Source organism: Echiichthys vipera, assembly GCF_963691815.1.
Source record: "Echiichthys vipera genome assembly, chromosome: 5".
Taxonomy (NCBI): Eukaryota; Metazoa; Chordata; class Actinopteri; order Perciformes; family Trachinidae; genus Echiichthys; species Echiichthys vipera.
Window position 1 is genome coordinate 19,141,835 of NC_139830.1, and position 119,141 is coordinate 19,260,975.

Below are 119,141 nucleotides of genomic sequence, written 5' to 3' on the forward strand. Positions count from 1 at the left end.
TAATGCTAAATTTGTTTTTACCTTAGTGTGTTTTTTAGTTTATTATCAGTTGCTGTTCATATAAGCTAGTTTCCACAGGTAGGCCTAACATGCAGTAGGACACTTGGAGTCTGTTGTTTTGCTAAGAAGATTGGGGAAGTGTCTGACTCATTTGCAGAACTGGAGGGACAAGCTATGACTGACTTAATTAGGTTCACAGAGTTAGTAGTTGAATCACTACACCTACAGTCCGGAGTTGTTAAACAACCGCTCAAATTATATTTTCCAGAACGACGTTAATAGGAGTCGGAAGAGTCAATTTTCTTGTATGGCCTTTTTGTTGTTGTTGTTTTGTTTTTTGATGAGCCGAGCCCAGAATTAGCCTTGAAAGCTGTGTATTTTTTCTGTATCTTTTGTCAGAGGTTGTTGTCGTAGTTCATTCATGATTCTTCTTATCTCTTGTCTGTGGCAGTGTGTTGCAGCAAGTGTGTACTGTTGAGCTCTTCTTCGTGTCTCGCCCTGGCCTTGGAGGAAAATACAGGGAGGAATGCTTCAGGGGGACGAGAGGAGGAGGAGGGGAGCAACTGAGACTCAGAGGGATGGGTCCACTCTTCAGGAATTCTGCTGTGTTGGAGTATCTTTGCTGCACGATCAGTGTCCACCATTGATGTCAATGCTGTCAGATCCAGAGTTTCCTCAACACTTCCCTTGCTAGTTCCAACTGTACTCACAACTGGAACTAAACCCCTATGGAAACTATATGGAGGGCAACACTTAGAGATGCCCACAAATGGATATTTCTGTATAAGAAGACAGAGAGATAGAGTATATTTTGTTAAATAAACTGCAAAGTCTGGGGTGGGTGAAGATTTGGGTGGTATCTCTGCCTAGCCCATTTTGGAGCAATGCTCTACAACACTCCAAATCCTATTTTCTTTTCCAAAGTCAAAAGAAATTGACACCATTTATCTGCTGGTGGAACAAACATGATGAGTGCCACTTTTTGTCTTCTTCATCTCCTCTTCAGTGTGTGAGAGAGGACCTTAACTGATGTGACATGGGGACGGTGACCCGATCGCCCTTGTGTCAAGTGCCTTTCCAAAACAAATCAGCTGTTCAAAATTTAGTGCCAACCTACAATATCACCAAAAGAACCCTTCAACATGGCAATCCACAATTTAGTGAACTGTTCTTCTGGATAATCTTGTAGGGGTGGAGGCTGAAAAGAAACTACAAATAGGCTTTTTGTTAATGGAATGGTGGTTTTTCTGTATGTTTTTACGTTGGCCTTTTTGAAGTCTAAGGTGTTAATTTTGCAATGTCCACTTAGTCTGGCCAAACCTATATCTTGAAATGCACAGGTACTGGAATCTTCCTCGACGTGATAACAACACCAACAGCTTATTTCCAGACCCCTTAAATCAAAATTTTGTTTATGTTTATTTTGTTGTTTTTAACAGGATATGTGATGATGTACCGTTGAAAAATCTAACCTGATTGTAAGTTTAATGTCAGACCAGCCCTTTAACAATGGGCTGTCTGTTTAGAAAAAAAAAGACTTTTAATACAAATTGCATTTTTTTAAAAAGAAACCATGCTGTGTTTTCTCTTTGTTGACATCTACTTGTACCACAATGGCTACGTGCCAGTTTGCTAATCCTAAACAAAGTTGTCATGAACAGCTTGGACACAACATTGTCAGCCCTCAAACACCAGCTAAGTATACTTGAATACACACACAAATAACTGGATTATTACAGATACCCACCATAATACAGTAGGTAAACAAGTGAATGTCTGTTGAGTGCATGATTTACAGTAACATGACATCCTTAAAACAAAAACTTACATGAGGTGTTTGATAGTTGAGTACAGACCACATGCTACAAGGAAATAGGAGAACAATAGGAAAATGCAATGTGTTTGATTTTTATGTTGACAAATGTACTAGCTGGAGATTTCTTTCTTGCCTCTTTGATGACCCTTTGCCGTATTCACCGCCAAAATGGGATTTAGATCATAACACCTCTGTTTTATCATTCTCTCACTTATTAATAGACGAGGCCGAGCCATGCGGCTCTAGAGAAATGTCTCTTTTAACTGTGTGGGTGTAGTAGTGTTTCAGCCAAGCCTGGGTGCAGTGTGTGGGTGTAGTGGTGTGATGTGTAGAGGCCGGTATGCCTAGAGCAGGCCCCCGCGCTCTGCTTCTGTTTACCCACAGGGATTACCTAGCCCGGGCTGGCTGGTTGACAAGCTTCACGTAGAGTTCAGTCTTTCTGAGAGTTTATATGTGCTGGGCTTTAAGCTTTACTGTATATGTGTTGTGTTATGGTATGTGTCTTATGAGTCGGAGCATATGTGTCTGCCTGTCACTGTCCTGCACAGGCTCAGGCTATGTAGGACTGTGTAGGCCTGGGTATCTGTGCCCGTTAGCCAGTTTGAGCAATAGTACCGTACGCTTGCCTTCAACATGTGACCTGAGGGGCACGGGGAGGTCAGGGTACGGGTTTGTGTGAGAGGGTAATTCAGTGTGAATATTGCATCGAACAGGTGCAATTGAACAGTGGTGTACATTAGAGATGGGCAGCCTTTTTAAATCAATATTTATATAAATATGCTTTGGCATTATGTACAGTGTTACGTAATGCCAATAAAGTAATTTTAATTGAATTGAATATACCCCAAAATAATAAATGTATGCAAAGTTCCATGTTGAAATAATTAAATGTATGCATATTGCTGTGAACTGTGTTCCACTGCAATGCAATGTATGTGAAAAATATCCTCGTGAATGATTATGTAATTTATTATGTAACCATTTGATTTACATCATTAATTAAGACATGAGGATTTGCTATTGATAACACTATGTTAATATCATCCATCGATATTAGGGTTTGACTAAACGTTGATATTAAATCTCGTCAGCAATCTTTACAAGATTTTGCAGATTCTTTCGGTGTGTAAAAAGGAAACAATGAGCATATACACATTCTGGGTACTTTGCTCACTCCGTAAAGGCTGAGAAAGAAAGCTTTAGTGAAGAGGTGTTTTGTGTATGTGTGACTGTTGATAGCAGGTCTCAGATCTTCCTTACAAGTCGTGGCTAGTTTACAAAATGCGCAGTATCTGTAAAGTCAAGGCTGATGGCATTTATCCTCCAAGGCTTTGAAACAGAATGTGTAATTAGACATAGAGTTAAACTGGTGGTGGGTGAGAGGGAGAAGTTATTACAGCTATGCCCCAGATACTGTAAATGTACCCCCCCACCCCCACCCCACCTTCGACTGCTGCGCAGCTTCTGTCTCTTGCTGTAGTATAAACATATGATAGCTGAAGAATTTGCCCTTTGGAGAGAAAGGGGCCTGTCGAGTTCCTGTTTCTTTTTATCTATCTGTTTTTTTTAAGAAATGCGAGAAGGTGAAAGTTTAACTTCCTGCCTACTTTCACACAATTCAGTCAGCACCAATATTGTATTAAAAAGTCTGGTTCTTAGTTTAATTGATTTAATTCTCTAAGATGTTAATTTGCAGTATGTTGCAGCTGCATTTTTGCATACCTGAATGGCAGTGTTTCTTTATTATTATTATTTTAACAAATTTTAATTAGGCTATTTTTAAACTTTTGGTTTCAGTTGCAGCTAACAGGAAATCAGTTCAGGTTTACAGATGGCTCAGCTTGTCAGTGGTTGCTGGTCATGGGAGATGGTCATGTGATGTGGTTGCCATGGTTAAGGGGGGTTGGGATGTGGTATGGCTGCTCGGGGTGGCCTCGTGACCTATGGGAATTCTGTCACTGCTGGAATGGTGACTGTAAGAGAGGAGGGTGTCGGTCTGTTTGATCATCTTTTTCTCTGTTGCCATAAACATATTTTCTTTGCTCGTGATGGGAAGTTATTTTGCTCTGGTTGAAATAAACTAAATATGTATTTATTTTAGTGATCAAGATATGGGTTGAGTGTGTTGTTTGCTGCACAGAAATGTGGTGTTTCTCTTTTCTTTTTGCTGTTGGTCGCAGTTGCTCTGGCAGGAAGTATTGCGACAGAGCCAGTGAGAGTGGGTGGTGTGTGTTTGCATTTTTTACATGGGACTTAATCACTATATAGGCTCCTTGGTGAATTACAGACTTCTCTTTCTCTCCCAACGTCATCGTGCTATTTTTGAGGCTCTGTTGTGTTCAAGAGTGTGTTTTTTGCCTGGTTTTCTTGGCAGATGTGCCTGTGATGTACTGTATCTAAGGCAGTGTGGTCTCTAGAATCCATTTGACTCGATCTCCATTTTCGTGTTTCGTGTTTATCTTGACACATCACACCACTCAGCACCTATAAGTTAAAAAAAAGTACACTACATGTTAATCTTTCAATTATTTGTTTCGTCTACGAAATGTTTGAGAATATTGAAAAATACCTGTCACAGTGTCACTAGGCATTTTTAAATTGGGTGTTTTTTTTATATAATACATTTAGTTTATATGCATCAGCATCGTTAATTTTATAGTTTGTGTCACAGTCCCTTTCTTTTTGTGTTGGGTATCACCATAACAACACAGGAATAACCATTCAATCCTTGTTTGTCTTCCCCTAGAAGGCTGAATGAGCTTTGTTTTTTCTCTTTCAGTCAAACATGGACACACACACACACACACACACACATTGCAGTTAACCCACATTGTGCACCTTTAAGCCCATTGCAGTTTAGATAACTGCAGGATTCCTACACCAAGATTGTGTCCAGACACAAGCAGCAGAGACATCAGACCTCCTCTGTACCATGTTCCCTCACTGGAACAGTGTGCTGTTAGCTTCCCTATTATCCAGCCATTACATAGTCCATCAGAATATCATGCTCTTTGACCATACTGCATTTAAGTGTGATATTTTGTCATGAGATTGACAGTAGATTGTAAGATATCTCAAAGAAAGTTATATCTATTACATTCATTTTGGAGTGCTGCTGTCTTATTCTATACAGAAGTGTGGACTTAGTATTTAGATAGTATTAGTATTTCTCATTGCGTATGTCTACCGAGCAAGGCAAAATTTAACAAAGGTCAGTCGACTGATTATCCATAAGTTTGTCATTCAGCTCTGTAAATCAGGGAGTGGCCTTCTCATTCAGAGCTGACATGGGAATGCCCCAGAATTCCTCTCATTCCTCTCATTCCTTTAACTGTAATGTCTGGACATGTCTTTATCCTGAACTGGAAGAGAGATAGATCGGAGGAGAAAATTGAGATGTGAAAAGTAGTGGTATTTATGTGGTCTTTATGGTTCATTTTAGGTCTTTGGCCTTGAGGTTGCCCTTCGTGTCCTATTGGAAATTGCTTTTTCTTGTTGTTTCATATCTTGCCTTGTTTTGACTTTCCTGATCCCGACTCTGATAGAGTTCAAGGGAGGAATATCACCAAGAAGCTACTACAAACACAAAGGTAGTGAAAGAGAAAAAGAGCAGATGAGATAAAGGATAAAAGAGAGAGTGCAGGGTTTGTCTAAACAGGCCCCCAGACACCGCCCCACTGTGTCACAAGATGGATCCCACTGGGCACGAAGTCAAACTGCTCTTTCTACCCATCTTTAGATAATCATAGCACAGTTGCCTTGTTTCGCACCAGAGCTCGATCTGAAAAGGAAACTAGGCCAAATGAGCCAGCCAGACAGGACTAGTTACTTGCAGTGTCCCATGTGTGGATGCATAGCTTTTGCTGGTGTCAGTGAAGACAAGGAATGTGTAAAGACCTGATTTGTAATTGAGCTCAGTTGCCATCAGTGTTTTAATTATGATGGGAAAAATCTGGTCATTAAGTCTGTGGAGCCATGGCAGGGTGCAATCTGATATTTCTGTAGGTCTAATTAAATATATAATTGGCATCTTGAGCTGTGTGAATAAATTCTTATGTATGTCTTATGAATGTATAGGCTATTAAGACCTGCAATAACATCTCTGATAGTATGTTGTTACCGTTACTGAATCAGGCGCTGTGTTCGACACTTGTCTGCAGTTGCTCTCCAGTCGGCCTCAGCAGCAGCTCCTAAGGTCCGGGTGTGGTTTCTCACTTGAATGACAGGCCAGCTTCTCTGCCAAAGGAATTACAAGAAGAACGTCCTTGAATACTTCCATTTAGTTTGTTTGTGTCCCTGTTTGATCATAGGCCTACATCAGATGTTTAGAAGTGATGCATTAGGTCACATTTCGAGACATAATTTGGACCAGACCATGCTATTTGAGTGATTCTGGAAAGTTTGGGTGAAACCACAGAGGAGCGAAGTTAGAAGTTTGAAACTATTGGTACTGATTATAACCCGGGAGATTATTTGTGTGATATAATAATACCCACACACTCTTACCACTGCCACCCCCACCACAAGGATGTCTCAGGGCACAGTTAGTAACACATCATCTCTGGTTCTGGATTGGGTTGTACCAGTTATTTGAAGATCTATTACATAGTTTGTGTTTAAAGTCCCTTTCTAAAAAGTACAAGCTAGTTTCAAACAAGTGGTTTACTAAATATGGTTGCATCTTCAAACATAAAAGACTAGTAGATCTGTACCTTCCAGTGAAGCTGCGGTAAATAGCCTCCACTATACCAATTTTAGTGGGACAACAAGGGGCAAATTTATTCTTTATTTCTTTGTTTTTATCTTTTATGCCTTTATAGGCCTACATGAAGGACGGTGTTTTCCAGAAGGTTTTTTTACACTTGACAGCAAGCCGGCAATTTGGCTGCCTTTTTGCTGGCGTGGTCCGTGTAATCAGACAAGTTGCCAGCCTGATTTAGCCCCCAAATGTGCCGGCTCAGACTCTACACATATTGGCGGCTCGATTCCATGTAAATAGAGTTTTGCGGCTTGCCGGCACATTGGGCGGAGGTGTAAATTACATGAACTGTTACGACCCACAGCCAGGCGTTTTAAAAGCAGGAAACAGCTGATCACAGAAACAAAAATATAGAACGTTGTGATGAGCTGGCAGTATAGAAAGTGGTAACTTCTCAGATATTGTTTTATCCAACTGTTTTTAAATACTTTACAAATGGCCAAAACGCATCAAAAAGCTGTTTATAAAAATACCTGTGTAAGTGTGGACTAGGCCTTAGTCTAACGTTATTGGCCTTATGTCTTGTAATGTGATATTGTTTTATTCTTATTAATGTTGTGAGGTGAAATGTTACTCCTCAGTCTAATCATATTGCTTTCTCAGTTGGTTCAGTTATCTTCGCAACATTTACACTTAGCTAGTGAGTTTAAACCCTTTCTAATATTTTTAAGATATAAAAATCTCCAACCAGTTACCACAGTTATAACTCATCTCAGCCTAAACTTCCTGGTGCAACTGACTACTGGTGGGAGTTACTGGACAGGATGCTTGATGTCAGTGGGGTTTGAACCTTGGCCTTGTGGTGAAAGAAATCTGTCTTCACTCACTACATTATTTTGCCTTCCGCTTTGCTCAGAGTTGAACTTTTCACAACTTGCAACCAGCTTCATCTTCCTGCCCTCCTTTCCTCTCCATCCCCCCCATCTGGTAGATCTGTGGTCAGAAGAGGGTTTGTGGCATCCTCCTCCAGGGCCTGATCCGTGGTCATGTGACTGCCTCCCACCACTCTCGCGTTGCCCTCCTGTCACCACAGCAACGTCCGCATTCTGACTAACATGCCGTGACATCCGTGACCTTCCTCCCCCATTTGCAATCCCATTTCTTTTTCTCATTCTTCAATCATCTTTTGCCCCTTCTCTCAGTTTCTGACTGTTGTTATTATTACTCTATATTATGTCATTCCCGCCACCTCTTTCTTACAATTCGGTTTGTTATCCGTGTCAAGGAATTTGTTACTCTGTGCTTTTTAGGTTCAGGATGTCCATTTTCCTTGGTGGGGCGAGAACTAAAGAGACTTTTAAAGATGAAATTGTCTAGGTGTGTTTATACAGATATTTACGTCTCTATCTGTCTGCTTCCTTCCATCACCCAGTTATGATTCCAGATTCATCATCAAACTTTTCTCCCGAGGCAGGCTTATACAACATCTCTTTTATAACCTAAACAACCAGGGGGCAGAAAAAGAACCTTGTGGGAGAGAATATCTACAAAAAGAAAAGCTGTTATCATGTATAGTGACCAGTATGTGTGCTTTGCCTTCCTGCGTTGCTTGTGTGTGCTCTAATGATAAATCTTTCTGTAATCTTGTCCAGGACAGTCTGGATATTTCTCACATTTTCAACCCAACATATAGATGCAATGACCATGACATGGCCAAAATGTCATGTTCATAACTTTCTAAAAACCATCACATTACCAAAAATTAAATTAAATTTTATGTATAGTGCCTGATTATAACAACATGTATCTCAGGATACTTAACATATAGAGTAGGTCAAGACCACACTCTATGACATATTCATGATTTACAGCGACCCAACAGAGCCCAGATCAGCTCATCAGCGCAGCTCTTCGAATAACATTTAACTTATCTTGCTGGTTTTAAATGAAAACTGAAATTCTAACCAACCAAGGAATGAACACTGACATATCAAGGAAATGGAGAAAGTATTATTTCTTCAGAACCTGTTTTTGTTTTCTCAAGAGTTTATTATTTGGATTCTTGTGAACACATTCCATGCCGTCAGTACGTAATATTCAGTTAAACTGGGCCCTTAAAAGTAAAAAATTAAAAAAAATTAAAAGTCAAAAATGAAACTTGTAGATTGTCTTTATATATATATATATATATACATATATATACAGTATAATATTATTTTCTACATGTTTAATGTTTTTATTTACCATTTTGGAAACATTTTTCCTAATATGGTCCAGGAAGTGTGCATGGACAAATAAATGTGTGACACAGCTGACTGTTCACTTAGTTGTTAAATTACATAGGGGCCCCACCCAGAATGCCCAAGTATTTGTCTCACACACCAACACACTGCAGCAGGAAGTGAGCGTGACGATGCAGCTGTCAGAATCAAACATTCATACCTCTGCAGCCTGAATCACTGTCAACACATATCACCAGGTCATTACAGCATGAGTCACACATTGGTCTCTTTCATTTTCGCTGAAACTGCTATGTTATTTTAGTGCTGACATTGTACAGTGTATACAATCATACCTGCATGGGCACTTGCCTTATTGATTTCACATGCAATAGCATAATGACCATAAATGACGATGTCATTATATGTTGTAGATGTAGCAGGAGCACCAGATATGACCTTATACACTGGATTGATTTCTGGGAATTTTGGAGAAGCTTAGGCTCTGAGGAAATTGCTCATATCCTGTGTGGAGCTGTGGAAGAGGAAGTCTCCTGTGACAGTGGGAATCTCCAGTCTACTGACCCACATCACTGTGCTCTCAGTCCTGCTGGACTATTGCTTTGCAGTGTTAAAGTAAATACTTTAGACCAATGGAAATTTGAATTATAAGTCATAATCTTGATGTCAGAAAATGTTGCATTGATATGTTGGTGCCGTTATATGTAAATGTGCCATGTTAACAACAGTCATGTTTATTTTTAGTATTTTTCTATACATGACATTATTTGGATACTTGAGGCTTATCCTACATTAGGGCGACCAGACCAGAAAATGAAAAAACAAAGATTTTGACCAAACGACAAGTATAGTTGCAAAGCCAACCAGATCAACTGCCGCCAAACCAGAGCTCAGAGCAGAATGCCCATATTTCTGGTATTTTGATTGGTGGAATAGCTGTGGGCTAGAATATTATTTTCCCTTTGTGAGAGGCAGCTACAGGTTTGTGATTCTTTCATAGAATTCATGCATTTAGCCAGCTATAGTACATACAGCAGAAATATCATTGATTGGCTAGGCGAACTAAAGGTGTTCTTGTAGGTGTTTCTGTTTATCATCTATAAACATTTGATTTATATGTGTATTAATTATCTACAATGCTTGTGATAAAACAGATGTTTGTCTGTCAGCTACATATATTGTTAACATTATGAGCAGCGCTGCAACTAACAACTGTTTAGTACTACTCTACGGCACATAGTTTTAATATTATGACATTTCAATGTCACTATAGCTCCTTAGAGGTAGTTGGTAATTTGTCATTAAATAAAACCATCACAAACGTATTATAAACTATTCATCACAAACTTGTGCCAGCCTGTCAGTGTCAGTGATGACCAGTGATGCCACTAACGCGTTAGCCTACTTAGTAACGCTACTCTAATCTCTGACTACTTTTTTTTCATAAACAGGTAGGCTAGTCTATTTCCAAATCAGTAGTCAGATTAAATTGAATTTGCTAAGTCACTGTGCGTTACTGTGTGTGACAGACCCACCTCTTCATAGTGAATATTCTTGAGCTGAGTTGTATATGCTCTGACAAGTTGTCTCCCTCCAGTCGCGTAAGCATGGTTAAAATGTTTAGAGCTAAACAATCTTTAGAATAATCATCCAATAGCAGCGGGATGTACCAAAAGTTTAAAAAGTCTTCTGTTCAAACTGGGCAGGCTACATATTATATCCAGTTTAGTTAGGCTCTGGCGAAGACAGTAAACTTAAAAGCAGATGATGATGACCTCAAAACCATATCTTTTCTAAAACCATATACCCCAAGTTGTCATTCAACATGAACTGTGGAATTTTCAATTTAAAACTGTTCCCAAAATCTTGTGAAAATCATATGGTGTAAGGAGGAGGCCTTAGTTTGGGTGAAGTGTCTGGCTGAAAATGCCCCCGGTTTTTGTCCCAGAAATCTGGTCACCTTATCCTACATGTTAAAATTAGTGTCCTGCTATTAGAGCACACGATACAAACAACTCATCAAAGAATTACTGAGCGTTCCAGTAGTGTTCAAAAACTCAACAGGGTATCTTTAATGTGCTTAATAGTGCATTCATAGAATTGGCACAATGGAAAACCTGATTTTGGACCTATATTCCAACCTTGTAGTCACACCAGATAGCTATATCTTAAAATGCCTGATTTAGTTGTGATTTATATTCTAAACGGTTTGTAAGTGACTTGGGCCATATTTAATACAATAATAGAGCAATGGTAGGAGTGTGTAGGGTAATTTGAGACCATAGCTATTTGACATTTTTCTCCATTATGACAGATCACACTCTTAGTGGTGTGATCTAACTTAGTCAGTCTCTGCCTGTGAAAATTACATCCAGTCCTGTTTACTTTTTTTTAGTGGTGTCACACTGATATTTGAAGTCTGTTTGTGCTCATATGCAAATATCTCACAAGGCAACAGGCACAATAAGATCACCGAAGCGCATGTTAACAGATGGGAGCTGCACATACATCTGGAGCTCACTGCTCCTTTCTGCCTTTGGCATCCTGTGCTTGGTTACAAAGTAATTTGCTGATCAATGGGTGTTCTCAAATTCACTGTCTGGCTGCTGAGATTTCAGTGTGTCATAATCCTGCTGCCTGTGGGCGTTTACCAAAAGAAAACACTAGATAAAATATATATCCCCCGGGGATCAATCTTTCATCATCACAGGCATTGAAATCAAAAGTAGAAGGTGAGAAAAACCTACTGTTCTCAGGGAACTGACTGGCTTCATGTGGAGCCTGGGTCTTGGAGTTGATGCAGCAGTTGTATGTTACAATGGGCAACCCATAGCCTTTAGTACAACTCCATATCAACTGCACAAAGTACACATGATAGTGTCCACCATAATACTTGTCACATGTGTCATATGATGTGAGAATGGTGTCCAGTGTTGGTGATCAGTGTGCTGACAGGAAGGAAGGGTGTTTCCATCTAAGACTTCCTGTCCTGCTGTGTGACTCAGTGCCGGTCCTTGTGCTGCTCTTATCCTTTTCCCTTCGCTCTTATCTTTCTCTCTGCCCAAGGGCATGTCTAAGCATATCCCCACTTCTCCCATTCCCATTTTTCTTCATTAACTTTATTTGCTGCGGTTCAGCCCATCTGTCCAGGTTTTGGAAAGTCAACATGTTATTGACTATCTGCTCGCTGCAAGAATCTGCTTTCTTTATATCTCCCACTTCCTGTTTTAGCCTGTTTTTTTTTACAGGAACTACTTTCACTTTTTTTGCCAAGAGTTTGATGAGAATATGCCTTTCTCATGTCTACACAGTAAATATGAGGCGGTACAGCAGCTGATTAGCTTAGCTTAGCACAAATACCAGAAACAGCTAGCTTAACTCTGTCCAAAGTTATAACTCTACCTGCTGAACTATTTTTGGCAGGGCGCATGATGACAAGACTCCAGGAAGTTGTTTTCAGTTATTTGAACAAGATATACTATGATAATTTGTGAGCTTGAGAGGTGCTGCGAGACATATTCTATTACCTTTGGACAGAGCCAGGTTAGCTGTATCCAGTCTTAATGCTAAGCTAGGCTAACCAGCCGCTGGCAGTAGCTTTGTTTCCACTGTACACACACAAGAGTGGTATCAAATGTCTCTTGCCAAGAAAGCCAATCAGCATATTTCCAAAAATCAAACTATTCCTTTGTGCCACACTGCAGGTCTCTCATTCTGGCTAATGTCATTAGTGTCATCGTGTAGGGGGAATCATATGACACAGTGTTATTATTGCTCTTTAGTTATTTACCCTGACACACACACACACACACACACACACACACACACACACACACATAAATAAATTCCACCATGCCACATATCCTGTAGAGTTGGTTTTCACCCCCGGTAACCTTGAAGCCAGACAAATGGCTATCCAAACACACGCATGTGCACAGGCTCACGCAAATGACAGGTTTCCTACAGTGTGTCACACATGAGTGCACATCTCTTAATGCTCATAACATGTCGCCAGCCCTAACCCTTGTTCCTCTTTCTTCTTCCTGTCCATGGATCCAGCCTCTGAGCTGGCCTCCTCATGTCATCCCAGGGTGCGTGAAATCCAGAACATATGGGCTCTGAGGGGCTTAGTGGACCTCCAGCCAGCCCCCCCTTGGATGGCCTGCTGTGTGAGGGCAATTTGGTAGGCATGTTGTCATCTTTTCAGGTGCTGCATACTTCCTGTCTGGAGAATGAAGAAAAGTCTGAGGGGTTATCATCTTGTCATCTCACTACCCCATCCCCTCCTCTTTTGCCCGTCTGTCTGATTTGATTGAAGCGCTAAGTTTCATATATTGTAAGCAAATAATAATAATAAATAATTACTTGACTCAGTAAAGCATCAGCTTGTTGTGTAATGATTATTTGGTTTGTGATCTGTGGATTTCAGCAATCCAGAATGAGCAGATGGCTCTATCTCGCTCACCAATGACTCTCTCTTCTTCTCTCCATCACTTTTTTTCCCATGTGCACATGTCTGTGTTAATGTGTGAGCCTACGTGTCTTTGTGTCTGAGTGTGAGTGTGTTGTTTTAGGAATGTCTACTCTGTGGACCATATGGTACTACGCTGCCTGCTGGGCAAAGATAAATCCTGCATGCAAAGGCAGCAGAGTCCCTCGTACACACACACACACACACACACACACACACACACACACACACACACACACTCACACACACACTCACCAACCACACACTTAGCCCAACCTCAGTTTCATGTACTTGCATTGTGCATTGTTATTAGACTGAATCTTCACGTCTGTTGTTGTATAACAGTGATACCCAACAGGCCTGTCTTGTGTTCATCTGTCAGTCTCTCTGCTCCCCTTCGCTGTCGTCCTTCCTCCTCCTCCTCCTCCTCCTCCTCTTTGGCAGATTTGCGTTCTGCCAGCCTACATCTCATTCTTTCCATCTTTCTATGAAGCAACTTGCCCCCCAGCCTACCTGAGTCATCATAATGCAGAAGTCAACTCATACCTTCTTCCCACACATCCAACCACACGGAAGTGTGTCTACCTTGTTAGTTCATAGAACTGTACGTTCCTGTTCTGTTTCTCCTTTTTCTCTCTTCTCCTTCTGATTGTTTCCCTCCCTCCATCTCCCTGACTCTATATGATTATTAAATGTTTAATTATTGCATAAACTTCACAATTGGAAGGACCATACGTTTTCATGTTTTAGCCCATTTACTACAAACCATGCTTAATTGCAGACAGGGCTGTAAAAAAAACTTTTTGGCTCACCTGTCAAGGGGACCAGTAGATGAAAGAATCTACCGGCCAAGTAAAATTTTTACCGGCCCAATAATAAATTGCCTCTTTTTGTTGCATATACATCTGTTTCAGTACTTTTTGAGATAACAGTATTATATAGCAATACATGCTTAGAAAAGAGGCCAAAGTATTATTTAGACATTAACTTTAATATTATTAATTGAATTTCAAAACGTTGCAAATTGAAAACTTTAACAGTGCAAAACTTTGATAAAGGAAACATTCATTGATTACTAGGGCTGCCCCCAAATAGTCGACCAAGCAATGGTCGACCAAAAAATCATTAGCTGACCAAAATTTCACAAATTCATTTGTCACAAAACATTTGAAGCTGTGTCTTGTCAAAACTAAGTGAAAATCTATGTGACTGGCGACTGGCTTAAAGGCTGGAGGGCTTTTAATTTGAAGGACCAGATACAGAAAGCTGTGACATTCACTCACTGTCAGTGTTTTTAACACAGTAGGCAGGTCCCTTCGACATCACAGTTAGATAGTAAATAATTAATAGCCATTCATGTAGGGAAAGACGTCTAAAATATGGGAACACTTTGAAAAGAACAAGAATGACCCAAAGAAAGGCACATGCAAACTTTGCAAGAAAAACTATCACTTGTCCACAACGAACATGACCTACCACCTTAAAACATGTAAGTAATATTAGCCTAGCTACCTGCCCATGTTCCGACCTATGTTTCCGACAGTCTCTTTGCTGATTTTTTCTGACACATTCAGAATTATATCCTGATATAATTTGCTGATGTTTCATTTAGAGCATACTCACACTGTCCTTCTGGACCGCGACCCGGACTTTAGGGTACTTGTCCCCCCTCCCTCTTCCCCCCGCGCCCCAGCCCCGTTTGTACTCACACTGCCAGGGCCGGCCAATGCTTCTTGCTGTCCATACGCCATCACGCCGTAACACGTCACACGCATTGATTGCGTGTGTGTGGCTTTGTTTACAAATCTTTCCACAGACCTCTGAGTTTTTGTGCGTCTTGTCGACTGTTTTTGAATATTTTCATCCGACCAAATCTGCAGTAAACACTCCAACTCCGCATCACACCAACGTGGACCTTTCACCGCCATTGTTGTTGTTGTTAAATGTCCGCGCATGGTCCGTCCTTCTATTTACATGTCCGAACAGCCGGACATAACGCTACTGCCGTAGGGCTTGTGCTCGTGCTCGTACACGTGGACAGCCCGCTGGCCGCAGTTGTGCGCGGAGCGGGTGCACTCACACTGCTTAAAGGTACTAGGCTTTAGCTGAAAAAACGGTTTTGGTCGCGGCCAAAAGGACAGTGTGAGAGCCTACTCACAAGGGACAAGTACCCTAAAGCCCGGGTCGCGGTCCGGAAGGACAGTGTGAGTACGCTCTAAGTAGGCTCTAACAGGCGGCACACTTATAGCTAGCGGCTGTTCGCACTTGTAAATAATGCCTAAAAATCCTTGGTCGGGGGCAGCCCTATTAATTACTAATCAGAACTACAGATGGGACCGATCCGATCCAGTATGCATCTCTAATCAGAACTCTTCATTACTGTCTTCAGCAGACACCCTCTCAGACACCATCTTGCCTGCTTCTAACTGAGCTCTTGTGCCACAGCATCATAGCCACCTCTCTCCTCTGTGTTTTCCTCTTTGGTGCAGTCACACCGGGAATGTGCCACGCTTGAATCACAGTTACTGCGCCAAACTTTTAAAGAGCAGTGACATGTAGAAGCGTACTTTGCTTCTGAGGGGAATTGTTTTCTACAGTGGTGACATGGGGGTTGCTACTTTGGTACGACACACAACAAATCACCGGTTTAACGCTAACGCGTCATAATTTATCATTTTATAGCTACTACAATGTTTCGCTATATCATGCATAATTTATTGCACGAGGACAACCATCAGGACAAACATTTACCCACCCGTGGCATGTGGCCCTCCAAAATTAATTAAATCGCCAGGGGGGAGTATTTTAGTTGCATGTGGTGAGTGGTGACCGCTAGTTTATACCCCTGTTTGCAGATTACAGCTAACCATTCTGACAATTCTGCCTAACATTCCCAGGCAACCATTGGTTTCCTTCCTTTTTGTATGGTATGAAAATCAATTAGCAGGCTCTTAAAACTCAAGTAAAGACAGAAAATCAAGTTGACATCAACCTTTGTTACTCTAGTCACAAAACCATAGTGTTATAATGTAGAGTTGTTTAAAGGATAAATGTTGTTATACAAGCAGGGTTATTTGGGGTTCTGATCTTATCCGGTCATGAAAATGAACATAAGTAGTTTCAACAGTTAGATGGACAACTGAGGAAGCCTTTTGGATGAAAGGCGAAACTGCTTCAAGAATCTAGTCCAGTTGCCCTTGGCTCAGCACCTTTGGATAGACAATTAGATAGCGTAAACACATTTATTTGGTAGAGGGAATGAAAAAGAAAGGTTAAAGAAATTATGACCCGAAATGTCTGTTGCAAACATCCATCACAATTTATAGACCAACTTCCTGGTTCAACTTTGATATACTAATTCTTAACTTGCTTTTTGTTTTACCTCAAAATAAAGTGGCCTGGATAATTTGGCTAAACTGATGTTTTGTTTGCAACCTGTCACATTGTCTGACCTCTCATGTTTCAGACCTTGTTGTTGTTCCTTTGTTGCCACATCTCTGAAAATGATGGTACCATAACTGATAGAAATTATAGGCAAAGCGATGATAAAAGACCCAAGTTTTGATAAATTGGATGTTTTTAAAAGCAATATGCACTGCATTAATAAGCAGCAATAATGTGGCTTTGACTGAAATGTATGCAGACTTAATGTTCACTGTGATACATGAAACATCTAAAGCCAGTTCTCATTTTGCTAATTGGAAATAATGGATACCTGGAACAGTTTGAATCCAAAAAATCTAAAACACAGCTTGCAAATAGAAAGCAAATGATTTTCTAGTTGAGAACTTGTAAAACTACTGATCCCTTAACCTAGTCGATGTTTGCAGTTTTCTCTCTGCACGGCTGTCTGTCTGTGTTTTTTACCTGTGTAGACTTGCAGCAGAGCCAGACTGCATGAAAAGGGAAGGTCACTGAAATCAAAGTACTCCAAAGCTCCCACGCTTCTCCTCTAGTGAGAGTCTCTATCTCTCTCCCTCTGATTAGACAGACAACACATTTACCAAAAGACCATTTACCTCAGTGCCTCAAAACACTGGGGTGAACACTGAACAACATGGTGTTTTCTTTAGAAATGTGGGGGGGGAGACAGATTGTAAACCCCTGTGGCACAAATCCTCCTCCCCCACTGCATCTTATGCCACAATGTCTGCTAACTGTCGAACGTGGTAACATGGATGAGGGCACAGCTGGAAGAGAAATGGAAAGAGACATACAAAGAGAGGGGCGGAGAAGGAGATGAGGCAGTTTGAAGATGGTTACTGGGACTGTTTTTGACGGTTTTTGATGTTTTTCAGACAGATACAGTCAGGGATGGAGTGAGAGATAGACACACACGGAGGAAGGTGAAGGATAAAGACACGGGCACAGGGACAAAAGCAACGGCATTTAATATGAAGCAGAATTTCAGGGGTAGCCTGCTAGCTTAGTCACCATGACAACAACACACTTAAACCTGCATTTAATTGGTGCTGTCTGCACTTGTCTGTTGTATCTCTATCCACACGGTATATAATTACAGTGATTTGTGGATATCATGTACCAGCACAGGCCTGCCTACGATATGGTATATATTATTGTGTTTGGTTTGAAAAGTAATACTGTAATATGGTTCAACTTACTGTGACTGTCACTTCAAATTAAGCTTGAAATTTCAAAAGTGATAACTAATCATTATGTGCAAAAGTCAGGACTGTGCTTGTATGAATTCAATGTTTCATTTACCAGACAAAGTTTAAGGATTTAAATATATAGTCCATATGATGTTCATCTAGTTAATTGCCTGGTAAGTTCCTATCAATCAAAGAGTGTTAAGACAATGGGGATTGTTCATATGACCCACTAATGAAAGTACTTCTACCTGCCTCTTTGTATTATCTCAGTATACCAATCTGTGTGTCTGTGGTGACATTCCCTCCCTAAATGCTAATGCACCACCATGTTAGTGACACTGTTTATTCAGTTAGCAGCAATTGGTCTGCCCAGGTGGAGCTTGTCAATCTTGGTTATGCTGTGTTCACTTGTACTCAGAAATCAGGAACCTCCAACTTCTGAGTTAGGCTTGTAGTGAGGGCAGAAGGGTAATAGGAACATGTGTGTGTGTGTATGGATTTAAAAGGGTAACATATAGGAGACGGACCGAAAGTAGAGAGGTGAATGTGTGTCAATAAAGTTAACAAAAGAACGAAAAGAAAAATTCAACGCGCAGCATATCTCAAATCCTAAGGATTATGACTTTAAGAGTGCAATGTGAGATATCTTTTGAAAAGAACATACTCAAGTAAAGGACAAGAGCCTCAAACTTATACTTCAGTACAATAATGGAGTGAAAACCTCTGGTTAACAGGTTGGTAATTTTCCAGCCCCTCATTTTGGATAATTTTCGTCAACTGGCCTCAATTCCAAATTAATTGAATAGCCCTGCAGTAGATAATATGTGATATCATTTAGCCGTAGGCTTCTTTAAAAGTCAGAAAAGGCCAATTGTTAGTGAAGATACTCAGGTTCTGTGTAAGGATAATTTGGGTATGTTAACACTGGCTTGAATGTCTGAGAGAATAGTAGTCTCATGTTTAACCATCCTATTTAACTCCTAAAAGCTGCTGTTACTGGACATAAGATTAGCTATCTGCTCATTTCCCAGCTAATTTTAATTTCGTGAAGGTTCTTTGTTCGAATAATTTGTCTAAACCTACCACAACCTTTGCGCTGACATTCGGTCCAGTTCGGCCTTGTTTTGTCAGAACAGGCGTTGTGTCAAAGTCTGTTTACCAGTCGAATAGTGTTGGTTCAGATTTAGGTAGGGGGAAACATATTGACAGGGATGCTGGATGCCATTCATCCTTCATCAAAAACATGAGTTTGTTAAATGAACAAGCTCTATTTAGCACGTTCGTGCACAACACTGCTATCTAGAGCAATCAATTGGTTTGTCTGCTCTGGGCTACTGTAGAACATGGCAGTGCAACATGGAGGACTCTGTAGAAGAGGGTTGTGATTGGCCAAAGTCTGGCAAGATGGTGAGGTTAGGCATAGAGCTCGAATGGTTAAGGTTAGTGTTGTCATGTCATAGGGAAGAGAGTCTCATAAGACTTTTGAGTTTTTGCAAATCTAGGGTTACCATAACGACATGTTCATGGAAGCGGCCCACTCCATATCTGGATATATACGGCTTATCCTAAGGTAACAAAATTATTATACCATAAATAAAACGTACTTTACTATTACTATTATGTCACATTTCTGCCAGTAAACTGACCTAAATCCTACACACTTGACATTAAAGATCCAGCAATCAAATATGTCTTTGTTGCAGTTTTTGCATTTTGGATGTGATGTACAGGTCTGGTTCCATGCTTGTGCTCAAATTTCAAGTCTGGAGAACTTTAAATAGGAGACTGTGTCTTTAGTTTTGACATTTTGCTTCAAGCATGTGTAGTCTTTAGCCTCTGTCTTATCATTGTTTCTTTGTGTATTTAGTGTAAATAACTGTTCATAGGCGTGCACACTCCAAAACATTTGGGAGAAGGAAGATGAGGAGATGGTACCGTGGTTTGCAAACTGCAATTTACTCTTTCTTAAGGTGCAGAGCTCTGAATGTGTCTCTCAGGCTCCCCACATGTTATTTGTCTATTTTCAGAGAACTGTGGGCGGTGAAGAGCAAGGATTGAAGCCAGTACAAGATGGAGATGTTCACTTAAGAATGTAACAGCTGCAGTGACAGAGACATACATACATGGGGAGAGGACAATACAAATTGAAGAATCACACTTCTAATATATAGTATGATGAGGACACAGTTGATTAATTTAAGAATTATCTCACTGAGGTGACACCCTCCTACAAAGGACCCCTGGGTCAGCTAATGTAACTGAGTGACATAATCCTCAATTTACTATGGCCCAGGCTCGTCACTGACGGCAATCAACACGGGAATGACTCCCTGACTGCCAAAGACTAGTTTTTAGTTTATAGGTCTGCATATCTTCAAAAAACAAGACACCAAAATCAAGTCTTTGAAACTGCTGACAACTCACATAGAACTTTAATTAATTCATTCATTAATTAACATTAAACACCTGACAAGTATTGAATTTAATTCCTTTTCAGGGCGACATTTAATGTGAAGCCAAAGACTGTGTCCTTAATTAATCATTTGTCATGTGATTATATGTGTTAATAAGTGTTGATTGATAAAACCTCATAATTCCTCTCTTAAATTCTCAGCTGCTGATCAGTGCTTGAATTTATTCAGATATAATTTAGCCTGTCAAACACAATAAAATATATTACTCATCATCATGTTTTGCAGTATAAAATCATTCTCTCTGATAGCTGAACTTGAGTTCCCCTTGGTCTCGTTCATATTTAATACCAGTTAATGTGTTAATGATGCATAATACTAAGTTATCAATTATCATAACATATTTAGGTAATTATTAATTATTAATCTGTTACAATACACGCTACAAAAATAACAGTATTTACCTCAGTATGACGTCCACTGTATGTATACATAGAGTGAAGATCATACTGAGGTAAATACTGTTATTTTTTATTGTTCATGATTTTAGAATAATTTTAGATAGAATATCGGCTGTGGCTATACCACTGCTGTACTAGCATGTTTTTTTTTTTTTTTTAAATAACCAAGGCACTTCAACAAAAGCAGTGAGCAAAATTAAAGAACAGTAACCATTGTGTCAGAAGAGAAGATTTAAACAATGTTTTCTTAGGGCTATAGGATTAAAAAATGAATAGGAAGTGTAGAAGCCACAGCTTTGAATGACTTGAGCACATCTGCACCCACAGGACATCACTGCTCTGGTTTGATCTTGGTCCATTCTTCTTGCAGTCTCTTCCACAGTTCAGTTACTGTGGTGGGTTTCTGAGACATTACTTTGTTGCAAAGGATTTTTGACAGATTCTGTATGGGGTTTAGATCCGGACTCTAGACCGGCCATTTCATTGTTTTAATATCCTTAGCTTTAAGATACTGTTTAATCCGTGCTAGGGCAGTCGTGGTATAGCCACAGTGGATATTCTATCAAATTATGAACAATTAAAATAACAGTATCTCAGAATAAATCAAGACTGATGTTCTCTAATTTTGACCTCCACAGTATATACAGTATATAGAAAGAAGGGAGCCTACTAACATACAGGCTGTTCTTGTGTAGTATAAAAGACAGAACTGCAAGCTTAGTTAGATTGTATCACCTTGATACATACATACGTGAAACATTTTCTACACACTAACTCCCATAGTAACAAGCAGTTAGGTCTCGCTGGACTTTAACTGATCCCCAATCTTCAACACAACATTTCTTTGTCTGTGACTGGCAATTTAAAGGCAGTTAAAAGGAATGTATGTTAGGACCATAAAGTGTTTCTGCTCATTTCATTATTTTGCAGCTTTCAAATCAAATTTGTGTAATTAGTGTTAATTAGTATTTTGCACGTACACTTGTGGGGTCCCTGGGAACTCAAAAACAACAAGGAAGTAAACTCAATGAAAGACAAGAGTTAATTGAAAAATGAGTAGAAAGTAGTATCATTTATCAAAAACATACAGTAGATGTTTTGATGTGAAAAAAAACAACAAAAAAACACCCAGACTCAGCTGTGCATTCCTGGGAAGTGAATTCATTCCCCATGCCTCCTGGGGCACACACACCAACACACGTATGTACACTCACACATTCTCTCTCTCTCTCTCTCTCTCTCTCTCTCTCTCTCTCTCTCACACACACACACACACACACACACACACTCACACACACACACACACACACACACACACACACACACACACACACACACACACACACACACACACACACACACACAGCGGAGTCTTGTGGCTGTGTCTGAGCCTGCAGTTGATAAGATAGGGTTGGGTTGCACAGCTTGCAGGCAGATACTATTGTAGCTGTTGACAGGAAACTGAAACAGGTTGGGATGTTGCGGCTCCAAATGTATGTGAGTGTGTATGTGCGTGTATGTGTGTGTGGGGGGGACGTTGAACGTTTGCCCTCTCCCCTCCTGTCAAACTCTGGCCAAATGGTTTCCCAAATTCACTGTTTTCCCTTGATGAATGCTTCTTCTCACTCCTGAACTGACTGGGCTCTTGTGCTCTGTGTGAATGAGTGTTTCTGCCCCTAAAAAAGAGTAAAGAGAGAAGAACCATACTGTAGGTCAGTCTGCATTCTGCCATTTGGCCACCAGACGGGACAGTAGGGCGGCTGTACTAGCTGGCACTATTGTACTCTAGTGAATGAAGGCCCTGTCATAGACCCACAAACACACTGACTTAGCTCTGTTTTTATCCAAGTTACTGGGTTCAAGTGCTTTCTTGTGAATTATTAATGATACAGGCACATGCGATTTCTACGGTGGCCTTGAGAGCTCAATGCACTGCTCACAACACAATCTGTTCCCCCTAAAATGCACATGGCTGTAACCTGCAGCACTTGTTGTTGCTGTTTGTGGATTATGAAGTTTTATTAGGAAGTGCCTGAAATTAGGGGTCTGTCAGTGGTGTTTGAAAATTACCTAAAAGTTTTATGGGATCATGTGATGTGGTGATGGCATGATCCAGATATTATTGCAGATGTCTGCTGTTTACAGTGTTAGCCTTTTACTCAATATTATATCTGAATTGTGTGATCACAGTGATGAATAGCAGACTTCAGTAACTTCATAAGCCTCAAACCATGGCAACAACCGGTGTTCCCCAGCCTTGTGCATCACATTTAGGGCGCACTCACACTGTCCTTCCGCACCGGGCCAAAACAGGTTTTTCGGGTAGAGCCTAGTGCGTTTGACCAGTGTGAGTGCAACCGCTCCACGTCTAGCTGCAGCCAGTTGGCCGTCCACAGCCCATTTGAGAGAGGTGGGCTTTTGTAGAGCGCGTTTGCACATGTACGAGCACGAGCGTGCGCACGTGTACGAGCACGACGCCTACGGCGGCTCCCACGTCATCTTATGTGCGCCTGTTTGGACAAAAAAAAAAGACGGACCATGCACGAACATGATGGTGGCGAAAGGTTCACGTCCAAAAATCCAAATATAAAACATATACAACATGGACATCGGACAAAAAACACATTCAATTATTGTCTCATGTTAATTCAGACAAAACATTTTTTATGTTGTAAAACATACAGTATATTACATATAAAATTAATGACATAAACGGAATAACAGATGGATCAGTGTTGGCATCTTTGGGTGCTGACTAGCCATTAAAGCCACTAACTAACAATGATGTTGATGTGCTTAAACCTAACCTTAACCAGAGTATTGTCACATCATAAAACAGGTTTTATTTTTCAACAGTGATTTGTGACAGTTTTTGAAAGCAATGACAAGATATATTGCCCTACCAGTAAGAGTGTCAGATCAGACAAACGCTTCTATGTGGCAGGGACAAACTACATTTTGTCACTTAATTTGGAGGACATCTTGAAAGTTAGAGCGAGTTTAGATAATCACTTGTTTAGCATAAATGTCCAAAGGTGAATAAAATAATTTTAAGCATCCAAGTGTTATAATGACTGACGGAAAGCTCTGGGAATATTCAGATGCAAGGTCAGGTGTTTCTTAAAATATCAAATGAATTCATTGCAAAACATTAGACCACCATTATTATGACTCACAGTTACACAAGAAACAACGCCCCACCTATGACACAGTATCATGACTGAGTAACCAAATCCAGACAAACAAAGTGGGGGACATTAGACATTGGTGTGTGTTGACCACTATTAACAGTTTCTTCTAGTTCGCACCACAGAAATATGGACTAACACTAAGCACTGTGTGCACTGAATCCATCACTACCCTGCAACAGCCTGCAAAATGAACCCTGTGGCTTGTTTTATCTACTGTTTTCTAATGTAAGGGTAATAAAAGGGTCATGGTCAAACAGCTCGTCTGGGAGAGGAGCCTCTTTTCCAATGTGCCATTCTCAGAGAGATGGAGAGGTTAGGTGAAGATGAGTCACACTGTGTAGGTGCAGGAAAAATACATAAGTTCTCTGGACCCTCAGGCTTTTTTTATCTAGTGTTGCAAAAGAGGGACAGAAAGATATAAAAATAAAGACTGTTGTTCGGGGAAACGTGACATTAATCTGTTTATCTATATCTATAAATACATCTATCTATCTATCTATCTAGACTAACTATTGTTTTCTGATTCCCTGCGTGTGTGGGCGTATAAAGCGTCAGTCAACAGAGCTGTTACATTGTTCTGAGATGAGTGGCAGGCATCTGCATTATTGCACAACTCATTTCATGACTGACATAAAACAAGATGAGGCATATGGCAAGTACTGGAACAGAGATGATAATAAATGTGATAATCTGCATAATCTGTGGCTCTGATGGATCTGTTTGAGGTCGGGAAAATCTTACACTTGGCATAAAGACTTTGATAGATGTGGGCGTATGCTGCTATGGTAGGTATATTGGAAGTTACACATATTAGGGAATAAAGGTCTGGATATTTTGGCCACTGCTACATCGATTTTCTTTTTTAAAGTCTTGCAGGAGCACTCATGAACTTCAGTTTACTCATTATGAGGAGGATTAGTCAGCCTGTGAAAATGAAGTTTGAGAAAAACAATACGTGGTGATGTTGAGAAGTTTTCTCAGGTTAAGATTGTCATTTCTTTTTAAATCAAAAAGCCTGTGTTACAAACTTGGTATAAAGAGCTTGAAAGACAGGGACCATGCAGAACGAGTCTAATTAGTGATGCAGCAGCAACAACAATTTAGCATTGCTAAACTCAAAGACTGACTTTTTATTCCCTGGTTGTGGGATCCTAAATTTCAAATTATATGCATAGATCTTTCAAACTTCTTGCCCTGAGTAGATAACACAGGTGGTCTGTCAAATATTTCAAGTGTAATTCAAGATAACCCTGATGACACTAGAATTATGTTTCAGACTTGATTAAAAAAAACCTCCAAAGACCCAGAGCACATTTTACAACCATTTTCACATACTGGATATATAAGAAAACACCACTACATGGCAATAATACATAAATTGCTGATAGAGTTCAAAAATACTTGAGCCATTGGCTCCCTGTTCAATTTACATTTGATTTTAAGTTTGTACTGATCCCTTTTGAATCACATCTGGGTCTGGCTCTGGAGATGTTAACCCCATATGAGCCAGTTCTCAACTTCAGGTGGGACTCTTCTGGCTGTTACAAAGTGATGGCTTAAATGTGACTGTACCTTTGCCATCAGGGCCCCATGACTTTGGACCAACCTGCCTGAGGAGATAAGGCTTGCAGCAACTCTTCTAAACAACTTCTTAAAGTATTTTAGTCTCAAAGTATTATAGACTTGCTTTCATGTGATGTCTTCTCCTTTCATTTATTTTTCATCTTATTTCATTGATTTATTACATTGTTAATCCTTTTTTATTTGTATGTTTTAAATATTTTTTTAATGTTTTTATATCATTACTCTATTATGTTTTGTCTTTTGTCTTATTGTATTTACCCAGACTGTGTGTTGCTTTTGTTTGCTCAAGTTCTCTGTATATCCTGCTTTTTCTTGGTTTTTAAACGTGCTGAATGAATGGATAAAGTTATTATTATTATAATCATTATGATGCATAATGATGTAATGATGCATAGAACTATCTAAAATCTCTGCTCCTTATTAATTTTAAACTCTGTTTCTCACTGTTTATTATGTACAAAATAATGAATGAGTGAACAAGCAGTTGAAAATAAAATAAGAATATTATGGCCTATCACTTAAACAGTAAAGATATGAGCTCATTCTGCAGTGTCACCCATGGGCAAGATTGCTTCTTTAAAAAAACAAAACAACTACCTGTTGCTCCCTGTGGTGACTTCAATTTGACCCTAAGAGATTTCCCTCTATCATTTTAGTCACACTGCAGTACATTTTTCAGTGATGTCACACTCTGTACCTGATGATGTTTTTGTGGAGACACGCTATCTTTAATCATTAGATGTCTTTGCATCCCACAGAAATTGATTATGTGACAATGATTTAATACTGCTACCTCAGTTTCAGATTATATGCTGTGTCAAAACATCCTGAAGGGTTTTTCCAGAATATCACATTTGGAGAAGCGCAGAAAATTTCCATTGTGCTTCTTTCACAATATGTCATGAATGCTGGGAAGTACTGGCATGGTGGCAAATGTGTCTCCAGCTGTGTATATTTTTGTCACAATATTTGTGTGACAAAACATATTTTAGACTTTTGCAACTTTGCAATTTGGAGTTCTGGGATCATACAAAAGTTTGTAATTGGACAACAATGTCACCGTATAGAAAGAGTTCTGAGGAGTGAAAAACAGCTGAAAAACACAGGGACAGGAATTTAGCCTGAGAGTAAGACTATGTGAATAGATGAGAGAGAAAGGGATGCTGCCAAATTTGTCAGAGGCGGCAGACGTGGCATGTTGAGCAGAACTGTCATTCAGCAGTATTCTGGGCCTCTCAGGAACAGTGGATCTACAGCAAGCTGAGAAGTGTGGGAGGGAAGGCTGACAAGAGATGGAGCGGAGGGATCTATTCACAGAGCCTCTCTGTGTTACGGCTGAGTGACAGGACAGTGAGGTGTGTGAGATGGCTGTGTATTCAAGTGATTTAGAAGGACCTGAGCATTGCTCATGTCATGCAGAAAAGAGTTGTCAAACTGGATGATTTTTTTTTTTTTGCCTTTCAATGAGAATGCAGTGGTGGGAATGAAAAGAACAGTTTTGCCTGTCTCTCAAAATGCACTCACACACATTCAAAGATTCTCCAACTACATCAAGTGTTGTGAGTGCCGACTGGCCTTGTAGCATGCATCAATAATGATCAGCATCAATAGGCTTTGAGTCACAAACGTGTCACTGAGCAATAGAGACAGAAAGAGGGGAAAAAACATGCTATGAAGATGACTGAGGAAACTGGGCTGGAAGAGGACTGAAATAGCCTTTGGCGCAGTATGACTAAGACTTTAATTGCAGAGGGACAGAGATGTGGCCCTCTATTGGTCGTGTGTGTGTGTGTGTGTGTGTGTGTGTGTGTTTGTGTGTGTGTGTGTGTGTGTGTGTGTGTGTGTGTGTGTGTGTGTGTGCGTGTTTGCGTGTGCGTTTGTTTGCTTGTGTGCGATGTTTAGCTGTTTCCTTGTTTTTCTTCCATACAAAGATATTGCTTATCATGCACTTTTGACAACATTAGTTTCATGACTGCGCTTCCCTGATTTACCTTGTGTGTGCATGTGTGTATGTGTGTGTCTGTGTTTGTGAGAAAACTAAACTATGTTTTTTTTTAGGGTAAATTGAGGACCTCCTGTCCAAACACCCACACACACACAGTTCCTTTACAATACACCTACATTACTACCTCCTCTGCCTCGTTTCACACATTCTCTTCCACAAATAAAAAGTTTCTGAAGGGATTTGCACCACAAGGAGCCTCTCCTTCTCCCTCCTCCCATCTCAAAATATGTCCTTTATACTTTGCTTCTGTTCCTACATGAGACTTTCTGCCACCGGATGACAAGGACAGAAGCTGCAGGGTAAATAGCAAGTCTGTTGTTGAGAAGTGCAAACCCTGGGACTTGTGTCTTGGAAATCCCAAAGGTAAGCCATTATCCCTAATTACAGGCAACATATTGCTAATGGGTCTCAGTTGTTACAGCGATTTATGAAAAAATGCAATGAAGGATCATTTGCTACTGGGAAAACTACTGAGGGAATATTGCAGAGATGTATCAGAATTCATCAGTTAATATGTTTCCACACTGAACCAATAAAAGAATATTCACTTTGCAGTTTTGGTGAAGCTCCATATCACCCTCAGTCCCTCCAGCAGTGTGAAGAAACTGCAGTGCGAAATGTGAAATGAATGGGGCTGTCACACACACACACACACACACACACACACACACACACACACACACACACACACACACAAACACACACACACACACACACACACACACACATTTTCTTTCCCACTATCACACCTCACTCCACTTGTTGTCGAGGAGGAAGTGATACTATCAGCTCTTCCTGTTGGAGATTTGTTTGTCCTCCTGATGTGAGTATATGCATATACATACATATACAAAATTATATTTTCCATGTTCAGAAATATGACTCCTGTGTTGAATTACATGACATCCATAACAACAATATTGTTTTACTGTTTTTGTGTGTACCAATTTTTATGTATGTCTCTTGAGTTATTGAGATAATCTCTAGATTCCATAGAGTACCATTATCATATTTACTGTCAAAACCTACTGTACTGCAAATTAAAGAAATCCGGGCAACATAATAAGCTCCACAGGGGCTTATAGCAACACCACCATCAGATTGTCATTCATAAGATGCAGTGCAATCAATGGGCTATACTTTATTTGTATTTCTATCTTGTAGCTTTAGAGCAGATGCTTGGTTTCTTTTGTTGAACACAGGAGCAGATCAATGAGTTCAGTTTATTGACTCTAGAAGCAGTTAAATACACTCAGAGACCAGTGAAGCTACATTGTAGATCATTGTGTGTACCAAATACATGTCAACATATTTGTCTTTATGTAAATGCAGTCATTATCTGAAAAATGCCACATTTTAAAAGTATTTATAATCGTTGAAAAATGACATGATTTTATTCAAAAATATGATGTGACAGGAATATATGGGCTTTAGGGAAATGGGTCAATCACAAGGGAAACATTTATCAAACATCATAAAAGTGTAAATTCAAATCTGCATGTTTTTGCCCCAGTAATGTCTTGCTATCTTTCTTCTTTCTCCTTTCTTAAACTGCCCTCTACTGGTTTTGTTTGTCATTATTTCAATTAGCTGGGTAATACTTTATTTCTAAACCATCCTGCTTATCTGTCAAGAAATATGATCCAAACAAAATGTCCCAATAACAAGTTTGTAGGAACCTTTTACTCGCGGGAGGCTAAAACTCTACAAACACAACTGTCTCATCCAGCCTTGATCTAATTCTGCCCAGTAGGGCATGTCTTAGTGCCACAGACTGCAACATGCCGCACATGATGACATCATTATCCTGGGGCAAACAGCCAATGAGAACCCACAGGGGGGCAGTCAATCTCGGGTCATTGCAATAACACTGGCCAATCAGCACAATCCAAAAGGCCTGTAACCACGGTGATTAGCCTGGGTTCAAAAATGTGTATGTGGGGCAGATGCCCCGTGTGTTGGTTCCATATGCACTTGTGTACATAGCCTGGTCTGCTGCATTAATCCTATACTGTGGGTGGGTGTATGCATGAAGGGGCACAGGGTTGTTATCACTGGACACTGAGGTGAACTCACATACAATAATGAGCTGTTGTCCTAGTTCTGTAACATATGGCTCATGCATTCATAATGTGATTCATACATGTATTACATGTAGCTTCCTGTTTGTTGCTCACTTTTTTCCCCCCTCTTAGCTGTTGTAACTTACAGCTATGGTAATTACAGTCGTTAGGTCTCCTCTGTATTGTTCTCGGAGAGGATGGATGAGGAGACGTGTGGGTGGCATTGAAGGGTGGGTGTGGGGGGGAGTGCAGAGGAGAGGAGGGGAGGCAAAGCCAGCGCACAAACAGCACTGCTGAGTAGAAGAAGTACAATGGGCTGTGAGTCAGAGGAAAAAGAGGAGAGAGGAGCGAGAGAGAAAGATAGGTATGTCGAGAAAAGGCCAGTGTGTGGAGGGCTTTTTGAAGACTGAGCTCAGGAATGAGTGATTGTTCTTTCTGTTTTATGGCTTTAATGTTCATATCTGGCTGGGTAGGAATAAAGCAGGTGACTCATGATGCACAGAGGAGAGTGGGGGGCGCTACTCAACCGAGACTCAACATTAAAATGTATAGGGTCCGTACCATGCTTATTTTCAGGTTCATACTTGTATTTTGGGTTTCTGCTAGAAGATGTTTACATGCTTTAATGTTGAAAAAACACATTATTTTGCTCATACTGTCTGTTTAAATATATATGTATTCACCCCCTGTCTCTTGAAGTCCCCCCTCTCAAGAAATAATCTGGTCGGTGATGGAGGATTAATGTAACGCTACTGCAGTGGCCTGTGGTTTGAGTGCTTCTATGCTTCCACAGTACTCATATAACAACTATACCTGCTTTTATATAATCAAAAAAGACATGGAAATGTGTGACCTTTAAACAAAATACAACTGTGCATTTCTGTTGCTGGAATACATTTGTATGTAAGTGTATAAGTGTTTCTCTCCAACAAAGTTGTTTGACCTTTTGTCTCTCTAGCTTCCCAATTCAAATATTTATTTATTAATTTATTTTCACCACACCATGATCACGATACAGAATTATTTGACCCCTGCATTCCTGACTCCCATGACTACACACACTGTTGTTAACCCTATTGTCTGTGACTGAATTATCTGAATTATATGGTACACTGCTTTGCACATCCAGCAAGAAAATACATACCACAGTCATCCAAGCTATTCTTACACACAGCTCGGACTTCAACATCTTTCCCATCTTCTGCGTGTTCAGCTCTCCTCTCACATGTTAGCTAACACAGATTCAGTTTGATCTATCAGATAAACAAATTCTTAGCTGACCACTGGTCCATCCTGATTAGATATAATCTTCTTTAATTAAGAGCTTCACTGATGTAGTTGCATTGTTTAATTATGTGATTAAGGGTGATATCTCAAGGTGTACAACCTTGCAGGTCGTTGTGCTTTTGAGACTCTCCAACTCTGAGATTTCTGCCTCTAGAGTGAAACAATGGAGATCAATGGGATTTGATTTGTGGCGCTCACAGCAATGGGAAATTACATGAAAAAATTCAATAACAAACTGTCTGTCTGACCTATTTCTGAGAAAAATGCACCTGTTAACATTACAGTACATGTAAATATCTAAATTAAATCAGAGCATTGTGTACAAGAAAATACCTAAAACAAGTTTGTTTTTTTAAGCAAGTATCTTAACCTGAAGAATTTAAAACCATCAACACATTATGTATCTTAAATAAGATTTCAAAACTTAACACTTTTAGTAAAATGCTACAGAAGTGTCTCTCCAGTGGGGCCTGATACTATTAATGCAAATACACACAAAAGCAGAGAACACTTTAGGTTAAACCCTGCTGGTTAAGCAGCTCAAATACAAAAGAATAGGCTAAGGCAGTAATCCTTGGCACTTGGTATAACAAGACATTCTTTTCTCCTCGTAATATATAAACTACTTGTAGGCTATAAGCAATATTAAAGCTTTTTTTTTCAAGCATTTCCTAATTTATTTCAACAAGGGCTAACAATTCATATATTTTCTTACTATTCACTTCAGGATCAACTTAATGAACCTAGAGTTATCAGTCTGAGCATCTGCGGAAGTAGGAAACGCTGGACTGCATTTAAAATCTATTCATAGAGGGTCAACAGGGTAGCTAGTCAGTAGAAAGCTGAGATGACTCATTTGAAGATAGCAGGTTAGATATAGTATGTAGATAATATACCTTTGTATGTCTTAAATTGATTTTTGAGTTAGTGGGAGGGATGCAAAGGGTTCACAATGGTAGCTTTTTCCTCTACTCATTGTCTTTTTCCCCAGAAACATAACTCCGCCAGAAAAACTGGTTCATCCGCTCTGGCCACATTGGTTTAACTTCCGCTTTTCGGAGCAGCTCAGACCTCTAATAAACTTTAACTAAAAAAAAAAATCCATGACAGTGTAGAAAATGATGCCATTAAAGCCCACATGTCAACACATTCTCACCACCAACGCTCCACAAGCAACGACACATGCTTTAAAAAGACATTTAGATTCTACAGAGCAATCCATTTGAAAGAAATGTACTTTTTATTTCCATTTTCATTTTCACAGCAATCAGAAACCCCCTATGAGAGAAATGGTTTTTCAGGACCCTTTCTGTTCTATTGATTACATTAGTTTTGTTTTTCCTGTCAGGTTGACCTGTCACTTCGCTGCTCCAAAGTGCATTGAGAGAATAGCCCATACAGACAAAGAAAGCTAATGTTCTTGTCTAATCAGTCTTTGATGTGTGGAGGAATAAAGACAGCTATTTGAGAAGCTGGAGGTGCAAGCTCTCAGTCTGTTAGTGCACAGCAGGCCTGCTCGGTAGCATGGACTTAAAAGTTATCCTTGTTTTAATGGTTCACTGGAGCTGATACTAATGGTTGCTCCTTACATTTTCAACCATTTTTCCTCTGACTTCCTTTTTTTCATTGTTCTACTCCACTGATTCCTGCAGAGCCAGTTTGTTTTTCTGCCCTGCTGACAAAGAATCAGGGTCAGGGTCAGTAACAGAACAGCAGGGAAGATTCACTGTCTCGCTCAAGAACTCTTCATCAGGGGGGATGGCCTCTGGCTAAGGGGGCCTGAATTTGGGCCTTCCGGTCAGTGGTGACTGTCTTGTCTGACGGCAAAGGAGACATCTAATTTTATTTCTCTTCACCAAACAACATGAGGAAACATATAACCCTAAACAATACAACAGGATAGGCTGCTGCACTTCCTCTATAGACCATAATGAGGATTGTCACACCACATGCGGTCTATATGATGAAGGCTAGCATGAACATATTGTTGACATCATGTCAACATTGACATTTAATGGATTATTATTATGATAAGGTTGTAAATTCGAATGTTCCTGGTAAATGCAGTAGTAATTGTGATTCTGGTTACACATCTCATCATTTAAACACATTGTCTGGATGATGTTTAACCTAAAAAAAACTTTAAAGTCTACCATTTAGGCATTAACTGACGGTTATGTAAATATTTGACTGCAATCATAGAGAACAAAACGTATGATCAGTGCATAAATATTGCACTTAAGTCAAACATATAACATAGGCTGCTTTGTAGAATGACGTTCAACCCCCTATAGTCCCATCTGTGCTTTCATATGGGTAGTAGTAAACGTGACAGTTGCTACCCCTAGCGGTCAAACAGGGGACATACAGGCGCGTAAGAGCCATGCGGTGGGCATTATCCAGCAGGGGTTGTAGCCCCAACCCACAACCCCCTCTTGCATTATCCATACAACATATGCTACAGTATGTCCGCCTGCTTAGTTATTTGCAGTATATTGTAAAAGTTGGCATCTAATCTGGACTTTCCGCGTGAGCGTTCATGTGTGTCTTATGTTTTAGAAAGAACAAAATAAAAGAGAGTTATGTGTGGATTTAATGAGAAAATGCCTTTGAGTCACTTTATTTTGCAATCTCAACTTTTCAGTGATGCATGAATTAACCACAGCCTCAAGTTACACAACATGTTTTTATTGGAGCGGTAATGAAAAACTATGAAATCCTTCCAGATCATCAATTTACTTTTTTTTATTTTTTATAAAAAAGCATCTGCAAATATCTCCAAAACAAAAAAAGAGAAAGGGGATATTGTATGGATATAGACCTGCTATATGAGAGGGCTTTAAATGATCAGTCGGAATGGGGTTATCATTATAAGACATATAGACCAATCATCTGTATTGACATCAGCTGGGAATACAGTGCGGCTTGTCTGTTGCAGCTACGCCACAAAACACACGATGGCGCACAACAATAACCGGTGAATTTAGCACATGCCGACCAACGTGAATGCAGCATTTGTGCAGGTGTGTTCAAAACTTTTAAAAACTTTTTGAATTGACTTTTCCAAACCTACCTGCACAAGTGTTTTTTTTATTTTTTTTTTTTTTTTGGGGGGGGGTCTACATAACATTTTATTATAATACGAAGTAGACAACACCAACCCGTTCATTTTGTTTAAATCCCATTACGCAGCTTTATTGAAAAACGAAAATGATGAAAAAATGCCTTACATCCACTTAAACAATTACCACGGTCTCCTAGTAGCCTATACACGAGGTGAGTTCCTGAGAATTTGGGAGTGTTGCTCTTTCCCTCTCACTTCTGTTCACCTCCCCCTGCTCCTCCTGCTCATAGAAACTCTGCAGCTCAGTCAGCAGCACTTCACACGCGCTCCCTGTCGCGCACACGAGTTTCCAGTCGATCACACGCATCGGCTCCAACTTTGGTTTCACAAACTTAATTCGGTTTCGATGCCATACTGGATTAAGCCCATCTGACTGCTTTGTTTCGGACAAAGCAGCATTGTTTTACGACAGCGCAGGTACGATGACCGCGTTCAGCAGCAGATCGACTGATTAGAGGTGAGTAATAAATACTGAAAAACGGTTTTCACATACATTTGAATCAGAACCTCTCTGTTGTGCGGTGAATAAATTAAGCATAACTGTTTATGTAGCGACGTTAGTAAAGAAGAACCATATACAATTGTATTTTAAGTGATAAAGGAGATAAAAACAATACGTGGTATCTAAACTCACTGTTACCCCAGATCATTGTTTCTCTTTTGGAATATTTCAGTGATTGCTCACAGCTAACAATATCCTGTCAGCTTTGTGTTTGTAATAAGGGCATTTCACCACACTGAACATATACAAAAGGATTATCAGCTGCCTTCACTGGCTTGGCTTCTCTTTTGTGCTTTGACTCATGTTTTTTCTCAAGTTTAGCTGCCAGTGTATCTGCACTGGCTCCCTGTTAATGAATAAACTTTGGGAAGTTGGACACTCCACTAAGCTCCTCTTTTTGTGTTTACCCTTAGGGCAGAGGTCTTTGTCTACCCGACTGCAGTGTTTGCACTGTGACCTCTAGGTTTGGACACAGATAGTGAAGAGGACACAGACAATCTAGCACCATGGATATCGGCAATGATGTGGATCTGTCCAATAAGAACATCACCCCATTGTGGAAACGCCGTACGGACAATTGTAAAAAAAAACAGGACTTGAGCAACTCCAAACCGCGACCCGTCAGTTACCACATAAGTGGGGTCATGACCACAGACTTCCCTGTGGAGGACAACGCGAGTTCCTTCACCTTGAGCCAACCTGCTGAGAGGCTGGTGGTTGCACCCCCGAGCTGGGGCAAGAACACCGTGGTATTGAAGCACATTCTGCACAAACCCTCCAGGAAAACCCGAGTTGTCCGAAGCATCAGCATTGGGCACTTCTCCAACGGACTCTTCTCCCTGTCTAAATTTAGGACGGAGGATAGCAGGTCCGCCTCACTGGACAATAGAGTGTGTAATAGAGACTGTGACAGGGGGAAAACCAGTAATGGAATGACAGCATGGCAGGAAAAGTGTCTCCAGGACCCCCAGAAACACACGTCTAGTCAGTTCAGCTCACAGGAAGATCAGATAGCATTTGGGGTGAGTTCACCCTCATCTGGCGCTGATTCTCTTTATTCCTCTCCCGTCCTGTCTCCACACACAACTAACAACAACAACAGCTACAACCACCATGAACTCTCGTCCCTTTCGTCCACATCCAGCCCCTCTCCCCCAGCCCGGCGTACCCCCACCCCCTCCCACAGTTCCACCTCCAGCATCCCCTCCCTCTCTTCCCTTACCTCCTCAGACCCCCCGACACCCCGCTCCCCATCACCAGCAGACAGAGGACAAACACTCCTTAGACCGTCCTCATTCTTGTCTGCCTCCTCACAGGACACCAGGCATGCCTCTTCTTCTTCCTCAATCTACTCCAACTCACCCTCTCCTTCACTTTCCCCATCTATCTCTCCCTCTCCCTCCATCATCCTCAGCACCCACAGCCCTGCTGCCCTGAAGATGGGCACCCAGCAGCTCATTCCCAAAGGTTTAGCGTCCGATATTCGGCAGACCAAGGCCCCTCCCTGTGAGACGCAAGGCCAAGGTTTGGCAGGGCTTCTGGGATTGGATCATTCCAAGCGAGCGGTGAAAGCCCTCAGCATGGTAGAAACAGGAACCTTCTTTTCTACAGGAGGGGGCCACGGTGAAGGGACAGATGGGGAAAGTGAGAGCCCGGGGACATTAAGAAGAGGCTTGAGGAGTACGTCTTATAGGAGGGCCGTTGTAAGCGGAGTAGACTTGGAGGTCCCATCAGAAGATCCCAAGGCCCTTCGGTTGTCCCAGTCTGTCATCAAATGGCTAGATGAGGATAAGCCAGCTTTAACAGTCAGCCCAACAAGTCCTGGCATTGTAAGCCTCACTAGCCCTGAAACTGCCAAGCCTGCGAGCCCTGGGACACCCAAGCTTGCCAGCCCTGGGACACCCAAACTTGCCAGCCCTGGGACACCCAAACTTGCCAGCCCTGGGACACCCAAACTTGCCAGCCCTGGGACACCCAAACTTGCCATGCCTGGGATAGCCAAACCTGCCAGCCCCAGGATTTTAAAACCTGCTAGCCCTGGGACAGAAAAGCCTACCATCACTGGGAAAAACAAGGTGGGTGCACTCAAGAAACAAACACTGGTGTTCTTTAAGAAAAACAATTCTGAAATCTCCAAGATAAAAAAAAAATGGGAGCAGGAGATATTTGTACAAATGCACAAATATCAGATATCGGCCCGATATTGACTCAAATAGAACTAGCCAATCTATTCAATTCCTTATAATTGTTTATCTGTGTATAACAAATAATAATCCAGTTTATGTTTATGTATGCATTTATTTTATAGACAAGTGTGATTTGTTTAACAAAATACAAACAAGAGTGTTTTTCCACACTATCCCAGAATGATAAGGCAGTGTAGCATGTGCAATGCAAGACTAATTAACACATTAAAAACTGATCCCAGTCACTTACACACAGTGACAAGCATACAGCTTATAAATTAAACACTGGTATTGGATCAGTACTCCGAGCTGACTTATTGATATTGTGTTGGTGTTGTGACTGATAAAGTTGGATCAGTGAATCCCTAATTTGGAGGTTAACATTAAAAGCTTTTCATAGCGTTTTCATGAAATAATTAAAGACAAGAGTACATTTAACCTTAATGTGGTTAAGGTCTTTTATGCATGTTTGGGTTGCCTTTCTGTTACTTACATTCGACTGGCTCTATGAAACAAGTTTTAGAGAAATCATTGCCAAAAGAAATCAATTTTCGCTTCCATCTGCAAAGCAAATCCCTGTTGCTGACCTATTCATGCACACGTACAGCTCTATAAATACCCTGTGAACTTTGCCATTTGCTGTAACGGATTGATATTCCTTGACTCAGTTAATCATAATCCATCTAATTGATTTGCGCACAAAGATTGCTTCATTGCTTAAACTTTTCATTATCGGGGTGAAGTCCAAATTGTAAAATAACAGCACAGGCCGAGTATTGTGGGACACACTTAGCAGCAGCAGTTCAGACAAGGCCCTACAAGGAAACAATTAATGTTGTTGTTGGGAGACATGACGTAATTTGACACCATGCCCACACGTACACACTTGCATACACAACAGCACTGTAATAAGACAGGAGTCAATGAGTCAATGAAGGAGGTCACCAGGCAGGGCACAGGCAGGTCATGGACAGGTGACAGAGATACAGAGGCCTGTTTTGTTCTAAAGTTTGTGTCTGTGTGTGTGCTTGCTCGGTCCCTCAGAGTTTTTTGAAGTCATCACAATTGTTGCTGTTTTCTTTCAGAGTCTAGATAAAAAGAAAGTTCTGACCTCTCAGCGGACTTTTGACAGTGAGGGTGAGAAACACACTTCATTTTACTCCTTTAGCGCCTGTTCTTTTTGCCTTTCTTACTCTCTCAACCAAACAACCCCCCCCCCCCTTTTTTAAAAAAAACAAAACTTCAACATGATGGCTTTTTCCCCTCAAAAATGAATTGTGTGTTTCAGAGGAGGAGCTTTACCAGAACTACCAGGAGAAGGCCTTACATAATGATTCCGATGAGGATGCAGATTCCAGAGAACCCAAACCTGATAACGGCATCGTCGTGCAGTATAGACCTATACGCACCTCCTGGAGCCAGCTCAGTGTGGTCAGACATAAAACACACACACACACACACACACACACACACACACACACACACACACACACACACACACACACACACACACACACACACACACACACACACACACGCACACTTACATTCTTCTTATATCTTGCTCACTCTTTCTCTACATCCCATACACTGAGAAGCATCCACTCAGTGTGCTGTTGCTTGGAATGCTAGTGCTCTGAAGAATGCTGTCATATCCAGTTTGGCCACAGTCCATACCCACCCTCCCACTCTTTGTGTCTTCCTCTGCACCTCACTTTGTTTATCAGGGAGCGCAGGAGCATTCCTTCTAGGACTCTGGTGGGCAGAGAGGCAGACAGTCAGCCAGACCCACAGGAAGTCTTGCAAGCACTCCTGGGCCTAATGCCAGTGTGTTGGAAAACTCTACAAACTCGTCAGACTGCAAATATGCTTAAAATGTTGCCTCAACAGAGAAGTGTGGTGGCTCTGCATTACGCAATGTAGTTAGGGATTGGAATGGGGGGGATAGAGGAATACAGAAGAGGGGAATTGGTTAATTTAGTTTTCTCCTTAGGCATTCTTATCTGTTTGTTTACTTGTTGAGGGAGAGTGCGGGAGCGAATATAGGCGAGGGCATAGATGGAAGCAATTAAGATTAGTTCTGAAATTGCTGAGCAGAGAATGATTTTCAATCAGACTCAAATAACTGGGAAATTGGACTCAAAGTAGAGAACATTCAGTATATGCCTTTTTTATTATTGTGTATTTAGCAAGACACAAGGGTGAAATTGAGTCAGACATTACCAAGCTGACCAGGGCTCTGTTCCCCCCACACAGCTGCATAGCAGCTGTAGATTTGTTACTGTGAATGTGCCCGGCCCGACAGTACACGATGTAACGGTGTAGGATTCTCCCTCAGATTGGGTAGGCGATGCTGGCATGATACTTTCATTGTCCTGGTGTGTCAAGGAATACATTTAGTTCTTGTTAAGCCTAGGACCAGATATACAAGTTGTCATTGTGTGAGTCTCGCACTCAGCTCCTCCCTTCTCGTACTGTCCTTCTGGCATCTTTTGCCATTTAGAGTTTGATGAAATGTCACATCCCAGAATTTTCCCATTTCAGCACCTGTAGTTTCAGAAGGTGGATCTTCCCCGGAGCTATGTCCTCTTCCCATGGTGCTCAAGTTACCTGATGTTTTGTATGTTTTACTTTGATTATCATTCAGAAATGACACATGGATTCAGGCTTTGAAAAAAATAAGTTTTAATTAGTTTTTGAATAATGAGACGTTATCTATTTTGTTTCAGTCACACCCAGTGAAACTGCAAAATGGAGTGAAGTTCACTTGGCATGACAGGGCGCTAGCACACTAAAATCTTACAGACTTATATACTGGCTGAAATTGCTGATATGGTGTTGAAGGTTTGGCAGTAGGGAAAGTGAGAGCAAGAGAAATAATAAAACTGATGTATGTGTGAAAGGAGTACAAAGACAAAAAAACACAAGAGTTGTTTGGTCTACTGCAGGTTTGTTTGTTCTCAGTGTTTGTTGAGTGCTGCAGGGCGGATACCTGCAGGAGCAGTATCACTTCCTTGTGCCTTGACACAAAAACAGGATGAGAAGCTAGCGGAAGTAGCAAAAGATGAGCTCTTGGGATTGCTGCCTACACGTCTGACCTAGAAAAGTGTAATGTGAATGTTCCCCAGGTCATATGGGTTATATCTGGTGAGACATGAGACAGAAGCATGGTTTTTATTGAACCGTACCTTCAGTCTGACAGAGCCAAAGGCTGATTAATTCAAAAGCATGCCACACCCAGTTCATTCCAAAAGATCGCTTTGTTTGGCCAAATTACATTTTACCTTTTTAGAGATTTTTTGATTACAACAAATTTCCCTTTTGCTTGCACATCTTTCTTGAGAAGTAAAAGAGAAAATCTTTTTTTTCCCGCCTTTTCCTACAACAACATCATTGGCTCTCCATTCAATGTGGTATGTAAAGTGCCCCTCTCTTTGTGTGTGAGGACAACTGACACACACACACACACACACACACACACACACACACACACACACACACACACACACACACACACACACACACACACACACACACACACACCGGTGCTACAAATGCAAAGTACCTATGCCCTTAAAATAATCCAGAGTAGTCAATCAAGTGTGACTTTGTATTTGAAATCTTTTCATTGTTTTAAAATAATTATTTTGAAATAATTCAAGTGTTTTTTGTGTTCTGTTTAGGTCATGAAAAGTGGTCTTTCTGACCGGATGAGTCAAGAGGAGCGCAAAAGACAAGAGGTAGGAATCATATTTTTGCCCTTTCTGTTTAGTTGCCAAGAGTTACAAAGCACTGTGGGGAGCATTGGCTGTCCATTGGTCTCTGTAAACTCCAGACCAATAAAAAAACCGTTATAGGACCACGGCAGGGAACATGCATCACAGACTATTGTATATTTAAAGCAGATCCTTTGTAAAGGGGAGAAGGGAGATCTATGTCCCAATAAATAATTACCAAAAACGGACATTAAATTGATTGACAGATTGGTGCTTAGATCATGACTGTAGAGCATAAGTATGTCAAGCATGTTCCTGAACGAGCCCGGTGAGAGAGCAGTGAGTGAGTCAGGACCTGGTGGGTCAGGCATGCAAAGTCACTAATGGTTGTAATACACTGACTTTTGTGAAAGGAAAAACACAACCATGAGTCTTCAGTCTCTCCCTCCTCACTGTTTTGTTCTCTTTCTCTCTCCTGCCTCTTCAATAGGCCATTTTTGAGATGATCTCCTCGGAGCATTCTTACCTCCACAGTCTGGAGATCCTGATCCGCATGTTCAAGAACTCTGCAGAGCTCAGCGAGGCCATGACCAAGACTGAACACCACCACCTCTTCTCTAACATCACCGATGTCTGTGAGGCTAGCAAAAAGTAAGTGTTACGTGTATCTTTTTAAAGAACTTTTTTGGTGTAGAGGAGTTATGATAAGTGTTGGTTCTTACATGCTGATTGTTATTTTTAGGCTGCTCTTACGTGTTCCCTAAATGTCTAACAGTGCTTGTGGTTTCAGGGTTTGGCTAATGAGCTGGATAATTTTCTTATTTAACAACACTTAAGTTGCGTGCGTGCATGCGTGCGTGCGTGCGTGCGTGCGTGCGTGCGTGCGTGCGTGCGTGCGTGCGTGCGTGTGTGCGTGCGTGCATGCGCAGTCACATGTTGAGAGGCAAATTAAGTGAAAGAACTAAAGAACAATTTATATTTTTTATAGGTGAGTATATGAGAAATGCAACGGCCAAAATGAGGCCCCTGAGTTTACCTGTTCATCATGATTTATAGTGCACTTGTGTGGACTGTTTAATAACATTCATGGCCAGGTAACCATTACCTTCCAAGGATCCTATAAACTGATGGAAACACTCATGCATGAGAGGCTATGAAAGTTGAGACTGATGAAAATTGTGCTGCTTCAGCAATTACTGTGTTGTACAGGGCTCTATTATTTCTACACAATTGACAGCTTAAAGCACTGACACATACAAAACTAACAAAGAACATAAGGTCTCAAAAGGTATACTTTTTATGAGATTACTATTCAGTATGATAATGGCCTCAAGTGTTAACTATGATATATTTGTTAAATGTGTTATTCTCAGTTCATTATGATAACTGAGAGCTGGTCACTGTTCACTAGGGCTTGATATTGGTACTGTTCTCTACCATTTAATGTATTGCCTGAACTAATCTAGTAGAAAATAGTATGAAAACGTGCCCAAATCTTGAAAAGAAGACCGTTTGTATGGTTTTACTCACAGCCAATCAATGCAAGTGTTTAATGCGACAAGTGATTTGCCCACTACTGCAGCAGCTACAACCTACACTGAAAATCACTGGAGTATTAATTCTTGATTTATTCTGAAATATTGTTATTTATTATTCTTCAGAATTTGATAGAATATCTGCTGTGGTTATACCACCGCTGTACTAGCATGTCTTTTTTTAGATAACCAAGGCACTTCAACAAAAACCTTTATTTTGTGTAAGAAAAAAAAAGTGAGCAAAGTTAGAGAGCAGTAACCATTGTGTCAGAAGAGACGCTTTAAACTAGGCATCTCCGATCCTGCTCCTGGAGGGCCGCAGCCCTGCATGTTTTACGTTTATGCCTGCACCAACACACCTGAGTCTAATGCTCTTCTCGTTATCAAGCTTCAGTTTCTCGATATCAAGCAGCTGAAGCTTGTCACAGGTTTGATAATCATTAGGCTCAGGTGTATTTCAGAGGGGAGAAACCTTAAACATGCAGGGCTGTGATGTGTTGAAGTTGAGCACATTGTATTTGCTACTGTTCACCATGGCAACAGTCTTTCTACAAAGATATCGCTGCAGTGAACACTACAACTATGCTTTAGGGACTTAAGACGCCACAATTATTCTAAGGTAACAGTCTTTTCATGATTTGCCTCCCAAGTTCACTGAACCTACTGTAAGTGTTTACCGAGTTGTTTGAGTTATTCTTAAAACCCAGTGTTGATAATAGGTTAATTGATTGCAGCATGACGTGAGGTTAAGCTAGCCTTAGTCTTTCTGTTTCCTAGGTTGTAAGTTTACCCAGAGCATTCACTGCCTCCCTTGTGCGACTGTTCATGACATTTGCTCAAAGAGTCCATGTCAGGATTGCAACCCCTCTCCTCAGAGAGAAAGATTTGCTCATCGTATATAGTATACTATCTACTGCCTACGTGTACATATCTCCATAATCATGAAGGAAAAACAGCTGCTACAAATAGTACTCCTCACATATTAACCACATGCGGGTTGACATGGACAATATCCATAAGTCCATAAGTACATCTATTCACGTCTCATTCCCACTCCGCATGAATGGTGGTATCTGTAAATTCCTCAACAATTCCTCCCTGTGTTTAGACATGCTGCAGCCTATCTCACTCCCCTTTCTCATTCCAATACATGGGCCACACACATTCATGCGACGCGTTACCCTCCCCGCCTAGATATTTTTTGATCTGCATAGCCCCAGGGAAAGAGAGCAGAGGGCATGGAGACAGCAGCTTTGGAGATATGCAATTGGTCTGGAGCACTGGTCAAGCAATATGTTTTACTTGATACAGATAGTCAGGCTTAGTGTTTGGTATCTCAAAGAAAATAGTAGAAACCTCCCTTCACCTGCAGGCTCCTGTGTAGTCTGTGTGTGATAGTGAGGGTGAGGGCCGTTGATCATTTTGAATGCAGGTGTATACACTTGCAACCCCGTGATATGACATACCTCATTCATTACCATAACACACTTTATAATTGCAACAGCTGTGCTGTAATTCTGAGGCAGTACATTTGTATTCATCAGTGTGGGCTGTTAGAACTTTTTCGATTTCTATATACATAATTCTCGGTCAGCAGCCTATTTTTTTTTTTTTAACTCCCCTTCCTTGACCTCTTCCCTCAAGTCAACATGCTGTTATTGGGGTCAGTGAGTTTTGCAGCAGGAGGGAGCTCGCTGAACTTGAGCTGTATTGACCTGTAAAAGCCCTAAATACACTTTTAGGACATGGGCCAGGGCAACATGTGTGTGTTTTCTGTCATCGTGCATGTTCAAGCCTTCATTAGAAAGAGTATAGTTGAAAGAGTACAGGGTAGGCATGGATACAAGGCCGCATGTGTGTGTGTGAGATGGATCGGGGCACTAGAGGTGCTTTTGCAGATGGGCTCAGACTCGGGCCAACCGGTCAAGGTCAGCGTCCTGTGTCTGTGCGACAGCTTCCTGTTTGTCACCTCAGATCGTGCATGCAAAAACACTTATTCTCTTGATGTCGGTCGTGCGGTGGGCCGTTAAAACCGGCCATCTGGTGGAGCTCAGGAAGAGGAAAAGCCTGTGTGTTATGGTTAATGGCAGGCTTTGTCTATTTTAAGAGGCAGGGAGTTCCTCTTTAGTGATCTTACAGCAGGTTTGGAAGAAAGAAAGGTGTTGGCGGCACTTCCTGCCTTTCCTAACTTTGTATCCGTCATTGTATCCTTTATTTTCCCCGGTGTGGGATGACTCATGGTTCGATGCTTCTGACTCAAGCTGTTGCCATGTACAGTATGCATCCCTGACATACTAACCTTTATTCATCCTGTACTTAGGTTCTTTAAAGAATTGGAGGAAAGACACCAACAGAACATTGTGATCGATGACATCAGTGACATCGTTGACAAGCATGCACAGTCCAACTTTGATCCCTATGTCACATACTGCTCCAATGAGGTCTACCAGCAGAGGACCCTGCAGAGGCTGGTGTGAGTGACCGAGCAGACACGCATGCAAACAGATGTTCTTATCATATCTCTTGTGGCTTTGATCCAACATTACTGTTCTGACACTTTGGACCAGGGAGTTTGCTCTTTCTCCTCGCTCATTTTTCCTCTCTATGTATCAGTTACTCCTCTTTCTGAACACCCAATCTCCCTCCATCCGTCCTCTCCTCCAGGGCCAAGAATCCAGTATTTAAGGAGGTGCTGACCAGGATCGAGAGCAACCCAGACTGCAGGAACCTCCCCATGATCTCCTTCCTCATCCTGCCCATGCAGAGGATCACTCGTCTGCCCCTGCTCTTGGATGTGAGTGCATGGAAGCCTGGGAATTACAAGACTTTGACACTTACGCAACAGCTTGTTTAGTCATGCAGCCCTGCCCTGACTAATTCATCATGTGATATGTTCTATCCTCCAAGATGTTTGTATTACCTAACAACATTTTTTGATAATCTTAGCTGCTTCACCCTCTCCTCTTTCTTCCTTTTTAATGTTTTTTCTTGTTCTTCAGTTTCATGCTTCCTTTGGCACTGCATGTTTCTCTCCCTTCTGTGCCTCCCTCTTTTCCTTCCCCTTGCACTACATTCATCCGCCTCTCTCCCGTCCTCCATCAGTGTCTCCTTAGGGACTCTGGGGTTTATGCTCATACACTCAGAGGCTTTTGGATCCTGAGAAAGTTTGGTTTCAATTCATTGCTTCCCACAGCCTTCTTTGTGCATCAACATTTTAGCAGGCTTTTGGTAGTGTGGTGTGCATGAGCGCAATTAATTGTTGTGGGGTTTTTGACTCATAAATGTGTTGTGTTATAATGTTAAATGTTATACATTTGTGTAACTGATATGAACCCTGACTATCTGTGTTGCAGACAATTTGTCAGAAGACACCTAAAGACTCAGCACAATATACAGAGTGTAAGAAGGCTTTACAAGCAGTCAGCAAGGTGCGTGGGTTTAAGGGATCAGCCACAAATGTTATACAAACTAATTCTGGATTGTATGTTTTTTACATTTTCAGAGATTTTCACCTATGTATCCATATTAATTGTATGTGTGTGTTTGTGTGTGCAGGTGGTAAGAAAGTGTAATGAAGGAGCTCGCACAATGGAGAGAACAGAGATGATGTACACTATCAACTCTCAGCTGGAATTCAAGATCAAGGTACAAACGTAGCATAAAATACGTCAGATTGTTACACTCTTGCAACATCAACAGCTGAATGTGATCTTGTAATCCCACTCTAACAACGAGGCACAAGACAAACACTTCTTACAGTATCGGCACACTTTTAATGCTCAGAGTGTGATCACAAGACGAAGATTAGCCTGTAACATGCACGGCGATGGGAAACTGTTCTCTATCTTTAAAGATTGGCTTGGTCCTCCCACTCTATTTGAGTGTGCTTCTATAAGCTAGCAACCTGCATGCTTTTGTTCTCAAGATAGAGCTCACAAGCCAAAGGTCAGGAATCTGTGATGACATCCAGGTGGGCAACAATGCCATAGTTAAGGCAATCGGGCCAAGATTCACTCAGTCGAAGGTTACTTTGTACTGGATTTGGCATGATCAAACACAAGGGAAGTTAACATGATTACACGTGCATAATTATATTTAAACATATTTCCCTTACAATGAATTTGAAAGTAGCGTAATAATTCCACATTTTGGGAAATATGCTCAAATAAGTGTATTGCCTAAAATGTTGAAGTATGTCTTTTTAATGTATATTTCTTAAGTATGTAACACGCCACCGTCACTCTCTTGGCGAGTATCTACACGTAACTGACACAAGGCTTGGCAGGCTCAAGTGCATCTAAGTAGTGTGGGAAATAGCTGTTGGCACATTTGGGATTCACAGATGTCCCGCGAACATATTCTCAGTCTGCATAGGCAGCTGTTCACACATGCACACACAAATTGGGATTTAGGAATTCCACTAGCAGCATTGCAGACATTTTAAACTGCTTTATTTGTTTGTTTGTTTGGTTTTGACCTTTATATATTTATATATATTTAACCAGGAAACCTTTTTCAAGAATGTCCTGGCAAGTAACACAGTTTCAGACACGCAAATATATAACAATTAAATGGAAACAGGTAAGACTAGAACAGTCAGACACACATACTGACGGATAGAGACTTGAGGGACAGCTAGAGACATGCTGCCATCTTGGATTCGACAACACAACCATTTTCATGGTTAGATGCATTGCAATTTTTATGTTTTATGTTCATTACACTCTGTTTCTCCCTTTCCTCCAGCCTTTCCCCCTGGTCTCATCCTCCAGGTGGATGGTAAAGAGAGGAGAGCTGACTGCATTTGTGGAGGACAACGGCATCTTCCTCAAGCGGACATCACGGCAACAAGTCTATTTTTTGCTCTTCAATGACGTCTTCATCGTCACAAGAAAGAAGAGGTGAGTCTAGTTCTGTGTTCGACTTGGCAGGAGCGTGTCTTTGGTGCGCAAGCTTTGCTCATGCCTACTCATCATAACTCACCTGTTCTGACATGTTGAGGGTGAAAGTGTAACCATGAGCCGTTGGTTTTTACTGTGTGAGAGTGTATGAATCACATGAATGAATGGCCAAGACCCTAAACACAGGGCGTGTAATAATTGTCCACTCCATTCTCGTGTTTTAATTCGGTTTTGGAAATAAGCCCTTTTCAGATGAAGGACAATTATTAACGTACATGCAGAAATTAAAACAAAAAAGCAAACAAAAATCGATTGAAATACAGGAAAGAAAACAAGAACAACTGCTTCACAGTCACAGTGTGAAGTCGTTATTAGCGGGGTTGAGGAAGATTTTCGCATTTTTTCATAGGGATTGGCACCCACCCGTGAACTGTACAATCAGCCTCACCCCACCGCTCTGCTTTCTGGGTGTGTTTATAAAGCTGAACAGGTGCAGTTACCTGAACCTGCTGCGATTTGGCATCATTAATCCAACCTGTTTTCTAAATGTTGTCGATGTTTCAACATGTCCTGGTGCAATGCATCATCTGGAGCTAGTAGACCTGCTTATTGTTAGGGTTCCTGCTTTCCCCCTGCTCTGTTTCCTCTAGTTTTAGGCAATACCATGAAACAAGCCATAAAGAGGACTTCTTTGAAATGATGTGGTTTTCATTTGCGTGTGTGCGGTGTGGGCGCGCACAAGTGTGTCCATTTTTGCCAAAAAAAAAATCCTTTCCCGTCCATCTCCCCTCTGTGTCTGGAACTGATTGTCCCGCCACTTGCAAAAACTAAGAATTCCAAAGAACCTTTTTTTTTTTAAGAGGGGAAAAAAAGAACATTCCATGTGATATTTTTCTGGGAATCAGATCCAGGATGACAGACTCCAGCAGTGTGTGTGGTGTCAGGCTTGTGTTTGGAAGAGGGATTTGGGAAAAGGGAGTGCACCGGAATCGCAGTGTGTGTTTGTGCACGTGTGTGCGTTTGAATGGGAGACGCTGTTATAATATTGGTTTGTACGGCGGGTGAGTGCTGGAGCCCTACTGTGGCACGCTACTCTGCTGCACTCCATCTGCAGTAATCAAAACAAAAACACATGAGGGGTACACAGGGCTAGCCAGGCAACGCCAGGTCATAAACCCTTCTAGACATAATGGTGTAATAGCTCTTTCCCTTTTCATTATGACTTGGAACGTGTGTGTGGGGGGAATAACTTACAAAGCAGCTAACCAAACTATGTTGCCAAATGCAAAAATGTTGTGTGATTGAATCCTATCAGCTTCTTCTTGTCTAATTTTTCTTAGGCTTACACTTCAAGAAATACCCTCGACACCAGAAGGTGGGGGTGGGGTCAAAGCCACAGCACTTACACAGTAGAGAGAAAACATACCTATGACCTGAGAATGTTTCAGTTTTATAGGACTTCTTATCTTAATAGTCAGAAGAAAGTTAGCTCAAAGATGCGTGGCAGTATTAGTTGATTGGGAATTCTAAGGGTTACTACACTGTCCTTAGCTGGTTATCTTATCAAATCGTTATTGGTTTTAGCTTTCAGCAATTTTAAGTAATAAAGGTCATAAGGTTTGAGCTGAAACAATTAGCCAATTGAAAAAAAAATAATGAGCGACAACTTTTTTGATAATTGATTAATTGCTGAAGTAATTTTGCAGCACTGTTGCGAAACATTCTCAGATTCCAGTTTTTCAAATGTGGGTTTGTATTGCTATTCTCTGTTTTTGATAAAGCTGTAAATAAAATATATTTGGGTTTTAGAGTGTTGATCAGATGAAACAAGACATCTGAGGACTTGACTGTAGAGTCGGGGAAACACTAGCTGTGTTTCAATGAGCATATTTTTTTGACATTAAATTTGAAGAAGTGCATTAGAAAAGCGTAATAGAGATGGCAAAATTTGATAAAATTTCCACAAATGCACATAAAAGTTTTGACGCTCACTCAAGGTAGATTTAGCCTTTTTCGAAATAGGGTTGATGTGCTAAATGGGATATGGAAACACTTTTGCCAAATTAGTTCTGACAAAGCAAACATTTAACACACATGGCTGACCGGTAATGCAAATAATTATAATAACTGGAGGGAGGCTTGCCTTATCTCATTAAGTTAATGTGACAGTGTGAATTGTACTGGTCAAGAACAAATGCGTTATCTCGAATCGGTAACAAAAGAGAAAAATAATTTGTGTATCCGCCCCATAATTTGGATTTGGAATGCCCCAAAGTTTAATCGGTTCTTCCTTGGCCTGTGATACAACCTTCCACTGAATTTTATTAAAATTAGGCTAGTAGTTTTTCTATAATCTTGCAGAGAGACAGACAGACAAACAAAAAGCCCAACCAACCCAAACACATAACCTCCATGGCAGATCCTATAAAATCAAGGTTTCACATTCAAAAATCTAAACCTCTACCCTCTTCTGATTATAAAAAACAAGAAGGTAAAAGTTTCAGTAAGACTCTTAAATTTGCTTATTTTATCAACTTCAAACTGGCTGTTGGAAACCAACTCCATGTCAGACTGTGCTATTGTCACGCAGTGGGGAAAGTTTTGATCCGCTGCTCTCTGGCTCACAGGGAACACTTACATAACGCTGAGTCCACACCAGCTGGCTCCTCTCTCATCTTCACTTCCCCCCTTTTTCCTGTGTGATGCTGCATGGGCATCAGCTTAACATTTGTTTTTTGTTTAAGTTTTCATTTCTCCCTTTTCTTTTTCTTTCTGTCCTTTCCCTTTGCTTTTTGGTGGTCATGACCTTGTGTTTTTTTTTGTCTACCCTATCTTTGTGTGTGTAGTGTGCAGGCCTAAAATCCCAACACTTTCTGTTCTAGTTTTTTTTTTCCCTCCCTCTGTTTGTTTGATTATGCGCTAGTCTCAACACTCCTACTGCACCTGGTTATTATGCCGTGTGTGTGCGTGTGTGCGTGTGTGCGTGTCTGCGTGCGTGCGTGCGTGCGTGCGTGTGCGTGTGCGTGTGTGTGTGTTACAGTTATAGCTGAAAATTTCGGCAAGGATTTGAGTTCATTCTGTTTGAGTTGAAGAACTGGTTGTAAGGTAGTAGCTGGCACAGCTGTGATGACGTGCGGTAGATGCCTGTGCTATCTCTTATGGTGTGAGTGATTTTTCATTCCAGCAAGTTTGTGTTTGATTCTGCTTAAGTAGCTTGTGAGGAGGATCCTTTCTCATGTTATTTCAGTTTTTAACACATCTCTCCCACAATTCGGCATAGGACATTTAAACTACTTCCCACCTTCATCACTCTATTTCGCAGTAGTCCAACACTGTAAACCCACCGATTCACTCACATGAGAAAAGTCACCTCACAAACATGCAAATTCTCCACCCAACTCATTCCCCAGCATCATGTTAATGGCATTCCAGACATTTCACCTGTAGGACTGGCAGGAGCCAAAATGCTGACGACCCTAAAATCCGGCTAACAATGAGATTCTCAAGTGACCTCTGAAGTTCAATATTGAAAATGAATGATGCTGCCAAACATGGAGATACATTTTAGGAGTTGTTTTACCCCTCAAAAACAAATTCGGGGGATGTTTTCATGGTTTGGTCAATTTTTATATGCAGTTTTTTTACTCTTTAGAAACCCCTTAAACTGTGCATATACTTAATTAAAACAACGTAATATATTATCCCTTCAAATCCCATTAACAATAGCTTTATTACATCGTCATTATCATAAGTGCATAAATTAATTTGAATTTGTATTTAATTTAATTTAAAAAAATTAAGTGATTCTGTGTCATAGTGCAAGGTGGTCCAGTGGTATAGATAGATATATTATCACTTCCATGTAAGTTTTTGACAAAAATAGTATGTGATAAATCTGTAGGTTAGTAAAGCTGATTGAAAATAGTAGTATCTTGGAAAAAAGTAGTCATATTTCACAAAATGTTCATATTTCACAGATAGTGGTACACATCTTCTCTTCTAATTCTTGGCAAGCAGGTAAATAAGTGTATTTTCCAAAATGCGAACCTCTTCTTTTGAGCTCCAGGTCAGAGTGGTTAGCCTGATGCAGCCTGTGGTTACAGCTGGATGCAGATACTCCATGTTCACTTTCCTGTCCACTCCTGCTTTTATCTAATCTGTCTCTCCCTCCACTCTTTCTCCTCTTCCAAGAAAGTTGGTGGTCAAAAGGGGCTGATGGATAACAGATAAACCTTGTTGAGAACTTCCCGACCATGACTGGATTCCCCAACTATGATCAGTCATGACCCCGTGTGTGTGTGTGTGTGTGTGTGTGTGTGTGTGTGTGTGTGTGTGTGTGTGTGTGTGTGTGTGTGTGTGTGTGTGTGTGTGTGTGTGTGTGTGTGTGTGTGTGTGTGTGTGTGTGTGTGTGTGTGTGTGTGTGTGTGTGTGTGTGTGTGTGTGTGTGTGTGTGTGTGTGTGTGTGTGTGTGTGTGTGTGTGTGTGTGTGTGTGTGTGTGTGTGTGTGTGTGTGTGTGTGTGTGTGTGTGTGTGTGTGTGTGTGTGTGTGTGTGTTCGCTGCTTGTTAAACTGCCTCGTCCGTTTTTGTGTGTTCGGCACTCTAATGGACATGCTGGCTTACACGAAGCTAGTTCCTGACCAGTAGCTTCTGAGCTTGGCTGCCGTTTCAGTCTCAGGTTGATAAAACACATGGGCTGGACACTATGAAAACACACACATCATCTTTTTCTCCAGGTTCAGTGCCACATTAGAGGTCCCATGTTCCACAATCAACTCCAGATGTTTCTAACTATCTGTGTATTCCTAGACACAGGGTCATGCTTAGGTAAAGGTACTCATGGGAAATGTAGGCATGCACTAAAGAAACCATGTGGCAGCTGATTTAGTGTAAGGATATGTAGACCGCTGAATGTTTGGACTTTTGACTGGCACATAATGTGACAGTTGATTTATTGATCCAGGTGAATATGATTAACTACACAGTTTTTATACTCTCAGGGGCTAAATAGCTGAGGAACCATGAAATGAAATCTCTACTGAAAACAGTGAGCTTAAATTTAACGTGTGAAAGGGAGTGGATGAATGGTGTAGTGCGTACACGGTTACAGCACTATTACTTAATATTGTGTGTGTGTCAGCATGGCAAAATGAGGTCCTGGAGAAAACCTACCGTAAAGGGAACTACCACAGAGGTGGTTTCCAGTCTGTCTGCAACTAGATATTGTTGCTGCGATAGCCTTCCAGCCATGCAAGAGGCAATACAGGTGTGTAGTTGAGATCAAAACAACGGTTAAGTTCAAAAGTCAGAAGCACCATCAGCATGCTGAGCTCAGAGCTCAAAAAAGGGTATTCAGGACCGCCTTATTCTAATCCAAACACTACACATATGATCCAGCAGGAATGTGATCTGATGGATGAAATAACCAGAGACGACCATTTATGCAGTAGAAACCCGGCATGGGTTAAAAAAAAGTTTTAAAAAAAAGGCAGAAAACAGCTGAATCCACATTTATGCTTGAATACCAACCTCCCAGAGAGTCTCCTGATATCTGCCTTCATGATCTTTATATCTGACTAACTCATAATAAGTCCATATAAAATGCACCAGTCTTTTTTTTTTGCCTCCTATATTTAACTGCATTTTCTGTTGGGATACAGTTCCAGAAAACAATGTTTTTGAGTGAGTTCATTTAACTGCGAAATTACGTATTTTTCCCTTTAATGGTGGTTGTTGTCTCCTACATCAAGGCCTCCATCATCAAAACTTCTGTCATGCTCAAACAAATCTTCCTTGGCTGAACTGTGTGAAACCCACCGCACAGTAAGGGAAATGTTACTAGAGTTTCCCGTGTCTTACAGTGAGGAGAGTTACGCTGTGATCGACTACGCTCTGAGGGACCAGATCTGGGTGGGTTCCTGCCAGCCCGAGGATCTTAACATGTCACCAGTGAGAAGCACCGCCAGCATGCTGAGCTCACGGCAAGCCGGCGCCAACCATCTTTTCCGTCTGCGTTTCCGTAGCAACCACTCCGGTGAAAAGGTGCCCATGATCCTGGGGACGGAGTTGCTGTGAGTGCTTTATTTTGTAACCTTTGCCCCTCTTTATTGTGCTGTTTTTGCTTCACTTGAATTTCAGTTACATATTAACGAGATCTGCTGTTAAGCATATGATGTATAATTTTTCCTCTGACATAATATGCACACTTTTACATAAATAGGTCAAGGTACTACTAAGATTTGATATATATAGATTATATGAGTGTGTCCCTAGCTCAGGTCCTTGTCTTCTCTCTAAAAACTACTCTTTTGCCTTTCTTTGTGCTCTTATATGCACTTTAACTTAAGTAAGAAAATCCCATTACTCCTCTCTCTTATTACCTAGTTTCTTTTTGGACCATTACAGGTCACAGGGAGATTTTGTTACATCCATTCTCAAGACAAACTGAGCCTTGCTGCTTATTGTTTATGTGACCTAGGAAAGGGAAGTTTATTAGTCTGTTATGCAGTCGTACTGATGCAGTCGTCCTGTAACACAAACCGGCTATACCAGATAATTGTTTTGTTGACTGAGCGTCTACTAAAGCAGCCATCTATTCTGGGGGAAAGCAACTCTCTTTTGTTTAAAGTCTGTTGTTTGATGTTTTGCATGTGCAGCGTAAATGATTACTCACACATCCAACCTAGAAAATACAGTCAGCAGGTTTGAGCTTCCTTTTATATTCATTTGCGTAGCTGTGTTGGTAAAGTTCAAACACCCCAACCCCCAACCCCCTCCATCACCCATCTCTCTGTACTGCAAATAGAGTGAAAAGCGAGGTTGTTTAGATAGATTATATAACCCTCACAAACAAAGGGGATCTGTCATATATTGGGCTTCATACAGGGTTTATTTGTTCTGCTTAGCGATAAGAGTTGCAGTCCATGTGCACACACAAATGGGCAAGCACATAAGCACACACACACGACTAGTTTGCACTGTAATTATTTTCTATAGTTGAAGGCTTTGTTAAGGAGTGTTTTCATATGAACCGGGCCCGTTCCTCCTCATTCCTGTGTTGTTACAGAACCTCCCTCTGTATTCTCATTACAGAAGGTGCGTTTTTTTCAGCTACACTGTACAAAACACCAACTGTCTTAACTGTCCCTTAGCTCTTTGAAGACTTTTTTTACGTTTTTTTGACATCAGCGAAATGTTCCAGAGTACATATTCCAGAGTTTATTATGTGAAGTCATCTAAAATTTAATTCAACTCAATTCAATTTTAATTATAGTGCCAAATCATAACAAAAGTTATCTCAGGACACTTAAACATAACATAAACAAAAAAACATAAACATAGACCCAACAATTCCCCCGTAGAGTACGGTGGCAACGAAAACCTTCCCTATTACAGGCAGGAACGTCAGACAGACCCAGCTCTGTGGAGGACGGCCATCTGTCTTGACTGGTTGGGGAGGAAGAAAAGGAGAGAGAAAGAGAGAAAAGACAGACAGATGGACAGAGAGAGACAAAGACAGACACAAAGACAGAGACAGACACACTTCCAGTAACTATAATAATATCTATAGTAATGTGAATATGACTTATATGTTATGGCAGTTAATACAGCAGAATAGTAGAAACAAGCACAGCTAAGGTTATAAATTATAAAAGTAGCAGGAAGCGTCATGCAGGACCACGGCAGCAGGCACCACCACGATCAGCAGAGACCTGCGAGACGACAAAGCGGGGAAGAAGTTGAATTAGTAACATGCATTGATGAGACATGAATGATACAGACAGAGAAGAGAGATGCTCAGAGTATCTGGAAAAGTATTATCCCCCGGCAGACTAGGCCAATAGCAGCATAATTAAGCAGAACAAAATTAGCTTTAAAATAACAACATTGCTAAGGGCTCGTAAGGGCTGTAAGCTTTATCAAAAAGGAAAGTTTTAAGTTTACTCTTAGATATGGGGACAGTGTCTGTATTCCGAATTACACTTGGGAGTTGGTTCCACAGGATAGGAGCTTGGTAGCTGAAAGCTCTGCCTCCCATTCTACTTTTGGAGACTCTAGGAACGACGAGAAGCCCTGCATTCTCAGAGCGCAGCGATCTAGTCGGGTAATACGGTACTATGAGCTCTTTAAGATACGATGGAGCCTGACCAATAAGAGCTTTGTAGGTAAGGAGAAGGATTCTAGAATTTACAGGTAGCCAGTGCAAAGAGGCTAATACAGGAGAAATATGTTCTCTTCGATTTGTTTTAGTTAGTATACGAGCTGCAGCATTTTGGACCAACTGGAGACTCTTGTACTTATTGGAGCAGCCTGATAATAAGGAGTTGCAGTAGTCCAACCTAGAAGTAACAAATGCATGGACTAGTTTTTCTGCATCTTTCTGAGACACAATGTTCCTAATTTTCGCAATATTACGCAGGTGAAAATATGCAGTCCTTGTCGTAAATTTTATGTGAGAATCGAGGGACATATCCTGGTTAAAAAATAACACCCAGATTCCTTACTGTGTTAAAAGTGTTTGAATTTTACTGTTTCACTACAGCTTTAAAATGTAAATTATTAGAGATAATTTACTCGGGTTCAAACTATATCATTAAAATTTTAACCTTACACTGAGGTACTGGTACAGTGAACAGTTATTTTCAAAGCAGAACATAAAGTAAGCCTCCTAACTGCAGCCCATTGCACAGCACAGGTGCATGGGCGGCGAAAGCTGAACAGAAACCTGTGGAAGTGACAGTCAGAAGCATTTTGAAAAAACTTCATGTGATAACTTTAGAAATTGATGCAGGTTCCAAACATTCAATTTACATCAAGTTTAAAACTGTGCTTGTGATGCGTTTATCCAGGCTACATCTTCTTGTGACCCCTGATAAAAAGGTTGTGTGGCTGTTTTATTCAGAGGCCTGAAAAAGAAAAAAAAATTGAAGATGAAAGAAAAGTTAAAGAAAGTATTTCATGTAGCAGAAGTCTCTTTTTAATTATTATTATTATTTTCTACCCAGGTAATTATCCTGTGACTACCAGGTTGGGGACACTACACCGCTGTACATCTCCACTGCACAATGTTGTGTTCGTTCCCAAGTTTCTTGTTCAATAGCAGTGTGGAACACTGATATTAGCCCCCATGCTGTTACCCGACAAAGCGACTGCAGTAATAGTGTTAAGTGTGACTGCTATGGGCCTGTGTAGGAGGGAATCTTTGTGACATGACTTAAATGTGCTGCTCACTGAGCCTTATTTACTACCCATGTATACATCAGGGGGTCTCCTTGTCTCACAGCCCACTCTAAGCAGGCCTAGTGTGTGTGTCGTTGTGGAAAGCCCCTAGACTCCCTTCTTTGATAGCCTGGATTTGGGGCCCTCGTATGTGTGTGTGTGCGTGCGTGTGTGTGTGCCTGTGCGTGCACGTGCGTGCGCGTGTGTGTGTGGCCCTCAAACACTGTAGTACTGAATGAGCTGAGCAGAAGAGACCTTGGCCTCTATCCATTGTTACATTGGTTGCTAGGCATTGTTAAAGCTGTTGCCTAGCAGCAGCCCATTGTGAAGCGAGCTGTTTCCCACGACTATCTCGCTCACCCCCCCCCCCTCCCCAGCCCGCTTCGTCACTCTACCAGGCTCGTCTTCACTGTCCCGTGTCTTATCTTTTAGACAGCAGCCAGTGTCTGTGTCTGCTTGTTGCTTTTGAGGATCAGAGAATAACTTCCTCTTCCTCAGGCTATTCATCTCAATTTAGTGATCTAACCTAGCCTATTTTGGTCTTCTGAGTTAAATGAAGTAAAAGGGACGATAAGGAGTACTGAGAATATGAGGGTTGCTATAAGAGAGGAGTGTAGGGCTGCAACTAAAGATCATTGTCTTTATCGATGTAACTACTTATTATTTAGATTGCTCGTTATGTCTATATGATGTGTCTGAAAATAGCTAAAAAAAAAAGAAAAAAAAAAGATGCCTATCGCAAGTTCCAAGCTCCCAGAATAATGTTCTCTAATTGCTTATTTTGATGGAGTAACAGTCAGGCATGGCAACAACTACTACTAACTTATTTTCACTATATATTGATCTGTTTAATATTGGATTGTCTACAAAATGCCAAAAGAAATGCCAATAAGTGTCCATTTTTTTTTTAGAGCTGAAGGGGTCAAATATCCATTGTTTGTGTTATTTGACTAACAATCTAAGACCCAAGAATATTTAATTTAGAATGATGGCAAATAGAGGATAGGATAGTCAGCTGATTTGTTGTCACAGTTCAAAAGAGAAAGACCTAAAAAATGCATATGCATAATTTGGTTTTAAAAGTCAGCAGTGGCTGCATACAGTTCCCTTTATTGTTCACTTTACCACTGAATTTAAGTGCCGCTCAAGTTGGGTTACAATGTAAAATTCCACACATTCTGACTGCAGGCGGGTCTGTGTTTTTGTGTGGAAATGAAACCATAGGAATGGACTTGTGGGTCAGTGTGGGTGGTTTTGCTTTCAATTCCATTTTAATCTCTACCTGCTGACCCTTTAAGCTTATGCCATACCTGTTTTTGTATCACTGTGTGAAGTTTAAGAAACATGCATACAATAGACTGATCTTCTGACCACGGCGGTGACATAATATGTCAGGAATTCTGACAAGACAGCTGGATCGGAGATGGCACAATGACGTCTGTGTGCCGTTTGCGATCCCCTTTTTTTTCTGTCTATGTCCTCTTCCTTTTCTCTGTGCCCTGTTGTTTGGTTGTGCACATGTCAGTGTGTCTTCCCCATGACCCTGATGTTGTGTCCTGTCCAGTGAATAATGCTTCTCTATCAGTGGAACAGAGCAGGCACAGAAGTCTGCAGCAAAAACAGTTCTGTTAGTCAGATATGCAGCTAGATAACACAAAGCAGCCCCGGTGACACAACAGCCCCAACAGCAGAAGAGAGAGTGTACTTCTGTTGCACATCTTTGCCATAGTTTAAAAAAAAACAAAAAAAAAACCCCTTCTGCTTTCCATGCATGTTATTGATTATATTACTATGTCTTCATTCGTTTACGGGATAACAAGAAACTTGCTGATGGGAATTGGTCCCTCTGCCTTGGACTTTCCCTGGCTGCTCATCTCCGGTCAGAAAGATGTCATGTTTTTGTCGAAGTAGGAATTGTACCGGAATACCATTATGACCTGCGGTTAAGTAGAAACAAGGGAGCGATTTTGTGGAGAGTAAACACATTGATAGGAGTGAGCAGAAAGGGTTAGGGGGAGAGATGAAAAACAGTGGTTTGGGGGTGGTGATTTCAAGTTGGCAGAGGAAGGGAGGTTAGAAAGAGGCTGTCATCGCTTTTTATCTTCTTGTGAGAAAGAGGTTTTACAGTGTAGCGATGAGGCCTCTCTTCTTTTCAGAGGTGAAACTAGAACCTCTGACAATAGATTTATGATTCTTGGCATTCTCTTGCCAAATGGGATGAACAGTTGAAGGCAGAAGCAGCTTTACTACCTTTACTACTTGAATAGACCGATCTTGCACAGACTTGTCATCATCTAGAGGGGGGGGAAAGGGCAAGCACCTGCTGTTTGTGCACATGTATACATATGTAAACACACATACACTCACTCACAGTTTGAAAGCATTTTTTGTTTTTCTTTTTACCTGAAGCTCTTTTGATATGTCTCTCCCATCCCACATCCCACCTGTGCTCGATGTATTGAATATGTGTACATGCACAGTTCGGATACAGAATTTCAGCTGTTTAAGTGTGCGAATCTGTGGACACGAGTCCAGCTGTCAGAAGCAATGACTAACAGATGCCATTCCCACAGAGGAGCTGGAATGTTAGAAATAGAGAAGTAACCAGGCCCTTTAGCAAAGCACTTTTCCCTCTAGCACCACCAGCAGGTTCACATTTGTGGTTAGAGGAAAATCAACTACTGGATGGATTGCCACAGCATTTCAGACATTTCATGTTCTTATAAGGATTAATTGCAACAAACCTTTTATCTAGCCCCATATCATCAGGTTAAAATAATGTTTGTTCATGACCAAATACTTACTAAATGAATGAAATTCCTAACAGCCGTAGCTGTATTTTGTGTTAAGTGCTAATTAGCAAATGTTAATTCAATTTACTTCAATTCAATTGACCTCAATTCAATTTAATTTGTAGTGCCAAACCATAACAAAAGTTATCACATATAGAGAAGGTAAAGACCATATAGAGTAGGTAAAGACCACAATCAGACCAGGATTTATTTATGAATTACAGAGAGCCAACAATTCCCCCAAGAGCAGAAACACACTGTCTTTAATAAAAATTGTAATAATTATTATAGTTACTATATACAAAAAGCAATATTATGCACACAGTGGGCAACGAAAACCTTCCCTTTAACAGGCAGGAACATCGAACAGACCCAGCTCTATGGACAGCCATCTGTCTTGACCAGTTGGGGAGGAAGAAAAGGAGACAGAGAACAGAGAGAGAGACAGACAGACAGACAGACACAAACAAACACAGACAGACAGACAGACAGAAGACAGTCCCAGAGATGCAAGAAACCACAAACTTAACAGTAACTATAATAATATCTATAGTATTGTGAATATGACTTCTATGTTATGTCAGTTAATATAGCAGAATAGTAGAAACAATTACAGCTAAAGTGATAGAATATGACGATGACAAAAAATATGGTGATAAATATGATTAGTGATGAGTAGTGGTAATAACAGCTGTGATACAATGATGATAGCATGCTAAACTTAAACATGGCAAACATTATATGGTTAGACGGTGTCTTGATGGTAACCCTTGATTTGCTCTTTCGAGGCTTGCTGCACAACAACCTTATTCTAACCTTAACCATTCAATGTCAACGACTCACCTCAACCGTAAATCTAAACCTTTCAAGGTTGGTGTCTAACCTCAATCATCTTGCGTGAGTTTCCCAAATCAAAGGTAACAATGGGCCTCATTTACCAATATCTTCTTTCATATCATCAATATCTTGCTCATACTGAGCAAAACAGCATGTGTACAATGGGAAAAACAATGAACTCTGACTCATGGGACTTGCCTGATTGAGGTCCATTTTAGGCCCCTGAATAGCGTCCACACACATACACCCACTCTCGGTCTGATTGTCTGTGCATGTTGTACCCATCGGCATGATTCAAGCCAACAGTGCTGAGTCACAAGGGGCCTCAATGAATCCCCTCTGGTTCATTTCCTAAACCCCCTTCATCTCTCCCTCTCTCTAAATCCCTCCGCCCTTTAGTTGTAGTTGGGAACAGGTGAAATGAAAGATAGAGTTTCGTGGAATCTGACCTGTGGGATTCCACCCACTGTTTTTTTTTTTCCCATGAAATACACAAGAGATGGAGAGAAAGCAAAAGCAGGTCTGTTCCCTCCTGGGAATCAGCCTTGTGCTTGTTCTCTTCAGTTTCCCTGCGACTGAAAACACACCTCTGTTCTCTCTCTTGATAAGGGGGCAGGGAGGAGGAGTGGGAAGGCAAAACTTGTCGGACAACTTAATATTCTATTTGCCTTAGCAGCCTGCTAGCTTGTGTGCATGCAGTCCTGCCTATATTTGATGTTCCTTAGTTTAAGTCGACTGTCCTAGCTGCTTATGTTTTCCAAAACAGCTGTGACACAAAATGAAAACAATGACAGTCCTTCAACCACAATTTAGGAGGTCACAGCGTTTTCACATTTTATGAGTTGTGAAGTGAATGAAACTCTCTCTAGGGCTCAGAACTCTTTTACTGCCTGAACAGTTTAATAACATGTCTATGTGTTATGTGTGCTTTTAGGAACGAGCGTGCTCGATGGATCAGCGCTCTGGGCCAGAATGTCAACAACTACAAGAATCAGGACAGAACCAGTAAGTTCCCACACACATAGTCACACATCCTTGTCCTCTCCTTCAAGCCTACTGCACCACCTTGAGGGCATTTGATGAACAGTTTTTCTCAGATCGATATCAAGACAATTGGCTTTTTTGAATTGTGATATATAAAAATAAGGCCAGTAAGGCAAGTGATTCATGGACTTGTTTTTATGTGTCGTTTTAGATGTCATGCAGGTGGAGGTGATCAGAACTTACACAGCCAAGCAGCCAGATGAATTGTCCTTGCAGGTGGCTGATGTGGTGCTGGTCTCACAGACTGTAGAAGATGGTATGTCTCTCCTTTATCGCTCTGTCTTGTTCTCTAGCTCTTTATATAGTTGACTTTATATGTTGTTCCTCTCATTTTCAACCTTCCTGTTCCAGCTGCGTCCTCTCATCATGCACTTTTTACGCTCTCCTTCTCCTTTTCAAATCCTATCTGCCTCACAAAATGGACCTTACACCTTAAGATGTGGTTGATAAACCTACATGAACAAACCGAGGCCATTTCCCTTTCGGTGACCATAGCAACTGATTTTCAGGGTTACAGAACAGACCGCATTGAGCATCAAAAGCATAGAGACAGTTATAGCACGAGGAAAGGCAACACATGCATGTTTCATGTATCAATGCAATTTCTCCTCTTAGGCTGGTACGAAGGGGAGCGACTGCGCGACGGAGAAAGGGGTTGGTTCCTTGCAGAGTGCGCTGAACAAATCACGTGCCAGGCCACCATCGAGCGCAACATGCAGAGGATGGACCGCCTGCAGGGGTTGGAGACGAACGTTTGAGCTGGATGAGCCGGCTGCTTAAACCACAGAAGGGCATTTCTCACCCCTTGACTCACCAGTGACCTGCCTTTTTAAAAAAAAATTTTTTATAAGAAGTGAACCCAGACAAATGAGTTCTGTAACAGCGTCAGTGACTCGCCTTCAGGGACGTGGAGCAGGCTGCTGGACTTTACAGTGGGTTAAAGATGAAGCCATAATTCTTAAGACTTCTGCTCAGCATCCACTAAATATCAGGAATATTGTCTGAGGTTTAAAGCAAAGAGTGCAGAAGCAGAAGAACAGAGATGTCCTTAATGACTGATGGGTGCCTGTGTGGGTGGGACGGCCTCACAAGGGGATCTGTCACATTCATTAATTCTCCGGTTGGTTGAAAAAAAACTTCACACCCACTGCCAGCGTGACTGCTTTCAACACCCTGCTACATAACAACTGTTGGTGTGAAATTTGTAAATTTTAAACTTTTTTTTTCACCAAACATATTTTTTGAGTGTGCAATGTAATAATTGAGACTACAATATCACTATAGGAGGTAAAGTAGACCAACTGATGTGAAAATGACAGCAGCCTCTGTTGATAAGGAGCGGGCCATGTAATTAGGAGTTTTGCCCAAAAACAATGTAAATATGAAGATGTTGATTGTGAAAGTGATAATGGGGCAAGATGGTGGGATTGGCAGCTTCTTTGCAGTGTGTTAATTAGTGTAGAAACTCACACCTGTTTCAGTAGTAAGACTTTCAATACGATATTTTCAAGAAAATACATTGAGCTGCAGTAGAAAAACATGAATGCTACTTGTCTGAAGTCCACAGCACTTTGTATGAATAGCATAAGTTGTAACTGATTAATTAGATAAGTACAACATTCCTCTGTGTAATCTCATGTCATGTGGGATTTAAGCAGAAAGGCCAAGTATATGTTCTCTGCCTTGCTGTTTGTCACCAGTTAATGTCACCACCGTGAATCAGACTCTACATTTGTGTCATAAATGCCATTTTCTTTCTCGCCATGCACTAAATGATTTGGACAGCCTGAAATATCACACACCTTAGATGGTGTGTGTGTGTGTGTGTGTGTGTGTGTGTGTGTGTGTGTGTGTGTGTGTGTGTGTGTGTGTGTGTGTGTGTGTGTGTGTGTGTGTGTGTGTGTGTGTGTGTGTGTGTGTGTGTGTGTGTGTGTGTGTGTGTGTGTGTGTGTGTGTGTGTGTGTGTGTGTGTGTGTGTGTGTGTGTGTGTGTGTGTGTGTGTGTGTGTGTGTGTGTGTGTGTGTGTGTGTGTGTGTGTGTGTGTGTGTGTGTGTGTGTGTGTGTGTGTGTGTGTGTGTGTGCTGTATATATATATATACTGTATATATGTATATAAATATACATCTTAGGATTTATATCTGTGGTGTTACAGAGGCAAGCTGAAATGAATTTGTGTGTGCTGATGGTGAGACCGGAAGAGTAGTCCTGCTTTTTAATGTAATTGTCCAGTGTGAGTCATCTTTTTAGTGTCCCCATGCCCAGCCAAAGGAAATGAATGGCTTGGTCAGAGTGTGGTGATAACACAATCTATCAAGCCCACTGCTCTGGCTCCAGCCCAAAACGACAAGCATAACTGTCGAGCTACACAAAGCAAGGTATGATGGTTGAGGACAGAGCGCGCTCAGGAAGGACATGAGTATCCAGATGAAGCTTTGCATTTGCACTCAGGGAAATTGAGCTATGTGATATCACACATCTAAGCATTAATTGATCTGTATTTCAATCACTTCCTGTACTTGTAACTATTGTAAATCATGTGTACATGTAAATATGTAAAACAGCCTGAATTATAACTTGTATGTTTTCACAAAATACAGATTTATATTACAGAAACTTGTTTACCCAACCAGTTCAATATTTCAATCAGCCACTATAAATAAAAGCTCAACAGCTTGGGGGTCTATCGTGTACTCTCAATGATCAATATGACATCACTGTTTCTGAGGACAACTGCTAGATAGTCCAAAGAAAAATTACTCCTTTTATTCCGCCAGTAGAATTTTAAACAATACATTAGCCATGCGCCCTCTGGACATTTAGTGTAGATTAATCAGAAATGTGCATAAATCCAGCCAGCAGCACATTTTCAGATATTTATGAGATATCTGCTGTTAAATCGAGGGTGTGCTGCTGGGTGCTGATAACAGCCACGCAGGTGTTCATTCCAACCAAATATATTACCAAGTTGATTTTAGTGATCGCTCTCTCAAAGCGCAGAACAAACAATGCTCTCACATTATAGAACAGTTTCTGGTTTATTCCAGCAATATGTCAAGCTTATGGTCATCAATTTGTTTTTAAATTCCTAAATGTTAGCCCAGTAAGGCAGATGAAACTAAGCCAGGTGTTTGTTTTTTTGTACATCCTTTCTTTATTACGCAGTCCATTAAGTGACATTAGCTTACAAGAGCAAGAGCAAGATTTATCCAAACTACAAATGTACAAAGTAAACAAACAAAACGGATACTGAGTGTTTTTGAACATGGATTAATCCTTGCAAAATAATGAATAATGGTGGCCGTTCAAGTGCATAACATTTTATAGTACTGTTGCGTTTTAGGATAGGGCTTCAGGAGGATCATGAATATCCAAACTAACTTCCTGTGAGTCGTTTTCTCCTCAGTCCGCCAAGGGCCACTTCTAATCGTCGTCATCATCATCATCATCAGGGAAGTGCATGTGTTGTCCTCTTGGGGCAGACGCCCACGTTCTCCCGTAGCCTTTAGTGCTGCCTGTAGGCTTCTCCTGGGTGGTGATGAGGTCAATGATCGCTGTGATGACAGCGCAGTCTTTCGACTGACGGTTTTGCCAGTCCACGGGAGCAGGGTTACGAATTTTCTCCTCCAGCAGAGAATCCAGCTCTTTCTTTAAACTCTGTAGAAATAGACAGGAGAGAGAGGTCAGGTGAATTTAATTTTGTGAGCTTCGTTGTGTCTTTGGCTTACCTTGACGAGGTGAGCGATGCGTGCCGGGGATCTGAAGACGATCCACTCATCCACGGCGATGGTCTCCTGGCCCTCGTCTTTCTGGATTGTGATTTCTCCGCCGAAGAACAGTAGTGAGAATGGGGACACCTCAGTGCAATCATACAGGAAGATCTAAGGATGCGCAGAGAGATGTCACGAACACACCACGGCGCTAAAACACTCAGTGACAGGGATCATTATGACACACCATTGCCCCCAGCAGCTACTCTGTGGTGTGGGCTAAGAGTGTCCCATTAGTAAAAAGACGCTGCTCCAGTATGAAATGTGTTTCAGTGCCTCCAGTGTTAGGAGAAATGTCATCTTGCCCTGTCTGTGAATCTCTCCAATGTGTGACACACTTATTCCATTGTGCTAAGCTGACAGCTGCTTATGTAGAGTAGCTTGACTATTCATACCAGTTTCCTTTAACAAATAAATCATTTAATTATAATTAAAATCATTTTCCCCTGGGATTATTAAAGTATTTCGGATTCACAAATAAATGTGTTCCCAAATGATGGACAATTCAGAATAGTCAGAAAATAGAAGTTATGCAGTGATATGTTTGCACCTGCTGAGTAGCTCTGAAGTCTAATGCTTCGGTGACTACATAAGCAGCAGACGGAAGTCAAACAAAGCCTATTTCATCTTTGAAGGTAACAGACAAAAGCGTTGGAAAAAATAGCATCAGAGAAGTAGAGAAAGATGGAGGGAATGGGTAAGAAAGAAGGAGGAAAAAAAAGAAGCAAGGAGAGAGCAACTGCATTTGCCACATGAATATGTAATGTAACAGAGCACCAGGGAAGTGCGTCAGCGGAGATGTAGCTTAACGCAATGCTTCACTGTCCTTCCTTTCTTTCTGACACTGCCTCTCTCTGACCTTGAACATCTCTCACCCTCAGAAAACCTTACTTTTTGAATAGACATAGATGCATAGCATTATGCACACATCCCCTTACAAAGAAAAAAAAGAAAGAAAATAAATTAATGGTGGCAATAGTAATGATCCATCAAAACACTTTTTCTTCATAAAGACCGAGGCAGCAAAGTGAGAGACAAAGGCACAGGCGGCAATCAGAAAGGACATGAAAGGTGTTTTTTTAACATTCACAAAAAGCGACAGCACCGAAAGAACAAAAGACATACAAACAAAAGGGAGGGGGAAATGGGAGTGTGTAGAGAGGCAAAAAGAAAGGCGAAAAGAGAAAAAAGATAGAAAGAGGGAGAGGAGAGAGGGCAGCAGTCAGGGAGCCGCATTGACCGTTTTGCCCCCCCCCCCCCCCCCCCCCCCTTCCCACCACCACCACCACTATATTGTGTCTGGAAGCTTTGAAGCATAAGAGCCTTTGAAAGAGAGTTGAAAGGCAGTGTTTTAATCAAATATTCATCTAGTGTAAAGCTAGCAAGGCACTGCAGCCAACCTTTAACCACTGGTCCTTCTTTCCACTCACATCAGACGGACACATACAAACTCAAAATAAAAAAAAGCTACACACTCAAATTTAAAAATACACAATATTCACACAGTAGTGCTGGAACACGGCATGGTGATTTATAATGTCCCATTGCTTACTCACACTGCTTGTTCTCATCTTGAGATGGTAGATGAGCCATGTGTAGTTGAACTCTGTCTCTTCAGCATTGACTGATTTTGGGTGGATACACACCTTTCCATCAGCCTGGGTGTACACCTTAACCCTGATAAAAGAAAATATGTCATGTTATGTATGTTATATGTGTGTGTGTGTGTGTCTGGGTCATGGGTAGGTATACAGGTAAAAGTCACATCCCTAACACTTATCTTGATAACTGACAAATGAACAGAAGAGGAAACAAAAAAGACAGCAGAACTTTTCTCCCATTAAAACAAAAGACCTGATACATGATGTTTCAGTTTATTAAAAATTAAATTTAGAATGTATTAAAAATAGAGCTGAGCCTCATTCCTCATTTTTTATAAAATTAAATCAGAAGCATCAGGGGCTTTTGGCTTCTTAATATGACGCACAATGATTTTCAGCACAGAGAGCACCAAAGACAATGATGCTGTCTGTAAATCATCTCTTAAATGAAAGTAACACAGTATTTCAAACACCTGTGTGCCAGACAGAACTGACTGCTTGACTGCAGGGAACAAAGCTGCTTGTACCAGACAGCAGCCTGCTTCAGCAGCAAAACAAACAAGAAGTGCTTCATCGAGCAATAAATCCATTAAATACTGCAGAGATGTGGTGTGGACATGAAAAATTTCAACTGGCTTCAAGTGTTAAGAATTACTTATGCGTCGGAAACGACCTTGGCGATTTCCCTGTGAAACTGGGCCTTGCGCTGTTATTGAAACAGACAAACCCTACTGTGAGAGAATGTCTCCTTGTTGTGCACGTCTGTCTTTTGTGCACAGGTCCCAGCAGTTGCCCATGACAGCTGCCTGAGGGCAGTTTTATGATGACTACATTGATTTTCAGCTGCAAAAGTCTCTGCACAGCCTCAGGTAACGCAGGTGTCACAGGACAGGGCGCTTACAAAACTCTTACCTGAGAGGTCTGATGAAATATTGCAGTGTGAAGGTAATTTTTCTGTCTTGAGATCAATAAGAATGATTGCGCGCTTCTCTATCTAACAGGGTGCTGCCCTTCAATTTCAATTCAGTTCAATTGGCTTTATTGGCATGAATGTTATATAAACACTATAAACACTTGCCGAAGCATGACATATTAATACATTGACACAAAATAAAATAATCATATCAAAAATATAAAATTCATTGATAACATTGTATATAACAATAAAAATCTATTCAAATCAAGAAACATTTCACAAAAACAACTGACAATATATTGCTGATCAGATGCTATATTAATGGTGAGTCCCTCGTGTTGCGGCAGGCAGAGATATATTGAGCTGCCAGGGCACCCAGGATAACAGACAGTCTGTCCTCTGGGCTCAACATTTCAAAGAGTGGAATTCTCTTCACTATTTCCCTGGAGTGGAGGTCTCTAAGTGAGAGGAACTTTGCACAGTGAAGGACGAAGTGCATCTCTGTCTCTACCTCCCATGTCGAGCAGTGACCACATACATGCTCCTCTCTGGGCAGCCATGTCTGTCTGTGTCATCCTGTCTCTACTGCAAGTTGGTGGTCACTGAGCCTGTATTTAGTCATGATCTGTCTCTGTTTTGCATCTCTGACAGAGTGGAGATACTCAGCCAATTTATATTCTCTATTTAGAGTCAGATAACAATTTAGTCTACTTTGGGTTTTTGTTACATTTGTCCAATGTTCAAAATACAGATCTTTTGACTGGTCCATAATGACTTTGATTCTGTTGTGTTGTTTTGAAACAGTGCTGATCGGAGTCTGGTTTGTCAGCTTCAGCTGACTGAGGGGGCTGGTTTCAGGGCTCAGCTCTTGGGTTTTTAGTGCTTTGAATGGAAGTACAAATTCTGCACATAAATTTAGATGTATCCACAATGTTAGAGACCGTTTTTGTATGTCTAGCATTAATGGGAAACGTCCCATTTCTTCTTGGCAGCCCTTCTCTGTCTGTCTTTGTTCATCATCTCTCTCTTATCTTTGAAATTGGCAAACTCACCCCGGCCTCTTCTTGCTGTGAGAAGGTCTCATCATGGCCACCTTTGGGTACAAACCAGCTACAATCACCGCCTTGATTAACTTCTCATTGTCTAAGAAAGAGAGTTTTAGAGAAAGAACATACTCTATGATATTTGATTTTTGCTCCACAGCCCTGGAAAAGAGCATTTTCTGGCAGCTGAATGGCAACCAGAAAAAAAACTCTCGCTCAGTTACCTGAGTTGACATTCGAGTTGGGGTCTTTGGGGTCCCTGCTGCTGACGAAGCCTGTATTCATTAGATGCTCGGCAAACTGACCCTTCATGTTTTGCAGCATCTGAATGACAAAAGGACAAAGTGCTTCAGAAAAGGCTGCATGCCCTTACCTGCCCAGGCAGAAGTCAACTTAATAATGTAATGTGGTTTTATTTTCAAAAGGACAAAAGTATAGAGCTCAGCACAGAACCCGCAATCAGCCTGGCTAACCTGGAGAGTATTGGCAGACAAGAAGTTGTCCCAGCAGAACTCCCTCTCATACCTGGAACCACGCCGTTTTGCATCCTCCCAGCCCTGATCAATGAATGAATGAATTAAGACAGGATCATAAATACAGCAGGCAAAGATGAAAGAAAACTGACAGATGTGGGCCGTCTCACCTGGAAGGCATTAACGATAGTGAGATGGTCACTTTTGGAGTTTCTGGACAGGGTCCTTCTCCTCATATCTGCCATCTTCTCTTTACCCTGAGAGAGAGAAACGATTCATTAAAGAATATTTTCTTTAAGACCTACTTTGCAATGAAATAACTCAGGAGGTAGAGTGCAGCAACGTGTTGAAGTTTTCATGTTTGTGAACCGAGCGCCCTACCAGAGGTATAAAGAAAGGGTCTTTGAAGCTGAGTGAAGCAGCGATGGTGAGTACGGGGCCGAGGCAGCCCAACAGAGCTCCAAACAGGATGAGTTTTCCAATGTGAGGCTCCACAGGCAGACGAGCCAGATGAAAACCCAGTGCTGTCAGATTCTCGGAACGGTCCAGGGCGTTCTAACACACAAAACAGTCACAAAACCAAGAAGAAAATCACAGATCTTGACTTCTCTGCAGTTCAACATAAGGTGTTTGTAAACAAACAAAAATAGCAACGGATTATCCCAGAATATGAAGTGGAAAAAAAACACTTATGTTAGCATGGCATGTTAATTAAGGCTTCCCACGCCTCTCAGGAGCATCTGCTTTGAGTTTTGTTACTTTCAGATCTGGGTGCCACTTTATACATTGATTTTTATTGTGTTTTAACATTATTATTATCATTAAATAATTACCATGTCTTATCCTCTTAACCCTTTTAATGAGTACTGATTTCTTTTTAAGGGCTTGTTTTTCCCCAGCATTCCTCCTTCACTAGAGGCTAGGCATCCTTGGAACTAGATTTGTAGATAATGCTTCTAGACAGGAGACCTTAAAACCACACGCTCAGGTTAGCCTAAAAGGCTTTTGTTTCCAAAATGGAAATGGTTTATACTTTTGCTGCTGGCACTATGTTTTTAGGTCATGTTTTTTCTCTTTCTTACCAGGTCTATGAGGTTCTTGATCGCCAGGTTGACGGCCTTTTCAGTTGGTGGGTCCAGGGCTTTCTCCAGGAACCGAGCTATAGACCCAAGCTTCAATATCTAGGCAACACACATCACATTACACGTTTATCACCGAATGCATGTTGTCATTTTTTAGATAAAATTCCCCTCTCTTTATCAAAGTGCTTGTCATTCATGGCAAACAATGAATTCTGGTCAATTGATATACTGTGAAATTAGCTTTATGCGTGTCTTCTCATGTTTTGCTTATATTGCTGTTTACAAGATCGCTGTGACAAAACAACCATTACTGTGTAGAGTTAAAAAATATAAATATGGTTCAACCAGTGCTAGGCTGACCACAGAATTAATGTGATGAAGAAAGGTTGTGCTATGGAAATTCTCATTGTCTAAATATGTATTCACTTCCACATAGAAGAGATGATTTTAAATACGCCAAACATCTACCAGTGACAAACTGAAGAGTAAGGGAGCGAACTCATCTCTATGTCTGGCTAATAGGCAGGTGTTGGAGTGCTTGTGCATTAGAGAGTATGCTCAGGGTTAGCATGTTGTCAGTGTTTCACTCACTTTAAAGACAGAGTGATGCATTAGACCGCCTCTCACCCACCAGCTTCAAAAACCGCATTACACACACACGCACGCACGCCAATACCTCCGACAGAAGTAGTAGAAGACACACACTCAACATGCTTATCCAATAAAGCCACTGGTGAGAAAAATTATTGCAAAAACACGAGATCTGAGTGAACTTTGGCTTAATGTTCCATTAGTACGGGTTAAAATATGTCTGAGTGGAGAACGAGGTTTTAAAAAGTGGAGGGGAGAGAGGAGGGGAGGGGGATAGGAAAGTAAAGCAATCAAAGAAGAAAGCAGCTGTTCATGCAAGAGAATGATGTCCAGAAACATGATCATGTTTTCAAAAATGAGAGAGAAAGAGCTTGAGACTAAGAGGCATCAGTCAGCCCAATAATGTTCAGCCCTTGTTCTTATTAAGTAGCAGGAGATACACAAAACTAATTCACAGCAATTTTGTCCTCATCTCAACTCCTCAGCCAACACCTATTTTTTTTCTCTCTTTCAGTCCGTCTCTCCGCATACACAACCTTGATCTGCAGGCAGAGCTCCTCCAGGGGTGTCCTCATGATTTCGGGTAGCTGATAGGCGTCCAGCAGGCTGGCCCTGAGACCATTGTAAAGATGATAGCACTTCCCTGGACACACTCTGGATGTACGCACAGAAGAGGAGAGATTGGGGGGGGGGGGGGGGGGGGTATATGTGTTACATCGGGCCTGTGACAAGCGCTTAAAAATCTATGGGATGAAAATCCACTCAGTAAGCAGCTCCTGCTAATTGGGCCTCCACTTTGAAGTCAGAGCTAGCTAGCAGAACAGAAGGCTCAAGTCACAGACTGGAAACAACCTGGGAGTGACTGGTGGGGTAGACTGACAGAGAGCTGAGATCACATATAAATAATTCTTCAAGATCAACATTGCATACCATGAGGCACTAATATACGGCATACTCTCGTTATAAAGATATTCATAAACGCCGCTTTGTGCAGACAAACACACACACACCTGCCAGCACGTCCTTTCCTCTGTTTAGCATTGGCCAGGCTAACCCACTCAGCTGTCATAGTGCTGATGTTGTTGTTGGTGTCAAAGTTGGTCTCCTTAATCTTGCCTCCATCAATCACGTAAACAACGTCATCTATGGTGATGCTGCGAGGAAGAGTTGAGCGAGAAAAAGAGAGATAAAGAAAAAAATGTGCTTGAATAAAGACCAAAAAAATATCTTTAAAGCAGTCCGTCAAGGAAGCTCAGCTAAGACACACACATAATTGTAAATTGTAGTCCTATGGTAGGTTTAGAGTCTTTATTTATTGATGTGAGGGGAGTGCAGGCAGCTTTTTAGTTTGCTCAGTTTGTGTGTGCACGAAGCTCTGTGAATGCATTAACAAATAACAGAGACCCAGTTGAGTTGAAGAAACCCATGCTTATTAGCCCAAAATATGCAGTTTCTATTCATAACTTGGACCTAGTGCATTACACTTGTACACGCAAACGACTGCCTGACACAAACAACTAACTGTGACAAAGAGTCATCACTTTTCTTAGCCAAAAGTGCATTGTCAAAGGGAGTAGGCACAAATGCACGAAAACCCAAACAAATACACACAAATGCACATTCACAAACCTGGTCTCGGCTATATTGGTAGCAATCACAATCTTTCTCACTCCAGGAGGAGGCCTTTTGAACACCTGAGAAGAGTGTGGGCGAAAGATGAGATTTTTTTTTTGGTATTGAAGGGAGAGCAAAGCCAAATTCGGCAAACACAGAGACACAGTCAGAGAGAGAGAAATAAAGGAATGCTGACCTGCGTCTGATTGACGGTAGGCATGAGGGAGTGCAAAGGGATGATAACAAAATTGTCTGAAAAACAAAAGGACACAAAATAAATAGCAAAAATAAATACTCCCATTGCATTAGGCTGCACAATTATGTCCACAAATATAAACTTGAGTATAAATATCAAGAATGCAACAATTTATCACTGTTATTTGTTCCTCTTTGGCAACAAAACTTAGTATTTCATTAATTAATATTGACAGAAAAATACACAAAAAAATGTCGTTTCTAGTGGCCTCTTTGGCAGTAAGCTAGATTGTTCTTTCAGAGCCCCCCATCTTGTCACGCTCACGATCACTATGTGTAGTGACTTTTTTTTTTTCTCTCTTTTGTAAACTTTTTGACACAAATTCACCTCTCTACTTCCAGTCCGTCCCCTATATGTTACCCTCTTAAATCCATACACACACACACGTTCCTATTACACTTCTCCCTTACTATAATTGTGACTCAGAAGTTGGAAGTTCACGATTTCCGATTACAAGTGAACGCAGCATAACCTACAGTGACGATCCCAACTGCTGTCAGCAGCGTCACTAACATGGGGGCACATTTACATCTATAGAGGGAACGCCGCAACAGACACAGATTGGAATACTCAGAAAAAAGGCAACAAGTGCTTTCATTAGTGGGTGATATGATTAATCACCATTATTTTTGATAGATAGTAACTTAGCAGACAATTAACTAGATGAACATCTTTCCAATTATATCTTAAAGATCATTCAGTCATGTTTAATGACAGAAAAATAATGTGTGCAGAATAATTATTTATGTTCAATGTTTTTCTTCCCAAAAAAAGGACTATAAAATGTCAGATAATAGTGACTCATACGTTTCTAAAACACAACTGATTTCTAATTGATTTTTCTAATTTAGCTCTACACACTTATGTACGATGTATATCGGATCAGAACTGACAAAATCATGCTTGTAGATAAACATTATACTCCGACTTAAGTTTGAGCTGCAGCTGAATGTGAAAACAGCCTTCTAGTGCCATACTTTGCACAGTAACTTGACAGTCAAACATCCAAGTGAAGTAACAATAAGCAAAACCCATTTTTGAGTGGAGGACAACATGAAAATCACAAAACAGCACACCGTAAGTGAATAATGACCACTTCTACTGTTAATTAACCTGCAAATCCCTGGTATGCACTTCTATGTCACTTGTGTGTGTGTGTGTGTTTGTTGCTGTGTGTACCTGATCGGAACATCTGCTGAGCTGTGAGCAGGTCATTGAGACTGCTGATGTCAGCCCAGCCAGGCAGGAAGACCAAGATTGCTCCTTCCTGTCAGACAGAGACATGACACAACACTTTGCAATATAAAAAACAGACTGAAAGACACAAAAACCAGCAGGGGCATTCAGAATAGAAAACAAACCAACAGAAACAAAGAGCCATTAGCTGGAGGAGCCTCAGCAACAACTGAGCCAAGTGAACAAGGTGTCCATGTCCTCCGAGGAGCTGAGCCGAGGCAGATGTAGAGGACTTTCCCCTGAGCTCTAAACCTTCATTTTCCAGCGACACAATAGGCCCTGACATCCTACCACAGGGATAAACTGATGTCTAGACTGTCTTAAAAGTGCAAAAAAAGAACACCAATTTGTCACCCAGACAATATCGAGGAACACAAATGTAAGCAGAGAAAACATCAGCAGGATAAAAGATCATGGTGGCTTATAGAGTTGGAGGTATTCCAGCGCGAGCAAATCTCTGCACATTCAGCTGTCTGACAAGAAAATGGATGACCACTTAACGTAAAGTAGATGTCAGCCCCTCAAACATAAAAACATCACATAATGCTGACATGGATTAAGATGCTTTTAATGATTGATGAGGAGCTATTATGTTATTGTAGCAGCGAAGATAAAACACAGAATATTACAATGAATCCAACCTGCAAGACAAAATATCTAAAAAGAGATTTGCAGGTTAAAAAAGATGCTTGCTGTTTTTTTTTCTCAAATAGTATAGCAGACATCCACAGTATCAGTTGTACCGAACAGTTGTACAGATCCAAAATCTTTTAGGACTGGATACACGTCAATTTAACTACTCACATAATAAACAAAAGCAACAGAGTGTCTTGAAATTAAAAAAAACAAATAGGAAGGCGGCAATTTACGACGTTCACATGCAGACCAGATTGTACATTGTAGTCCGGAGCAGCATGTAAAGACAATGCTGTATGCCCCATGCTATAAAGAGATAAATAATAAGGCAAATAATGTTAAGAAGCTCCTAACCTCCGAAACCTGAGCAAAATTCAACTTTTATGTTATGATCAATGGGGAAAAGGTGCTATTTTGCAACATCAAAGACCTAAATTTAAACACAAAATTATTCTCAGGATAATATAAAGCTGGTACAAAATAACCCACTCTTTAAAAAGGACTATTCATTTCCTGAGAGGAATAATGGGGGGGATGAAGAACAGACATAAAACGTATCTTCTGGGCCCCTGAGCACCCCTGCCTTTTAATTAAAGCTAATTATTATTACCAGCACTCAACCATTGGCACCCAAATGGGACTGCATGTGTGTTAATGTCTGTTCATGTGTGTGTGAAAGAGAGAGGAGGAGGAGAGTTACATTCTGACAGAAACACATGTTCACACACACGCAAAACAGAAAGGGATTACATTTATTATAACTAAAAATCAAGTGTTGGCCTCCTATTTAGAATGCACACACACCAAACTACACTACGCCCACATGCATGCATGCACACACGCACGCACGCACACAGGCGTTCATCAATGACTGTATGTCAGTCCCCTAGGTGTCTAATCACAGATTCCTGGGACATAATTAACCAATCATCACAGTCGAAAGCCTGGCAGACAGCCCGTATCCTCGGTTCACAACGCCATCATGGCGAATCAGCCACTTCCCTCTCGGCCGCTTGACAATGCCACGGCAAATCAACTGGTCGACTGGCTCAGGGTGGCCATGACTGATAGAGATATGGCCTCATACTGGAAGGGATAATTATTCTGTCGGTCTGTGTTAGTCACTCCTCATTCTGGGCCTGTCTCCCTTTTCTGTTGCTCTCTCCCATATGCCACAAACTAACAAATAAGTTAGTTAGAAGTTCCACTTCACTTGGAAAGATACACAGAAAGTAAGAGCAAACTGTGTTTTTATTTCTTTTGATTCTAGCACTTAACTTCTTAAGTTGTCCTCAACCTCACTTTTCTCCTTTTAATAGGGAAGATAGGCTACACTGAATGGTATTGATTGTGACCATCTGTTCCATTGTGCAGCTCTGTTTTCCCACATGTTGGCACTGGTTTATGTGACTCTCACTAGAAACAGTTGAAATACAAAAAACATGCTGCAAATACAAATTTAAACACAGGTAATTTACTAAAATAGCTACTATTTTTCAAACATTTTGCTCTATACCTTTATTTCTACTGCACTAACAACTACTAATATGACTAAAGTCAGGCTATGCGTTACTGAGTCTAATGGAAAAGATATATTCACATAAAAAAGAGACATTTGATCTGACTTGCGTTGAGATTATACTCCCCACTGCCAAAGCCTGAATTGAACACAGAATGGATGTGCATGGGGGAGCATCTGTTCTATCACTCGTTAGCACAGATCTGCTGCCAGGATGTGAAGTATTTCCTCTGATGATGTTGCTCTGTGCTCTACTTAGGGATGTACTGTACTTCTATCCCTTTGTCAGTTCCTGCGTCTGTATTAACTATTCACTTCTATTTGATCTGAAACCATTTTCCTAATGGACCACTGCTCTGTCAGCCTGGCTACGATCAGAGTTTTGGAACAGTTTCAAGTCCATGAAGACATCTTAGAATCTAAGAAAGACAGGTTTTCGTGACAAAAGCACTCAGAGCTTTGAGAATGCCCAGACCCATAAAACAGGCTCCCTGGAATTCTGTTTTCATCACTGCGGTACAGATGTACTTCATTAAAAATCTAATTTAAGACACCAGAATTTAGCCACTTTCAGTCGACTGCCCTGAGACCAGACACACAAAGTTAAACTCACCTCTTCTTTGAGCACAATATGTCGAATTAGTCCCATGATCAGCTCCAGGTCAATCTTCTCATCATTGTCCAACATCTCCAGTGTCTCAACGGTGTTGTCAGAGTATCTGTAAAACATGGGACACAGACAATAAATAAATGAATGAATAATCCACAATAGTCAGTGCTTTAACATGGGAACTAATTTCAATGTGACTGCTTCAATTCCTCCACTGCAGCTCACCAAGAAAGCACAAAGTAATAAAGACTGTAACTTTGGAAGACACTTGGACTTAAACTGCTGAAACAGATGAACAGAAGAAATGATCACAGAAAGAAAAAACTGTTTCAATGTGCATATAGACACCTGCCTACTGTTACAAGACAAACCTGAAAGTCTTCATGTCTTAAGTCATAGCTATGAAGTGCTTTATGGGCCCTAACCATAATTTACCACTTAAGCCTAAATTACACTGAGGCATCAAAGACTTACTGCACCTGCATACAGTGTAGGAAGTGATAATTAGTTCTGCATGTTGTCACGCCATAACATGATTGTAGTGGTGTGTGTTCAGACAGTTTTTGCTCGAATTAACTTTCTGCAAGTACAGTACAGTACAAGCAAATTATTTTAACATTTTTCTCGCATTCACACTGACACAGAGCAGTAATAACGGTGGCAAAGAAAAGGGACTGCACGAAGAAGAATGTTTGTTGAGCGTTATTGAGAAGAGGATGACATCTTTAGGTGAGCTGGCCCCCTAAAAAATGTTGAGGCAGTTGCGGGAGGGAAAACTGCACCACAAAGATTCAGTAGTACATTTTAGTTGTTGCAGTGTCTCCATAGCCCATGTTACCTAGTATATATGCAGTATATATATATACAGTATATATACACACACACACTCACCGGCCACTTTATTAGATGCACCTGTCCAACTGCTTGTTAACGCAAATTTCTAATCAGCCAATCACATGGCAGCAACTCAATGCATTCAGGCATGTAGACATGGTGAAGACGATCTGCTGCAGTTCAAACCGAGCATCAGAATGGGGAAGAAAGGTGATTGAAGTGACTTTGAACGTGGCATGGTTATGGTGCCAGACGGGCTGGTCAGAGTATTTCACAAAGTTCTGATCTACTGGGATTTTCACACACAACCATCTCTAGGGTTTACAGAGAATGGTCCAAAAAAGAGAAAATATCCAGTGAGCGGCACTTCTGCCAGAGGAGAATGGCCAGACTGGTTCGAGCTGATAGAAAGGCAACAGTAACTCAAATATCCACTGGTTACAACCGAGGAATGCAGGAGAGCATCTGTGAACGCACAACACGTCGAACCTTGAGAAGGATGGGCTACAGCAGCAGAAGACCACACCGGGTGCCACTCCTGTCAGCTAACAACAGGAAACTGAGGCTACAATTCGACCCCCCAAACTTGGGCAATAGAAGATTGGAAAAACCTTGCCTGGTCTGATAAGTCTCGATTTCTGCTGCCACATTCGGATGGTAGGGTCAGAATTTGGCGCCAACAACATGAAAGCATGGATCCATCCTGCCTTGTATCAACGGTTCAGGCTGGTGGTGGTGGTGTAATGGTGTGGGGGATATTTTCTTGGCACACTTTGGGCCCATTAGTACCAATTGAGCATCGTGTCAACGCCACAGCCTACCTGAGTATTGTTGCTGACCATGTCCATCCCTTAATGACCAGTGTACCCACCTTCTGATGGCTACTTCCAGCAGGATAATGCGCCATGTCAAAGCGTGAATCATCTCAGACTGGTTTCTTGAACATCTTGAACAATGAGTTGACTGTACTCAAATGGCATCCACAGTCACCAGATCTCAATCCAATAGGGCACCTTTGGGATATGGTGGAACGGGATTCGCATCATGGTTGTGCAGCCGACAAATCTGCAGCAACTGCGTGATGCTGTCATGTCAATATGGACCAAACTCTCTGAGGATTGTTTCCAGTACCTTGTTGAATCTATGCCATGAAGGATTAAAGCAGTTCTGAAGGCAAAAGGGGTTCCAACCTGGTACCTGGTAGAAAAGGGGGTCCAACCTGGTAGTAGCAAGGTTTACCTAATGAAGTGGCCATTGAGTGTATATGTATGTATATATAATTATTTTTTGGAAGAGGAGCAAATAAGCTACAACATTGCCTTTTCTGTACTTCAGGAGACACTGCAGTCAAGGCGTGGGTGCAACACATTAATGCAGATGTATATAAATGGCTGTTACTCTACTGTATTTCCACACTATTTTTCCATTTCCAGATTCAATACACAGATATATTTTTTTTATATAAATTGTATCTTTAAATTGGTTGCTCAAATACTATTTGTATTGGAAGTGTGTCTGTCTGTCTCTCCCTGTCCATCTGTGTGTCTTTTCTCTCTTTCTCTCTCCTTTTCTTCCTCCCCAACCGGTCAAGACAGATGGCCGTCCTCCACAGAGCTGGGTCTGTCTGACGTTCCTGCCTGTTATAGGGAAGGTTTTCGTTGCCACTGTACTCTACAGAGGAATTGTTGGGTCTATGTAAATCATAAATAAGTCATTGAGTGTGGTCTTTACCTACTCTGTAAAGTGTCCTGAGATAACTTTTGTTATGATTTGACACTATAAATAAAATTGAATTGAATTGAATTGAATTATTTCATAGCAGCAATATCTTGATGCTCAGCGTGTAAACATAAGTGCACATAAAGCTGAGAGTGATGTTGCTATAAAATGTTGTCCGTTGGTTTCTTGTAAGTAATACAATTGGTTGTAAAAGGCACTTTTTATACGGGTTTAAGCAATTAAATATTTCTCCATTGAATAGCAATCATGAAATGACTTGTTTATATGAACCCCAAAATAAACAGCTACTGCCTCTTCTGACAGAAAATGTGCATTTCACTGAAAACCTGACCACATGAAAGGCTTTATTTTATAATTTAATTTTAACATCAGGAGAAAAAACACTGAGAACAATTAAAAAAGAGCACTTTTCAAAAGCAGGGCTTTAAAGTATTTCACAACATCAGCACACAATTAGGGCTGCACAATATGAGGAAAATATGCGATAACGTTAAATATCATGCTGTCATGTCAATATGGACCAAACTCTCTGAGGATTGTTTCCAGTACCTTGTTGAATCTATGCCACGAAGGATTAAAGCAGTTCTGAAGGCAAAAGGGGGTCCAACCTGGTACCTGGTAGAAAAGGGGGTCCAACCTGGTAGTAGCAAGGTTTACCTAATGAAGTGGCCATTGAGTGTATATGTATGTATATATAATTCTTTTTTGGAAGAGGAGCAAATAAGCTACAACATTGCCTTTTCTGTACTTCAGGAGACACTGCAGTCAAGGCGTGGGTGCAACACATTAATGCAGATGTATATAAATCAGTGTTCCAAAGCACTCACCCTGCTCTGCTTTCAGCTTCTAGACACTTGACGTTCGAATTCACAAAGAGAGGGAGCTATTCATTTTAAAAAGTAAATGTCAGAAAGTCAAAACCTCCCATTCCCTGCCTAAAACAGCACATCTATCAACCTGGCAGGCAGCTGCTCTGCCAATCTAACTACCCTGCTGTTCTCACCAACTTACCTGCCCTGCAGTGTGCGAGCATAAGCCGGCCAATTCTCCTTGTATTCGGCCTCTTTCTCCTCCTTCTCAGGTCTGGAGTGGTGCCCCTGCCAAAAGCCTTTCTTCCATGAGGGGCGACGGTCCTTGTTCTGGGGACGATACCTGGTAGACAGAACGACCAGTTTATATAAGACCCCATTAAAACAAAAGGGATCAACTGTAGTGGTTTGCCTGTGCGTGTTAGTGAGAGACTTTGTGTGTGTGTTTGGAAGCAAAGTTGTTCTACCTGGTCATCTCCACAATGTCCTCGAGTAGGAACTCCTCCACTGGGAACGTCAAACCAGGGATGTGAATCATTGGACAGTTGTCTAAAGGTTCGACACACGTAAATGGGAAGATGAGAAAATGAGAAAAAAGGAAAAGACCCAAAACAACGAACTTGTAAATGAACTCTAAATACACTTTTGTGGGCTGCGTACCAAAATATTTAGAAAACTTCTCTGCGTTGAGTGTTGCACTCATGAGGATGACCTTGAGGTCATCTCGTGTGTTGAGTAGGTCCTTGACGATGACGAGCAAAACGTCAGATTGCAGGTTCCTCTCGTGGATCTCGTCCAACACCAAGTGGCTAATGCTTGACAACAATCTGACATGCCCAAAAAACAACAACAGGGGAAATGGTTTAAGTCTGTGGTGGTTAATTTTAGGTCAAGTTTTTGTATGCCCTCCGTAGGCCTGAGAAATAGTAATTCTGTTTCTAGTATGTCTGTATTTGATACATCTGTCAAGAAATTCTTGTTTTACGTTCTGTTTGTTGAACTTTCTCTTTTTATCACATTTTGCTGCATAATTCTTAAACCATGACGTTTATATGCAAATCTACTTTATATAACCAGTCTTTGGTTTAAGTCTACCTATAATTACATGCCATTTTCCTTCACTTTTCAAAATGTCATCTAATCTTCGCCATAAAAAATGTTTATACAACTTTTACACATAATATATGACACACACATTACCCTGGAGTCAGTCTAACATATTTGATGTCGTGACCTAAAATAGAATTGGATTCTGTGTGATTCTGTACAGCTGTATCTGTAAATAAACCTTAATGCCAAAAAGTTGCAGCATTTTGTCAGACGAATATATCGTGCCAATACTGAAAAGACCATGAAAAAAGACAGCAAGAAAAGCTGGCACCCTCACTTGGTTTCTGTGGTTTTTCTGAGACAGAATGCACTCAGAATGCAAGGATGAGCATGCAGGGATGAGTCAACAGAAGAGGTGTGTGTGTGTGTGTGTGTGTGTGTGTGTGTGTGTGTGTGTGTGTGTGTGTGTGTGTGTGTGTGTGTGTGTGTGTGTGTGTGTGTGTGTGTGTGTGTGTGTGTGTGTGTGTGTGTGTGTGTATGTTCATTTCTCTGCCTATGAGAATGGGGACCCATACTAATGCTCCTTCCAGACAGTTGAGTAAACCACAAATCAATGAAGATAAGAGAGTGGAGCAAGGACAGCTGGAACAGAGACACAGAGGAAAAGCAGAGAAGAAATGCCGGTAGAAGATGTGATGAGGATGAGGAAGCAGGGCTGTGGTGCAGGTTGGGGAGGGGGGTGGGGGGTACTTACGGGTCTGAGCGAAGCCACTGAAGAATAATGCCGGTTGTACAGTACAAGACCGAACCTTGTCTCCGTGGTAACCGGCTGAGAAATAGGAGGAGAATAAAGACTTAACATTTCCCAAATGACACAAATTAAGACTAATATAAAGTGAAGACAAAGGTTACCAAAAGGAGTATCAGGTTCTTTATTTTCCTGCCTTTTTGAAATGGCTGTTACTCTACTGTATTTCCACACTATTTTTCCATTTCCGGATTCAATACACAGATATTTTTTTTATATAAATTGTATCTTTAAATTGGTTGCTCAAATACTATTTCATAGCAGCAATATCTTGATGCTCAGCGTGTAAACATAAGTGCACATAAAGCTGAGAGTGATGTTGCTATAAAATGTTGTCCGTTGGTTTCTTGTAAGTAATACAATTGCTTGTAAAAGGCACTTTTTATACGGGTTTAAGCAATTAAATATTTCTCCATTGAATAGCAATCATGAAATGACTTGTTTATATGAACCCCAAAATAAACAGCTACTGCCTCTTCTGACAGAAAATGTGCATTTCACTGAAAACCTGACCACATGAAAGGCTTTATTTTATAATTTAATTTTAACATCAGGAGAAAAAACACTGAGAACAATTAAAAAAGAGCACTTTTCAAAAGCAGGGCTTTAAAGTATTTCACAACATCAGCACACAATTAGGGCTGCACAATATGAGGAAAATATGTGATAACGTTAAATATCATGGCAATGATAAATAAAACAGAAGAGTGTACTCAGTTCTACTTTTCTGCTGCTTATATACAACACATTGCCTAAAAAATGGATATTATTCTTTTATCAAACAAATAGGAACTGAACTGAACATAAAAGGCTCCATTATAAAAAAAGGATCACTACATTTTAAAGTGCAGTTTATACTGATACTTCTGCTTATATTCTGCAGCCCTACACACAATGTAAACAATTCAATGACCAAAGCAGTGAAACACACAAATACAGTACAAAAAGACACAGAACATAGACCTAATAAAACCCAGCTGATAAAAATAATATGTATCACCAATAGCAATGATACAACAGCATATAGACAACAATACATACAGTGCCTATAGAAAGTCATGATACACTTTTGAAATAGACACTTTTTTGTTTTACAGCCTGAAATGATAATACATTAAAAAATAGATATTTTTCCAGCGTGACTTACACATTTTGCCTTACATCATTCAAGTGATTTTTTTTCAAATTTTCTGAAAACTATTAAAAAATAAAAAAAATGAGAATAACAGGGTTGGAAAAGTCTCCCCAGATGCAATACTTTGTGGAGGCACCTTTTGCTTTAATTACAGCCATCAGTCTGTTTGGATATGTGCAGCTTTGTGCAGCAAGATTTGGAAATATTTCCCCATTCTTCCTGCAGAACTGGTCGAGTTCAGTAAAATTATGTAGTGAGTGGTGATGGACTGCACTCTTCAAGTCCATCCACAGATGTTCTGTAGGATCCAGGTCAGGGCTCTGACTGGGCCACTCTAGGACATTCACCTTCCTGTCCTTTAGCTACTGTGTTGTTTTTGTGGTGGTGTGTTTTGGCTCGTTGTCATGCTGGAAGGTGAACCACCTGCCCAAGTGTCTAACAGAGGGCTGCAGGTTTTCCTCAAGAATTTGGGTGAACTTCTTCAATATGTTTTTTACTAGACTCAGTGTGACATTTTTTCAGAAGAGGCTTCTTTCTTGCCACCCTGCCATACTTGTAGAACTTGTGAAATTGTTGTCACATGCACAGAACGACCGACCTCTGTCATAATGACTTGTAACTCCTTCAAGGTCACCATGGGCCTCTTGGTAGCTTCCCTGATCAATCTTTTCCTGGCTTGGTCATCCAATTTGGAGGGGCGGCCTGATCTAGGCACGGTCGTGGTGGATCCATATGCCTTTAACTTCTGGACAATACTCTGAACAGTACTAAGAGGGATAGTTAAAGCCTTTGAAATATTTTTATATCCTTCTCCTAACTTGTGCCTATCAACAAACTAATCCTGGAGCTCTTTTAAAAGCACCTTTCCAACCATGGTGAATTATTTGTGTTACCATGCACTACAAGGAGTGAAATCTTTAGGAACAGCTGATTTTATTCTAAAGTAATCGTAGCCACCACAGTTGATGTCAGGTGGAGGCTAATTAACTTGGTGTGTAATTTGGAAGGTGATTGATTATACCTGAGAATGTTTATAATGGTTCTTCTAAAAAGGACTCATCAATTTTCCGACCCTGCTTTTCTAGTTTTTTCATGTTTTATTCATTTTCAGAAATTTTGAAAAAAATGTTTAACTTGGATGTGTAAATTACGTTGGAAAAATATACATTTTTTATGTATTATCACTTCAGGCTGTAAAACTAAAAAAGTGACTATTTCAAAAGGGTATCATGACTTTTTATAGGCAAATAATTATTTATAGCAGTAAAGTAGGGTAAGCATATTAATACATTAAAAGAAAGGAGTGAAGGAGCATCTTGCCAGTTCCAGGCGCTATGCCTGGATTAACTTGCTGAGGTGCCTCAGGGTTAATAGGAGCCTCTACTAAACTCACTGTGTACACATTTTCAATATTGCAATACTTGCGACAGGTTTGCTGTCTGTTTATTTCATTTATCTCAAATTAAATTAGTAATATGCAACATGTAAGCAGAGACACACGCTTGAAGTCAGGCTGTATCCCAGCACTGTACATCCGATAAGCCAGAGTGTATATAAGGTGATGTTTTTTTAAACATCCAAACACAAGTTCTCCACTGCCTCTGGCTGTATATGAAATCAAAGATTATTATGAGTCAGATCAATCTTATTTACTCTAAACAGTTTCCTTCTTTATATTCATTATAACCACCCATCATTTGCTGCACTTTACCAGCACCAGAGGAAACACATCTAATTCAGTGACACTGAGTTCTGTAGTTGTATAATAAACTGCTGCCATGCCAATGTATCTGAACTGCACGAGAGAACCCAAATTAAATGTCTTCTGGCCAATATGTATTTGGTTTTTAAAGACACCAGTAAAGAGTGTAGAAGTGTGGACTTTTTAATATTTGTTGCTATGCAGGGGTCCTGCTGCATCAAAAGAATTGTATCAAAGCTTGAGATACAAATTGCCAGCAATTGTGTACCCCCACTGAGAGACACCCATGGTCTCCATCAGTGACAGGAACAGTTGGCAGTGACAACAAAGCAGCAAGCTTAAAGACATGCCTCTGTAAACTGTCTATACTTAATTAAGTTCTTTGATACAAAATATTTACTGTTTATCTCCCTTAAGAATCACAACCGCAGAAACTTGATGCAACTAACGCAAAAAAATAGCACCACATTTAGAAAATTCCCAGTCCAGAACTGTGTTGTTTGTCCTATTTCTTTGACAGTAATCATTTTTCTTTTCTGTCCATCTTTTTTACTTCTCATCCCCTGTATCAGTCTCCCTTCATATCACGGCTGAGTTTCATCTCTTCCTCTCCTCTCTTCCTACGGCATCCATCTCGTCCTGTCTCATACTCTGTACTCTATTGTATATAATTCACTTTAGATTGCAGCAACCTCTCATCGCCTGTAACTATTGCTCGCTCAGTCTGCACACTGCTCAAGTGCCCATCCCTCCGACTTTGTCCATTTCTTTCCATGCGCATGGTCACAGATGATCAATCCAATCTACTACTGTATATCTCCTGTCCTTCAAAGAAAAATCTAATTTCCTATGGTAGTAAATTATCTCACCTTGTCCATGGATATATATATGGATATATAAAAAGAATGTATGCATTCACAGATACATCTGCTTTCTACTGATGAATCAAACACAACGCTTGCTTGTCATTTAAAATCATGGTGCATTTCTGTTGGTTCCTTAAGGAATAAACAATTGTTAACGCACAGTGCTTTCATTTTATGCAACATATGTTTAAAGAGATTTCCTTACCTCTGCAGGCGGATTTGGTAACCGCAAGAATTTCCATTCCCTACTCTCTCTGCCCTCTCTGCTGCTACACGCTCTGCTACCTGAGAGGAACATGCATACAAAAACATTGAGGAACACAATTAGCATTGTGAAATAATAGCCAACTAATTTTAATAACTGATGCAGGACATTTCATATAATAATTCCACATATATATATATATATATATATATATATAAATCATAAATCATACCACACACCTTATCAAGCACATCTACCCTTAGTATGCACTAGGGGTGACCCCGAATAATCGACTATTCGTTGCAAAATGTGGTTATGAAACATGGATTATTCCATTCTGGCTCTGGGGGTGCTGAATGTCTGATTTTACATATAGATGCTTGTTTTCTCCAAATAAACCATGATAAATAGCCTATTTGGGTATAAATATAATCCTATTAATAAATAATGTTGCTAAAAATGTGAAAATAACTTTTAATCTATCTCTAGTGTGCGGAATTAACCCCCTCTCCTCGTAGACTAAGATGTACTATCCAGGATTCTGCATTTTCAGAGCGCATCTTGGCTGAGCTTTAAATCTTTCTGGGCGTCAGAAATACAACAGTCTGCCACTGTTTAATCATCAGCATCATTTCATTTGAATATTTGCCCATTTGTTGTTTTTCATTATAGACGCTCAATCCGACACAGTCTGACACAGCGCCGTGAAAGTGAAGGTGAAACTACAGTTCTAAATATACCGTCTGCTATTGTCAAAGAGATACAAACAAAAAGCATTTATGTTAGAAGAACAAATGCTTTTAATAAGATGCCGCTATCAGAAATCCAAAATCAGATCTCTCAGTAACGCTCTGCCTGATATGTGTGACCGCGCAGCGCTGGACTCATATGCACCTGCCGCTGTCTGCTTCATGTCCATGGCTAGCCACCCCCGGATAAGAAGGTATTTCATGAGCGAAAAAAAAAAAAGCTGATTCGATGATTAGTCGACTATAGGCAAGACGTGACGAAAAGGCTAGGGGGGTCACCCTTAGTATGCACACAGCAACATATAATCCAACACAGTCAGAGAGAAAAGTACATACCGAGATCGCACTGATGCGACGAGGTTGTGTGCAGACCACCCGACACATTGAGCCAATGCCTCTATTGATGTAGTCATCTAGGATGAACTGAGTAACCTGAGTGGTCTTTCCACACCCTGTTTCCCCGCTCACCACCAGGACTTGGTTCGAGTTGATCAGCTGCACCAGCTCCTGAGGATGAAAAGATGGAAGCGGAAGGATTTATGAGATGAGGAGTAAACGTGTGATGATTCAGGTAAGTGTTTCATTTGTTTAATGATTGAATTCACTTTTAATTTTTAGCAAAAAATGGGATTCATGATGAGGAGAGTATTTGCTAGTTAACTAATTCACTTTTGTGAGATTAAAAACTTACATCTTTTGACCCATAGGAAGGTAGCTTTTCCCGGAATTTCTGAAAAAAAAAAAAAAAAAGAAAACATTTGTTAACACTTAATAAAATCAATAAAATCAAGAGCAGACGTTCTATCTTTATAATATGATAATAGCAAGCCCCTACCACAGAGACTTCCTGGTTGATCTGATATGGAAGCACCAAAAATCGCAGTTCGCCAAGTGGCCACTAGGAGCAGGTTTCATAATAAAGCAATTTCTCATTGACCCCTATGTTAAATAGGCTGTGTTCACAGCATAATTACACTTTATTAAGGCCTGGTACAAAAACACATTCTAGTCTATATGTTTACATCATATCTCCATGACAACAGTGAGGGGGCCGAATTTTTTTTGTAACAGGCTAGTTTTTATTTTATTGGAGGTTAAAGTTTATGATTAATTAGGGACACAGCTTCTTGAGTGACAGCTCGCCACTGGCCCTTACTTCTCCTCGGAGGTACAGGTCAGCCAGATGGACGTCTCTCCCTCCCCCCAACGTCACATTAATTACTTTTTTGGTATGAGAAAATGTGGCGGAGTCAAAGTCTGACAAGAAGGCGACTCCCATAGGCGAGTACGATTGTGAGAATACACACATTGAGAGATTGAGAGAACGGACCTCAACATAGAGGCTACGTCCAATTTTTTTATAGTCTATGGATAATAGGCAGAGTTTCTTCTAATCATAGATTCAGTGTAATTCAGTAAATCCTCAGTACTGACTCAGTTGAATAATATGACATTACAATATTATGAGGTTGTGACTTATCTGCTCTGTAAATATATAATATATTTTTTAAATAATTGTCAGAGAACTGCAACCAAGGCACTGTCAGGGTCGTCAGGCCTATTTTAGGAGGCTAGAAGCTTTAACTTTTACCGCTGCATATTTTTTTCTTTCATTGCATTCTTTCTCACCAGCATTTCTTTGTATTTTGGTTCTGAATTCTTGCTTTCCAGATCTCTCTTCAAGCGGTCATCCAGTGAACGGTCTCTGACTATATCCTGAAATAAGAACTCCAGGTCCTTGTCTTCCCTTCTCAGTTTCTCTTTCTCCTCCTCTTCCTTCTGCTGCTCTTCTTCATCCCACGCGTCTGGGGGCTCATCTTTAACGACTGCTGAAGAAAAGTAACTGAACAAAAACATATTTACAAGTGTGTAAATAAGCAAAATATAGTGGATGACCAGACGATATTGGTTGTTCTGTGATTGAGGCATGGAGCACCATCAAATATTAGACTGTATTTTCGGAGCAAGCCAAATCTTTAGCATGCAACTGATTTCCTTGCAAAGTTACCGTTGTGATTTGTGGTTTGATTTCTTCTGGCCTTGAGTGACTTCTTCCTCCTCTTCCTCAGATTTGAACTCGATCTTCTGTTTTTCCTCTTCAGACAATTCCCCATCAAAGTAACTGCATGCACAAATTAAAGTCATACTTGTGACAGCAGTTACAGCTGAAAAAAAGAACTCCAGACAATTTATCAAGCTATCCCATGTTCTTAATTGTAAGCTGAAAATGACCCTATGTAAGTCTCGAACGGAAAAGCGATGCAAAAAGTTCTTACCAATGACCACTGCTATTGGCGGCAGATCGCCAGCTGTCAGACGTGGAGGCTCTTGCATCCCAGCCATCTCTCCTTGGACCAGGCTGGTCATTCTGGACAGAGTTAAGCAGCTTGGTAATATGCTGCTCTCTGGCCTCATCCATTTGGACCACCGCCCGCTGCAGACAGACATGGATAAGGGAAAGTTCAGCCATTTATTGGTATTGTTTTCACCCTGTGAGTCTGTGTGTGTGTGTGTGTGTGTGTGTGTGTGTGTGTGTGTGTGTGTACTGCGAACAAGACTGGAAGTAGGGCCTCGACCCCCCGACTTCACGCCCCTGGCCCAAAATAACCGCACAGGATACCGAAACTTTATAGCTGCTTAGTTGAGATCAAAATGAAAGCTGACATAGAAAATGCGTGTGACCCGAGCAAGGGCGCCAGAAGTAGGGATGTAGCAAGTGTGAAGGGGGCCTTTGAAGGCTGAAGTAGTTATCTCAACAGGAGACCAACCAGTTGCTTACTTAGTTTGGAAAACAAGGGTGAAGACAATGGGCCAAATGCAAGAACGTTTTCTTATTCTTATCTTAATTTTCTCTCACTTTTTTTAATACGGTGGATTCATACGAGTGTGCCACGTCAACAAGGTCAACAATAAATCTTCTGATTAGGAGTAAACCTTCCTGCCCGTAGCTATATAGTGTCGGCCTACACTGCTGTATTTTAACATTGGTCATAGTGGTGGTCCTTGAGAGAGACTGATATTTTCCAAGGTGGTAAATCATGTACCACGTTTGAGAACCACTGGTTTAGAGGGACCTGTGGATATAGTATTTGGCTTACCACTTATATGTAGGTTTCTGATGCCTCGCTCCCGGGTTATTTAGGCTGTCTCCTGATTATGTCCCTCTTACCATCACCATATACCATTTTGGCACCACACACTGCATCAGCGAAGCAATCAGCATTGTGGTGGACCCCACCCACCCCTAAAACTTTTCTTCCCCCTCCCAACTGGCAGAAGGTGCCAAAGCGTACAGCTCCTCACTTCCAGACTATGTAACAGCTTCTTACCCCAGGCAATCCGACTCCTCAACGTTCAGGGACGGATCTGAATACAAACTCCTCCCCCCTCTCTGCTGCTACATAAACTCTGCATTGCACCTTCAGCACACTTGGTTGTTATACTTTGCTCTACGTTGCACTGTACTAAACTAAACACTAAAAACTGTGTTTTTTACTATTTATATTTACTTTTTGCACTTAAGTTAGGATGTGTTGTTGCTGCATGTGTAAGTGTGTGTATAGTGTGGAATATTTACATATGTAGCATGTTATGCTGTGTTTGTATGTAGCATGAAGGTCCTAGAGAAACACCATCTCGTTGCACTGTGTACTGTGTATATGGCTGTAATGACAATAACCCTCTTGAATCTTGGTTTGGTTTTCCTCTCTGATCGATTGATCTATTGTGAAAATCAGTGTCATTTTGTGAGGTCTTGATGATAATACATCAATCTTATGTGGTCTCCCTCTTTGTCTGTGCTGTGACAGGAAGAAGGAACTGTCGACGTCATTGTAACTATGTTGTCTCTCAGATAATGTGCAAGAGCAAGCAGCCTAACTCCATTCATACCGATCTCCGGTCAGCCTGCTTCCTCCTTACGGCTCCGTATCTTGCGTACCACAGACCGATCTCACGTCCCTTCAGGTGTGGAGGAGGACGGTTCCGTTGTCCACCTTCGTCCTGGTCAAAGTCGGAATTGTGTCCTCTCGAACCTCCTCCACCTCCTCGGTCCCATCTTTCTCTGCTTCCATCTCTGTGTCCTCCTCTCGAACCTCCCCCACCTCCTCTGTCCCATCTTTCTCTGCTACCGTCCCTGTGCCCTCGACCTCCTCTTCTGCCTCTTCTCCCACCTCCACCGCCATGTCCATAACTCATCTCGCCGTCACAGACCACAGAAGACTCTCTTTAAATGCTAACGTTGCTAAGCGTCACTTAGGTGAATGGACTCGTGGGTTGGAAATTTAAACACGCGAAGCTACAAATACGCAGCTACGGTTTATTTTTTGATAGCTACATGTACAGTTTAAATATTGAGCCAGTAGTTAACTCATAAAACAGCAACATTCAAATGATGCTGTCAACACGCTCGTATACTTGCTTATTTTCCATCCGGCATGTCGCGGAGAAATGACGTCAGGTTTTTTTTTCAGCGGCCTGACATTGTCGTCACGCTTTGTGATTGGTTGTTCAACCTCCTCGAGCAATTATGAATGATAAAATAAAATAATCCTTTATTAGTCCCACCACGGGGAAATTTACAGTGTTACAGCAGCAGGGTAGCGCAAATAACAAAAGCATCAATAACAGATGCAAAAAAACAAATATAATAATAGCCTGTGTACACAGTTAAAAATAGCTAAAAACAGGAAAAGTGACGGAAAAACACAAAAATGATAAATAAATATAAAACTGTAAAAGTCATCTCTAAATCATCTCTTAAATTAGTCTCAGTCCATCAGAAAATATTTATATTTGGAAATCTTATTTATAAGCACAACTTATATATATACAATATGCTGGCTATTTGAAATACCATAGATAAGACATTCTACTCAAAGTAGGCTAAATCAATCGGTGTTTGAAACTGAATGAGTAATATTCTGTAATAGTCTTCCAAGGAACTCCTTTGCTTAATGTATTTTCACGTGTATGTTTATGTTTTGCAAAATGTATACGAATGTAACTGCAAACTTGATTACAGGCATATAATAGCCTAATATCAAGATTATGAGGCTACCGTTGATATTATCAAAATTGGAGCCAAATCTTTATTTACGCCTTTTCCCTCAAAAGTTTGTAATCGATTTCTATCAACAAAGTATAGACTCTATTTTTTGTGGGGTTTTAGACACTACACTACTACTAACAAACTATAAATTGGGGTAGGATACATGTCTTACGCTTGACGTAATCTTTATTCTTTTTGCAGGACAGAAAGGATGATTATCTTATCTAAACAATAAGATGTTGTTGCTATCAAAATATTGTTTAGTGCTACTAAAATGTGCATTTTACAAGTCTTCGCCTGCAGTTTTGTTAGTTTTAAAAAATATATCCAGTATGCTACTTATCATGCAGATTTAATGCTCTGTATTGTCTCCTCATTTAACATTTATTTTCTTTGGTGTATTTTACTATACCATTGTATTGTGTGCCTGTTTGACCTCTTTACATAGATCACCGTCTGTCTATTCCTTTCCCTGACTTTCCTGTTTACCTTTGGAACCATATTCAGGTAGGCATAAGTCCATTTTTGAGCCAGTGAAGAAGCAAGGATCGAGCAAAAAATAACAAAACAGTAAATAAAATAAGGGCAATAAATTATGAAAAAAAAACATGCAAATATGCATAGACAGCCCGTGGGATCAATGTAACTGCTGTATCTGCTCATCCTGCTCACAGCTCAATGGAACATTTGGGAATGATCTGTTGTCTGAGCGTTAAAGGTTACAGCCGAATGAAAAAGATCTACCATGACTGCTATGGACTGTATCACCTTAAGGATTCTGACTCTGCTGTACTGTGGGCATTGGGGTGAACTTAGATAATATCTTGGTGGTGAATAGCATCAGCATGTTCAAAGCATTTACTTCACATTTATAACAAGTCTGCAGCTTTTCAATTAAATTGTAGTCTATTTTGTTGTAAAATATGATGGTAATGTATATAGTATATCCATGATAGTTTAAAAGGCAACAGCAGTCTTTCACTCTCTAACTGAAAATGTACTTGATTATACAATTACTAAAACCCTCCCCCTCTATAGCATGTGATTGTAACTTTGACACTGCATGACTTGCTTCCAGCTGAATGTTTTGTGCAAACCAGTCTGCCCCCTCTCCATCCACCACCCCCCACCCCACACACACACATACACATACACAGTCCGTCTGTGTTTGTCTCATAAAATAAAAGCAATACACACCTAATTAGTGCCATGAAGCGCATTGGCAGAGAAAAGAAAACAGAAAGAGGAATAAAAGGTGAGAGTGTCATTCATTTGTGCATGATGCAGGTTGCAAAGTACATCCCACCCTCGAGCGCTGGGTCGCTGTCACGAAGAAGCATGCATCACCACTTTTAAATCAACTTCTGCTCTTCACACGGTCTCCTGTTCCGTCCTCATCATAGCAATAATACATTCGAGGATGTGAAATGTTTCAAACTGTGAAATTAAAATGTGTGCAGTGTGTACACATCCATGGTGTCAACCATCCTGTAATTAAGGAAATGAAGCTGCCCACACACACAACCACACTTATACAGTGCAAGAAGATCATTTCCTGGATGAAATTCATTATTATCACTTTGTATGAAAGATACACCTAGTTTATGTCATTTTTTGCTCCAGTCTGTATACTGAGTAGTGTGTTTTTATCACGTCTTATATTAAATTCACATGCTCTGTTTTTAAAATATGTTGCAAATCAAACTTTGACAGAAATATATATATTGTCTTCGTGCAGGGCTCAGTTTAAAAACAAAAAAAAATCACCTGTCAGTTGTGTTTGAATTAGAAGTGCCAATGCTTTCATCTGTGTCATTTTAGCATAAGCTAAGCTGGCAGCACTAATGGAGACAGGTGAAGGATTGGAAACAAGCTGGAGTCAGAGAGATGTGTGTTGTATGGGGAGAAATACAGTAAACACTTTTGACTGGTGAAGGGGTTGGGAAAACAAAAGGCTAACAAGAGCATACGAAAAAAAACAGTTTCATTTGCTCTGAGCCCCCTCCCCCTATACCTCTGATGTACTGTGTATGATTCTTCTGCACACCTCAGGGCTACCGGTGATGCATACAAATTATCCCTGACCCATAATCATTTAAAAACCTCAGATGAAAAGCATCACGTTGTAACATTAGTTGTTTTTTCTCCTCCTGTGGCTTACGTACGCTTACATTCTCAATAATGCATGCACACGCCATTGATGCTACATTTTGATTCAGGCTTACTTCCACCTTATTGCTTTAGCTTCATTAGAGGTTGTGAGTGGGAGTTGAACGTCCTTGGATCAGAGAAATGATAAAACATTGTTAAATAGCTGCTGGCCAAAGCCTTTGATAATTACAATTTTTATATTATTTTACTTTTTGTTATTGCTACCATATGCCCTTTTCTCAAAGTCTCTACAGCTTTGCCTACTATTCGCTTCCCAGTCTCTCTGTCTTGAATCCCCTTTCATAAAGACTACATATCGAATTTTCTACACAAACACGCAGAAACAAATATGATTTATTTATTAACAGATAAAAATGCATGAAACCTTCCTAAAACACAAGAACATGTAATGTCTTTACTGCTCATTTTATGTCAGCTTAACCACAGATAAGAGCATTATATAATAAAAATGTCACACAATTGTTGTGGATTAGACATATTATTGTCATCCTACGGGCATGACAACCAATGATCGTAGCTGACTCTCTAGGTCAGTCTCTTTAAGTAGATAATTATTACACTTCATTTGCTTTCATTCTGTAATAAAGAATCCAATTTGAGTAGTTTGTGTGCTACATAGTCAGTCCAGATGGTCGACATGACCGAGTAAACATGCACTTGCAGCTAATGTGAAAACCCTGATTTCTCCCAAACAAAGCAAATAACTGTTTGTTGATCATGGGGGTTTATGAGAATGGTTGACCAGTAGTTGAACTATACTCTTGTTTAAAAGAATTAGCAGATTTTCTAATTTCTTCCAGGCTGCAGAGATGAAACTGTGTTCAGATGAAAACCCTTGGCACCATTAATATCTGAAATGGTTGGCGATGAAAGCAACTTTACATTCATTATGATTCATATGCCTGTACATTATTTTCTATTACATTTTGCCCGGGAGCACTCAAAGTACAAATGCATTGCAATCCAGTCTGAAGCAATTTTCTGGTATGAATCTTTAATGATAACATTCTTGAGGAGGATGGAAAAGCTGCAGCTGATGAAGTGGACTCGCCAATGAAGTCCACAAAGTGCCGATGTTGTGTTGAAGATCAAGCAACCAAACGGCTGACATATAAAAGACACAATCGTAAAACAGACTTAAATAAATATATATTCTAAAGTTACTCTGAAATACCTATTTTAACTATGTTACTTTAATTGATTGAAAGATATAATCTGTGAAATATAAAGATTTATATGCCTGTGATAGATGCCCAGAGTCCATGTAATCATTTGAAAACAGTACTGAATACATAATACTATGAAAATTGTTTCCCAATCCTAAAATGTACGCACATATTCGATAAAAAGTGAGAGGCCCTGGTGGCTCACTAAATGGATGGCCAGTGAACTGAGCAGGCAGAGAGATGATCCCCTAAAGTGGCTCTGAAATGTACATTCATAAGCTGCGCTGCTGTAGTAAAATATGCACACTGCCACTCATTTAAATTGCGCCAAATGTGCATGAGGCAGAAACCTGCTCTGCATAAGTATCCCCACGACCTCTTCTGCAATAAGCACATAAATGCACAGCCTCATCTTTCCTTTCTGTCTCCTCCTGACCTCTTTCTCTCATTTGATAGTAGCAACATTAATTGTGTAAATACATGATGGACAGAGCGCCTGCATGGGGACAGAGTAAAACACACCAAAGAAATACACAGAATAAACACATTTTCACAAAGGAAAAAATCTGAATACTTTTGGTAGCTGCTTAAACACAAAAATGCACAACAACACACACTGGGATGAGTCAGACACATGGGTCAGGTGACCCCTCCCCTCACGACTGAGTCACAGATGACGTGGTCTACGAAAGCAGCTTCATATCAGATCACGTGTCTAGACCCTGGCCCCTCCTTTTTCTACATCTAAGTGAATTTCTCTCTCAATCTACGTTGGATATGTGCCAGGTTGCCATGTAGTGAAACTCTTGCAAGTAATACGGATGCTCTGCTGGAATACTGTTTCTCTCTCTGACCTTTCCCCTCCTCTCTCTCTCTCTCTCTCTCTCTCTCGCTCTCTTGCTCTCTCTCTCAGACTCATCTACTGCATCTGTATGTACTCAGAGACAGGTGATGCATGTGCTTGCGTGACGTTATCTGAAGAGGAAGTACAAGAGTAGGCAAAGAGACTATTATAAAAGTCTTACGCTAAGTCTCTATTTGGGTCACCTGTCAGTTCAATTAGAATGGTGATCAGAAATAATGTGGAATGATTAAGAAGTTTGTCTTTCATCCTTTTGCTGTCAGCGGTGCTCTTTCAACCTCCTCCTGAGAGACACCTTCTTGTTATCCTGCGTGTATGTCACTCTTCACTCTCACCAGCTTGCTTTCTGTAGGCCTCATTGAGCAGCTGTATCTCCTCACGATACCCTGAGCTCTCCTGCGTCTGCCGTCGGCTGTTCTGCCGATGAGCCTCCACAGTGTCAGGTATAGTGATATTGATGGTCTCTGCCTCTTGATTGCCACTGCCTGGGATGACCAGAGAGTAGGAAGCCGTCTCCCCAAGGTCGCAGGAGACAAAGCGGTTCTCCCTTCGCGAGTAACGCAGGGACGGTGAGCGGGTGTGGGTGGAAGACTGGCTGATGTTGGAGATGATAGACACACTGTCCATGGCCTCCTCATTGTCGCATATCTCCAGAACCTCAAGGTGGATCTTAACGTTGGTGTCCCCAACACCAGCTCCGATGCCCATCCCCATTCCAATCTCCATGCCCATCCCTACACTGCTGACATTCACGTCTCTGGCCGGGCCACCTGATGCTGGGTCGTCTGCACTGGGCTCGTGGCCAACTGATTTGGAGCGATACACTTCCACCTTTGAATCAGAGAGAGATTTATAATTCATGTTATTCATAAACATGGGGTCACACTTTACGTTTGTAATGTGTGTAATTAGTCAAAACATTTTCTGAAACTAAAGTATTAACTTTATTCAATAAACCCAATTTCACCATGGATCTTTCATTTTTTAATTATATTTTATCTTGTAATACAATGTATAATATATATGTATTATATTATTTAATGTCCCATATTAAAATTATCACACATGTTATAAGGCTATTTAATTTCTCTCTACACCAACTTCCATTAATCTTTTCCAAATTGTGCCTTTAAGGGCATCACTGGCCATCAAGAAATTATCGCACTTATCTACTCACAAAACCAACAACTTGCAGTTTTTTGAGCCAGGCTTGCTGTTAAATGAACCCTAAAATGTTTTGAAGAGACCACATTGAGGGCTATTACCTTCTTTGCATTGTTGGGGGATATTTTGAGTCCATCACTGCTGACCTCATAGGTGGAGAGAGAAAGGGTCTTCCCCGTGGGTGCTTGCAGAGATACGGTGCCCTGAAAGGCGCACAGGGGAATTGACAGACCACCTGCTGACCGCTGCACAGGAAAACCAAGAAGAAAAGGGAGAAAATAAGGTTCAGTCAACATTTTATTTATGTATTAACTTTACTAGTCTCATTACTTGAGAATAATATTATGCTTATAACTAAATTCCATCTGGGCTGCTTATCATGTTATTGACAAGAAGTATTGCATCTCGTCCCCTTTGTCCAAACTAATTGAGCTCAGATTGCGTGATGTTGAATGTGTTGACCAACCATTTCTGTCTATCTTTCTGTAGTTAATGATGCGACACACATAAGAGCCCTATCAACAGCATTCTGCTGATACAATGAGAATTGCGGCACCACGCAGCCTATATAAAAGCTAACAGAGACCTTTTGGACTCGCAGCTATTTAGCCGTTATCATATTTTTTTAAATAATCGTATTAAATCTGATTATAATTTCAGTGTATAAAGCATCAATCAAATGTCTTCTGGGTTTCTTATCACTTTGCTATCATTTTTCTAATGACAGAGCTAATTTATATCACTCACATTTTTAATACCACTTCATATTTTTCAGCTATATTTTCATATTGCTTTCATAAAGTATTAATTCACCACTCTGCCACATGATATGTTTGAGGAAATGCTTATTGCTGGCAGTGGGAGGGAAAAGCACCCTATGGTTTGACAGTGGGGAGACTGTGTGTGTCTCGTTAGGCTCTCTAAATTATTTAGGCTAGTTCAATGTAATGATCTGATTATGACTATGATGTACAATATAAACAAACAGGATGTCCATCTCTCAGTCTGTTTTCCTGTCATTGTCATTGCATAATTGTACAAGGGGAAAGACACTGAAAGAGAGAGAGGGGGGGACTGCCATGGTAAGCTCAAAACACATTATCAAGTAAATCAAATAATGCTATGAAACCATCAATGTGGAAAGAGCATTCATGTGTGTGTTTGTGTGTGTGTTTGTGTGTGTGTGTGTGTGTGTGTGTGTGTGTGTGTGTGTGTGTGTGTGTGTGTGTGTGTGTGTGTGTGTGTGTGTGTGTGTGTGTGTGTGTGTGTGTGTGTGTGTGTTATGAGTATTCACATAATTACTCGTTTTATTTAAATTCAAAGGTTGATTATGTAAAATCTTTATTAAAAGCTATATTTAAAAACAAATAATAATACACCCATGGGGCGTTTTGAGGGTTACAGAATCAAAGTATTGATTTTCCAGAAAACAAAATACTATAAGTCTGAATTAATATTTTAAAAGATTTTGACAGGTTTGACAGTGACTTTCTGTCACATTCTGGTTACATTGTACCAGCCGGCATTGCGGGTTGCCGGGGTTGTCTGTTGTTCGACTACAGAAACAAGGAATCATTTTGAGTTGAGAGTCGATTACACGCCACTCAAAGAAAGACTTCCAGCTGAAAACTGGCTAAGGTTAAATACTGTTGTAAAATTAATTGATTAGTCAAAATGAGTCATTGCCCTGTATGATTCCTCACTTGACATGGTGCAGGCTGATCGCTTGACACACTCGGCTATGAACCTGGCAACCCGACTGCTGGAATTATTTTTTGTTGTTGAGACTACGATTTTGAGACACTGGATGGCAGTGTTCTGCTCATTCTACATATTCAACCTTTAATGTTGCAATTCTCTTCGTTTTATAAACCTGCATGACATGATTAGATGGCAGGTGGTGAGCCGACACTCTGGTCCAGGCAAAAATATATCCACAACTTTTAACTTCATTGTCATGAAATGTCCATTCATGCTGCACCGTGGACAAATCCTACTGATCATGCTGATGTTTTTTTGTAAAAGGTCTCTTAAATGGATCATTATGAAATTTGGAAATGGATACCCATTCTGCCAAGAGGATTTTATGCAGACACTAAATCATAATGACTTCTTACTTTTCATATGCCACTATGATGGTCACATTTATAGTTATGATTGAAATATCTCAATTACTGGATTAATTGATGTTTCTCTCAGGTGAGTTGAATTCTATTATCTGGTCGATATTTGTATTTTTGACCAAAACCAATGAATTTCCATCAGCCTCAGCTGGACTTTGCCTTTAGTACCAATTGCCATTACCAATGTTAACATGCTTACACACTAAAAAAAAAAATCAAACAAACAGACAAACAGACAAACAAACAAACAAACAAAAAGCAGAGTGAAAAATAAGTGGAATTTGCCCTCTGGGATAACTAAAGTATGTCTGGGACATCAGTCTGGGATGAACAAAGATGATGATCATCGTAAACATAACTGCAAGTAAGCATTGTCATTGTGAGCATGTTAAAATTCTAAATTTAGCATTTAGTTCAAAGAAGCTCTGTTCCCAAGTACATATTTTAACAGAGCTGATGTGAGCTGGCTATGGCCCTTTTTATAACTATATTTGAATTTATGAATGAAATATGGTATATAAACATATACCACTTATTACTGTCAGGTAGTTTTTATGTTATTGATGCCTACAGATCCTGGCATGTTATTTTCCTGTCCATTCCAAATCAGTTGTTTTTTTTTCATTCTCCATCTCCTAGCTTATTGGTGAAAGCATTATGTAATTACAGTTTTGGCTGTGTTCTGAGGGTAAACTGTTTTCAAGCTCACTACATCTGAATGCACATAAGGCGTATGAGTCTTCTCTGGCTTGTGAACGTGCCCCCAGCTCTATGCTTGCTAGCAGAGAGCATAAAGTCACAGAGAGGGTAAATATGTCTTTAAGCTCTAATTCCACCTCTCCCTTTGGATGTTGAAGGCCAGAAGGGCTGACGGTAAGGAGGACAGATGCTGGGTAATTACATCTAGCCTACTAAAAAGGAACAAAAAAACAGCCAGGAAGCGTTATCAATCCCAAATCGTTTAGGTTTGGCTTTCATCTGTCATTTGGCTTTGTGTGTATTAAACCCTAAATACCCTATGTGTATGTGTTTGTGAGCAATGTTCGATCTTTTGTGACTGTGTTTGGAAAGATAGCTGGATCTAGCTTTGTTTGTTTGTGTGTGTGTTTGTATAGGTCTATACAGTGTGTGACTGCACATACACACCGTATACTGTACTTGTATATACTGACCCCAATCAATGAATAAGGCCTAAGGGAACATAATATACAAAGTTTGCTACGAAGAATTTAGAAGTAGGACACACACACACACACACACGCACGCATGCGCGCACGCACGCATGCACGCACGCACACACACACACACACACACACACACACACACACACACACACACACACACACACACACACACACACACACACACATAGAGCCGGGTAGTGAGCAAAGACTTATACATGATGCAAAGTGATTGCCAAAACCAAGCTGTGGATGCATGCTCCATGGATTTTACACCCTCTGGTGATTTTCAAACCAAAACATTTCAGTCTTATAAGTAGAACAGCGCGGAGATGAAGAGAGACAGAGTAGTGAGTTTGTGCACATGTACGCACACATGTTTTCTGCATCTGTTCATGTCCCAGTTAGTTTTGAAATCAGCTGCAACGGCTGTGACTATTGAGTGACTGAGGAAATAATACATTTATGAGCAGAACCTTGGATATCAGCAGACAGACAACGCTGCACTATATACGGCATGTGTTTGATCAACCCATTCTCATTCCAACTTTGTCAAGACTCCTTGGCGTCACTTGTCAATGCACTCGGTAGACCTGTGACTGTCCAACTGTGATGCTCCACTGTGGTCATTTTTTTAAATGAGTGTTAGGTTTAGGCAACAAATCCACTTGGTTAGCGTCAGAAAAAAAAGTGGGACACATAGGCCATGAACACAAATCATGCCTGTGTTTGTTTGATCGATCCACCACCCTAACCTCATTGCTCTTACTTTTCACTTTCTCTGAGCGTCTAATTATGCTTTGGTGTCAGTATAAAACACTGGGGGGGGCGCGACAAAACGGCAGTATTTAAAGACAGGGACGGGAGCAGGCTGGTTTGATTCAATTAAAACATGAATCAAAAATGGATTGTGTTTAACTTTTCATTAAATTTGCATACCAAATCACAGCTATGTACAAAAACACTCACAAAAACACACCCAAGGGAGCTAACCAGTGGATCATTAAAAATGATCTTGAAACTGTAAACACTGCCTTGAGAGTTTGTCTAATTTTAGAGTGGAGTAGCTATGAATGAATATTTGGTTTTGAAAGACAGGCTGACATTTGTTATGCTGCAGATCACATCTTGATCAATTGCTCTATTAGCCAGAATCCACTGATACTTAGCACAAACAAAGATATGGAGAGAGAGGAAAGAGAGGCTAAGGGAGAGGGGATTTTAACCGTTTTATCTCAATCACATGTGCAGCTCCCAGTGTGTCAGCTCGATTAATAAGAGGCATTCACAGATGCAGAGGAAAACCCACAGAGATACAAACCAACAAACAGAAAGTCAGACAGGCATTCAGACAAATGTGCACACACTTTACTAAATCCTGGTTATGTAAAGCCTGCAAACAGCCCTGTGTCTCTGTACTGGTGCACTGCAATAAGACGGCATTTAATTTCCCTTTGAATAAAATGTAAACAAAGAAAGGGAGATTGAAGACCCATCTATTTAATGGTCCTTAGACACTGATTACTCCTAAATGATCATCTCTAGAGTGCATCACTGTATGTTGCATGCTAATGCAGCCGTTGTTTGACTAGTTTAGGAAAGCAATAGAGTATGAGTGTGGAAAATCAATTAATGCAGGCTACAACCACAGAATGACAGGTGAAAATTACTTCATTTAATGTTCAACATCAGACTAATAAACTGACAACTATGGACTGTGGTGTACCTGTCTGGGTGTTCTCTCTGATTTACTCCTGCACCACTCCCAGTCTGTCAGCTCAATTTTCCGACACTCCTCATGCGACAACCTCCTCTCCGGGCCCTCGAACACGGAAGAGGTATCGGTGAGATTGTGATCCTGCTCCCGATGATGAGAAGGCAGCAAAGGTACACAGCGGAAGCCATCATCTCCATGCTTCTCATGAGGGAGTGAAAGACAATCAGCCAGCGCCTCTCCTCCACTGGCCACTGTTTCCAGCAGAAGTTCTGAATGCGAAGAACTGTCCACAGGGCAGGTGGTGCTGAAATCAAAATCAGGCCTCAGGCTGGACAGCCCTCCACTTTCTAGTGCATCAAGGCGGGTATTAGGGAAGTCACAGTTAAAGAGACTGTGATAGGTAGGCTTCTCAAGGGGTGGACTATTATGAGACATGGGGGCATGTGACAACTTGTAGACTCCGTAGCCTTGTTGGAAGGAAAGGTTGAACTCAAATCTTCTTTTCATCACTGTGAAAAGAGTAATTGAGATTAAGTGTAGATCACCCCTTCCTCTAATATCACAATGGGAAACTTGTTTAGGGGTTCAATATGTAGAAACACACTTGGCAGTGAACCGTTGGTAAATTTCTATAACCTTGTGTTTTACCTGAGGGCTCCTGCATTGGATCCCGTTTGCAGTTAATGAAGCAGCCACATGGCATGTGGATCCAGCGCTCAGACAGCACGAATAATGGAGTGACCGCAGGGGCAAGCAGAGTGAGAAAGAAGCTCAACGTCTCTAGTGAGGAGCTGCGTGCATTGACTGCATGGCGCACCAGCACTAAAGTCTGTGAATGAAGGGGAGGGGGAGATTAATTCACAGAGTAGTCAGTGGTTCAGTATGTATGAGGAAGTGTGGGGAAGGAGACTTATGGGCTTATTTTCTTTTCATTTTCTTTTGTTTTTGTATTGAAATATGTATATAACAAGATGAACGGTGTGCCATATTGTACCATGTTGAAAATAAATGTATAAACATTTATATTGCTTATTAGAAAATGAAAGTGTTCCTTTATAAATCGTGTTTATTTGACTTAGCTATTGTGGCCCAGCAACAGGTTTAGTGCTGATATTGATCCCTACTTTTTCTAGAAAATGATGTATATGTATATGTAATTACAGCTACAAAGACAAACCATCTTAGGCAATATATGTTTATTTCTGCTCTTCAGTTTTGCAAGTTTGGCCTGTCAACTCTGTTTGTCCATCATTGTCGGCTGGCTGCACAGTATTTATCACCTTAAATATATATTTTTTTGTTTCACATGTAGAAACAGCAGCACTCGATGTGCGGCAATTGTGGTTTTTCACAATGCAACCCCATGAATGCTCCACTTAAGGTGTTGATTAAAACCCTCAAAATACTGTTCTGAAAGCCTTCAGGGGGTGTTATTTTATTGGGACATTGGCTGTAACTAAATAATCGCTGCTTGTTTCATTATAATATCAGTGTTTAACAAAGTTAATGAGACTATGATGAAATGTCTAAGTGCTTTCAAAATGTACAGAAAACAGATCATTAATGAATGGAATAAAATACTAGCATCTCCCAAAGTTGCCTCAAGGGATAGGAAGTGTTTAATGTCTTCTTTTCGTCACAGAAAAGTATTTTACTAGAATAACACACTTCTATTCTGACTTCAGAACAAAACATAAATGGTGGTTTGATTTAGAGATGTATGACATTAAAATGTTTGGTCTTGTGCTACATTAGAGCATCATACTGTACACGAGTTTCAAGTTGGCTGCTGCACTGTTCTGGTGCTTATTTGACATCTATGTGTTGCCCCCATAATTATCATTTTGGGTATAGAAAGTAACTATATTTAGATGATCCAAAGAGTTTAGTTTTGCTCATCTTCCGCATTAAGACCTTTAATCACCAAAGTTGTTGGGTGAGTGGGGCGAACGGGAGGTTTAGGTTTTATTTTAGCATTCAGTCTTGGAATTGTATTTTTCTTGAAAAAGGTCTGTGAATGTTCTCATTCGTCCAGGTCATTGTTATCCTCCAAGAGGCTTCATCAGTTCATGTACGCATCTGACCAGGCTGGGACTGGTCAGATGCGTACATGAACTGATGAAGCCTCTTGGATGAGAGGTGAAACGTCTTCCTAGACAAACACTAGTCCAGTTGCTTTTCACTGAAATTGCTTTGAGGACTTGAAAAAGGTGTAACCTTGTTCCAATATAAGCCAGCGTCATTTTCAAAATAGCCTACAGCAAAATAAAGTATATATATATATCATTCCAACTAAATAACACTTAAAAAATATGAATTAAAAAAGAAACGAACAAAGAGTAATAACTATATAATTCAACTGATAGGTTTCCAGAAAGAATAATACTAATAATTTTAACCATATATATATATTTTGACAGAACAGTTGTTGAAAGTTATTATGCTGTTGCTATTTGACTCGGCTACAGTATTGTCTTTTATCACGCTGCTTACCATCATTGGCATCCATAAAATAACTCGGACAATCGCCAGGATCATGGAGAAGCGCTTCTGTGCGAAAACCACTGGTGTGTCCCCGACAGCAGCTGCCCTCTGCCCGCGTACCGACATTGAGGACAGACCGCTCTCCTCTTTCTCCCTGAGCTCCGTCCCGCATGAACTTGGACTCAGCTCGTTGTAGGCACCAAAACTTTTGTTCAGGCTATCCCGGGAAAAGTTAGTGAGATCGCAGAGGGGCGCAGAGACACTCAGTCCCCTCGCCATCTCCAAATAGCTTGGGTACAGTAAAGTCCTCTGGGGCTCCCTAGAGCACAGCAGCTGATAGGTGAGGGGGATAAAGAAAAATAACAAGCCGCAGAAACACATGGAATATACAGAGAAAAGCAGCAGCGTGTAAAAACTGTCGCTGTCTGGGAAACACCCGAGAGAGGCCTGCGTAAAGCTGCCCCATCCGCACAGAGGTAACACACTGACGGCAAGGCTGACCGCCCACACACCGACAATAGCCCACATCACTCTTAGGGGCCGGCGGACAGATTGGAGCACTCCAAATCTCTTGGTGACATAAAAAGTGTAGGCTGCTATGAGGCAAGCCTTCATATTGCTAGAAACACCCTGGAACACGTACAGGAGTCCAGATAAAGTGCACAGGCTGCCTGTCCCTCCACCTCCATCTGCCTCCCACTGAAGGAGCATGAACAAGGAGAGAGGGACCACACTGAGCAGGTCGTCCACCGACATGGAAGCCACGATGAGACACAGGGAGGTTTTCCTCCTCATCCGGAGGAGACAGAGCAGCGAATATACACCTCCGACAAAGGTAGCAGCGGCGATGATTACACAAAAGGCGAAAAGCAGCAGGCGAATGTGCCTCTCCACCTCCGAGGGGTCTGTCTTCTCGTAGGTGGCCGTGGAAAGGTAGCTCTGGTTGGGCGCCGGGGAGCTAAGGTGCGTCGTGGACATTTTCAGTGAATGAACTCTCTCTTCTTTGGGCACTTTTTTAATAGTCAAATGAGACTCATCCTCCTGTAAAAGTTTAGCGCACTCAAATGCGAGGATGGCACAACCTGAGGCGCATCTCTAGAAAAGAATCACACAGTGGAGGTGATGAGAGATACACTGCGATCGAACTGTGTCCACCGTTCAAACCGCGCATCAACAAGGGCACCTCTCGCTTCCAGCTGCCGATTTACGCGCTGTCGTCATCATCGTTTCCTCTCACATTAGTGATTTGGGGTTGGTCCAAGCGCTACCTGCTACTTCTACTACTACTACTACATTGTCTGTGTAGAATGGGTCCGGTGCATTGGGGCTGCGTTTGCATTAGTGGCTTGGCTCGACTATCCTCTGGTCATGCCAAATACTAACACCCCTCCCCCTCCCCTCTCCCCCCCCCCTCTCTCTCTCTCTCTCTCCCTCTCTCTCTCTCTCTCTCTCTCTCTCTCTCTCTCGCTCTCTCTCTCCCTCTGAATGAGAGGCACTTAAAGGAGAGAAAAAAAGAACCTTTAAATTATTTTAATAGATTTTGTGTTTGTGTATAAGGGGCCGTCCCTTTGTGGTTAATTCCATTTAGAAACCAAATTCACCATCTGTACAGGCATTTTCTGCAGATTGGCTTAAATTGATCCGTTTTCAAAGCCCTTTGAGTCAGAGAAGGGGCAAAAAAAATTATAAGGGGAAGATTAGATTAGACACATAACATTTGAGTCTGAGTTGAGTCGACCGTGGAGGCTGGATGTTCTCTGAGCCATTTTACTGTAAGTGCATGTGTGTCTCTTTGTATTTAATCCTTTGGGTTATACCATGTCCCAGTGGAGCAGGCAGCCCTCATGAGACAAGAGGGCAAAGGACACATTCAAGGCAATGAAGCACTTCATTCTGACTCATCCAAATTGACACTGTGTTGTATGAAAACATATTCACTTTGTTCGTCATCTTGTGGAGGCATGTGTTTTATTTCATGAGTTTGATTTTGTGACTGATTGTGACTAGGTGTGATTAAAACACTCTTAGATGCAACATTAAAGCAGGTTAGAGAGAGAGATTGATGCAAACAAAAACACTCAAAATAAACTGTAAGTGAACCTGTGGCTGGCAGATAGTTTGTGTGTAAATGTAGCCTGCCTCTGTGTGTGTATGTGTATGTGTGTGTGTGTGTGTGTGTGTGTGTGTGTGTGTGTGTGTGTGTGTGTGTGTGCGTGCGTGCGTGCGTGCGTGCATGCGTGTGTGTGTGTGTGTGTGTGTGTGTGTGTGAATGCTATACCCTGGTGTGTTGGCCTTGTGTCATCCTTCCCTGTAGTGTTCAAGGATTTTCAGGCAGAAGGACTTCTTGGTTCATGAGGGGTTCATTTATCCTCATGGTGTCCATAGATAGTGATAATACTGCAGTGCTCACTGGTGTTAGATTTTTGGATCTGCATGATGACAGCCCATTCTTGCGTATCTACCACTTCATCATGTCACTCAACTTACCACAGTATATCACTATACAGTATCTGTGGATGCGCAGCTCTTTCAGCTTTTTGCAACATATATTGATGTGAATGCAAACATGACTGTAAGTGCATCTGATCTGATTTTTAGGTCTTGTAATGAAATAAGAGTTGGGGCTAAGTGACTTACAGCCAATCTAATGACTAGACTCTCTTGGGCCATTAGGACACAGAGAGGACCATGAGAGGACAAAACACACGGGTGCATAAACACAAAAACACAGACACACCAGCTGAGCTCAGCGTCACACATCAAGGTGACCTACTTTATGTGTGTTTGTGTGTGTGTGTGTGTGTGTGTGTGTGTGTGTGTGTTTGTGCATACTGCATGCAATGTGTGCATGGAAAGGCACAAGATGAGGGTGCAACTCTGTAGAGGTTTTTCATAGACAAGTGCATTGGTGAGGAAGGAAGTAAATCAAATGAAAAATAATCTGTTGGAAATGATGAAAAAACAACATTCTGCCAAAACACATCCAGTCAACTAGTCATAGAGGAACGATTGAAAATACATTTTATTTTTAAGGTAGTTGGATGAAGAGATGGAGAGGAAGCGACACAAAATCATTATTTTCCACATGAAAATATGAAAAATCATACACAGCATAAAACAACATGAAATGGGTAAAACAAAGTGATGTTTTTTGCTCTATTTTAAGATATTTCATTGTCTTGTCATCATAGTTGTGTGTGTCATTTGCCCGAATTAATTTAAAGGTAAAGAGAAAAAATGAGGTATGTGCGGTTTTACCTAATGTTCGCATGAAGTGTTGATGTACTAGATATGCACTGTCAAAACAATACATGCATGTCTAACATGCATTATTGATAGCTCACTTAACTCTATAGATAAGATCGCAGAGAGGCAAGCATATTTCCCATCATATATTTCCCGTAGTATAAATGGTGAAGCAGATTTAGCAATGCCTGTTATAAAAAAATGCATAGTGAAATGATTATACAAAATGTGCACTTATTTGTCATAGCTGTAATAGCCATAGCTCATGCAACAATAAAGTCCTCTAGGCAGCCATCAGGCATGTCCTATTTAAATGGTTAATTCCAGACATTGACCTCTTTTCAAAAGCAGAATCACAAACAAAAAACACTGTAGTAAAATATTTTCTAGCATTGATATCCACATTAAGAATACAATTAGATGTTTCTCCATCTGCAGACTGATACACATCCAGATGTTCCTGCCTGACGTTCCTACATGATGTTCTAACAATAAGAGCATCAACGTCTATTCCTGCGTGAAACCTGAACCGCGAACAGAATTTTCCATTCTTTTCAGATGGAACATTTCCTTTTGTGGTAAATTAAATCTGTGCAATGAGGCCTGTTGTGACGGGTATTGTTCTTGTGTTAACACAGAAAAAGATATTTGTTAAAACCTAACATTTTTATTGTGATATATAATTCCATTGCTCTGTCTACTTCAGTAAAAATGTAATGGAATCTCACAAAGTCAAACGAAATTACATTAAAACTAATGGAGCGAAAGTTTGATTTCAGAATAACAACCACATTACAACATCTAATAAATCATTCATGCATAATATTGGCTTGAAATGAAAATGAAACCATGGGAATGTTATGACGTAAAAACTTGCCTTATTTCATCTGGATGATGAAATGAAATCAGCTAATCAATAAAAGATGACTGCGATGTGTTGTATAAATACCCTTCAATTTAATTAATAATGCGCTGTGTTGTACATATGCTTTCTGCATCCATGTTTGCACAAATCTCACAACCATTATTCTTTTGCTAACTTGCCTCTGGTGGTGCATCCTAAATTCAGCACAGCCCAATTTGTTACTTTGAATTGTAGAACTGCTGTAGAACCAGAGTGTAGATCTACCCCACCCCCCACCCCTGCCACCATACACAATTATCCTAAGTCACATTAAATACTAATGAAGCAGCACTTGACACAGAGATACAGAGACAGGAACAGAATGGAAGATTATATTAGCATAAAAGAGAGAAGTTAAACTGAACGAGGAGAGGAGGATGAATAGTTCGTACTATGAATTCATAATGACTCAACCCTCAATTCCCTGCTGAGGTGCTCTTTTGGGTGCAGCATGTAAAATACAGACAGTGCATGTTAGGGTTATGAAAAAGTTTTTACAGCTAGACTGACTATAAGAACCAAAGTATATTTGATTTAGTATGTGTGTGTTTGTGTGTGTGTGTGTGTGTGTGTGTGTGTGTGTGTGTGGGGGGGGGTATATATACAGTGTATATATAATATATATATATATATGTATATGATAGCTATGCCTTTGGTTCTGCTGGATGTGAAGCGAACAACCTGCCCTCCTACCCAAATGCCAGACTAAAGGTCGAATGCCAGTGACTCCAAAAATGGCATGAATGTTCTATTAAATATTGTGCAGAAGCACTGTGGCATTTTTACTCAACGTAAAATGGGTGCCGTTTTTAAACACATGGTTAAGGTTAACCTACTTGGTTCATTTTGGAAAGGTCATGGATTGGCTTTAAATGAGTCAAAGGTTGCAACTACGTAGTAAAAATTGGTTAACTATAAAAAATAAATCATTGACTTTTGGTTATATACGGGTACCCAAACACCGGCCTCCTGGGTGGAAGTCTGTGTTTGTTTGACCCATCCACCACTCTGACCTTTCTTCCTTTGCAGACTTTGGGGTCATCTGACTTACTTGTTTGCTCCTGTGATAATTAATACAACCACTGGAGGTCGCCGCTTAACAACAGAAAACCTGTTAGCCCTTTTTTTTAGGACGGTCTAGGAAGCGGCTGTTTATATGCACCAGGAATAAAAACTTTCTCCTATAAGCCATGGATATGTCGGCAGCGTGTCTGTGATTTCTAATATGTTTTCTGCCCTCTAGTGGCCAAAGGTTGATCCATGCAGCTTGAAGTTTCTATATTGTCTCTTAGCTACAGGGACTGCATATTGTATTGTATATTTGGTCTAGTAAATAAGCATATTGTAACTATTGGAAAGATAACGAGGAGAATCATGGTATTTCTTAAAAACTCTTGCATACCTCTTTTAAATAGAGTAATAAGAGTTGTCTCCATGAACTGTCTATTCTGATTTTGACCTTCATTTAAGTCAAATTCCTTGCACTGTACTTGGCCAATAAAGCTAATTCCAATTGTGAACTGGTGTTTAAATTATTAGTCCATGAATTAAACTGTTTTTTGAAACATGTCCTTACAACCAGCAGATATAAAGGTAGGATATGAAAGCAATGGGAGAGGGAGAACCTGGGGGTGCAGTTAAATATACACCTTAAGCAACAGAGATGCTAAGTTTACAGAGATTCAAATTTCTAAAAGTCAGACATAAATATTTAATTTGCCAGATGTAGGCCACAAACAAATTCTGAATGTATAATTCAAATTCAGAACATTACATTCAAATTCAGTTGGCAACTCTTACATCATACATTTGGGCGTGAAAATTTATGTGCACAGGTGTGTATGTCCACAAATGTGCACAAGTTTGCATATATGCTGTACCCTTAGTAACAGATGATGACTGTGAACGTGTATAAGCACACATCTGTGTGAACACAAACACCTGTAATGTATAATACATGAGGCAGTGTGTTTGAAAGCCATGGCTTTGAGTACAATTCCATTGCTTGTTGATGGATCACCGAAAAATAAAAGAATTGCAGGAGCAGAAAACAAAATGATGTTGAGGGAAGTTTCTTTGTGTTTGTGTGTGCCATTTTATGCCAAGTCACTGCCAGAAAGTTAGACCACATAATACACAGCATCTGTTTCCATGGAAACATACACAAATGTCTTTTCCAAAAGAGTTCCAAAAGGGACTAATGGTGTGCTATGAGAGGGTTAAGAGAAGGTGGCATCTTCATCAGTGAACCAAGCTGCATCTCTCTTGATAACAATTATTTCTTGGGGAAATGAGAGGGGGAATATTCAACAGTAGCAGTACCCATGGAAACAAACATCCACATACTACAGATACTTTATTCAAATTTAACTGAGGTGAACAAATTCGCTTCAAGTGTTTCAAAGTTTTTCCAAAGAGATTTGGTTTAATGCAGAGTTAGACTGATTTGCATTGCAAAAGCATGTGACTCATCGTTGAGCAGGGATAACTGTGGCTGTTAAAAATAAAAATGGTGAAAACAAAGAATTCTACATGTCATTCACGACTCATGGATCCCTGGCTACCTCAATATGTTATTGACATACAAAAGTGAAAAAGTGGTTAAATGAGAGGAGAAACATACCAAATGGCAGGAGTCACTTTGTGGTTTGATGAGTATGAAAATGAACATCACAACACAGCTAAATACTTATGTGTTGTGAGCGTGTTCTCTACCACCAACACCAAATGCAGGGGTATTTCATGGAAGAAGCCTGTCACCCCTGCAGTAGAGTTTCAGAGTCTTCAAGAGACAAGGAGTGCTCAAGCTGTTATGCAGGCTTGTGGTAGCCCAACACCCTAAGCTGGCTTTTAGTTTGTCACCTACCCCACCCATGGGGAGCTTTAATGTGACCTTTTGGGAATCCTCCTTTGGCTCCTACGTGGACCTGTACCCATCACAGAATGGATAATGAATGGGATCATTTCAAACTCACATTGAAACACTTTTTATGAAGACCACATTTATAGTGCATTATGGGGGCATTCATAGTGAATTATAATGCATTTAAAATGCTTTATGACTGCACTTATAAACACACGTAATGCCTTCTAATGCACTGGATCAACAGTCATAAAACATTATAGAAGTGAGTTATAATGAATTATGAGTTCTGCCTTATTAAACTAGAAATGGGGTTGCTCTTGACTAGTTACTGTATAAAGTGGTTGAGGTTGATTAATGGGAGTTAAATAGAACAGTGCCAAGAGAGTGGCAGACCGGAGTGGTGGTCCCCCTGTTAAAAAAGGGGTGTGCCAATTACAGGGGTATCACACTCCTCAGCCTCCCTGGTAAAGTCTACTCCAAGGTGCTGGAAAGGAGGGTTCGTCCTATAGTCGAACCTCACATTGAAGAGGAACAATGCGGATTCCGTCCTGGATGTGGAACAACGGACCAGCTCTTCACTCTCGCAAAGATCCTGGAGGGGGCCTGGGAGTATGCCCATCCAGTCTACATGTGTTTTATGAATCTGCAGAAGGCATATGACCGTGTCCCCTGGGAGATACCGTGGGAGGTGCTGTGGGAGTATGGGGTGAGGGGGTCACTTCTGAGGGCCATCCAATCTCTGTACATTCAAAACGAGAGCTGTGTCCGGATCCTCGGCAGTAAGTGGGATTCGTTCCGGGTGGGGGTTGGCCTCCGCCAGGGTTGTTCTTTGTCACCAATCCTGTTTGTGATTTTCACGGACAGGATATGGAGGCGTAGTCGTGGTGGGGAGGTGTTGCAGTTCGGTGGGCTGAGGATCTCGTCTCTGCTTTTTTCAGATGATGTGGTCCTGATGGCATGGTGGGTCAGTGACAGTAACTCACTGAATCGGTTCGGAGCCGAGTCGGAAGTGGCTGGGATGAGGATCAGCACCTCTAAATCTGAGGTCATGCCTCTCAGCAGGAAACCGCTGGATGAATACATTTATTTATTTATTTATTTAAAACGTCGACAATGCACAAAAAAAACATTAATATTGTAAAACAAGAACAGATGCTTTGAGCCAGGTTATAGCAGCAATAGCTAAGTTCCACCTGTAGTCCCTGGGCAGGTAAAGTGGGAGTAGAAGTATTGAAATCATTGAATAGGACATAGGTGACATAATGACCATACAATTTTAAAAATTGAGCCAGTTGAGGTGGTTCAGGCATCTAGTAAGGATGCCCCCTGAGCGCCTCCCTAGGGAGGTGTTCCAGGAACTAGGTGAAGATATCATATCTCTACACTTGCCTGGGAACATCTAGAGCAGATTAATGTCGTCTGGGAAAGGAAAGTCTGGGGTCCCCTGCTAGAGCGGCTGCCCCCGCGACGGTTTGGGAATATATACACTGTCACAATCATTTCATGAGATGTACAACATATGATATTCCAACTTTATGGGCAACAGTATGATCGTTCATGAAGAGTCATACATTAATATTGTACATACTATGTGTTAAGTGAAGTACATATTGATGCATCTAAAAAAAATGCATGGTTTTTCATAAAATTGCATAGTTGGTGGTAAGTAATGCATTTAAAAGATCATAAGTTATTAGGTTGTAAGGTACCAAAATGCAGAGAATCACAAGTAGACCAATATATCACATTATGAATCCTTACTACAGTTGATGGTTGAGGTGTGTAGTTGAGTGTATGTAGTCATAATGTATTATAAGCACCATCAGTCAATCTCTAATTATTACTAGTCAAGAGCATCCATAAGACACTTACATACATAACATGTATTATAAGCGACATCTTTAATGTGTTATGACTGTTTTTGAATTCAATATAGTGCATCAGAAAGGATTATGTGTGTTTATGAGTGTAGTCATGAAGCATTATAAATGCATTATAATTCACTATGAGTGCACTGTAGATGTCATCTTCATAAAATGTATTACCAAACTGTCTTTAAAGACAAACAACAAAGTCATGCAGTCATGAATGATCTGGAGTATTTGTATAGGGGCCCGAGGGTCATTGCAAACTAGCTTACATAAATGGGTGGATGTAATGTGTCTCTAGTGAAAACAGAACATTTAAGTGACACTGGGGGGCCTTAATTAGTCTTTAAAGATATCATTAATAAGTCCTGAACACATAAACAAACTGTCTTTTGAGGGTTAACAAAAAAATAAAAACCAGAGGTAACTCTTTACAATATCATATACTCAATTAATGCTTAACTAATGCATGACTCATGAGGATTCAATGCACGAATCCATGCAGGATGTATCATCAATACCTTTTGCTCAGCATTAACAAATTATCAAGTCACTACTGTATGACTCTGTGTTATTAGTTCACACAGATCACTGTTCACTGTTACTTCTTTACTTGACATGTGACAGAATTAGCTGGATTGCTCTTACATAAAATGTTATCTCAGGACCAGGCCTTTGCTCGGCTTCTCTGATAATTAAAAAAATAATAATAAGAAAATCATATTTCCCGGAAAATAAACCCAATGGTATTTTTGTTGTTGATACATTTACAACATAGTGGAACATGATTCATTTTATTGTATTTTATTGTGTTTTTCTATTGCTGGTGAAAGCAGTGAAGCTTAAACATGTCTCATCATTCTTCTCTCACTTATATTTTTGGTTTTAGCGCATCTTTCTCTGACGTGCAACAGTCTACTGGTCCTGACATAAACTTTTATGTAAGAGGGATCTTGCTATTTCGGTCACATTTTAAATACTGTATGAAGTAGCTGTGAACAAACATTGGTGTTCAGGGGAGTTAGCAGGTCAACAGTAGACGCCACATAGAAGTGGTGTACATCATCTGAAAGCTGGAAACCTGAAGGTTAATTTGAGATATGTGTGTGATGGGATATGTGCGTCAAAGTTTTCTTGTAAAAATATGAATAAATAATAAAAGTAAATAAAGTGTCTAAGGGCTTAGTAAGATTTATGAAGGGCATTCTCATACTCAGTTATGTCTCATACATTGTCGCAATAGTTTTTAAGTTGATACCATATGTTACACTTTGTTTGTTGCACAATTTAACCATTTTTCACCACTTGAGAATTGGTAAAAATGGTCAAAAATCCCTCCAAAGTACCACATTAAGACACCCAGACGTTGAGGATGTTGAGCAGTTCTGTTCTGTAAACTGCTCAGAAACCCCCTTTTTGTCAATATACCTATGGAAAGCCACCCACTCTCTTGATCGCCTAGGTTTCTAGTTTATGGTTGTAAAGTTTCATGAGGCTGTGATTGTCCTAGAGCTCACAACAGCTCATTTACACAGTGAGCTCAAGTTGAAGCTCTCATTACAATGAAATGACGGCTATGGGATCATCACACATGAATACAATCGGCCTCATTTTCACATCGCAAAAGTCGCAGAGTTCCAGTCAGACTCAATTTACGCAATTCAAGACAGTTTAAGGACCCCAGTATGCAGAAATGTTCAAATGCAAAATCTTAGAAGAGGCGAAAACAACGCATTTGTACTGCTTAAGAAAAAATTAATGCTTTTTGCACCAAACTCTATGCTACTCTGTTGGAAAAACAAGGACTTAAAACAATTCTCACACCTGTATAAACAGGAGATATGATTACAGCAAGCAAAAACTGTTTCTGTGTACATGTGAGCTGTACCTGACTGTTGTTCTAAGACAGACTTGAACATTTTTGAACCTATCTTTAAGTATTACCAGGTCCTAAATAGTTTCTGATTTGTCCACCAGAGGGACCTATTGCACTATGGAAACATTGGCCTGTGTTATGTACCAGAGTCAGACATAGCCTTAAATAATGGGTCACTGAGGAGGAGCAGGTGTAACAAAGTAAAACCAATATAAGTGGAACAAAACAAGAGCAGGACAAGACTCATTTTGTGTTCTAAACTCATATCTGCTTCCCTGAAGGATTTTAAGTCCGCAAGTGTTATGTGAGGACTCTCATGCCCCCCTGGAAATCCTGACTACAGAGGATCTGTGGCTTCAGGTGGGTCACAGCTACAGTCCTACAGGGACAGGAATGATTAAGGCATCTGACTGTGAAGAAATGTGACAAATTAGCTATCTTTTTGGCTCATTGCTCCTTGTGACCTCTAAACCTGCATCCCTTGTGCCACACTAATCAGCATAATGAATTAATCTGGCACGCCTGGCTCAATGGAATCAATTACTTGCAGAAGAAAAAAAAAACAACCAAATACGATCTGGCAAAAAACAACTAGCCCAGAGTAATTTATCTGGATGGTTACAGAGAGAACATTAAGGCAAAAACCTACATAACTTGTTTGATTATCATGCAGAGAAACTTATGATTAAAAATGAAATATCAATCATCATTTGATTTCTTTGTTATTAGAGCATTAGAGCATCAACAGCATTGAGCGAAGGGAAAGAGAGAAGATAAAATGAGAGCATAATAAGGCGGTGATGTGACAAACCCATCTGTTTTTCTGTGTGTGCGTGTGTGTGTGTGTGTGTGTGTGTGTGCGTGTGTGTGTGTGTGTGTGTGCGCGTGTGTGTGTGTGTGTGTGTGTGTGTGTGTGTGTGTGTGTGTGTGTGTGTGTGTGTGTGTGTGTGTGTGTGTGTTTATGTATAACTGTTGAGTCTTGTTTCCTCTCCCTGATTGTGTGCATGTTGTGTGCTTACTTCAACATTAATGAGCAGGCTGGAGATTTTCATTAAGGCCCCATTAGTACATCTTTTTCCCCTCTGGGCCCCATCTCTCCGCTCTCCCATTCATTCCTCTGATGCAATAACCATAAAGATAAAGACAAAGTAGCAGACATGGCATATCTGGCAATACTCAAACGTCAAATTTTGTCAGACGTCAGCTTAAAATGAGGCAGATAAGCAAAGTGGTGAGAATTAAATTATGACATATTAGCGCATTGATGAATGACATTTTAACAGCTACATAAATGTCCAAATTATATTAAATAAATAGGCATGGGACTGAGCCCTGGTCAAAAAGTTTTTTCTTAACTGACATCTGTGCACTGGCTTGGTTAGCATCTGCACACTCCTGACAAGCATGGCTGGGCAAACCTTTAAAAACCTTTCAAGCAGGCCCACCATGAAACGAGAGCGCTCTTCAAAACACTGTGGAAGCTCTGCACCTCCCCAGCAAGTCAACTGGCAGCAGATTTTTATCTTGGAAAACTCTGTTTTCACTCTTGGTCTTTCCAATCCATTGCGCATCTCAGACAGAAACGAAAAATTTGTCTGGCGTAAAAAAGAATCTTTCATTTGAACATCACTTAAAAATAACAAGTGTATTTCACCACAGGAGTTTACAGCTCGGAATGGATGTTGGATGCGCTTTCCTTACAGAACATAAGAGGGCAGTGGCTTTACATAAAGCACCACCGAAGCAGCTTCCAGATCACCTAGAACCTTTCAAAACACTTTGGAGGGGTAGACAGCACTCACATCTCTCTGTGCAGCCTGCGGTTTGTTTCACCTTCATGCAGCCTTGACCATATTACCAGCCATGACGTGACAGTAACACTGGTATTGTTTTCACCATGTGTGTGTGTGTGTGTGTGTGTGTGTGTGTGTGTGTGTGTGTGTGTGTGTTATCATGCCAAATGTGGTCCTGGAGACAAACACTGTAGTGGGTACTACTACTACTACTACGTACGCAGTTTTGAGCACTTTATCGAGTGTTTATATGTCTGTTTGTCTGTCTCCAGTCAGATTTTGTCACCACGATTATGTCACAACCGTGCCGAGACACAGTCACAAAACGTTACAGGTGTGTAGTTGAGATCAAAATGAAGGTTGCGTTCAAAGACGGGTGTGGTCCGATGAAGGAAGTAGGCAGACGTAGGCCCCCTCACACACACACACACACACAGACACACACACACACACACACACACTCACACACATATACATTTTATGGCTCTGTCCTGATTTGGTGAAATGGCCGTTATATAAGTAATATAAAACCAGCATCGGTTTTACTACTCAACGTATGTTCCCTTTGCTGAGGAAGATGGAAGATACAAATAGCAGTAGTCCTTTGTTGCATTGAGAGTGCAGGAGACAAAATGTCTGTCTGTGCTGTCTGTTCACATTCAAGTTGAGCAAATAAAACATTTCCTGTCGGAGAATTTAGGATAGAGGGGAAGACAAGAGAGTGGGGGGAAACGGAGTGTGTAAACCCACATAGGAGTAGGAATTTCAGCAGTGGACGACAGATAATCTTGGAGTGTTAAGATAAATATGGCTTAAAACAGTACAATGTCCGGTCACAGAAAAGAGAACACCACACAAATGTAACCACATTAGCAAATGCTGTGGGTCCTGTTCGTCACAAAATACAGTCACACAGCCCAAACCCCATTTACCACAGCAAGGAATCATACTGGTTGTCTGTGGACAAAAAAAAAAACATTGTCTTGGGAGTCTGTCTAGACATGTCTTGATCAGTGGCTGCTTTCAATCATATTCATCCTCAGTATCAGGATTAGGATGAATCCCACCACTGCATTTGCTTTGTTAATGCGCACACATGCCATGCCCAGATTCCTGCTGGAACATGTTCTGTGACGACAGGACAAATGAATGGTACAAAAGAACAGTCAGTGTTGAAATCAAATTCATTGCCAGTATCTCATTGCAGTACCCGAATATAATTTTTTTCACATACTTCTACTTTTAGCTTATTCTAAAATCAGTGATTTTTGAAAAGACAATAATTATAGCGTAGCCTATAGTTACTCAGGAAGATATTGCTCGCCCATTTGCTTTTATTTTCTACCCTTGTAAGGTAAAGTGAAAAAGACGTTTCTTACAAGGAGAGTAACAGTAATCCCTTTTTAACAGGATTGATGAATTCAAAAGACATTGGTTGAAATTTATAATTAAATGGCTACAATCAAGGTTCGTTTTTAATAGCATAAAACTGATCTATAAAGCCTATAACTGCTGATAAATATATCATCGCAATGCTTTACAATGGGTGCCATATCAAAACGTGGTTTAGACACTTCGCAACAAAATCAATTTTTGTTTTTAATTGAAGAGAGGGTGAATTAATTCAGTACTGCTTGAATAAAATAGTCTAGTATTCTCTCCCCCGCTTTTAGAGCATATCAACGGACAGTCACTCACACACACACTTACACCAACTTTTATCACGTCATTTGTGCATTCAGACAAATCGTACAGTAGTGGGATACAGTGCAGTGATTTATCAGACTTTGAGAGCCTGGTTGGCAGGGGGGAAACATACTTAGAAGGCATTTTAAGTGGCCTTGACAGATGAGAGCCACTGTGTTAGCAAGCATTCCTCGTTCAAACCATCTCAGGACAGTGTATCCATGCATAAACACAACAGCACACAAGTGGATGGATACAGATTGATTAATAAACGCTAATTTGTGAATTAATGCATATTAAGTTGTTTACAGTGTCCTTAATGAGAGCACAATAGCTATTCAGGGTTTAGCTCAAGTATGGCAGGGCCAGATTTGGGACGGATTACAAATAAATGCAATTGGAACTGGCAAATTGTTCAAAGCAAAGCAGTCTTGTCCCTGGTACAGTGTGGAACCCAAAGCACAGAGAACAACATATACTGTACAAGTCTTTGAAAAGTAGTAGAAGTCAGTACAGGACAAATTATCACTCTCAGATCAAAGATCAAGAAATCCACTTGACCGGCTTGACCTCCAGCTGTCAGCATGTGAGGGTCTTTGGAGGGACAGGGGGATGTGAATAAGAATGTGTGTGCATGCCTGTGAATGTGTGTAGCCTGAGATGTGTGAAAGTGAGAAATGGTGTAAACAAGGACACACTCTGGCATTGATGGGAAGCACCTGCTAACCGATATCGTCAACATTCCAGTCCAACCAGCGCCACCTTTTGGCAAGAAAAATCACAGCAGCAGCACTGCAGTAACTGCAGGTCAACATGTGTGGAACTGGTCTGACAAACCAGCTTTTCCCTGTGGAAAGTCTGCAGCCTGTTAAATCTTTAATGAGTGAGTTTTTGAGTGAGTTACTAGGCAGAGAGTCATCACCCTTATATGTAGAATATTTATGTGATCATTATATCGTAACTTTTTCATTGGTATAACACCCTAGTGCAAATCAATGTATAACTGCTTTCGACCCATTCCTCTTAGCCCTCCTTTGGTTGGATCC

The 119,141-nt window shown here is 40.7% G+C and overlaps 4 protein-coding genes across 5 annotated transcripts in view; 2 read left to right on the forward strand and 2 right to left on the reverse strand.

Annotated features, from left to right (window-relative positions):
- LOC310946896 (ras-related protein Rap-2a) overlaps window positions 1–2,558 on the forward strand; it is a 3,962-nt gene extending 1,404 nt beyond the window's left edge. The window contains exon 2 of the mRNA XM_083913481.1: window positions 452–2,558. The gene's annotated coding sequence lies outside the window, so the exon portion shown is untranslated. The remainder of the gene's footprint in view (window positions 1–451) is intronic.
- A 31,678-nt stretch (window positions 2,559–34,236) lies between these two features.
- Window positions 34,237–62,611, forward strand: LOC310946725 (rho guanine nucleotide exchange factor 26-like). Of its 2 annotated transcripts, none has more exons than XM_083913272.1 (15): window positions 34,237–34,422; window positions 34,881–36,542; window positions 37,739–37,790; window positions 37,942–38,084; window positions 40,337–40,393; window positions 40,860–41,020; window positions 44,225–44,377; window positions 44,569–44,698; window positions 45,258–45,332; window positions 45,460–45,549; window positions 46,651–46,805; window positions 52,665–52,874; window positions 60,586–60,656; window positions 60,847–60,951; window positions 61,311–62,611. In XM_083913272.1, exons 2-15 carry the CDS (start codon window positions 34,974–34,976, stop codon window positions 61,451–61,453), a joined length of 3,114 nt encoding a protein of 1,037 aa, XP_083769398.1. In that variant the 5' UTR covers window positions 34,237–34,422; window positions 34,881–34,973; the 3' UTR covers window positions 61,454–62,611. The 2 variants fall into 2 exon arrangements, with proteins under 2 accessions (XP_083769398.1, XP_083769399.1); XM_083913273.1 differs by having other exon boundaries at window positions 34,886–36,542.
- Window positions 62,612–63,895: 1,284 nt separating this feature from the next.
- Window positions 63,896–90,361, reverse strand: dhx36 (DEAH (Asp-Glu-Ala-His) box polypeptide 36). Its single transcript, XM_083913490.1, has 26 exons — window positions 89,829–90,361; window positions 88,214–88,371; window positions 87,946–88,059; window positions 87,567–87,780; window positions 86,629–86,667; window positions 86,274–86,444; window positions 85,189–85,268; window positions 81,227–81,301; window positions 80,083–80,249; window positions 79,890–79,971; window positions 79,625–79,765; window positions 76,043–76,148; window positions 73,218–73,305; window positions 71,979–72,034; window positions 71,798–71,862; window positions 71,179–71,322; window positions 70,705–70,822; window positions 69,578–69,676; window positions 68,877–69,050; window positions 68,666–68,752; window positions 68,496–68,579; window positions 68,247–68,346; window positions 68,032–68,122; window positions 66,019–66,139; window positions 64,421–64,573; window positions 63,896–64,349 (listed from the first exon to the last, which is right to left on the reverse strand). Exons 1-26 carry the CDS (start codon window positions 90,132–90,134, stop codon window positions 64,116–64,118), a joined length of 3,267 nt encoding a protein of 1,088 aa, XP_083769616.1. The 5' UTR covers window positions 90,135–90,361; the 3' UTR covers window positions 63,896–64,115.
- Window positions 90,362–95,505: 5,144 nt separating this feature from the next.
- On the reverse strand, window positions 95,506–104,834 carry LOC310947511 (putative G-protein coupled receptor 149; the record flags this gene model as incomplete). The annotated part of the gene is made up of 5 exons (XM_083914337.1): window positions 95,506–96,018; window positions 96,453–96,596; window positions 101,382–101,881; window positions 102,021–102,201; window positions 103,866–104,834. 5 exons carry the CDS (start codon window positions 104,832–104,834, stop codon window positions 95,506–95,508), a joined length of 2,307 nt encoding a protein of 768 aa, XP_083770463.1.
- Window positions 104,835–119,141: the final 14,307 nt, after the last annotated feature.

What these genes read in the sequence shown, in the direction of transcription:
- dhx36 (XM_083913490.1), bottom strand. Translation starts at nt 90,134, where the DNA reads ATGAGTTATGGACATGGCGGTGGAGGTGGGAGAAGAGGCAGAAGAGGA. An exon ending in ACCCTTTCTTTATACCTCTG is followed by an intron (nt 68,753 to 68,876) that starts GTAGGGCGCTCG and finishes TCTCTCTCTCAG; the next exon opens with GGTAAAGAGAAGATGGCAGA. An exon ending in TGTCTGCCAATACTCTCCAG is followed by an intron (nt 68,347 to 68,495) that starts GTTAGCCAGGCT and finishes TTTGTCATTCAG; the next exon opens with ATGCTGCAAAACATGAAGGG.
- LOC310946725 (XM_083913272.1), top strand. Translation starts at nt 34,974, where the DNA reads ATGGATATCGGCAATGATGTGGATCTGTCCAATAAGAACATCACCCCA. An exon ending in CCATCACTGGGAAAAACAAG is followed by an intron (nt 36,543 to 37,738) that starts GTGGGTGCACTC and finishes GTTTTCTTTCAG; the next exon opens with AGTCTAGATAAAAAGAAAGT. An exon ending in GCGGACTTTTGACAGTGAGG is followed by an intron (nt 37,791 to 37,941) that starts GTGAGAAACACA and finishes TGTGTGTTTCAG; the next exon opens with AGGAGGAGCTTTACCAGAAC.